Below are 144179 nucleotides of genomic sequence, written 5' to 3'. Positions count from 1 at the left end.
CATTCATCCAGCTGGTTGCCACTGGACAAAATGCCATGAGGGACAGGAGCCACTGCTCGGCAAACCACTTTGAGGAATGGAGGTACTATCTGTTCACCTGCTGCCACTGAACTCTTCTTGGAGCAGTCACTGATCCCTTGGCGGGCTTTTCCCAGCAAATCATATGTCCTGCATGCCATCTCAGGGCACCTTCTTTAGCCTCAGAAACCTACCCTATTTTCCTGACATACGTGGGCTGTGGACATGACATATGGACTGTATATTTTTTGCAGGTGATGCAAGTCCTTGCATCCTGAGAACATGGGATCATTAGGGACCTGGAGGCCACCTTGATCCTATGCTTCTGTTTTTTTGGTTGGTACTTTGGTAAAAGGTCTCAATTCAAGGACACACAGCAAGTTATTTAGTAAATCATTCATCTATTCTGCAAGTATTTATTGAGAATTACTGGGTGCCAGGCTCTAGGCAAAATGGGAACCCAGGGATAAAGCAAAGAGTTCATTCTCAAATGAACAGTGATGGAGATGGAACATGACCCCTGATCCCTGGCCTCCCTATTTAGGACTCCTATATGTCAGAGTACATTTCAGGCTGGGGCACTGAGGTAATTTTCTTCAAGAACCAAGTCTTTTGAGTTTCTTTCCCCACCTAAAACATATTTATAAGCTTTAGGTACCATGGGACAGGGCCTTATGTAATCTAACCTCTTTTTCCCTCAGAGCCCCTGGCTATCTAAAAGGTTTGTTTATTTTTTCAACCAAAGTGCTGCCATTGATGACTCACAATGACTTTTGTGATCTGGTCTGAAACCTACCATTGTCTATTTTGCCCATGCTAGTCTGTCTTCCTTCCCAACTTTTTGGCCCTGAGCCTCACTCTGATTGCTATTCTGTTCTTCCTCTTACCACTTCCTGCCCTACCCACCCCTGGGGACTGTTTCCCAAATACATGAGGATTAGTTAATAATTGAGTGTTTACATTACCTTAGCCCCACCACTTGCATACTGAATCTAACCACACACCCTGTGCAGGGGTTGCCTTCCCATTTAGAAGGGGAGTGGAAGGGAGAGGGAGAGATTATACTTATCCTGATTTTTCTCTTGGATAGTGGCCTCATAATTCACAAAGATCTTGTATGCCTCAGGAACAGCACCTGGAAGTGACTTTTTAAGGGCCTAAAAAATGTTCAAATGTTTAAGAACAGACACCCCCCCCCCCCCGCCTTTTTAAAACAGATTTGCTCAAATGACACTCTAATTGCAACTCAGTGGGTACTGTGGGCCACTATCAGAACTTAATCACTGATTCCTCCAACTTTTAGGAGTGGGTTGCTAATGACTCACGACTGAGTTCCTCTCTGGGACCTGACTGTCCAACACTAAGGAAGCTGGCTTACCAAAAGTCTCGGTGCCTTTCTAGTGCAGCCTGTATCAGTGGATGGTCAATGCAAGGATCTAAATTTCTGACTCCTTGCTTCAATTTGGAATAACTGATGGTTCATACCAGGCTCAGAGGACTCCTTGGGTTTGGCTAAGGCCTCTGATGTAATTGTTTCAAAGTGCAACTTCTTCCTCCTCAATCCTGCTATCTATCATCCTCCTACAGGTGATGGTCTTGAAGGACAACCCTCTCCTGCCCTTCATAAAGCCTCCTGCACGGTAATCTCCATCTTAGAATCTTCTAAAAAGTCAACCTAACACCACATTACCGTGTTTTATTTTTCTTTTCAGAGCACTTATCACTATGTGAAATGATGTAATTTAATACTTTTTTGCACTTGCTAATTGTCTACTGTAAGAATGTACGGTTACCAACGCAGATCTTTCTCATACACAGTGTACCCCTGTATTGCGCGCCCAGGACAGTGCCTGCAGGAACAGCACATACTAAATACTGATTATTGAAACTAATGAATGGATGACGCCGAATCTTCTGATCACACAGCTTCTCCGGAGCTTACACCAGGACTCCGGAACAGCGATTCGGGGCGTGGCCTTGAATCCCCGCCCTCCGGCCCAGGCAGGGGGCCGGGTCCAGGACGCCACCGCCAGTAAGATGTCGCAACCCGGGGTTCGGCTAGTGTGGCTGGGTCGCGTGCAGTATGCCGAGCTACTGGCGCAACAAGAGCGCTGGCTGCGGCGACTGCAGGCCGAGCCTGCAACTAAGGCCTCGTCGGGGACTGAGGCGGGCGCGCTCCTGCTGTGCGAGCCCGCGGGGCCCGTGTACACAGCCGGGCTGCGGGGTGGCCTGACATCGGAGGAAACGGCGCGGCTGCGGGCCTTGGGCGCCGAGGTGCGTGCCACAGGCCGCGGCGGCCTGGCCACCTTCCACGGCCCGGGGCAGCTGCTTTGCCACCCGTTGCTGGACTTGCGGCGCCTAGGCCTGCGCTTGCGCACTCACGTGGCGGCGCTGGAGGCGTGCGCCGTGCGCCTGTGCGAACTCCAGGGCCTCAAGGGCGCCCGCGCGCGGCCCCCGCCCTACACCGGCGTCTGGCTGGGCGAGCGCAAGGTTTGCGCGATCGGTGAGCGCCGCGGGGCGGGGCCTGGGGCTGGACCCATGGAAGTGAGGGTAGAGCTCTGGACGGAGCAGGGGTGACCCTAGTGGGCTTTGAATCCGTACTGCGCGCTGCTGCGTTTGAAATTTTTTAGCCTCTTCAGAGACATCTTATATCCAGAAGCAGTAGGGTCCTCAGAAGTCATATAGTCCAACACTTCTTTTAAGGGCGGAGAGACATAAAAAGTGAATCGCCAGATTACTTGTGAATCACAATGTGAAAACAGGACACTAATTTTCAAACTTTTAAAGCAATAATCCTTCTATTAAAGGAATCCCCATAATAAGACCGCTTGGTTTGGTAGCCGATGTCCCCCAGTCTGTGCACAATCCATGCTCCAGAAACAAAAATTGAAAACCAGTCATCTGGCCTACTTCCCTCTTTGTGCTGAGATCCCAAGGCCTGGGAAGAGGAGGCTATCTATTCTAAAACCCTTTGACTTGCCTTGCAGGAGTTCGTTGTGGAAGGCACATCACATCCCACGGCCTGGCTCTGAACTGCTCTACGGACCTCACATGGTTTGAGCATATTGTACCTTGCGGACTGGTTGGGACAGGCGTCACTTCCCTAAGTGAGGAGCTCCAGAGGCACATCACCGTGGATGAAGTAATGCCATCTTTCCTTGTGGCCTTTAAGGAGACGTACAAGTGCACACTGGTCTCGGATGACAGCCCCAGCTGAAGAGTATTCATGTTATCCCAGCCAGGATGACCCTGTCTTAGAAACCACCAAATCTGACTTGAGTCACTGGAACCCCAGTTCTAGACCTGGCTTATTATTCACTGACTGTGAGACCAAGGGCAAATCATGAGCTCTGAACCATTGTCTGCTTATGTGTTGCAGTTTAATTATATTATCTTTGCCTACCTCAGGTTCTAGATTGAAAACATGAAAAGAAACATGCTGTATAACATTAGTATGGCCAGTTTCTCAGCCTAGAGAAACTCAGATGTCATAGACTGACATTCTCAATTGTTTGTTACTTTCCTAATACTGAATCTAATTGAATATTTCTGGTGGAGTTCCATTGATTTTTGTAGGAATCAAATCCCTGGATGGCCCACATTAAAGTGATGTGATGTGGCACTTTTTGCATTCTCAAGAGACCTGGGTGTCTTCTGCAATAAAGGGAAGAGCATTATCAAAGAAAAAAAGTGGGATCTTGTCTTCCTGGGTTAGATTCTTCAAGTTTGATAATTTCCCTGTTTTGGGTTGGGATACCCTGAACTGGGTCAGAGGTTACAGGAAGAACAAGAATAATTTCTTGGGCTGGGGATATAGCTCAGTTGGTAGAGTGCTTGTCTTGCATGCACACAGCCCTGGGTTCAATCCCCAGCACCACAAAAATAATAATTTTTCACACTACAAATGCTGAAGAGGAAAGTGAATGTTCCTACATGAGACCCTTAAGTTTAGAATGCTGTGTACTGGTTGCCTCTTGCTGCATAATGAGTCACCAAAACTTACTGACTTAAAACTATAATAAACATTTATTATCTCATTTTTTGTAGATCAAAAATTTGGGAGAAGCTTAGCTGGATGTTTCTTTTTTTTAATTATCAAATTTTTTAATTGATTTTATTTTTTAACTACATGACAGCAGAATGCATTACAATTCTTATTACACATATAGAGCACAATTTTTCATATCTCTGTATATAAAGTATGTTCACACCAATTCATGTCTTCGTATATGTACTTTGGACAATGATGTCCATCACATTCCACCATCATTGCTAACTCCCTGCCCCCTCCTTACTCCTCCAACTTATTGCTGCCTTCATAATAGCTGCCATTCTGACTGGAGTGAGATGATATCTTAGAATAGTTTTGATTTGCATTTCTCTAATTGCTAGAGATGATGAACATTTGTTGATTGATTGTATATCCTCTTCTGAGTAGTGCCTGTTCAGGTCATTGGCGCATTTATTAATTGGGTTATTTGGTTTTTTGGTTAGCTAGATGTTTCTAGTTTAGGGTTATGGATGATTTTTGATTAAAGATGTCAGCTATTATCTGAAGGCTTGATGGACTGGAGGACAGCTTCCAAGATGTTCACACAGTTTCCTGGTTGGTTCTGGTTGTTGAGAGGAGGCCTCAGTTCCTTACCATGTGGACCCCTTGATAGAGACTACTAGAAAGTTCTTATCATAAAACATGTAGCTTCTCCAAGCAAGTGATATTAGAGAGAAAGTAGGAGCCACTGTGACTTTTATGTCCAAGCCTTGGAAGTCATACAGTAATTTTTGCAGTTTCCAAACAGGTGAGCCCTATTTAGTATGAAAGGGATGTCAGGGGTGCTGCAAGAGATGAGGATCTTTAGGGGCCATCTTGGAGTATGGCTTCCATAGCTCATTGAGAATAGAAAGAACCTTGACTGAGAAGACAACCTCTCTCTGGGCTTCAGCTTTTCCCTGGACCAGTGTTCACTAGAAATTAATGGGAGCCACATTGTAATTTGACATTTTCTAGGAGCCCCACTAAAAAGGTACAAAAGAGGAAAAAAGGGTAATATTAGTTTTAATATACTTAATCTCAAATTAATGAAAAATTAATATAAAGCAATATAAACATTGATGAGATATTTTACTGTTTTTTCATACTAACTCTTTGAGATCTGGTATGGGTTTTGCACTATAGCACACCTCACATTTTATAAGTGTTCATTAATCACACAGGGGTAGCCTTAGACTGACTTATCATATCTAAAAGTTCTTTTGAGTTCCCAGGATTCTGTGGCTTCTCTTACTTTTAAAAAGAAAGGCTGGGGCTGTAGCTCAGTGGCAGTGCTCTTGCCTAGCATGTGTGAGGCACTGGGTTCGATCCCTAGAACCACATGATAAAACTAAACAAATAAAGGCATGCTGTCCATCTGCAACTACAAAAAAATTTTTAAAAAATAATAAAAAAAGAAAGGCAAAGCCTTTCTTCTGACATCTGATTTTTGAGTACAAACAATTTATATCAGTTGTTCAAGATGAAATTAGTCTAGAGGTATATTTCTACTCCTGCCTCACCCATTGTATAGAGATGAAACCAAAGCTTAAGAAAAACCTGAAGTTCCTACAGTAAATTCAAGACAAAGCTAGGACTGAGTTTTGGGTGGAAACCTTTTGTCCTCATCTTTTCCTGCTGTGCACAGACTTAGAGCTCAGAACAATATGCTTTGTAACATGGACACTCAGTCAATATTAATTAACTGATGATTTGCCTTCCTCTTCCCATGATTTGACTCATATCCTTTCTAAGCCTTAGTTTCCCATCCCTGGGACCAATGCCACTGTTATAGATCAGGGGCAGGTTGGGGAGTAGTCGATAATTAACTTGCAGTATTACTGCCAAGAAGGGAAATAATTATTTTTTAAGAAAAGAGATTTTCATGCTTGGAAGGTCATGAACATGTTTATACCCATCTGACACTTGGCCTTCCTCTCTAGCAACTCTAATAAGTGACCACACAGCTCATTCTTAAATGACTCCAGAGAGAATAAAAATTTACTCAGCACCCATTTACAGTGCCAGGTATTAGCTCTCTTAAGTACATTCTCTCTTTTTTAAAAAAAAAAAGTGAGAGAGAGAGAGAGAGAATTTTAATATTTATTTTATAGTTATCAGCGGACACAACATCTTTGTTTGTATGTGGTGCCAGGCGAGCACGCTACCGTTTGAGCCACATCCCCAGCCCCAAGTACATTCTCTTATTAGACAGCCTGTCCTGCTCTGGACCAGAGAAAAATCACTCTGTGTGGTATAATGGCTGATTTACCTGACCTTCCTGAGCCTCACTTCATTACATGAAACAAGGAATGTTACAGCATTTGCCTCAGAGCGTGGTAAAAATTAAGTGATCTAATGACAGGTAAAGCATAGAGTATCGTGTTGGCATAGAGCAAATGCTCAATAAACTGTTATCATTATTATTAATATAATCTGTTTTCCATGAATCTTCTTGGAAGAATTATCCTCAGATCACTTAACTGACTCCTCCACCCCCAAGGAAGTAGGGTCCTTAAGAATAGAGCTGTGGCTGTCCTCTTTCCACTAGTTGTAAATACTGATTAAATGGAATTGAACTATTTAAAGTTTCCCCCCATCCTGCCTACCTGTCTGCACACCAGCCCTGGCTCATGTGTGTCCTATTTGGGGTAGTGGTCACAGCTGAGCACCACACCCTTGGTATAGACCGACCAGTGTGTAGCAAGGCAAACTGTCATTCTGTGTGCTAGACTTGGGGGCACAAACTGGCACTCGTGGGCTATTGGTGGCCCCAGATGTGTTCTCAAGAATTTATGAATGTGTATCTAATTGTTCGTTAACATTTAAGAATGGGCCATCTTCCTGACAATTAGTGAGAACTGAGAAGTAGGTATAATGTTCTCCAGTCGCTCCAGTACCACCCTTTCTTTCTCCTCCAGCCCACTTGTTGATATTGGCTTTCCAACATCCAGAGGCATTTGAGTTGTTGACTCCTGATGTAGACTTTCCCTTATTTTGAGATGCCACAGAGGGTGGACCCCTCTATCATAGCACCAGTTCTGTACTGTTGTCATGAGGAGGCTTTCGGAGGGGCCATGACTTCCAACAGGTATATGAAAAAAAAATGCTCCACTTCATTAGCAAACAGGGGAATGTAAATCCACACTATAATGAGATTACTACCTCACTCCAGCTGAATGGCTTTTATTGAAAGATAAAAGATAACAGATATTGAAAGGATGTGAAGAAAAGGGAGCCATTACATACATACTATTGATGGGAATATAAATTCATATAACCATATGGAAAATAGTATGGAAGTTCCCCCAAAAAATTACAGATAGAATTACCTATGATGCAGCAATCCCACTACTAGGTATACATTCAAAGGAACTGAAGTTAGTATACCCAAAAGACATTTGCACTCCATGTTAATTGCAGCACTATTCACAATAGTCAAGAAATAGAAACATAAGAATCCATGAACCAATGAAGAAAATATTATATATGTATATATATATAATATTTATATATATAATATATTCAATTATATATATATATATATAATTGAATATTATTCAGCCCTTAAAAAGAAAGAGATCCTGTCATTTGTAACAACATGGATAAACACGGAGAATATTATTTTAGGTGAAATAATCAGACACAGCCACAGAAAAACATAATGCCTAATCTTATCTGTATGTGGAATCTAAGAGTTGATCTCAAAGAAGTTGAAAGTAGAAGAGTAGTTACCAGAGGCTGGGAAGCATAGGAGAAAAGAAAGGTAAGGAGAAGTCGGTCAGCAGGTAAAGTGTTATAGTTAGATGAGCTCAGGTGTTTTATTTTACACAGTAGGGTGTTAGTCAATAATGTAGTGTATATTTCAAGCAGTTAGGAGAGAGAACTTTGTTCTCACCACAAAGAAATGATAAATAACAAGTGATGCATATGTTTATTACTCTGATTTGATAAATGCACGATGTATACACATATCAAAATACCATATCCTCCCCCAAAAATGTACAATTATTATGACAATCAAAAATAAAATGAAAATTGGGCAGGATTGTGGCTTATTTGCCTAGCATGTGTGAAGCACTGGGTTCTACCCACAGCACCACATAAAAACAAATAGAGATAATGTGTCCCTCTACAACTAAAAAAATATTTTTAAAAGGTAAAATGAAAATCTTAAAAATCTACTAAAACAAAGGAGCCATGACTTACTCATTCCCATATCTCTGGCTCCTACCTCAGGGCCTGGCACATAATAGACAGACGGAAATGTGTGGTAGTTATTAATGTTCACCAAATATGTCTGGCTCTCTGCCTTTTGGACACATGGTTGAATTCTATTTCATGGCTCCCCTTGTGATTGGATAAGGCTAGGTAACTTATTCTGGTTAATGAGTTATGAATAGAGATAACTTATAACTTCTGAGCTGGAGCATTGAGTAGCTGGGACCAAACTCTTCAGATTTTTCTTTCCCTCTGGAACATAAACCAATAAAATTAAAGGTGGTGACTTTTTTTTCTTAAATATTTGTTTTTTTAGTTATAGTCAGACACAATACCCTTGTTTTATTTATTTATTTTTATGTGGTGCTGAGGATTGAGCCCAGGGCCCCACGTATGCTAGGCAAGCGCTCTACCGCTGAGCCACAATCCCACCCCCAAAGGTGGTGACTTCTTCCTGAGGGACTGCAATGAGTAGAGCCTCCTGCTTCTGACAGACACATGTAAGAGCTAACCCACCTAAATGTGGAGGTTAATTATCACAATGTAACTTGCATCCATGTTGTTGCAAATGACAGGATCTCTTTCTTTTTAAAGGCTAAATAATATTCTATTGTGTATATATATATACCATATACCTATCCTGATTAATACATTTTTATTAATCGGAACTCTTATATTTGCAAGTATAGAAAACCAACTCAAACATTAAAAAAAAAAAAACACTAAGAACAGACAGGGATGGGGAGAGGTTATTGGAAAAGGTTCTGGGGTCTTATGGATTCCAAGGGTAGGGCAGCAGCTGGACTCAAGAATAGGACCAGAGCATGAAGCGTTTTAGGGAACCCAGGTAGTCTTTTGTCTCCTATTTTCTGCTTCATCCCCTCATGCATGCTTCACTCCAGCTTACATGATGGAAAATGGATGCTTCTGCTCCTGCTCCTGTTGTCATCTATGAGTAGTGGCATACCACTCAGGAAAACCCCCAGATTTCTGGCGTTAGCAGGTGGGTGGATGGATGCTAGAGGTAATGCTGGAATGGAGAACACTGAATGAAGACGAAGTTGGGAGAGGAAGATGATGAGTTCAGTTTTGATAAATCAAGTTTGAGACACTCATTGGAGATCCAAGTGGAGAGAGTCAAGAAGCGGGGAGCATGGATCAGGAGCACGGTGTGGATGAGTGAGAGTGATGGTTTAGGTCTGGGATCTCTAGGAGAGAGAAGAGAGCAGATGACTGATAAATGTGAGCCATAGGCCTAGGAGGAGCAGGCCAAGGAGAGGGAGAAGTGCCGAATTCCTCGCAACAAAAACACTCAGGGTCACTCCAGGAGAACTGGGCTGTGCTTAAATAATCACACAAGAGACAGAGAAACCTTTTTCTTGGGGGGTCCTGTGATGGCTCCTCTGACCTTAAGAATCCGCAGAAAGAGAGAGTCTGTAAGTGCTGTGCTGACCCTTTTATTGAGGAGAAGCCATTCAAATGAGTCAAGGGGTCAGGTTTCAGGGGGCTGAGTCTAGCTTTGTGATGTCAGCTGTCAGCAGGTTGACTGACATCTGGGAAGGCCACACCCAAAGGCAGAGCAAGAGACAGGGACACACAAAGGGAGGTTCCATGAAACATTCTATCCCAAACAGGGCAAAGGGGTAATATCACAAAGGAACAGGTGAGCGTAGCTCAATCCATGGGGCTGCAGGAAGGCATGCCTATGCAGGAAGACACATTCTGCTACTTCTGGGCAGTGTCTGGGGCCATTACGAATGTGGCCAGATCACTACGAAAGTGACCAGAAAGTGACTGGCAGAGCGCCTCTATCGATCACAGGAAGGAAAATGCTGGTCATTCGGTGTGACGTCCTCCCACAGAGAAGCAGGTAGCATAGAAGTGGGACAGGAGAACAGAGATTATGTGTCTGTCTCATTTAGCCATCCCTCAGCCTGGCAAGGTTGATTGTATGGATGAGAAAACCAACGCTCAGAGGCTAAGTGACATCCATCCGTAATCATGAAGTTGAGAAGGGGCAGGATTAGTCTCAGGTTCCAGGTCTGGGCTCTGAAGAGCAAGTGGGGCTAGCATTCTGGAGGAGTGGAGCCTCCAACAACAGGTGGGCAGAGATGGGGGGGGTGCAGAGTAGAAGGCCAGAGTTTGGCTAAGCTGGGCCTGTGGCATAGGGTCACAGGGCACTGTTTCAGATTCCTGACTCTTCTTCCTGCCAGGATGGATCCCACTCCAGTTTCCCACTGTAGCCCTTCCTCCAGGAAGGAAACTGAGCATTTGAAGGAGGATATCTAACACCCTGGTTCCCCTCCACCATGGAGAAATCCTCTTCTTGTTTGTTCAGAGTCTTTTCCTCATAAATAAATAGATTGTCTAGGGCCCAGTGAACGAGTGCCGAGGGTGAGGAGGTGACCAGCTCCAGTTACTGGCTCAAGATGGAGTTCCTTCAGTGAGGCTGGCAGGAAACCAGATAGAACCTGCTCTGGCAGCATGACCAGGTGCACCCAGCATTGTATAAGCCTCTCTCTGAATCCTCTGGTGAACATCAGATTTTTGCAATCTAAATCAAAATTTGATTTTTTAAACCTATTTTTCATTTACTGTACTGTAAATATTTTTCATACCATACTATAATATTTAAAGTTAAAAGAAAAAATAATCCTTGCATTCATCTAACACATCCTTTGATTTGTGTTTGTTTCCAGTACTTGATCATGGGGAAACATATTTGTATGTACTTTTAATTATTACCTGGGTAAAACCAAACATAAAATTACAAACATTGTCCCACACTGCTTTGTTTTTTATAATTATATATTTCAATGCCTTAATTTTTTATTTTTGAAAATCTTTGATCAGTTTTTAAAATCTCAGTAATGCACATGGAATAAAATTTAAAAGGTGCAGAGTGGTAGGTTTGAAATATAGGTCTTATTCCTACCCCTTTTCCCTATAAATGAAGTTTCCTTTCCTGGAGGCCTAATGATGATAAAAATCTTCTTTAGAGGTATTTCCCGTATGCATTTTTCTTGTAGTAGCATACTATGTGAACAGTTCTGTACTTCAGCCATGTTTCAGATCACTACATAAAGAACATCCTCATTCTTTTTTAACAACTATGAAGTATTCTACTGAGTGATTTACTAGAATTTATTTAGCTAGTCCTCAGTGAAGACATTTAGGTTATTACAAATCTTTGCTTCTAGATCAAGGCTGCAATGAGAATCCATACACAAATATGTGCGTGTATTATTTTACCCAAGGTGAGTACAGAGGTTGCATTTCTAGAAATGATTTTCCAAGTCAAGGGATATGTGTTTTTATTTTAATAGATATTGTTATATTGCCTTCAATAAAAGTTATACAAATTTATACACTTAACAGTTGTGTACAAGTGTTATGGAATTTTAAATATACAAGTCATGGAATTTTCAATTTCTAACATCTTAACTTTTTTTTTCGTTAAAAAAGTTTTATAAAATAAAAAATCTTAACATAAGCCAAGTGCAGTGGCGGCATGCCTGTAATCCCAGGCACTTGGGAGGCGGAGGCAGGAGGATAGTGAGTTCAAAGCCAGCCTCAAAAACTTAATGAGGCCCTAAGCAATTTAATTACTTGAAGTTTGCCAGAAAGTCTGGCAAAGTTTGGTCCTACCATAAGACTGGACAGCCTCATGTTAAACCTGAAATACAAAGATTCATTAGGTGAGAGATTTTGACTAGAAAACTGTAAGAGTCCTTCAACTTAGGTTCTGTCACTAAATGACTCTAGCACTCTAAGTTGGTAAGAATTTAAAACTATAACTCTAAAATTGTATTAAAACAGGAGACAATCTCTGTCTTCAAAGAACTAACCATCTAGTAGATGAGGAGGAGAAATAGTTACTCTCACTAACTATAATAAGTAGTATTAAAGAGTGACTGCAAGGCCTGGAAAGGATCTGGGAGGGAGACCCCACTGAGCCAGGGCTATTTCCTCAAGGCTAGTCTCAAACACCATGTGCATCAGAGTGTTTGGGAATCTTGTTAAAAATGCTGATTTCTGGGCTGTACTCCAGATCTCCTGAATCAGAACCTCTGGAGTAGAGCCCAAAAGTCTACTGAGGGGCTGTGGCTGTGGCTTAGCGGCAGAGTGCTTGCCTGGCATGTGTGAGGCACTGGGTTTGATCTTCAGCACCACATAAAAATAAACAAATAAAGGCATTCTGTCCATCTACAACTACAATCAATCAATCAATAAGTCTACTGTGTTAAAACAAGTTCCCCGGCTGATTCTTAGGCAAACTGAAAATTGAGACTGCACACCTAGGTGGTCAGGATGACTTCTCTGAGCAGAGATCACCAGACTGAGAAGGAATAGTTGGGTCAAAACATGTGACCACAGAAACAACCCAGAAATCAATGTGTTTTGATGGAGATTAGATTTTGTACAAAATGTCCACCATGTGGTAGGTCTTTTTTAAATGATAGCATTTCTTAGATACTATATCTTGGCATTCTGTGAACTGCAGATATCCTAGAGCAGATCTTTGCAAAGGCTGAGTTTGTTACTAATTATTGCAAGGCCTTGGTCTGGTATTGAGGATTTAGATAGGCCCCCTACAGAGTCCCTGCTTTTTTTGGAGACTGCAATGTCACCAACAACATTTGAATGAGGACCTGATGGCTGGAAAATGAAGAGTGTTCTGGGACAGAGACAGGTTGATGTGCCAGACACAAGCTGGTCAGGCTTGAGGGACCTACTGAAACTTTGGTTGCAGGAGAAACCTGCTGGGGCTAGGGAGAGGGATGTAGTGGATTCTGAGTCTGAATTCTGCCACTGACTTGCTTGGTGAGCATGAGCAACTCCACTCCCCAATTTGGGGGTCTGTATCCTGTCTGGAAAAAAGGCTTTGTGTTACAATCAGGCGTTTTCTCAGTGACCCTCCAGTTTTCATATTTTGTATTCCTGAGAACTCGCTTGGTCCTACCATAAGACAGTGAAGAACGTATGCAGGAACCGTACCCACTCCACAGACAGGAAGCCAAGGTTCAGCAAGGAGCAGTAACTTGCCTATCACAATACAGACACGGAATTCGGTCTCAGGTCCAGGAAGCGGTACGGGGACAGAAGGTCCGATCCCACAACAGGGTGAGGCTAAGGAGCTGGGCGGAGGCGCCTGAAGCCAGCCCCGGGAAAAGTGGGTGTGCTGAGATCGGGCGGGGTCAGGGGAGGAGTCACTCTGGGGAAGGGAAAAGGGAGCTGAGCGGGGGTTGGAGCGCAGAGCCCCCGAGGGCGCTGGACAGTGCTGGGCGCTATCGCAGCGCACCTGGAGGGGCCAGAACTCCGAGGGGCGCTGTGCCCAGATCACCAAGAGCAGAGGGCGCCTCATCCAACGAGCGCTCTTGGGGTCTTTGCCAAGAGGCAGGTAAGGTGCACTCTCAGGGCTGGGAAAGCTGAGCTGCAGCTGGAGATTTAAAAAAAAAAAACAAAAACAAACAAACAAACAAAAAAAAAAAAACACGAGATTTTTGGGCCTCTCTTCCTTGGGCCAAAACACGTTCTTCTTGAGAGCGCGGACCCAACAAGGGTTGCAGTTTAAGAACCAAGCAGATCCTCCCAGGGCAGAGAGCAGATATTCGCGGCATGAGGAGCTGGACACCTTGCATACTAACGCTAAGTCAGGAAACCGCGCGCGCGGGTGTGTGTGTGTGTGTGTGTGTGTGTGTGTGTGTGTGTGTGTGTGTGTGTGAGAGAGAGAGAGGGGGGGGGAGTGTGTGTGGGGGGGTGGAAGGGTGGGGGTGGAGGGGTGGACTTGCACCCATGCTCCCAGGCCCTCCAGGGGGTGGCATAAAAGCTCCTCCACGTCTATACGAATGCAAGCAAATACTGGTCCGCAGCTCCTGTACACGAGGAACTCCATTGCAGCGGTCAGTGTTTTCCGCTTAGCCAGAACTGCTGGCTTTGCAGAGTTGACTTACTCATTCTCTACTTGGTTGTGTCTCTCACCCTGACCAATCCAGTACCTGGGAAAGCATGGGGACTCCCAGAGGCTTCTGCTGCTGCTAGTAACCTTAAGGATTAGTCTGGTGGTCCAGAGATCTGGGTTTCAGTGAGCAGGTTGTATTGCCTGCTCTGTGCCTTGTGCTTTCTTATCCTGGTTCACCACCAGTAAAATGAGTCTTGTGCTCCTGTTGCCTAGTACCCAAAGGACATGAGGGGAAGGGGAGCCTGGACCTGGAATCTCTTATCTAGTAAGTAAGTACTCAAGCTCAGCCCTAGTGTGAGAGCCCAGTGAGAGTATGTCCTCTTAATCCCCCTCTCAACTCCCCTGGGCAACATGATTAACCTAGGGTCACACCTGGATCCCAAGAGAATTAGAACCAAGTTTTTTCACTCCTACTCCAGGGCTCTCTCCACAATCTCCTACAAAGGGATATTGTAAGGGTAGAAACCCATTATCTCCTGGCATCCAGCCACTTTGCCAGTTCCAAATGGGGGAGGTAACATGCTAGAGGCACGGAAACTGCTTTCAGATTTCATCCCCTCCTTGGGATGAAAACCAACAACCACATTCTCCATCCTTTCCGCTTCACTCTTCTCAAAGTATATTCCTACTCATAAACTTAATGTGTGGGTGCTCCAAATTCCTTCTAAGAGGAAGACAAGAAAACTCATCTTACTAAGGAGGAAACAAGGCCGAGGGGAGAAGGTTCTTACCACATGGCTAGACTGTTGGAAAATGGAGGCAGAAACCCAGGTCTATTGATTTCCAGGACTTACAGAATCGTGCCTTCAGATGGTCAGGGACTACAAGAATGATCAGAGAGGGTGGGAAACAAGGATGGGTCTGAAGGAAGTAATCATTTCTGAAAATCACGAAGAGTAATAAGAGCCCCTGGCTGCTTCTGAGGGTAAAAGAGCTAGAGTGGGGAGAGGTGGCATCGAGATGGCTGGTCTAACTAATATGGGGGAGGGGGAAAGTTGGAGACAGAGAGGCAAACAGTGACCAGGCTGCCCAGTAATTTTCTCCTATGTTTACAGTTTCTAAAACACTTTCCTATCTGTTGTCTCCTTCAGTTTTCATGTGTGGTAAGCAGGGCAGGGATAATTATTCCCATTTTATAGATGTGGTTCAGAGAAAATAAATGTGGTCCTCAAGGTCACAAAACTAAACATGGAGCCAAGATTGGAATCTGAAAGGCACCCTTGAAAGGAAAGATCAGAAGCCAAGAATGAGACTTGGATTAAGTGTGTGTGCTGTGTAGTGGGTGTGTAGAGCCACACCCTCCGTAGGTATACAGGGAAGAAGACTGCAAAATTATTGCTTGTGTTTAGGGCCCAAGAATGTTTGCTCTTTGGATTAAATGGGGTTCAGGTGCAGGAAGTGTCTGAACTTCCAAAGGACTCTCAGAATTCCTCCTCCCCTAATTAACCCCACCTGATAAAGGCGGCTTCTTTTCTTTGAACCTTCTCTTTTCCAGACTAAATGAACAATCTGTTTTTGCCAGTCCTTGATGTTGCTTCTCTTTTTAAAAAAGTATTATAAGCTGTTTACATGATACAGAGAGAGAGAATGTGAGGGTGTGTGTGGCCGTGTGTATAGAGGAGGTATTGATTAATTTATTCCTGAGTGCCAGCTGTGTCCTCAGGCGTAGGGAATAAAGTTATGTATGAGGCAGAAGTTCTGGCCCTCAACACTTCACAGCACCTGCACACACACACAATTTCATTACAGCACAGTGCTCTAATAGAGCTTTGTGCAAAGCACTTGGGGAATAGATAAGAGGGAGAGAATAACTGTCTAGGGAGTAGGGAAGGAGGTGTCTCAGGAAAGGATCTAAAGAGTTGACATTGAAGCTGGATCCTGAAGGATGATGAGTAGGCGTTTGCTGAGTGGAAGGAAATTCCTGCTAAGAAAACAGTATTATCAAAGGCAGGAGGTGTGCTAGCGCAAGGAATGCTTAGAGAATGGGTACAGGGCACTGGGAAAACTGTAGGGTGATGGGGCCAGTGTCGGTGTCTTATCCAAAGAAGTTTGAATGATAATCAGAAGAGTTTAGACCCTACTTTATAAGAAGCAGGGAACTTATGGTGGAAATATCTGTTGAAGGAGAGTAGGAATACCTGATTTTTGGTCCCATCCCTGCCTCTACCAAGCGTAAGACCTTGAGCAAGTGATTCCTCGAGGTATGGATGGTTGAAAGAGGGTGCATACTTACAACCTAGTCATTAAGATCCCTTCCAGCTCAGATTCCATTCCTGTGTCTCTTCCCAACTAGATGTTAAGATCCACCCTTAAACTCCTCTCCCACTCCACAGGCTTTCCAGTCTACAGCAGTGACAAGACCATCAAAATGACAGTGGCAACACTGTACACCTCAGGGGTTATCTTTGGATCTCCTATTTGCTTTATGTCACTTTTTCTATCTGCCTCTCTTTACCTCAACTCCAAGGCCTTAAGACACTCATCCAGAAAGAGTAGTTGAAACAAAGCAATAGGGAACTAAAGGAACCAATGGTGGAGTTTCACTTTTCCCCAGAGAAACCTGAAAGAAAATGTCACTAAGTTTATCCTTCATATCACACTTGTACCCCAATCCCCCAATTTTTTTTTAAAGAGAGAGAGAGGGAGAATTTTTTAATATTTTTCAGTTTTCGGTGGACACAACATCTTTATTTTATTTTTATGTGGTGCTGGGGATCGAACCCAGCGCCCCGCGCCATGCCAGGCCAGCACGCTACCACTTGAGCCACATCCCCAGCCCTCAAGTCAAATACTTTTACAGAGGACCTGTTTATGTGATGGAAATAGCAGGAGCACAGTGTAGACAGAGAGTTCTTGGGAGTCAGGAGTAGGTCTAGAGCAGAGCAGCCATGGGAAATGAGACCACAGAGGAAGGCTGGCTGTCTTTCAAAACCTACCAACTCCCCCTTAACTGGATCCTTGACTAAGATTGGCAAGAATATGTAGTATAGGAAAAGGTAGTGATAATAGAATCAGGGGAGGATGCCCCATACCTTGAGGAGGCAGTGTTTGGTGTAATATCCAGCTAGGATGCAAGGGAACACTGTCATCTGAAGTAGAAAAACAGCCCAACAAAGACCTGGGTTCTCATCCAAGTTCTGCCACTCACTGGCCATTTCATTTTGGACTAGTTACTTCCCCTTTCTGAGCATCAGTCTCCCCAACCACAGAAATGGAGACTTGGGCCTAGAATCTAGACTGGAGATGGTCTTTAAAATCCCTTTCAGCTTGCTCAGGTACTTTTTAAAATCTTTCTTCTAAACCAGTCCATCTTGGGAGCTTGGTGATCCATTGATGCTCTCTTAGAGAGGGAAGCCAAAGAGCACAGGAAAGAGAAGCAAAATGTCCAGTGTTGCTGACTGCCAATACCCAACCTGAAATCAAAGGCAGGTCACAGAGAACCAACCTGTCCCTTCATTAGCTCTCTGCCTCTCCTGACTAAAACAGGATGCCCTTGTACCCAGGCCCTCATCCCCATCCAAACCCATGGCCTATGGCCTCTTTGCTCCTCCCATCAGAACTACAAATACCTGGGTCTATCCACAGAAACCCTAGTAGGAGAACCTGATAATGAATTTTCACACCTTTTAGTGAACCCCACCTCAGAGCCCACCCTGTCCTCCACACTGTCCCATCCACCACTTTGCACACATTATGTCTCCTCCCCATGTTAGACCACTTATCAGCAGGTGGACTGCTAAGAGGGAAAATGAACAAGTCAATTGATTTGGTTCTTTGCTTATCAAGACTGGAATATTAGGTATAAGTTGGTCCCAGAGCTCAGGAGTGCCTTTTTTTAAAAAAAATATATTTTGAGTTGCCATATTTTATCTATATGTGGTGCTGAGAATCAAACCCCATGCCTCACACATGTAGGCAAGCGCTCTACCACTGAGCCACAGCCACAGCCCTCAGGAGTATCTTAACCTGAGGAAAACATCTGCAGTCTTCTCTATCTTGGGAATTGAGGGGCTCTAAAAAACCATCAAAGTGCCTCTCCCACCAGTCTAACCAATCTCCCAAGATCTCACAGCCTGGTTTGTGATCTGTACTGTCACAGGATGTTAGAGCTGATCAGATCTCTTCATTTTATAGGGGCAGATAGAAGCTGAGAGGAAAAAAAAAAAAAAAAGGAAGTCATATGCCCAAAGTCACACAAGTAGCAGCTGAGCCAAGGCAGCTCCCTGGGTTTCCATTTTTCTCATGAAATGAGGACACTTAAAGTAGATGGACTTTGAAGGCCCTTCCAGCCTCTTCTTTATAAAAATAAAACATCTGCCAGTATCTGGGGAGTATCTGGTTCCAATGCTTCATAATATTCTGCTTTAATTTTCCCAAGAAAAGTGTGCACAAATAGTGTTAATTGTGAGACAATTGAATGTATTTGGACCCTGTCTGTCTAAATAGGTTTGATCAGTAGCACATCATTTGTTATTACATAACTACCATTCTACCACTTGCATCACTCCCTTGGGGTTCTTTTTTTTTTTTTAAAGAGAGAGAATTTTAATATTTATTTTTCAGTTTTTGGCGGTCACAACATTTTTGTTTGTATGTGGTGCTGAGGATCGAACCTGGGCCGCATGCACGCCAGGCGAGCGTGCTACCGCTTGAGCCACATCCCCAGCCCATTCCCTTGGGATTCTAAAAGTCTCTTGGGTAGGGGGATGTTTTAAGCTGCACCATTAGCTGATCCCACAGCAGGAGTCCATATATTAAACTGGGGCTTTTCATGAAGTCACGCAGTTAAGACATTGTGAGTCTGGAGCTGGGAGACAGCAATCTGGTGCCTCTTGGCCACTGCATAGTTCCTGTAAGTACAGCCCTAGGCAGGCCTGACCCAGCTGCTGCAGGAAGGGGAGGAGAACTAGAAGGGGGTCTGAGCCCACAGAAAGACTATTGCACAACCCTCAGGAACTGGCCTTGAGTGATCCACCCTGGTTTTGAAGTTTGTTCTGTGTGCCTGGTTTCTTCTTCCTTCCCATTTTCCAGCTCTGGCCCCTTCTAGTACCTAAAGTCAATCCTGAGACCCCAGACATGTCCAGAGACATCCTGAAGAGACTGAGCAACTAAGGAGCCTTAAGGTATCCATAAGGAGATTCCTGAAGCCATCTCAGAGTCAGAGAGTTGGCCTGCCATTTGGTGAGTTTTCTAGATTGAGGTTACCCTCCCTCTAACCGTCATTTAAAGCCCCTTTCCAAGGATAACCTAAGAAAATTAACAATAGTGACTGCCCTGGCAAGGAACCCTGGATGACCAGGAATAGAGAGAGTTCACCTTCATAGTATGTACTGATTTTATTTAAAAAAAAATATATATGTATTTGTTTCTAAAAAATTAAATTATATTCAACATAATAAAAATATATGCTTACAGCAAGCCTTTAGAAGCCAGGGCAGGGGTGATAACCTTTTTTGTTTGTTTTAACTGTGGTAAAAAAAAACACATAACACAAAATTGCCATCTTAACCATTTAAGTATTAGAAAATGTTAACTATTTTCATATCATTGTGCTATAGATCTCTAGAACTGTTCCATCTTGCAAAACTAACATTCTGTGCCCATTCTATAACAACTCCCAATGATGGTCTATTTTGATAGATAAGAAGACTGAAGGCTAATCAGGGAATACTTCCCTTAAAGTGTGCTCCTCTAGACACATATGCTGTCTATTGTCTACCTGTAAACTTGTCTGAGGTCTCTTCCTCCTTCAACCCACATTTAGCCCTTCCATCCTCCAGACAACTGTCACATCTCCACATCTGTTCCTGCCCCAGCCCAGTCATCCCTTCTGCCCTCACCTAAGACTCAGCATCTTACCCCTAAACAATTTCAACACCCTTATCACTAGACCTCCTGCCTCAATTCTTGTCCCTTCCAGTCCACATAGCAACCAGAGCATCTTTTCTCAGTATAGATCTGATCATTTTATCTTCTTTCAAAGGATAAAATGTGAGTTTGCCTGCCATTTGGTGAGTTTTCTAGATTGTGGTCTCTCCTATGGTTGCTTTCTTTTCTTTCTTCTTCATCTTTTCTTCTTACAATCCTACTACAGGATAAAGTCCAACTCTGTAGCATGGCATTCACAGCCCTTCATGGTCTGGCTCCTGTCGGTTTCTCCTGTCCCAAATCCTGTTTTGCCTTCCATGACTTTATGTTCTAACCTCATCATGTTACTTTCCATGCATCTAAACATTTTATGCGCTTTCTCATTAATGTGCTTTGTTCAACTCTTTCCTTCCACTGTCTTCTCTACCTCCTAAAAATCTTTCAAGGTCCAGTTGAAATGCTTCCCTCACTGTGAATGTTCTCAAGCCCTGATCAAAATTCATCACTTCTTTTAAGCCTCAGTAGCTCCTGGCTTGACATAGATTCTCACCTACTACTCATTTCAAACTGGAGATGAGCCTCTGAGTGCAGAGACTAGGTTCAAGCCTCCCTGAGGTCCCAGCATAGGACCTGGCCTAAAAAATGATGACTTGCTAAGTGATTAATTGAGTCATTCATTTCATTGTGATGCTCCTCCACACCATTGCACATGCAAGCAAAGACACAGATTTCTTGCCTGACAAGAGTAGTAGGTGAGGGCTGGAGATGTGGCTCAGTGGTAGCACGCTCACCTGGCATGCATGCGGCCCGGGTTCGATCCTCAGCACCACATACAAACAAAGATGTGTTCGCTGATAACTAAAAAAATAAAATATTAAAATTCTCTCTCTCTCTCTCTCTCTCTCTCTCTCTCCTTCTCTCTTTAAAAAAAAACAAACAAAAAAAGAGTAGTAGGTTAGAATCTATGTCTCCTAGATCTTAACTGAGTGAGCCCTTGATCTTTTTCCCCTCCTCCATCCAGATAATACAGCCCAAGTACTAGATGGCAGAGGGTCTCAAAGCCCTTGCATGAATGAAGTGTGGACTAGTCCTAGGTGACTGATTCTTCCTCCCAACTTATGCATTCAAAGAGCCATAGAAAAAAAGAAAACTGCTGAGAGGAGGAGAATACCCATCCAGTCCCTTGGTAAAAAAGAACACCGAGTGAGTCTCAGGGTAGTCTCCTAGACTTAGGGGGAGATATAGTCCTGCTAAATAGAACCATGTGGCCTGATATGCTTAGGAAAAACAGTACAGCCACTGGCTGGGGTTGTGGCTCAGCAGTAAAGCTTGTGGCTCAGCATTAGAGCACTCGCCTAGCATGTGTGAAGCGCTGGGTTTGATCCTCAGCACCACATTAAAAATAAATACATAAAATTAAGGTATTGTGTCCAACTACACTGAAAAAAAGAAAGGAAGAAAGAAAAAAGAGTACAGCCACAAATTGCCTTATATGTAAATGGTGGGGGAAGGGAAAGCTGAGCTGGTAAACTTATGGAGTATGGTTGAGGGGTGGGAGCCCTGGATGAAGGCTTCCTGATGGAAGTAAGTGTGAATCCTGGTTAATGGAATGGCATGTTTTTGTTTTGTTTTGTTTTGTTTTTGTTTAGAGACAGGATACAAAGTTGTCTTAGGATGTTTTTCTTTGTAATAGATTAAGGATTTCTGAGAAAAAGGAAAGGGAACATTTATTATCACCTACTGTAAACTAGATATGTAGTGCCTTTGTTTCAGGAGGCAGGATAGTTGAGGTGCTGCAGGTAAACCCCAAACCAGACCGAACACTTTACTTCCTGCTCAGCTGGATCTGTTCTCCTTTTCTCCAGGACCTGAAGGGATCATTAACCTTCTTTCTGCTCTTGCAATTCCCTCTTTTCCAAAACAATTTCCCCAAAGAGCTAGGAATACCTAGTATTTGGCACCAAGGATTCTTGAGAGGTCCCATGAGCCAGTCTTTGGTTCCAAATAGGTGAAATCTAAGCCATCTAAGCATCCTTAAATGGTGTCTATGCATTATATAAAAAGAACTGTTCTGAAGGAGAGTTCTGATGCCTATCTTCTAAAATGGTTCCACATAGTCCCCTGGAGAGCTGGGATGGGACCTGAAGGAACTCTAAGTTGGTCTTCCAAGAGTGGGACTTGATCTTGGCCGTACCTCTCAGTCTCTGTGATCATGGACAAACTACTTATTTGTTGTGGGCTTTAGTTTCCCTGTACATAAAATGGAAGGAGCTATATTAAATAATTCTAGGGCCCTTCTAGCCTAAAGCTCAGTGACATATGGGATAAAAGAAACAAATGAAATTAATGCGGGTTACAATAGTCCAAGAAGGTTTTTATTCCACAGGTATTTATTGGAGCACTATGAAGTACTGTCACAAGTGCTCGTGTACATCAATAGGTAAACAGATATAGTTCCTGCATTTATTGAGCTTGTGATGTAGTGGAGAAGTAAGCAAGTAAGCAAGTAGTGAGAGTACACTGTTATGTTAGGATTCTAGCTGAGATGGGGAAGTGGGGAAGTCACTCAAGCTGAAGGTAATAGAAGCCATCCTCTCCCTCTTGTCTCTCACCATCATAGCATCCTCTGATTCTCTCCCAGCTTCAATTTCTGTTGCTATGGAGACTACCAATGGGACTGAGATGTGGTATGAGAGCCTGCATGCGGTGCTGAAGGCCTTAAATGCTACTCTTCACAGCAACTTGCTTTGCCGGCCAGGACCAGGACCAGGGTCAGATAACCAGACTGAGGAGCGGCGGCTCAACCTCCCTGGCCGTGATGACAACTCTTACATGTATATTCTCTTTGTCATGTTCCTGTTTGCTGTTACTGTGGGCAGCCTCATCCTGGGATACACCCGTTCTCGCAAAGTGGACAAGCGTAGTGACCCCTACCATGTCTACATCAAAAATCGTGTGTCTGTGATCTGACACAAAGGGGCTGGGGATGGTGGAAGATTAAGACACTTGAGGATTGTCTTCTGGAACCTCCAGAACTCAGCTATGGACCACATCAGCTTCACTGTCTCTATAAAGTCAACAAGAAACAGGGCTAAGGAAGGTCATCAATGGGATGTGAGAGGAGGCTACCAGGCCTGGGCCTTGTGGCTAAAACTTTTTATGTAACAGTGGGAGCCCATGAACAAACACAGAACAGTACAAAAAAGATAATGACTAATGATTGGTCAAGTGGCAGGAGTACTTGGGGATGGGGTTGAAAGAAGGAGAAGTTGTAGCAAAGGGAAATGAAACAGGAAGATGCTCTGGAGACATTTTTTAATGTGTTATCTTCAACAACCATGAGATGCAGTAATGATTATCCCATATCGTGGACAGGATGTCTGAGTAAATTTACTTATTTATGTTAGTTCACATTTTTGGGTGGTTTTTAAAACACACACATTTAACATTTGTGGTTTTACCTTTTTATACCCTGCACAAAAAGCAGGCAAAGTGCCATGCTGCCCATTTGGGCCAGAGAGGTACCATGACTGGGAACCCCAGAGCTCTGCTCTCCTTGCCTAGCACTTCAAAACTCTGTGTTACACTGGAGTGGACCCAAGCCTAAAGCATATACAGTTCTGGGGATTCTCTTTAAGAAAAAGAATCAGCGAGGCCCTAAACAACTTAATAAGAGCCTGTCTTACAATAAAAAATAAAAAAGGACTAGGGATGTGGGTGTGGCCCCTGGCTCAGTGGTAAAACACTCTAGAGGTCATTACCTGGCGCAATAAAAAGAGAGAAGAAAGGAAAATTCAGAAGTACCTTACTTTAGTAAAGATTACAAAAATGCACCACCATGTCTCTAGTCATGGGACCTTCACTACATCTAAAGCAGTCTCTTCTGCTTTGATTACATTCTGTGACATATCTTCTGATACTAAGTTGGAATGCTCTTCTAGAACATTATTATCACACCTATGAGATTATCATATTAACAGATTCAGAAGCCCTGCTTCTGCCACTAATATGGTAAATGACCTTAGGCTGGTCATTTTTCTCTCTAGTCCTTTTTCTCTCTGGTCCTTTTTATTCTTCAGCACGATGTAATAATTAAACTCGAAAGTCTCCAAGGAACCCATGAGTTCTGTCCTAAGCTTCATATGCATTAAGTTGAACCATGTAAAATTGCTGTGTTTTTATAGGACAAAAATTGCCAAATATCAGTAATTTCATGTAGTTCAATCTAATTTGTACAATATGGAGAGTGAATTATTTAAAAGCTATTTGCCCTGAATCCCTGACTGGAGCTGCTCACCATTGTCTGTCTGATTTCAATTTAATGGATCTCTATGTGGTATCCAGCAGGCCCCACTGAAACGTACATGTTTGTGTATAGCAAAACTCTGAAAGACTATTTTGATCTCTGAGGAATAGGATTATGTATGATTTTTTCCCTTTCTACTTTATAATTGTATATATAATACTCGACTTATTTGACCATAAGTATGTTACTTATGTAATAAGTGGGAGAGGAGCTACTTCCACTTTGAAAAAGTAAAAATAAATGCCTTTGTGTTTCTTGAATGGAAGCTTAAGGATACATTCTCTCCCACAAGCAGTTGGTGAACTACCTGCAAATCTGTGTTAAGCCCCTTTTGTGTTCAAGCCTTCCTTTATTTCTTCTTGAGGGAGAAAGTTGAGACTTTCTTAAGGAGATGTGCCCTATGGAAAGAACAGATTCTGAAATATACAGCTGATAGGGCTTTAGAGACTGCCCAGCTCAAACTCCCAAATAAAATATGGAGAACAATAGAGTGTAAGAATGAGTAGCCAAGGGAGAGTGCTGTAAGGGTTTTGAGAAATGAGATTGAGGAGCTCTAAAAGAGTCATTGACTGGGTTTTGAAAGATAGGACAGATCTAAGTGAGCAAAGAGAATGAAGGGAAGAAGGCAAAGCAAGCTTGTAGAGAAAAGTGTGAGAAACAGCTTCCTGGAGAGACAGAGCAGCAAGCAGGCCTGGGATGGCTCCTCTAAGACTTCACAGTCCCCATTGGTAGGAGAGGTTCTCCCTCACACACTTTTCACACTCACAGAGCTTAATAATAAAATAACTCAAATGCTTTTGCTTGCATATTTTAGAAGCCCCATGTAAATTAGCATAAGCACAAAAGGGGATTTATGAGAGGTCTGGGGTAGCTTCTAAGTTCAAAAGAAAAGCTACAGATAATATGGCAAATCTAGGGAGCTCTCAGGGCTTTAGAATTAATTATCTATCTGAATTCACAAAGTAGATGATGAGTGTATTACATTACTGAGAGTTGGACTAAATAAAATTCTAGTATTTAAAGGGTTATATTTAAACTTTCTAATGTGCTATGATGTAGGCATTGCTCTCTCAGCACTCCCTTATATTTGTGCCAGGCTGTCTGAAAGCTCTGTTCCAATCATCTCCCTCGGCCCATCAGATCTTTGCATAGGTTCTGCCCTCTGCTGGTCAAATGCCAGCACATCACCTTGAACCCTCAAAGCAAAACTTAAATAATCATTCATTCAACACATTACTTACTGAGTGCATACTATGTGAAAGTACTCACCTGGACGTACTTGGGATACATAAGTAAACCAAAAAAAAAAAAAAGAAAAGAAAAAGAAATCCCTGCTCTCAAACTTCCAAGAGAATGTACTACATGTCAGGCACTGGACTAAGTAAGCATTTACCTCAGAATGACCCTACGTTGTAGGTATTTCTTACAATTACTTCAAAAGAACCCACTTTTAAAAATCTAGTCCCTTAGTACACACACATGAGCTAATTTAGATCCTGTGATGCTCACAGCCCAGAGTGGATCTGAAATTCCCCAGAAATTAATAAAAACATGATTTGGGAAAATAGAGCAGAGTATTAACATGTGGCCTGATGCTGGGTTCCCTATAAGCAGAACCTGAGAGAGGCATTCATTGATGAGGAAAAACCTGCAAGTGAGAGAGTGAAGTAGATAGGAAAGGAAAAGAGCCAAACAAAGTGTTTCAGTTTATGTCTAACCTTGGTCTGATCCATAGGGGCACTGTGACATATGGTTGGGACATAAACCACTTGGCAGAATGTATACATCTTTGAGGCAAAGGAAACTGTATCAGTCATTGTTGTGAGCCATCCTGCGGAGGTGGAGGGACTGGAGGAAGGTTGCAAGGAGGTTCCCTTCAGCAGAGGGCAATTCTGTAGAGAAGGGAGGCAAAAAAAAGTAGGAAGACGACTCTGCTCTACTCAGTTAGATAATTACTGCCTAGAATAAGTGCTGCCATCTTCAACATGTAATGTCCAAGTCAATCTGGTCAAAGCATTTCTACCTAGTGAGGAGAGACAAAGAAGCCCAGGGCAGGCAAAATCTGCATTCATTTCTTCTGCTCAGATCCATTCACAAGGACATAGGCCACAAATGGCATGGAACTAGTGAATGAGGTGACTATCTGGGTAGTCATGTTCCAGCCAAATGTCTACTCCTATGGAAGAAAGAATGGATTCTGGCACACATCCAGAATGGTCCTTACCACACATTCATCCCTTTCTCCCCAGGACTAGTAAGATTACAACATTTACAACTCTTTCAAGAAGGGAAAAGTGCTACTACTCTGATGAGCTCATGCTTTTAGATGGGATGGGAGTCCTATAAATAACTAATCCTGTCTTGAGAATGTAACTTTTTCTCATTTTTTTTTTCTGGCACCATGGAGTCTGGTCTCTCCTCTCATTAGAATAATAATATCAAGATATTAGTATTATCTTACCATAGGAAGAATAGACAAAGCATGGCTTTCATCCAATATTGTACTCTTGTACTCTTTCAAGTGTCACAAAGAAGTCAAGAACATAATCCTCCTGGATGAAATCAGAGACCCCATCTGTGGCAGTGGTTAAACTGACAGAGAATGAGGTCCTGGGAATAAAGGAGTCAGAGATTAGTGAAAAGGGAAGAGAAACTAATTTGATGAACAACTGCATCCCTCACTGCAATTCCCCTGAGCCATAGGGAACTGTCTTACTAAGGTTACAACCCCTCTAGGAGCCTCTCACAACCAACACAGAGGGATACTACCTCTGCTATACTACCTCAACTTGGTCAATTCTGAGGGATCATCTCAGCTCCAGAATAGGATCAGCTGAGTCATCAGTTGCAACCACATTGTGAGTTAGCTCCTTCTTTTGCCACTCCAGCTTCCTCATTTCCTTACTCATACATCGTCCAAGAACACTCTCCCAAGAAAACCTGCATGAAATTTTCTCTACCTTAGTCTGTTTCCAAAGGGAATCAATATCTCCTTCTAGAACTGTGCCCTAATACTGAGCTTGTTCCAAACGAAAACTAGAGGAATGGGATGACAGAATGTAGATGGAGTCTGTCTAGCAAACCAAAAAGGAAAAAAGGCAATGATGAGACCAGCAGTGCAGAAACAGCCAGTTATGTTCATTGAATAAAAAGAACTAGCCTCTAGAGGGCCCAGCACTACAGCTCTGCAGCTAATGCTTCTACTTCACAGCATAGAACCCTCGACTCCCAGCATAATTGTCTATGAAAGGGAAAAAACTGTTGGCTCATTATTCCCTTCTGCTTTACATATTCCAGGGATACCAGTGTCCTAGGTTCTTATAATACCTTGTATTATAAGAACCCTCTGTACCATTGTATATACTGTACTTATTCTCCCAAATCAAAGCTTCCAAAGCCTGTTTTTTTTTTTTTTCCGGCTACCCTGTACCCTCATTATTTTCAAGGGGTTCTGAAGATATGAAATGTAGAATTCCAAACAGTTGGTTGGGAGGGTTCATATAGGAATGGAGAGAATTGGCAAAATAATCTGTTCAGTCCTGGCACTTGCCCCACCCCTTCTACTTTCCCAATTAGCAGCAAAGATAAGACATATAGGCTTTGGGGCTGGGGCTGTGGCTCAGTAGTAGAGTACTTACCTAGCATGTGCGGGGCCCTGGGTTCGATCCTCAGCACCACATAAAAATAAATAAATAAATAAAGGTATTGTGTCCAACTACAACTAAAAATTAAAAAAAAAAAAAGACACACAGGCTTAGGTCTAAGATATAGAAAGGGTCATGGGAGCCTGAAAAGTCCAAGCACATTGTATAATGAAGTGAATTAATTAATTTTCTGATGTGTACTTAGTAAATAGACTTAAAGGAAATATTATTCTGTACCCTATTTAAAAGAACATTTAGTCCTTTATAGGTTGGATACTTTCTGGCAGGAAGCACTTGAAGGTCACTGTTTCCAATGTATACATTTCTGAAGGGACAGAGTTGTAATTGTAATGCCTGGGTGCAGGAAAGCTCTGGGGATAAAAGGGAGCAGAGCCAGATTCTACAAAACTGGAAGGGCAGAGGGGTGTTGGGGACCAGTGCTTGACCTTCTCCCAATGCCCTCCCACTATCCCTGGCAGTGATCATTCTAGGATACTTGGGGAATGGATACCAAACCATGGTTTGGGAGCCATACAGAAGTTCATGGTGGCCAGGTTTACAATGGAAGGTATAGATGCATACCTTGAAAAACTGCACCAGGGACTTTTTACTGGTCCACACCTGCTTGGAAAATCAGTGTCTTCACTACAACTACAATGAACTGAAGACAGTTTCCCAGATTTTCTAGATTTGGTAAGATCTGGAATTTTGCATCCCCACAAAAGATCTGGTAAGTTGGAAGTGAAGCAGAATTTAATTTAATTTTTTTTATTAGTGATGATTGAACCCAGAGGGCTTTTACCACTGAGCCACATCCACAGCCCTTTTTGTTTTTATTTTTTTATGTTGAGACAGGGTCTCAATAAGTTGCTTAGGGCTTTACTAAATTGCTGAGGTTGGCCTTGGATTTACCATCCTCCTGCCTCACTCTACTGAGTTGCTGGGATTACAGGCATGCATTACCACATCCAGATAAAATATAATTTCATTTTTAAGTTTTTATTTATTTAAAATTTCCTTTAGGGCTGACGCCGTAATTCAGTGGCAGAGCACTTGCCTAGCATGTATGAGGTACTGAGTTCTATCCTTAGCACTGCATAACAATAGATAAATAAAATAATTATTAAAAATGGTTAATAAAAATTAAATTTATTTAAATTTTGAAACAGGGCCTCAATGTGTTGCCCAGCCTGGTCTTGAACTCCTAGGTTCAAGTGATCCTCCCATCTCAGCCTCAAGTAACTCAAATTATAGGTATACACTGCAGTGTCCAGCTTTTTTTGTTTTTCCTAAATAAAGAAATGTTTCTGTACTTGTTATTAAACAACTCAAATGAGTTACAATATTTGGAGCTTTAATATCACAATAGCAAATCTAGTCTACCCAGGTAAATGAAAGAATAGTAATAATCTATTAAGGGATTACCATGCATTAGGTAGTGCACTATTTTGTTTAATCCTCACAACATACCTGTGAAGTAGACTGAGACTCAAAGAAGTGGGCTGCCCAAGGTCACTTTGGTTAGTAAATGGCAGAACCTAGTTTGTTGAACTCCCTATCTAACTCCTAAAGTCATTCCCTGACATCTAGTTTATCACTCACCAATTCATTTAGCCAGACATGCACTCAAACAGTGAATGGGATTACTATAATTATTTTGTAGAAGTTTAAAGAACAAAAGAATCTTAGAATAATAAACTGTGTGTACTGGCAGCTGGTCTAGTGAGAAGAACAAAGACCAGATAGACTAGACTGGAATCTTTCCTCTGCTATTCACTCCCTCTGTGACATTAAGCAATTTAATTAGCCTTTTTGGTTTTCAACTAGCCTGTCTGCATGTCATAAATAATAATACACATACAGTCTCATTAGACTGAGATAATGGTACACAGGACCAGCTACATAATTTTCAGGGCCAATCCAAAAAAAATATGGGGCCTCTTGTTAAAAATGATAAAGAATTTGCAGATGGTGACAGCAGAGTATTAAACAAAGTGCAAGGCTCTTTTAAGCACAAAGCCCTGATTGCAAGATCAGGGTGGCACAGATGAGGTGTGCAACAAATTGTAGTCTTTTTTTCCTCTCTAGATCATTGATTCTAATCCTCTCCTTATGCAGATGAGGAAACTGAAGCTCAAAGAAGAGTAAAAATGCAAGTCAGTGGCAAAGCTAGGACTGCAACCCAGACCTTCTTTGTTCCCAGCATTTCCCAAGTGGGCTTTGTGTGGTGATTATAGATATCCCATGAATAAAATTTTCCATCAACAAGAAAATTTGTAAAACATTGGTTTAAGGTTAAATAGACATCTTTTGCAGAGTTATTTAGACATTTCTCTCTGCAACATGAATCTCCAAGAAGGAATATAATATGGAACAAAAATATCTGATATGAAAACCTCTTTCAGGAGCACATTAAATATCTCCTAAAACTCTTTCAGAAATGCTGCTCTATATACTGCTTTAGGGCAGTGGAAGTTTTCGTGGGTTTAGATCTGTGGGGTGTGGTTGTTCTTATTTCAAATTAGAAGCACACATATTCCTTCCATTAGGCCTTTCTGCCGGCATCCCTGTCCTTTTGAGCCTGAGGATACACAAGTAATGAAAACCAGATTCCAGGAAAAGCGTACTTGTTTAGAGTCACCCAGTTGCATCCAAAAGGCAGATCCAATATGCCTCTCTCCCAGGACCGAGAATACAAAGACAAAACATACACCACGACCCCAAAATTCTTTCCATTTTGGGTAATTTTCTCATAGTCTTCATATTACAAAATTAAAAGCTAATGTCCCATTTAAAGTCACATGAGAAACAGGAAAATCAGAATTCTCAGCTCCACTACTTATTAGCCATTTGACCTACACTGATAAATTCACCTGCTTATCCCTTTACTTTTTTTTAATTTTTAATTTTTTATAGTTGTAGATGGACTTAATACCTTTATTTTATTTCTTTATCTTTATATGGTGCTGAGGATCGAACCCAGGGCCTCACTCTACCACAGGGCAAGCATTCTACCACTGAGCCACAGCCCCAGCCCCTGTCCCTTTACTTTTATTCAATACTCTCTTGAATCAAATTAACCTCATGCCTCTTTTTATTTTTTTATTTTGGTGCTGGGGATTGAGCCCAGTGCCTCAAATATGCCAGGCAACTGCTACACCACTGAGCTACATCCCCAGCCCTAATCTCTCCTTTCTTTAAACTACCACACTTTTAGATTTAATCTGTAGTAAGCCCTTGAAAATCTCTATGGGACTTAGTTTGGAAACCAGCTGACTAGATGATCTCTATGGTTCCTTTCAGCTCTGATGGTCTGTGATTAGAATTTTTAGATAGTTTTGTGACCTCTTGCCTCCACCTGTTAACAAAGGCCCCTAGCTCCTTGAGAAATGCTCCTCTTAATATCTGAGAGGCTTAAAGGGTGAATCTCACATGCTATACTGATGAGATGCCAGGTGGCATGGATTCTTGGAGTTCTCAGTACGTGGAATCCATTATATAGAACTTACAGAGGGGAGAAGATCACCTCTCCACCCATGATGCTGTATGTCACTTGGGCCTTTAATAGGTATAACATGTGCCTTTTAACTCATAGTTTTTAGTAAAGTGATTCTTCTATATTTTTCTGGTTTCTCCCTCACCCCCATTTTATTTCCACAAATTACTAAATATAAGCTGCTGGTGGGGTTGCTATAGGGCCAATAGGCAGTGTGGGGCTGCCATGAACCCAAGAAACAAAATTGCATGCTAAACCCAATATTGAATTTGGATCTGCTCCTCCTTGCTTTTGAAGATTCTGTTACTGGACTCACATTGCTTACCTTTTCACTTTCTTTAGAAAGAGTTCTCTCCTAGGAGAGACCTAAAGCCCTCAGGAAAAACAGACTTTTTGTGATTCGGGCCTACTGGGTTGGAGTGCCTGTATGGATCCACAGGGAAACTGATAAAGATGGAGTAAGAAGTGCAAGGAATTTATTGGGGGAAACACCTGTGAAAGCATAAAGGTGTGAGGCATCTGGTGTAGGTGGGAGAGCCTCAGATTGTGATGCAGGTCTAATACCAGTTTAAAAACAGAGGGAAGGATCAAGTAGAGGGAGTCTCAGACTTTGATGGGGCTTTGAGAAAGTCTCAGCTAGGTCGATGGGAAGCTGAGATTGCCTATTTGAGGAGCTCTGTGTTGGGCAGATATGAGCTAGCTTTAGTACTAGGGAGACTGTAATGGAGTGAGGTGGGTGAGGGTAAACACTGCAGTAAATCCTGGAAGGTGCACCTAGATGCCAGCAGCTGACTATACTCCTCCCAGCAGGTTCCTTGGGAGATCTAAGCAGCACACCCCCTAGGGCTGCCCCACTGATGCACATGCCCACAGTCTGAATTACAAAAATAGACATAATTTGAGGGGATAGTTCTAGAGATTGGACCTAGGGGTGCTTAACCACTGAGCCATACTCCCAGCCCTTTTTATTTTTATTTTGAGGAAGGGTCCCGATAAGTTGCTTAGGGCCTTGCCAGTTGTTAAGGCTGGCCTACGTGGACATTATTTAAACTCAAACTGAGGTCTGTTGAGCACTAAACCTGTTTTGATAAAAGTTATCTCAATTGTAATAATATTCATTACAAATATTTAATACGTGTAGAAAAGATATTGCATTAGGCACTGCAGCAGCCCTTCCCTTTCCAGTGGCATAATTAAAGCTAAAAAAGGGCTAGTATGGGAAGATTTCAGGCAATTAGATGAGTTGTTATGACCACTATTGTCAACAATACGCATGTCTTAATAACCTCTGTTGTATATTAACACCAGGTCAATATGAAAGAAAATAATCCTTAGGGAGCTAAAAGTAAGTTTGCAATAAAATATCCCTTACCTTTGAGGAGCTCAGAGCAGATTTTAGTTTTCATGCCATTCACTGAATGCTCCAAGGACATAGGAGCCTTTTAGTAGAATTGGCCTTGGAGATTGCCAAAAAGACCTTGAAACTGATCTGGCAGCCAGTTTGGTAGTGCAAGGGCATGCTCCACCCCCAGGACCCTGCCAGCCAAGATTTGGGATTTGCTGAGATGCAGGCCCAACACCTGTTGTGGCTACTGGACAAGATTCAAAATTTGAGAATGGAGGGAAGAGGAAGGAACTAGAAAAGAGCAATCTGTAGCTAGAAGAAGTAAGACAGAAGGCTATTTAGAACCGTACCAAAAATTCATTCCAATTTAATCACCTGGCACAAAAGAAAGCGTCAGTGGTAGAGCACTGGCTATGATATCTAAGCTCTGCCTCTACACCCTGGCTGACCTTTGTCACTCAATGCCCCTTTGGGCCTGTGCTCCTTGGCTATAATCTGCAGAGCTAAGCCAGATACTCTTGAAAGTTCTTCCATTTGAATAGTCTAGAATTCTAACAGCTTCTTTAAGGTAATCTTGGAAGAGCCTACAGAGAAGCAAGAAAGAGAAGAGGAACGGGATGGAAAGAATTTCCCATGAACCTGGAAATAATATATCATCATATCACAACATAATATCCTCACACCCTACCCTAACCTAACAAGCATTACCGTGGATGTGGGGTCTGGTAATGGGGACCAGTAACATCTTAAGGTGGAGCTAATTTCATAATTGAGATACCAGGGCATTGAAATATGACTCTGTTCTATCTTTTTAAAAAAATTTTTTTTGTAGTTGTAGATGAACAGAATGCTGTATGTTATTTGTTTATTTTTATGTGGTACTAAGGATTGAACCCAGTGCTTCACGCATGCTAGGCAAGCGCTCTACCACTGAGCTACAGTCCCAGCCCTGTTCTATCTTTACACAGAGGTGCAGATGGTTGGAGAAGGAAAGTTGTTCCACCTGTCAGCTGGCTCTAAAAGATCTGTGATTCATATATATTTCAGCAACACACGAACCCTCAATGTGACTAAAGAAAACATGAAACTGTACTGAGCTCTCTTCCAGTTTTTTTCCTTATAAAAACAAACAATTTCTACACTCCTTTAAACCTGCATTTGCTTTCATTTCCACTTAGATAAGAATGCTGAAAGGGTTTTTTCCCCAGGCCTAATATTTTAGGATTCTTTAAATAACAGGGGCGCATATACCCTTATTAGTTTCTCCTATTGAGCTAAGAAAATGCCACAGATGAAAGAAAGAAAAAGAAACAAAAAAAAAAAAAAGAAAGAAAGAAAGAGAGAAAGAAAAAGAAACAAAAAACTGCAGTCCAGGGAATAACATAATTAGCAGCCAATCATGAAAAGGCTATGCAATCCTCAGGACTTCTGATACTTAACCTTCCAGGCTAGGCCTCCCAGAGAGGATCAGGTTTTCTCTTGGGGTTACTTCCCTTTTGAATTAAGCACCACTGCGGGCCACAGTCCAGAAACACAAACTCTTAACCTAGTCCCCGATAGACAAACAGATCTGGGGAGATTGAATGACCTGCAGGAACAGAGTGCTCAGGGTTCCATGGAAGACCAGACTGAAAAGAAGGAGAAGGAAATATGGCTTCAGTGAGGACACCAGAGCAGCCACAGGAGGGCCATACTGCCTCAATAAATAATGGCACATTTGGCAGCTGACCCAGTTCTGGGACAGGCCTGGGGCCTTCAGGTAGGCAGCCTGCTAATGCACTCTGGCCCTTCGATCTCAGCCTAAATGTAATTTCTTCCGGGAAGCAGAGTGCCACACACAGCTGTGCTGGCTGCATACACCTAGGGTGTGCTGAACACAGCATAGTGAATACATGCTTATAAAAGTTTAAGACAAATTTCTGTCATTTGGCATCAAGAGTTTTGAGGAAAGGATGCTTTTTTCTTCTTCTTTTTTTCTTCTCTTTCTATTTCACAGAAAGTTACTATAGGGACTGGCACTAGTCCTGCTGATAGTCCTTCCCTAACTCTTTTTTTTTTTAATTTTTATTTGTTCTACTTATTTGTACATGACAGCAGTATGCATTTCAATGTATCGCCTTCCCTAACTCTTATCAAAACAAGTATAGTACTCCTCATAGCTACTTAAAACTCCTTCCACCATTCCATCTACCATACTTTATCTTAATTTCCTGTTTTCTGGGATATATATTATGCTAGATTATCATCTTTGTGAGGACAGAGACCATGTCTTAGTCCTATACTTGGGTCCTAGATTGGCACTTTGCCCTAGCACGGGCTCAATGATGTTTGTTGACTGAATTGAACAACATATTCTGAATCACTTTAATGCTCTTGCCCAAATGGACAGAGAGCTTAGCATTTCTAGCAAATAGTACTAGCTATATCCCAGGCTCAAGATCTTAATCTAGCTGGATGCAGTGGTGCGTGCCTGTAATTCGGAATGAATTCAGAGGCTGAGGCAGGAGGATAACAAGTTTAAGTCCAGCCTCAGTAATTTAGCAAGGCCCTATGCAACTTAGTAAGACCCTGTCTCAAAATAAAAAATAAAAAGGGCTGGGTATGTTGCTCAGTGGTAAAGTGGGTTCAACTCCCACTACCAAACACACACACACACACACACACACACACACACACACACACACACACTCCAGAAGTATCACCTGGTAAACCACAAAAATACTGAACACATGAGAAGTAAGGGGCTGCCCCAGGGAAGCTGAACTATATGTAGGCACCTCCAGCAGAAAATTTGTCTTCTTTCAAATGGTGTAACCCACATAGCTTATAGATGGAGAAACCAGTCTCAGAGAGGGAAAATTTCTTATCCAACATCACATAATGAAAGGGAGCTCACAGCTAACCCAAGATCAGATTCCAGGTTATCTGACACTTGATTTTCCCATTAAACTTCCCTTTGTTTTTTTGCAAGTGTATGACCTGAGAGTTGAGGTCAGGGAAAGAGATGAATTCTAGGGACAGAAAGCCCCAAATGTCAAAGGATAAATTTATTGCTTCACATAAGAAGCACTGGAAATAGATATAATAATGCCATAAAGTAGACGGTATTCTTTTCTTTATATTTGGTCCTGGGGATTGAACGAGGGGTGCTTTATCACTGAACTACATTTCAGCCCTTTATATTTTTTTTGTTTGTTTTGAGGCAGGATCTTACTAAATTGCCAAGGCTAGTCTTGAATATGTGATCCTCTGTCTCAGCCTCCCCAGTAGCTGGGATTACAGGTAGGTACCACTATGCCCAGCAGACTGTATTCTCATTCTCCTCTTCTTCTCACCCTCCTATGCTATGTCACCTTCCTCTTTTCTCTGGGTGTCAGCCTACTGAGTACAGACCAGTTTCCTCCTCACAGCAAAGGACACGGCTACTAATAGCTTCTGGCTCCATCTCACTGTTTTGCCATCTGAGAGGAACTGAGCCCCTACCCTTACTTCAAACTGGCAAAATCTCTCCTCACCCTGGCTTGAAGTGACACATCTACCCTTGTGCTAATGATTTTCAATCTTTACCAGAACTACTAGATTGGAGTGGGGGAATCAGTGTTGAAAAAAAGGGGGATACTGTTCCAAGAAGAAAGAATGGGTACTAGGCAGACAAAATGATTGATGTCCACCACAGTATTCTAAAGATCATTCTCCCACTGAGATCTAAAGTGTCACCATTTGTAATCAGTTTTCTTTATTTTGGGCTCTGCTCCTCTAAGATCATTTCTCCATATACCTTCTCTGAGTTCTATAATAGAAAGAGGAAAGCAGGAGGGTGCCAAGATCAGGAGGGAGACAGGTAACTAAATAAAATCACAGTGTGCTTTCCTCTGCAAACCTTCAGTAAGCACAGAAGTGAGCCATGAATTACAAAAGTTAGTTTCCTTTCTAGAATTGTTACTTAGTGACTTCACTGGCTCAGCATCAGGTCCTACATTCCTTTATGCTCTGGCCAGGCTGTGGCTGGAGTGTCAGTGTTGCTGAACTGCAGCACTAAGCTACTCAATATAGCGTGGCTGACTTCTATGATGAGCGTTCACTTCTTGTCTCCTTCAACCCACATAGTTTATAGTTCATAGATGGAGAAACCGGAGTCTCAAAGAAGGAAAATTCCTTATCCAACATCACATAATAAAAAAGGAGTTTATGGCTAAACCAAGATCAGATTCTAGGTTATCTGAAATGTGACTTTCCCATTATGCTTCCCTTTGTTTTTCTGCCTGTTTATGACCTGAGAAATGAACTACCCTTAATCTCACTTTTCCCCATTCTTTTCTCTCTAGGTCAACCTCGTGAGATGCCTTCTCTGGTCACTTTCACTATATTATTCACCTTTGGGTTATGATCAACTAGACTTTGTCTTATTCTCAGCTGTCAGGAATAAAATTCCAGTACCAGATGTTGACCTCAATAATGTGGCATTCTCTTCACTGCTCCTCTGCATGAGCTCACTATTTAAGCGAGCTAGTCTTATAAAATTTCAGGAACAATCCTGGCCAACTCCTACTTATCTCTTGAGTATCCATTTAGATCACATCATTTCAAGAAGTGAAATACATTGTATTTGGGTTCTCTCCCCACCCTGAGTCAGGAATACTTCCTGTAAGATCTGGTAGCACCCCATGCTTACTCTAACAAAAAGGTCTCCATGCTGTACAGTAATCACCTGCTGACTTCATCTCTCTTCTCTGCTCTTCTGTAAAATCTGTGACAACAGAGACAATTTCTGTTTACCTTTCCATTATTTTCCTCCTGACCCAGAAAAGAACCTGATGCCAATGATAAATGCTGCAAAACTATTTGTTGAATCAGTGACTAGAACTCTGACTTCATGTTCCTAATTATTTGCACACTAGAAATCAAATGACAAAAAGATTTGAAATGTTTTATAGGTGAACATACAATACAGATACTAAGGATTTATTACTCTAATGGGACTTATACTAGCTATCATTATAATATAAGCCTTTCCTACTTTTGACAAAAAGATGAAAAAAATTCAGTAGTCCATCCACAAAAATTGAGCGGACACTTAAATATTTAGAAGGTCTGTGCTACTGTCAAAAGCAAACACATTATCAGAATAAAATTCTGCCTTTGGGATGTCCCCCTCACCTTGATGGCAGGCTGGGCTGCCCATCTGCTTGATGACCATGACTTGAGTGCCCACTATGAGTCAGCTCCTGCTCTGTTTTTTACTTATGTTACCTCATTTGCAACAAGCCTTTGAGGCAGGTTCTATTTTTATTACTTTTTAACAGATGGCAATACAAAAACACAGAGAAGTTCTATGACGCTAGAAGTCATAAAGCTGCTGAGCAGTTGAGCTAGTACACAAACCTGTCTCTTACCCTGAATCACTGTGCTGTAAGACTCTTCCTTCCTCTATTTCTTCTACAAGAAGCTTCCACCTTAATTAGATGAACCTACTGTTTTCCAAACATACCTTGAGTTTTACCAATTCTATAGATCTAATACTGTAATTTTTAAAACAATTCAAAGGAGAGTTATAGATTACCTTATCAAATATTGCTATGTCATAGGTGACCAAGTAGTAGTATGTATTTTGGAAAGAATACTATCTTTGCAACAAGGAAGACCTGACATCAAAACCTGTCCATTTCAGTTATCTAATAACAAACCTCTTTGTAATATAGCAGCTTAGAACAACAACAATTTCTTCTCACAGTTTTGTGGACTGGCAAGACAGTTCCTCTGCTGGCTTCTCCTGCAGTTACTCATGTGGCTGCATTCAGCTGGAGGGTTGGCTGGGCTGGAAGGTTCACCATCATCTCACTTATGTGTCTGGCTTGAAAAGGAACCTTCCTTTGGCCTCTCATCCTCCCAGCAAGACCAGCTTCCTTAGATAGTGGCCTTGATGAGAGCTACTGAAAAGAATTGTGATATTTAGTCTCCTTCAATTCCTAGCTAAAGGACTGCAGGCAATTTACATTTTATTTCCTGAGATCAGTTTCATTATCTTTACAATTTAGATTGTATATCCCAATTATTGTAAACAATTGAAATTATATAGATTGTAATCCCAATTATCCCAGGTTCTTGTGAGCATTAAAAGAAATAATAGGTTAAGTATGTAGCAAATTTCTGCCATGTAGCAATCATTCACTTAATGTCAGTTCTCCTTGCTCTATGTCACTTTTTTTACTTGCCACTTCTAGGGCTTGGAGTGAAGGCATCCTCCTCTTCCTCATAATCTCCACAGTCTGTTTAAATACTATACTTTTATCAATCAATACTATACTTTCTCTACCTTCATAGCCTCTAAAAAAATGTCCAAAATCATCAACTTTCAATAATTGTCTACTTTAGAAAATTCCAAATTCCTATTATATATTTATTGATTTCAGTCTTTCTTTCATCTCCACAGGGGAAAACCACTTAATAGATTTGCTTTACATGTAAAATTATTTATTTTTATGCACAGATTATAAACTCTGGCTAGCTAGTGTCAGAATACCACTCCTTCTTCATAGTTAAAGAATGCCACTGAAAGGCAAGTGAATGAGAAAGTCTTTATCGTCCCTATGACTGCTTTAAAGGAAAATCATTTGCAAAATTTGCTACCTTATTATTAGCAACAAATTACTTGTCATGCTTCACTGGTTTAAGTCTTTCATTAAGCACTAAATATATGCTCCTTTTAAAAAAGTCCTTTTGTGGATCTGTCCTATATTCCTAACTGGATAAAAAATACTAATAAAACCAAGAACCTTTATATATATGCATATGTATAACATATGCACATATATATTTTATTTATCTTGTATTCTGTTATCATACCCTAAACATAAGATAACACATTTCCCAACAATCTTTATTGAAGTTTATGTGGACAATGAGTGAAGCAGCTAAGAATAGTGGGAAAGAAACTGGATTTAGAACCACAGAACCTAAGCTTATGTGCTGGCTCTCAGGTTGTGAACCATGAAGTTATTTATTTATTCCTTAAGCTTCTTTACTTCTATGGGAGAAAACACTAGATGAGAAGAGTAGGAGCTCTTGGGTACTCAAAATGCATTTAAGCCAGTGGGTATTAAAGGGGTGTGTGTGTTTCTTTTTATTGAAATATATTTCAATAAAATATATTCCTCCTTCTCGTATTCACTAATGCACATCAAATAGGATAGGGCAAAAGGAGAAGTATTTGGAAAACGTTTTCTCAGTGAGAAACTTGACAGCCTTAGAGTCTAAGATATTCACTGTAATTAACAACTGTGTGCAGTTGCAGGAAGGAAGCATCTTTGCCCATATTTCCATATTATTCTGATTACTAAAAGCCATTTTTAAAACTGAACCCAGTTACCATTTTCTCAGAGTATTCATCTCCAGGTGACTAGAAAGGGGAACACTGAGATTCATAGGTTTCCTAAGCTGTCTATGGTCTACTAAAAGCCACCTTGCCACATTTCCTAATCTTATCATCACTTTCTTGATACTTTCTTCCTTATCACAGTTAAGCCAGAAAAGTTCTTACATTGATAGGAGCTTGTATAAACCCTTGAAGGTAACAGAAACTGCTGCCTGACTCTCTTCAGATGCATAGAAGTTTGCTTTCCCTGTCATAATTCACACTGTTATAGCTATATTTGGTCTTGCACAGGAAGAGACACCCCAAAGTGCTCAATAAGTACTTTTGAGCTGACCAACTAGAATTACCATACATTTTTGTTCTTTCTCAGGGCAATGGAGAAGAACCTCTAATTCAAACCAACTTTGGCTCTTACTAGCTCAGGGAAAAGTCTAAGGAAAGGGGAAATAATTAAACCTTGGGGAGGTTGTTAACAATCTAGCATTTTTAAGTCAGGTGGGAATATTTAATTTGTTCACCAAAGAGAGCAACACGATCTCCAGGGTATGATGAGAACAATGCTATGTGCCTACAGAAAACAATACCATAAATGTACACTTAAAAATCTGTTAAGAGAGTAGATCTCATGTTAAGTGTACTCATCACAAAAAAATAAAAACTTTAAAAAGGGCTCTTATTTTTATTTAATAAAGGTTACAAAGTGCTTTTTAAAAAATCTCTCATCTCAGGGATGGGGTGGTAGCTCAATGTCATAGTGCTTGCCCAGCATGTATGAGGCACTGGGTTCGATCCTTAGCACACACAGGAAAATACACAAATAAAATAAAGACATTCTGTCCATCTACAACTGTAAAAAAGAAAGAAAGAAAGAAAGAAAGAAAAACAAAATCTATCATCTCACTTGAGCCTCCAGCAATTTTATCAGTTAGATAATCTTAATTTTACAGAAGAAGAAGCTAAGGCTGAGATGGCTTCTGTCTGTGCCCAAAGTCACACAGCTAGTCAATGGCAGAAATAAGACTAAGTACCAAGATCTTTCTAGACAAGAAGGAAACCTAACATAAAACAGTTTAAGCAGGATATAGAATATTGGCTTTGTTGCTGGGCAGGTATAGAAGATATTATGGTTATCTCCTGATATTAAATCCCTTTTTCTCTTAGTAGTTCCCCTAATTGTTGTTTATTTTAATTCTCCCCCTTACTTCTATACTGTGGAGCCCAAGTGCTTTTGGAGAAGGCAATCTCATCCCTGACTCAAGAAACAGACTCATGGCTCAGGTTTACATAAATCAGCACATTTTATTTCCTGGCTTTGGCTACTGGCTCAAAGATGGGCATGTGACACTATCTCAGCCAATAAGAAGAAAAGAGAATTCTGCTGAGGGTTTCTGGGAAAGAACTTCTTGTATTTTCTGAGACCACCTGAAAGAAACTGTCTCCCACCAAATGTGAAGAGGGTACATGCGCATGTCTTTCTACAACTCTGTAGAAAGCCAGCTTTAGAATGAAGCTGACACTGGAGGACCAACAAGAGTTTTTGGTGACACTGTCAAGCTAGTAGATCAATTAATTCTGAAGCACAACCTTACTCTGGACCTTTCAGTTTCATAAACCACAAACTATTCTAGTCCAATTCATGGCAAGTAACAGAAAACCCAACTCAAACATTAATGGGCCTCCTATTACTTGCCTTCATGCCATGGAAGATACAGTTAACAGTAATAAAAATAATCTAATAAAAAGTCCATAAGGTAATTCATAGAATGGAAGGAGGAGCTGCAGAGATTAGGACCTTGGGGACTAGAATTAGGGGCTCCACATCACTTGGACACCTCTCTCTCTCTCTCTCTCTCTCTTTCTCTCTCTCTCCCCTTTTCTCTTATTCTCTTCTACTAAAGATGTATCTTTTCACAATGTGGCAAGAACTTGATCCGTCTATTGGTGAGGGTTGCAACAGGAAAGAGGTGCCCTTTTAGACTGAATAATCTGAGAAGAGTATAATAAACTAGACTATTGCTGGGAATGTGGCTCAAGCGGTAACGCGCTCGCCTGGCATGCGCGGGATGCTGGGTTCGGTCCTTGGCACCACATAAAAATAAAATAAAGATGTTGTGCCAACCGAAAACTGAAAAATAAATGTTAAAATATTCTCTCTCTCTCTCTCTTTCTCTCTCTCTCTCTCTCTCTCTCTCTCTCTCTCTCTCTCTCTCTCTCTCTCTCTCTCTCTCTCTCTCTCTAAAAAATAAAAATAAAAAAAAACCAGACTATTTACAAAGATCTGGGTAAAAATACCACCAATAATAGTGCAGTGCCACAGAGCTAGAAATAGCCTGGTAGGGAGATAGTACCACTTCCAAGCCTTAAGGGATGAAGGGAAGGAACCAGAGATTGACAGGGCTATGTGGAGAGGGCTACCTGAAAGGGATAAATCAGATTGCTTTCCAACCTCAACCACTTCCTCCCTCCAATCACCTGCTAGTATTCTCCATAGTTTGGCCCCACCAGAAGCCAGAAGAAAGCCTGTGGATGAATTCCTCAGGGTCAACCTCCTGAGGCACTGAGTGGCCATAAAATGGTGGAGGGTGGGTTTGAAGGAACAAGTAGAAGATATCCAGTATCCTTAGGTTAGTAACCTCTGCAGAAAGAGAGCATTTCTTTTCCTTTCTTTTTCTTTTTTCTTTTCTTTTCTTTCTTTTTTTTCAACAGAATTTGAATGCCAAACCAGAAAAGGGTTTTGGCACTATCTGGCACAGCAGCTCTTGGATTGACTGAATAAGCACAGAAGCAATTCCTTACTCCTAACAAATATTCTATATCATCATGAATCAAAGGATATTTACCTGGTTTCCAACTGACTTTTTAAATGTATGAATTTAATATAGGAGCTATCATAAAACATATCAGGTCTATGAAACAGTGTTACTATGCACCTATTTGTTTTTTCAAAAATAAATTATAAGCATGTTATTATTTTATTGTAATTATTAGATTATATAATTATTTTATTGTGGTTTAAATAAAGCATTATCAGTACTACTATGGCTATTATTATTTTAAACTTTAATCAGCAGGATTTTTGCAATTGCAACAACATGTATTCAAATCCCAACTCTTCCACTTACTGGTCTATGAAACTGAGCAAGTCATTTATCTTCCCTAAGCTTCATCTATAAAATAAAGATAATAATTTGGCTCTTATAGATTAAAGATAATGTACATAATAAAATAACACAATCATTAATGGGAGTGGCATATATGATGAAATACACACTGGCCAAGAGAAGCCTCAGATCAGTTTTTAAAAACTGTTGAGATTAGACGGATGTCCCATCATTTCTACCTCTCTTCTGGTGAATACTGAAATAATGCAGAAATGTTCATTGACATCAGATGAGGATTAAGACATGGTATCTGTTTCCAGCAAATTGGATTAGAAAACATAAATTGGACTGCTCCCCCAAACTAGGCTTTGGACCTGCACATAGGGAACATTACTTCTTGGAGCAGACTTACCCAACCAGCCATGTGGAGAATCAAAATCAGCTTCATGCTACAATGATCAGAGCAAAGGAGTCAGGGAGCTAACTAACATCCATGAGGGAGTAGAACAGGTGTAAAGGATGCAAGAATACTCGGAACTAATCCCTCCATCCCTTTGCCAGAAACAGTATCAGGAATATACCATCTATAGTAGGAAACATCTAGAAGAGTTAAAGAAACTCTGAGGATAACCTGTACTCAAGCTACAAAGAGAGAAGAATATTGGCTGGAAACAAGCACCAAGTATGGTTGTGGTTCAACTACTGAGCCAAATACGATCAACAGCAGCCATGACAGCAGCAAAAGCAACCACTGTGGGACCAAGACCGAACAGAGACGTGTAGTCAGGACCAAGCCAGGCACATCACTCAGAGCCTCTGCCTATCCTGAGGTCTTTGAAGTCTCAGGTTTCTGAGACTTTCCTTCACTCAACCCTTGGGAAATTCCTATAGCAGCAGAACTTACTGCTTCCAACAGGGAGCACACACTGTGTCATGAACTCTGTCAAAAGTTGAGAATTTCCCCTGGCCATTCTGAGTACCTCACATCTCTACAGCTCTTCAGTATCTTTTTACCTACCTTTCTTTCATGAGGCTTTGGTGAAGATGATTCTCTAGAATTGAAAAATAATGTATTAGGTCAAATCTGAACTTAGAGAACAGCCTATTCATTAAGATGATTTGCAGATCTCTTAAAGGAACCACAAGATATTAGGTAGGCAAATAAAGAAAGCTTCCTATCAGATATTGAAACTTTTAAAATGGTAATAAGCAAAGTGGTATTGGTGCCAAGATAACTAAATAGTCTAATGGGACAAAGCAGAGAGCCTAAAAAGAGACCAACATATGGAACTAGGTACATGATAAATATAACATTTCAAATACACATATATAGATTGTTAAATAAACAATGCTAGAAAAACAGGTTAGTCTCATGAAACTATATTCAGTGAGACCCGTATATTTTACCACACTAAAAATAAACTGATTATGAATTATAAATTCAAATCTGAAAAGCAAAACTTTCAAAGAAAGGTTTTAGGGGCTTCCTTTTTTCTTCCCCTCTCTTCCTTTTCTTTCCTTCCTTTCTTCCCTCTTTTCTTTCAGGGTACTGGGGATTGAACTCAGGACCTTGTACCTGATAGGCAAGCACTCCACCACTAAGCTACATCCTTAGCCCTTGTTAAAATTTTGTTTTGAGACAAGGTTTCACTAACTGCCCAGGCTGACCTGGAACTTACCATCCTCCTGCCTCATCCTCACCAGTAGTAGTACTACCATGCTCAAAGTGGAAGGGTTACTTAAGGAAAAAAATATATTGCTTATGTTATGTAACAAACAATCCCAAAACTGGGTGGTTTTAAACAACCATCATTTTATTTGCTCTCAGTTCTGTGGTCAGCAGTTTAGGCTGGGTTCAACTGGGTGATGCTTACAAAAAAATACATTCAGTAAGACCCCTATCATTTACCATACTCAAAAATTAATTGAAGATAGATTATAAAGCCAAATATGAAAAGCAAAACTTTAGAAGAAAAGTTTTTGGTTTGTGTTTTGTTGTGTTGTTTTGTGTGAAGCACTGGGGATTAAACCCAGGGCCTCATACATGCTGTGCTAGGTGATGTCACCTGGGGTCTTTCATGTGGCTGTATCAGCTACATTAGGGTAATCTAACATTGACTGACTTACATTACTTGCAGTTGGTGCTGCTCATAAATTAGGTCACATGTCTCTAGCAGGCAAACCTTGAAGGTGGCTGTGTTCCAAGACACAAGCACTTTTCCAGCTTCATGTTACATCACAGTTTCTGATGTCCATTTAGCCAAAGCAAGTCATTGAGTCTATTCAGTCAAGTCCAGAATCATTGTAGATAAGAGCATGGATAAATGAAGGTGTGATTCATTAGAGCCATTACTATAATAATTTATGGCAAAATTATAGAAAACATCTTTATGACATTGGAATTAGGAGAGCATTTATTAAATGAAACAAAGGGCACAAATTTTAAAGGAAAATATTGCTGAATTTGATCACATTTAAAATTAAATCTGTGTGATCAAAGTAACATATGAAGTAAAAAGACAAATCATAAATTGGGAAAGGATATTTGCCACCAACAAAGCATTAAGGATTAACATCCAAAACATACAAGGAGTACCTTCATATTGATAATAAAAAGGTAAATGACAAAAATTTTAGATGGCAAAAGGTAAAAGCAGGCAATTCACAGAAAAGGAAACCCTAAAGACTAGTAAATATATTAAAAGATGCTCAACTTCATTAAAAACAGTAAAATAGAAATTAAAACACATAACATACAATTCTACACTCATCTGAGTTGGCAAAGAATGAAAACACAAAATGTTGATAAGAATGTGGGGAAATGGAAACTCAGATATGTTGCTATTGGAACTGCATATTGATAACTAATTTAGAAGGCAGTTTGTCAGTACTAACAAAGTGAAGACATGCCTAGCCTCTAACTTTGCAATTCCAAATCAAACATATACTTAACTGAGTGTTTCTCAATTGCCTTTTTTTTTTAAATACTGATACCCAGAGCGCACTGTAAACAAATTAAACCAGAATATATATTATGTGGAGGGATGTTAAGAGTTTATTGCCCTAAGATAACTAGCTCATGCACATATGCCCAGTGTATAGGAGGATGTTCATTGCAACATTGTTTATTATTATGAAAAAATGGAAACAATGCAAGTGTGTATCAATAGGGGAATGAATAAACTGTGGTTTATTATTTCCACTCTTAGGACAATTTCAGTTGTCCTATTTTCAAATTTAGTTTTTCCTACATATTCAAATATGCTATTGAACTCCTCTAGTGAAATATTATACTTTTCAGTTCCAATTATTTTCCTTTTGTTTCTCTCTCTTTTTTTTTTCTAACAGTTTCTCCTTTTTGATACTCTAATTTTGTTTATTGTTTTCCTGGTCTCCTTTAGTACTTTGTGATTTCCTTTTTTTTTTTTCTACTAAACTCACTGTCTGTTTCTACCAAATTATTTTGTTATTTTGAGTGGACAAAACTTTTCTGTATCTTTATATGCTTTTTCTCAATAGAAACTATTTTTTAATTATAATGTAGTCTCTTTGGAAATCAGATATTCACTCTTCATTGAGTTTTGATGTTGAAGTGTTGAGAGCTGTAGTAGTCTGTTCATTTAATGACATTTCAAATTATTTTTTGCAGACTCTATTCACTGTCATGTATGGTCAGTGAAGATTAATCCACTGTTTCAGTGGTTAGTCAAGAACCTAACAGAGATTTCCTTAAATACCTGGAGCCAAAAAAGAGAGAGAAAGAGAGAAATACTACTCTTCTGGTCTAAACTAAAATGATGGCTGCAAAATATTTAATATAATGTCCAAAATATGAGCAACCTCATAATTTTGAAAATATAAATTGAGAGTCCCTGCCAGAAGCATAATTGCCTGCTGAACTAAATGGTATCTGCTTTTGTGATCCGGGAGATGGGGAGATGCGGTTTGCAGAGGTAAGGCAGTTCCCTCCTTGTGGCATCTGCTCACCAGAGCCCAGGGGCCCCTCTCAGCTTGTGGAAGAATCAGTGTCAGGTTTCACAGTTCTGTAATGACCTTAGATAACATCAATTTTGTGGCCGTGGATTGAATAATCCTGCTGAATTATGCAGGTGAATATGGGGCAAACCATATCCATGCAGGCCAGATGGCCATCCTGGGCAGGACAAGCATAGGGCTGGTCTTTTGGAAAATGTGGGATCAAGAAAAGAACCAGTTGAAAAAGTTTAGCAAGCTGATGAGTGCCTTCAGGGTCCGACCAAAAATTCTCATGCCCTTTTGGAATGTGCTGGGCTTTGCACTGGGGGCAGGGGCCGCCAGGGGCTGCTTTGCTTGGGAAAGAAGGAACAATGCCCCCAGTGCTCTGTGGTGGTGGAAGAGTCCACAGCACATCACTATAACAGATCAGGACGCTGATGGAGGAGGACCTTGAAAAATATGAGGAGTTTCTTCAGGTGATAAAGAAATGTCGAGATAAAGAATACCATGATGTAGGACTTGACCATGACGTGGAATTGGCCCCAGCATACGCCATCCAGAAGAGCACTATCCAAGCTGGAGGCAGCGCAGCCATATATTTATCAGAAAGATTTTAAAGTATTTCTGCTTATCCATGTCTATAAAAGATGTAAGTAGTTTAATGAGTAACATTTACAGAGAAGGAACTGTACAATCATTATTATGTGAATTTTTCATTAATAGACTATAAGTTAAAAACACTTTTATTTTTCATTAATAAAACCCTCCAATGTTGTTTTTTTTTCTTCAGTCTTATGCCTAAGGCTGATAGTTCACCAGGTCTGTTCAAATTACAGCAAATAAACCAGACTTTTTTTTGGTCTCATGGTTAATTTTGTCCTACAGCTTCAAGAATGAATCAATAAGTTAATAGGAATCTTTTTTTTTTTTCTTCTTTTTGTGATGCTGGGGTGAAACCTAGGGCATCAAGCTTGCTAGGCAAGTGCTCTACCACTAAGCTACCACCCCAGCCTGAGGAATCTTTAAGAGGAAAAAAGGTTGAGTTCTCTGGCAACAAAATGCACTTTAAAACTTAAAGATATTTAAGTTTTACTGAGCAAGATTATGAAGTCCATTGAGTAAGATGAAAACTGTCATTGTTTCTGTTTTGAATTGTGCATGATGTGGGGGGGGGTGCTATGGTCTCAATGTTTGTGTCTCTCCCAAGATTCCTATGTGGAATTCCCCATCCCACAGATGATGATACTAGCAGGTGATCAGGCCATGGGAGTAGAGGCCTTTCAAATGGTGTTAGTGCCTGATAAAGGAGGCCTGAGACCCCTCAGCCCTTCCACCCTGTACTTCAGATGGGAACCTCACCAGACACCAATTTGCTGGCACTTTGATTTGGGACTTCACAGCCTTCAGAACTGTGAACAGGACAGTTTTGCTGTCTATAAGCTGCCTGGTCTGTGGTGTTTCGTACCAGCTACTGGAACAGATGAAGACAGGGAAGTGTTAATCCCAGCAAAGAACATACCAAGTTGTGAATTATTTGCAAAGTTGAATTATACTTATTTCTTTAAGGTCTGTTACCAAAAGAATGAACCAAAGCTGACTAAAAATTTCATTCTTTGATGAAATATTTTATGATTTTCAAATTTTAAAATTATTTAATAAAATCCAAGATCAATGGTAAAAGAAACTATAAACTGAAATTTTAAAACTTTTTGAAAGGTTTATAACAAATTGTACTGGCCAATGTTTGAGGGATAAAATGAGTGGACAGAGTTCAGACACTCCAGTCCTTTTATGTCATTATCTCTTTTCATTCCTCTGTTTATTTAACAGAAATTCATAACATGTGGTGATTTCCTCTTAGGTGCCAAGTATTATTTGCGTTGAATGCAGAATTAAACAAAATAAATAAAACTCTCTGTCCTTATAAAGCTCACATTCATTCAGGTAGGAGGTAGGGCGATGTGGTGGAATAAGCTTTGGATGAAGAGAGGATACTGTAGGAGAGAAAAGGATGAACCTTACCTTCTTCTGCACATTTCTCTGTGTATGAATCTCCTCCTTTCCAATTGTCTGTCAATGTTCTTCCATCTCAAATGAACTTTATCTCCTCTTTGACTATTTTCTACCCACTGCATATTGTAAACTTTTTAAAAATTTTAAGACACGGGGCTGGGGTTGTAGCTCAATGATAGAGCACTTGCCTTGCATGAATGAGGCACTGAGTTCAATTCTCAGCACCACATATAAATAAATAGAAATAAAGTTCCATCAACAACTAAGAAAATTGTAGAACATTATATAATTTAGTAGGTTTTTAAATATTTCTCACAGCATATACTATATAGTTTTGTCTTGAATGTTTTGGGTGGTCAGTAAATGAATGAATTTTTGTCAAAGGCAGCATGTGATATATGTAATCAGGGATGCTGTGATAAGAGAAAGCAGATGGGCTCTGGGGGAGAAAACAGATCATATGACCAGGTTGCTGCTCCAAGAGGTAAAACATACACATATTAACTGTGTGATAAACATGAATCATCAATACTGAGTCAACAAATATGAAATCATTTTAAGCAGGACATAAGGTAGTAAAAAGAATTAATGAAATATAATAAAAGCAGTCCAATATGCATATCTATTTTTGTTTGACTAATTAAAAACAATGTATTAAATAGGTGAAGCCATAATACAATGAAAATATACCTCATTAATAGTTAAATAAAAATACTATAGGGTTGAAGAATTACTCTTGAGGCTTTTCAGCCTAAATTTAACTAACTGAAACTCTTCTGAAGGGGAATATATTAAGTCTTTTTGAAATAAAATGTTTTTCTCCAGGGCTATGATTATAAAGCTGGAACACAACAACTTTGTCTTAACATGTAATAAAGCTGCCTTATTTTTATGTGTATACTTGTAATTCAAGCATGTATAAAGAGAGACTGCAGAACATTCAGGAATAAAAAACTGAGAACAAGTGGAAACAAACAAAATAAAAAGCCGACATTACAATGCTCAAATTACATGGTTCTAAGAGCTGTATAATGAATGCACTTTTCAAAAGGTTACACATTACCAAACTCCCTTTTCACCAACATGAGGTCAGGGAAGTAGAGGAAATAACACAAAGAGGCAGACTTAGGATAATTAAGTGACATAGTTCAAGTCAGTGATTCATTAGGAAAGAGTTCCCAAGGGTCAAATGAGTCATCATCAATTTTAAGCAATAAATTTTCCATTTCTTATTTTGGGGGACAAGTACATTGCTCTATCCTACTTCAAGTCATTATTGTTACCAATTGAAAGTAATGAATATGTATTTTAAAGATATAAGAACAAAAAAAGCCTGCACTGTGGTGAAGGCCCGTTATCCCAAAAACTCAGGAGGCTAAGGCAGGAGGACCTGGCAGCTTGAGGCCAACCTTGGCAACTTAAGGAGAACTTGTCTCAAAACAAAAATTAAAAAGGGATGAGGATATAGCTCAATGGTAGAGTGTCCCTAGATTTGATCCCCAATATAAATAAATAAATAAATTTCAAAATATAAATTGAAGGATAGTTCTTCATCTACAATAGGTAGAAATCAGAATCAATACTAAAACTATACCAGTGGCAACTAGACCCCACAAGGTAGATGTACTCAGGCAGAATTAAACAGAATTAATTGCTATGGGGGCATCCTATGTGAGGACCTGTCTCTACCAATGTATTCCAAACAATAGGAGTTCCAACTTAGGCAGCAATAGCTGCCTTCTAAAGTCAGTCTCAGCTAGCCAGTTGTTAGCATCTATCCCCAGGGTTCCTGTAGGAGATGATGTACCCCAATATCCTGTGGTTGCCCTAGGAGTTAAGGACTCTGATAGCTTCATTTCAGAGAAGAGCTGTCAAGAAGAACTGCTAAAGTGATTGTTTAAAAGATTGATCTTTTCAATATGCATTCATAATAAGGAGCACAGTGGAATAAAGGTGGGCTGTTGCTTGCTTAGCTGATGCATTGGGTGGATCCAACACTCATATTCTGTGGATGAGGGCACAGAATTAGTGTTTGGGAAAACCAGGGAACCCTGTGGCTACACAAAGCTTTTTTGCCCCCCTGATCCTTAGGTGCTGCATGTCTTACTCATGTACTCTGTATTGTTATGTATTTCTTAAGCATCATGCCTGTCTTCTCTATGAAATAACATGTAATGGTTAGTATAGACACATCCACATAGCCCCCTAGCTCTCATTGTTCCCTTACCTGAATCAACCAGCCATACCATGTTTCTACACCTGTCCCAAATCTTCTTCCTATCTCTTAGTCCAGCAGTCAAAATAATCTTTTCTCCCTAAGGCCTCCAGTTGTCATGGTAACCAAAAGCCTTGTACAAAGAAAAAATCATACAGCAAGGCTAGATACATAATTTGAGCTATCCCCCAACTGACTTGCTGAGACCACTTCCTTTCTTTCATCTTGAATGTGTGTAACAAATAAACTATAATCTTTGTGGTTAGTTTTAACCGTTTTACATGCTTACCTTAAAGAGAGGGGGAAACTGGCTCAACCTGTTTAAAAAGAGGCTTGTTGCCAAACTTTAAGGCTATTTGATTTAATTGCCTCAGGTTTTTAAAGACCTCATTAAAAAAAAAAAAACTTTAAAAGTGACTCATAGAGGATTTCAATAAATTCTACTCCAGACAAAGAATATCCATTTCTTGATAATAGGGAATGTTTTATGTATAAACAGGTAGTCCACTGAGCTCCATTCTTGCTTCCTTTGCCCTGATTGAGATCAAACATAAAAACAATTTCTCCAACTGTTCAGTGAGCACACCACAGGAGACAGTGGACTGTTCTTGGGACAGTGTATACCAATTGTTTGAACACGTACTTCATGAGGCCAAACTATTACTTCCTTTAGTGTAAAGGTTCATGTAGTCAAACATAAGAAGTAAGCACAAATTAACTTCTTTGTGAACTCCAGTCTTTCTCTCTTGAAGTCCTTTTTTTAATTAATTTTTTTTGTAGTTGTACACAATAACTTTATTTTATTTATTTATTTATTTATTTATTTATTTATTTATTTATTTATTTATTTATTTATTTATTTATTTATTTTTATGTGGTGCTGAGGATTGAACCCAGGACCTTGCAAGGCGAGTGCTCTACCACTGAGTCATAACCCCGACCCCTCTCTTGAGGTTCTTATGGGTGGATATAACATTCTTATGTCTTCTTAGAATATTTTGATACCACTGTGCCTTCAAGAGCTTAGGAGAGTGTGTCCTTTCTGTCTCTCACTCTCATCTTTGATGTTTCTCTCTCTCTTCCCTTTGTTATTTTTCTTGTCTTTCTCCATCTCCAGATACTGCTGGAGCTTCTCCATCTGCCACTTCTTCCTTTTCCTGTACTTCCAGAACTCTACATTTAAAAACAAATTTTTAGTTGTAACTACACACAAAGCCTTTATTTTATTTGTTTATTTGTATGCAGTACTAGGGATCAAACCCAGTGCTTCGAGCGTGCTACGCAAGTGCCCTACCACTAAGTTACAATCCCAGCCCCACAGAGCTCCACTTTTGAGTAGGTTCCCTCTTTCTGTCCAAGGCCTTCTAGCTCTGGTCCTCCAAGAGGGAATTATGATGGATCTAAGGCACTCATGTGGTCTTATTCACTTTGCCAGAGATTAATTAAGCTGTGTCTAATTTGGGCAATTAGATTGGAATACAAATTTGCCAAGGATCTCTGAAAAAGGCTTCTTAACTAATAAAAGAAGCACACAATCCTTTTCTGCTATTTGACATTAAAAATGTAATACTTGAAAATGTAGTAGTAGCATCTTGCAAGCATGAGGTAAAAGATGATATGTACGTAGAGGATGGCAGAGTTTCAACCATTGAATAAAAACAATCCTGGAGTGGTCCCAATGCAGAATTTCCTGTGTTCTGCACAAGAAATTATGTGTTCCCCTATGGTTGTAACCAATTGAATTAAGGTTTGCAGTTACTTCCTGCTAAAAGATTTCTCAGGAGATTTTTTGTTGTTTTTTTCCTTTTTTTTCCAATTTTACTTTTTTTTATTTGTCCTAATTAGTTGTACATGATAGTAAAATGCATTTTTACACATCATACATAAATACAGTATAACTTCTCATTCTTCTGGCTGTACATGATGTAGAGTTATACCAGCTGTATAATCATATATACCCATAGGGAAATAACTCATTCTACTGTCCTTCCTATCTCCATGCCCCTCCCCTCCCTTCACTCCCCTCATCTAATCCAAAATACTTCTATTCTTCCTTGGTCAACTCCCTTCTCACAAGTTTTTTTAAGGATAATTAAGGAATGAGTACAAGTTATTGATTTCTAATTTGTAATAAATACAATTTACAGAAATAATTAAAATCAGAGCAAACCTGGCAATGGCTAAAATGACACATGGTAAAATTGGTGTTTTTTGTTTTGTTTTGTTTGTTTGTTTTAGAGAATCAAATTTTCATAGGATTTATTTATATACTCTTACTTTTTATAGTAATCTGACAAGTAGCCTATACTGAGTGCTATAGCCAGTTGAGTTGCCTGGGAAGGAGCTGGGCAGTCCTGCCTATCCTCCTACAACCCCAAGAAGCAGCTGGGCAGCCTGTTCTCAGAACCTCAGCCTGCTGAGGCCTTGATAAGTAGACAGATGATTCTGCCCACCAACCCTGGCCCTGGGAAGCAGCTAGGTTGCTTCAATTCCTTGCAATCCCACTAATAATGAAGGATACCCCAAACCTGAAGCCTGGTACATTGTGCCCAGAACTGCCAGCAAACTTGCCCCACCTAAAAGAGCTACATCCTAGTTGGTGATGAAATTCCACAACCCTTGCAGTCTTGGCCATTGAGACACTGGCTGATGACAGACATCACAGACACTAATTACAGTTAAAGAAGCTATGTAGACACTACACTAAAGCACCTACCTGGCATTACCTTGGGTTTGGGGTTTGATCCCTAGCAACACACACACACACACACACACACACACACACACACTCATGCATATAATTTAGAAACAAGCAAACAAACCTACCTGAAATCAAAGCCAATGCAATGCAGTTTATCCAACCAAAACTCTTAAGACATATTATTAGGACAGTCTTTTCCTTTGAAAGCCACCCTAGAAAATCAGTAGAAGCAACTGATCTGCAGATGCACAGCTATCAATACAGGGATACAAGAAGCATGAAAATATAAGATAACATGATGCTTCTAAAAGAACATAACTCTCTAGATTAACCATAAAGAAAAGGAAATTGATGAATTGCAGACAATTTAATGAAATCAGGAACACAATTCATGGTCTGCATGATAAATTCAGCAAAAAGAGATTATGAAAAAGAAATCAAGATTTCTGTTTGGTTCTTTTTTTTTTTTTAATTTAGTCTCAACAGCAGACTTGATCAAGCAGATGAAAGAAAGATGAAAGAATTTCTGAGCTTGAAGACAGATCTTTTGAAACAACCAAGTCAGGAAAAAAAAAAGAATTAAAAGAATGAAAAAGCCTATGAAATGTATGGAACACCATTTGTAGGGACAACTTACAGAATAAAGGAAAATATTTTCAAGCTATTCATCTGACAAGGAATTAACAAACTGAGTATATAAGTAACTCAAATAATTCAAAAGCAAAAAAAAAAAAAAAAAGGAGGAGGAAGAGGAGCAGGAGGAGGAGGAGGAGGAAAGAAAAGAAAAAAAAACATGTGATTTAAAAATGGGCAAATGCTTGGGAGGATGAAGCAGGGGGATTTACAAGTCCGAGGCCAGCCTGGGTAACTTAGTGAGATCCAAACTAAAAATAAAATAGCTAGGTGTAGCTTAGTGGTAGAGTGCTTGCCTAACATGCATGAGGCCCTGGGTTCAATCCCCAATACTGAAACAAACAAACAAACAAAGGGCAAATAACTTGAATAGGCATTTGCCAAAAAAGGATATACAAATGGTCAAGAAGTATATGAAAAAATATTCAAAATCGCTTATGATCAGGGAAATGCAAATTCAAATCATAGTGAGGGGGCTAGGGTTGTAGCTCAGTGGTAGAGAGCTTGCCTAGCATGTACGAAGCACTACATAAAAATAAACAAACAAAGTAAAGGTGGATGTCCATCTAAAATTAATATATTTTTTTAAAACAGTGAGAATCTTCCCACTATAATTAGAATGGCTATTATCAACAAAACAAAGAATAACCAGTGCTGGCAAGGTATGTGGTAAAGGGAGAATTATGATACACTGTTATTAAGGATGTACGTTATTAAAGCCATAATGGACTTTCCTCAAAAACAAAAACTAGAAATACAACTATCAACCTTCAATCCTATTACTGGGTATATATCCAGAGGAACAGAAATCAATACATCACAGAGACATCTGCATCATATGTTTCTTGTAATATTATTCACAATAGCCAAGACATGGAAGTCACCTATGTGTCCACTGAGGGGTGAATGGATTTTAAAAATGTAGTATATATACACACTAGAATAATGTTTGGCCATAAAACAACCAAATTCTATCATTTGCTGCAGAATGAATAGAACTGAAGAACATTATGGTAGTGAAATAATTCAGGCACAGAAAGACAAATACCAGATGTTCTCACTTTAATGCGGAAGCTAAAAAGTTGGTTTCAGATAATGTGAGACTAGAATAGTGATTACCAGAGCCTGGTAAGTGTGTGGGGGAGGGAGATGGAGAAAGTATGGTTAAGAGGTGCAGGGGCGTGGTTGGATAAGAGTAATAACTCTAAAGTTCTATAGACCATTTAATAACAATGGATGACAAAAATTGATTATTTCAAAATCACTAATAGAATTCTGAATATCTCCAACAAAAAATGATAAATGTCTGATAAGTGATAGATGATAATTACCCTGATCTTACCATTACACATTATATACATAAGTTGGAATGTCACACAGTACCCCATAAATGTGTACAATTACCACGTGTCAATTAAAAGTAAAACATATTTTTTAAAAACAGAACAATGTGACAGTGGCTAAGATACTTTTTGACAGTTGGTAAGCGCCAGACAAAATATATGCCTATGTTAAAGTATTTCAGTCTTACAAGAATCCTATAATAGACTTATTGTTAGCTCATGCTAGAGAACTTCAGAGAAGTTCAGTACTTGTCCAAGACCAATGAGTTAGAAAGTAACAGAACCAGAATTTGAATCCAGAGTTCAGTTATCTAACTTGCCTGAGCAGGAATGGGAAACAAGATTGGTAACAGGAGGTTACACTGTACTCTGTGCCTCCATTGTTTACCTTGTGGAAATAAAAGTAGAGAAACAGGCAAGTGTACTGCGAACTATCATTCACATACACCCCTGAGAGAGAACACAAATAATTTGTGAATGGGGAGAAAGTCCCCAAGTTACCCAAGGCCAGCATTATAATGGTAAATTCCCAATCCTCAAGGGAAAATGTGTCAAGGATTCCCTTTCCAGCTTATCGTTTTCAAAGAATTGTCGAGTGCTCAGCTCTCTTTTTGTTTCTGTTTCTCTGTTTCTTCAGGCAGGGAAGAGATGGGTTGAGTTGCACTTTTGCTACAGCTGGCCACTCTGAACGTTGCCCAGACATGTGATGGTATATTTTGTCCTCAAGTCATTCTGCTGAATTACAAAATCCTAGAAGGTCAAACCTCACTTGTATAGAATTGCAACTTTTGTCAACAAGATTTTTACTGTGAAGGACAGAGACAAACCTTTTTTTTAGTACATCTTTGTGTATGTGTGTGTATGTGTGTGTGTGTGTGTGTGTGTGTGTGTGTTTTTATTGTTGTTATTTGTTTTGTTTTTATGGTACAGGGAATTGAACATAGGGATACTTTACCACTGAGCTACATCCCTAACCCTTTTTATTTATTTATTTTTAATTTGAGACAGCGTTTCACTAAATTGCTGAGGCTGGCCTGAAACTTGTGATCCTCCTGCCTCAGCCTCCTAAGTCACTGGGATTTACAGGCATGTGTCACCACACCCAGTTTAAGTACATCTCTTGCTGCAGTCTGGCTGGGCACAATTCAGGAGCCACTTGTCAAAAGAAATAAACTTTATTTTTAGAACCACACATGCCAAACAAAACAGCTCCTCAGGAAAAACCTTCAGAGCCCAACTGCCTCCACCGGCTTCCCACAAGCCTCTCAACCTCCCCCACTCCTCCTGCTCTTGAGGCTGATTGGCTGGGTCGTGTGGGTGGAGCCAAAAAAAGTCCCCCAATGAGCAGCTTCGTGGTCTGAAAGGGCGGGGAAACAGCCCAACGAGCATCACCATAGAGGAGCCAATCAGTTGGCAGTTAGAAGTTTGCTGGGGCCTCTGTGAGCCAATCATCAACTGGCAGCTGGAAGTTTGCTGGCAGCTGGAAGTTCGCTGGGGCCCCTTTGGCTGTGGCTCTCAACAATCTCTAATTGTTTAATTTGGGGAAAGGGAAAAAAATAAACTGTGAATATTCTTTTAGAAAACTTATATAATGAATTCCCATGTATCTATCACTTAGCTTCAATAATTATCAAAGCTAATTTTGTTTCATCTATAACCCTACCCACTTCTCCTATCACTAGGATTTTTATTTTTTATTATTATTATTATTATTATTATTATTTTTACCACTGAACCACATCCCTAACCTTTTTTTTTTTTTTTTTTTAATTTTGAGACAGGGCCTTGATAAATTGCTGAAGCTGGCCTTAAACTTGCAATCCTACTGCTTCAGCCTCCCAAATGCCCGGCTATCTCTAAGATATTCTGAAGCAAATCCAAGACCTCATATTATTTCAAGTAAATATTTTGGTACTTATAAGAAATAAAGATTCTTGAAAATATCATTATCATACCTCAAATTAATAATTGATCAATATCATTAAATATATTGTTAATGTCCAAATTTCCCAGGTTGTCTCATTTCTTTAAATCAGGATCAAACAAAATTCACAAATTGTAGCTGGTTGACATGTTTCTTAAGTCTCTTTTTTGATGGGGTAGCGGGTACTGGGGATTGAATTCAGGGACACACAACCACTAAGCCACATCCCCAGCCCTGTTTTGGATTTTATTTAGAGACAGGGTCTCACTGAGTTGCTTAGTGCCTCACTGTTGCTGAGGCTGGCTTTGAACTCTCAATCCTCCTGCCTCAGCCTCCTAAGCTGCTGGGATTACAGGTGTGCACACCATACCCAGCTTCTTAAGTCTTTTTAAATATATAATTTGTTCTGCCCCTAATTTTTTGCTTGCAATCTATTTTTTTAATAGATTTTAAAAATCCACTTCATAAAAAATTACATTTTATGGAAATAATCACCACCAAAGAAACTGTACAATGGCAGAAGTTATAGAAACTTCTGTCCATTTGATATGGCAAAAACTGATCAAAAAGCCAATTCTTGGTTATAAGATATAAGAAGAAAGGAACTTATTTCAAGAGTAATTTTAGAAAAAAAAACAATATAAAAAAGAAAAAAAAACAAAAAATGGAAAACTGGAAGAAACTAGTTTAAAATACACATTTCTCATGGCATTTGCCCCATAAAATATTTTCATAAAAATTTATCGACATCTCTGGCTCCCAGTGCTAGGTTGAAATCCATTGCTGTTGTTTGCTACAGAACCAGATACTGATAAACTCATTAACTTCATAGGATCTATGTTATAGTTTCTAAAGCAGTCACTGTGATAAACTCTTCAATACACTACAAAATTTGTAGATTATCAAGCTCTTGAGTCACATCTTCTTTTCCCCATTGACACCTGTGGCAGCTCTGCTAATTACTTACAAAATATCCATTCTTTCTGTTTCTTTACCATGAGAAACACTCTTTTGCTCAAGGCAACAGCATGTCCAGCCCAAAACTTGATTTCATAGTAATCCACAGACATAGTACAGGGCAATGAGTTATAAGGAAAAATATATGGGAGGGGCTCAGGGAAAAACAGGGGGATGCAGGCAGGCTTGGCTGATATGTACTATCTGCCTTCACCCTCTGTCTTGTCTAGAATTCAGACATAAGGCTGAAGATGGCAGAGTCATCTTCTGACTGTGAGGATAAGAGCACATGGTAGACGGAGCAGAAAGATAAAAAGAGACTGGGAGCCTTCTTTTACTACCTGCATATGATATGCCTTCCTTGGAACTTCTTATTATTTAAATAGAAAAGAAAATGTATCTCTCTTTGTCAAGTCACTTAGTTTGGTTTTAGTTACATGCAGCTGAAAGGCAATCATAATTGATACTTTTTGCCATTTCAATTCTCACAGATAATTTTAACCAAAAGGTGGGTAAAAAAAGTAAAGATAAAATTTTTGAGTGTACAAACATTATATAATATACACACATGCAACATAATTATGTATATATGTGTATAAATTGTTCCAATTTATGATTTACATAGAAATTTTTAAACAATAAAATCTATAGAAAATCATATCTTTTAGTTTATCAAATAACATGTGTTTTTCCTGTTTCCTTGAATCCAAAATGAGTCAAATTTTTTTCTAATCCTGGAAACTTTCCAGGATATATCAGGCTGAGAGAATATCATCATAAAATCATATCTCTCACCAAGAGCTGGTTGCAACAGATTTAATTTCCCTTTGTCTACAATGTATCATACTGTCTGCATTTTATATTTGAAGGAGGATCTTTGATTTCATCAGGAAATAAAACGCTGTTAGCAATATGAAATTTACTACAGGTTCTTTCAACTGAATAAATAGAACACACAAAAAAAAAGAATGATAGGAGAACAAAGTACGATACAACAATAGTATCCCCAAGTACAAAGATATTTTCTTAAACCGAAAGCAACATAATTTTCAAAATGAGCTATTGGGTATGCAGAAAAGAAAATGAACACAAACTGGAAAAATGAAGGTTTAGAATTGAAGTAAATAAATCACTTCACAATTTTTGAAGTTCAGAATGACACACATATATATTAAGGTGCTCTAGGCAAAGAATACTTGTATATCATTTAAAGTGGAAGGTTACTTCTGACCTTTCAAATGTAACAAACTTATTTAACATTTTCCTTCAATAACAACAAAAAGTTTCTTCACTGATGATAACTGGAAATGCCATGATGTGGTGCTGTTAATAAGAGGGGAAATCATTCATGTTACACGATCTGTTCATCACTGTATCTTATCACTTAGAAGATTGCACAGTGAGAGGCATGGGAAAAATGGAGGAACTTTGACTGGGCAAAGGGGAGGGAGGATAGGGAGGGTGCATAGAAGCAGGAAAGATGGTGGAATGAGATGGACATCATTACCCTGGGTACATGTATGACTGTACACATGGTGTGAGGCGACATCATGTACAACCATAGAAATGTAAAATTGTGCTGCAATTGTGTACAATGAATCAAAATGCATTCTACTGTCATATATACCTAATTAAAATGAATAAATAAATTTTGAAAAATGTAAAACAAAGATTGCATGGCACAACAATATAAAGTTGCTGAGTTCACAACTGAGAATTAGGACTTTTAAAAGGAATTGAGATTGATAGATGGTAACTAATTTGTTTAAAGTCAAGGAAGAAAAACCGTCAAAATGGAAGGCATCTGCTTTTCCTGTCTGTATAGCATTCCTTTTCCCCTTCTTTGAGTAGCAGAACACTGCCCATCCTTTCAGAAACTGCTCATCACAATCCATTTTATTACTCTAATGAAATGATTCATCATTTTCCCTTCCTCCCCACCATGGCCACAGGGACAGTGAGCATGTGACCCAAAGTAGATCAAGCATTCCCTGAAATTTATATCTAGTGAAGCAGAGAGAAATCCTCTCTCTCCTTTGGGGGCTTCTAGCTAGGATGATGTTTGCCTGGAGATGTATAATCACAACTCTTATTATGAAAATTAAATAGGAGAGATTGGGGGAAAACAGAAGTGGAGCTGAAAGATGGAGATAGTCTTTCTGTCAGGATCCAGGGGGTACCTGACATTAGTTTCTCCCCTCCCTTTCTCAAGTATATAGCAAATAAATTCAATTTTTAAAAATTTGAATTATATACAAAAATAGATATTTGAAAACAGATTAACAGTAAAATATGCCCCTTTAACCAGTTTTAGGTGTTCAGTAATATTAAGTATGTTTACACTGTACTTATAGCAAAACTCAGTTTTCTGTTTAAACTATGTTTTGTCATTTGTAATTAAAAGATGTAGTGGATTTTGTTTGTTTGTTTTTTTTGCAGTGCTGGCGACTGAACCCAAGGCTTCACATGTGTTACTCAAGTACTCTATCGCTGTGCCACAAGAGCCATATCCTCGCCCTGTTTGCTTTTATTTTTTTTATTATTGTTTTGTAGAAATTCTGCATATATATTCTTTTTAAAATACTTTTATTTTTATTTTTACGTGGTATTGAGGATTAAGCCCAGTGCCTCATACATGCTAGGGGATCACTCTACCACTGAGCCACAACCCCAGATCCTGCATATATATTCTTGATAGCAATTCTTTATTTGATACATATTTTGAAAATATTTTCCCCTAATCTGTAACCCAACAAATAAATTGTCTTAAGGCTGTCTTTCAATGAGTGGAATTTTTAATTTTAATGATGCGATTTATCAATTTTATGTCTCCATGATTAATGCTTTCTCTATGCTAAGAAACATTTTACCTATTTCCTAACAACAAAGATATTTTGTTTTCTTCTGTAGAGGCTTTATAGTTTAGCTTTTTGTTTGGTTCAATGATCTGTCTTAAATTAATTTTTATATTTGATTTTTCCCCCAGATGGATACTCAGTTGTTTCAACAACATATGTTCAAGATATTTTTTCCCATTTCTAATTGGCTAGCTTTAATGCTTTTGTTGAGAATCAAATGACTATGAGTCTGTTTCTGGGCCATTTACTTTGTTCCATCGATCTATTTGTTTATTCTAACTCTGGTACCACACACTTTTGATCAATGCAACTTTAGTAAGTCTTGAAGTCAGGCAGCATAATTTCTTCAAATTTATTCTCCAAAAGAGCTTAAACTAAGCTTGGCATGGTGGTGCACATCTGTAATCCCAGCAGCTTGGGAGGGTAAAGCTGCTGGGATTACTAGTTAATATCACAAATTCAAAAGCCAGCCTCAGCAACTTAGCAAGATCCTGTCTCAAAATAAAATTTTAAAACAGGCAGGTTTCTGGGAATGTTGCTCAGCAGTTAAGTATCCCTGGGTTCAATCCCTGGTGTCCCCCCCCCGCCCTGCCATAAGCTTAAATTAACTCAGCAACTTAGTAGATATTATTATTCTATTATTAGATAAGAGTGTCTACCTAATAGATATTTCTATATAGCATTGCATTATTAGGTATAAAGTTATAGACTCTGGAATTCAAAAAGAGTTCAACTTTTTTTTTAATTTACTCAGTACTGTTTCCTCCCTGTCAGCATTACAAAAGGGGCTTGTAGCAGATATTTGTCATGTTTAGGTTTCTGCATCCAAATATCCTTATTTTGTTTCCTTTGCCTAGAATGCCATATCCTTATTTGCTAACTCTCATTTATTCTTCAGTTCCAAGCTAAGCAAAAAAAAAAAAAATTTACATTTGCACAAAAAGCATAAAATATTTAGGAATACATTTAAGACTTACAAGATCTCTGTTGGGGTTGTGGCTCAGTGGTAGAGTATTCACCTAGCACATGTGAGGCACTGGGTTTGATCCTCAGCACCACATAAAAATAAATAAATAAAGGTATCGTGTCCATCTACAATAAAAACATATTTTAAAAAGACTTATAAGATCTTTACACTGAAAACTACATATTATTGCTAAGCAAAATTAGGAAAATCTTTTAAAAATAGATATACCATTTTCATGGACTGGAAAACTCAATATTTTTAAGATGTTAATTATCCCCAAATAGATCTAGAGATTTAACATGATCTAATCATAGTCTCAATGGACTATTTTGAGTAGAAATTGTTCTAAAATTTATATGGAAATGCAAAGGACCCAGAAAATACAAATACTATTGAAAAATAATGACCAGAGTGGGGAATTTCGGCTACCTGACTTCAAGACTTACCAATTTTAGCTAAGCCTTCCTCTCAGTTGCCTACCTTAGTCCTTAGAGTCTGAATTTAGTGCCCCTCCTCTGCAGTTCCATAGTGTTATGAAATACTGTCAGCAAAGCAGTTATCACAGTGTATTTCAATGATGTATTATTTGTCTGTTACCCAAGACTTCTTAAGGGCAAGGGATGGGCTTGTTTATCCTGTTTACTACTGAGTCCAGAATACATGAAATGGTACCTATACGCTATAGAAATAACGTTCATTGCATGAAGTTGATTTTAAAATAAATTATGCAAAAGAGTTAATATTTTAAAACAAAGCTCCATCTTCTGCCTAAGAGCTTTTTATTCAGGTATCCAGGACTAGTTTATTGGACTTGGTTTTAAAAGATAATAATATTACTGTCACAGAGAGAAAAAGATTAAGATCACAGTTTGATTCCCTAAGAAACTGGTTCAAACTCTTGGAAATCAAACATCTTAAACATTATAGAAAATTGCCCAGTAATTGTACTCTCAAGAATTTAGATATATGGATTAATGTAAAAGGCAAAAATAACTTTATGCACAGATATTCATTGTTGTTGTTATTCCAGAGAAAAATGGAAACAACCTGAGAGTCCTTCAAATGAGAATCATTTAAAAATACCTTAGTAGATTAACTTGACATATTTTACAGCTACTAGATGATTAACAAAGCTCAATAACATTTTTAACCTTCTTTTAAGTTACAGAGGGGAAATGACAGAACAGTAAGAAGTTACCAGGGCAAAGGTGAAGGGAAAATGTTATCCCAGAGAGGTAGTTATACAAAATGTGGCTTTTGCCCTGAAAGCATTTACCAATCCTGAAAATTCTGAACTTTAATTTTGAAACTCCAGTAGGCCAATGAGACAGAAAATAAAGTCCCACAGTTAAACAAAGTTGACAATCTAACAAGAAAAGTCTTCTCACAATATGTTGGGATCCCAAAGAACTACCACTCAGAGTAGATAACCTAAAAGAGGAATATCTTACCTGAAATTACAGCTGACATAGAGTCATCTGAGCTCAAGAGAATTTCAAACCTTAAAATAGGCAAACGACCAGGCACTCGTGAAATCCTCTCTAGAGAAATAAAGTTTCATTGCAAGTCTAAGTTTATTCCCACAAATGATTTTTCAAATATAATGTCCAATACACAAGGCTCACAAGGAAACTAGATTCTATAAGCAGAATCTAACAAAAGCAAGAGACAAGAAAGAACTGACCCATAAAAATTTTAGACGTTGGAGGCTGTGGTTGTGGTAGAGTGCTCGCCTGGCTTGGGTGAGACACTGGGTTCGATCCTCAGCATCACATAAAAATTAAGGCATTGTGTCCATTTACAACTAAAAAAATTTTTAAAAAAAATTTTAGACATTGGATAATTATTATGCTGACCATAGATAAAAAAAGGTAAAAACCAAGTTTGAAGAATTCTGTAGAAAATAAGAAATAATGAAAAGTACTATAGGAAATTTTCAAAAGAATTAAAAAGAATTTTATAAATAAAAATGCAATAACTAAAATTAAAAATCCAAAGGTGGAACTGCTGGCTTGGTAACTACATCAAGGTGCTAGGAGGGTGGTGTGTCCTGGGAAGCCTCAGAATCACCATGTCATATGCTCCTACATAATATGTCCTATGTTTTCTTCCATTTGGCTGTTTTGGAGATTGAGAAGAAGGTCCCCTGAAGACAGAGTAGAGATGAGTTATGCAGCCATGAGCTAAGAAATACACCAGAAGCTATAATAGGCCAGGAATTCTTCCAAAGAGTCTAGAGGGAGTTTGTCCCTACTGACATATTGACTTTTGACTTCTTATCTCCAGAATTCTGAGATAATAAATTTCTGTTGTCTTAAAAACAATCCCAAATGTCAGATATCTGCTCTGAAGAGATGTCTTTCATCCTTGGCAGTACATTGGAAATACATGGGAGAACTTAAAATAGACAAAAACTATTAGTGTTGCTCCCACTCAAATCAGAATGGCAGGGGTGAAGCCCAGGGGTTGGTTTCTTTAAAAGATGTGCATCCACAGTTAGAGATGGGAAAACTGTAGCCCATGGAACAAATATGGCCTTCTACTTGCTTTTTCAAATAGTTTCATTGTAATACATATACATGTACACATACAAAACCAAAAGGTCAGTGTAGTGGATTAGATACTGTTGGAAGGAGAATTAGTAAGCTGAAGGAAAAGAAACAATAATGATTAGAGTGTCAAGTAATTAAAAAATAATTTTAAAACTTTGAAAGCAATAAAGGAAATTAGTGAGACCAAAAGTTTGTTCTTTAAAAAGATCAACAAAATTGACAAACCTTGCTGGGTTAGCCACTGTAATCCCAGTGGCTCAGGAGGCTGAAACAGGAGGATCTCAAGTTCAAAGCCAGCCTCAGCCTCAGCAATAGTGAGATACTAAGCAACTCAGTGAGACCCTGTCTCTAAGTAAAATACAAAATAGGGCAGGGGTTATGGCTCAGTGGTCGAGTGCCCCTGAGTTCAATCCATGGTATCCCCCCAGTCCACCCCAAATTGATAAACCTTTCACTAGACTAACAGGGAGAGAGAGAAGACCCAAATTATTATGAACCAAAATGAGAGAGGAGCCATTATAACTAATCTTAAAGAAAAAAAAGGATTATAAAGTAATAATATAAATAATTGTTTATTAACAAATTAGATAAGTTGGATAAAATGGATAAATTCTTACAAAGACACAAACTGAAATTGTCTCATGAAAAAGCAAATGAATATGGATATAGCATATGAAAAGAGTGAATTAATATTCCGAAACTTATCACAAAGAAAAGTGCAGTCCAAGATGGCTTCACCAATTAATTGTACCAAATATTTAATGAAGAATTAATGTCATTTTTTTAGTGCTCCTGGGAATTGAACCCAGGGTGCTTTACCACTGAACCATATCCCCCAGACTTTTTTTTCTTTTAATATTTATTCTTTAGTTTTAGGTGGACACAATATCTTTATTTTACATTTATGTGGTGCTGAGAATTGAACCCAGTGCCTCATGCATGCTAGGCAAGCACTCTACCACTGAGCCACAATCCCAGCCCTTTCCTAGACTTTTTTAAAATTTAAGATAGGGTCTTGTTAATTGCCAAGGCTAGCCTCAAACTTGTAATTCATATGCCTTAACTTCCTGAGTTGCTGGGATTTCAGGCATGCATCACCACCCAAAGCTAATGCCAATTTCTTTATAAGCTCTTCCCAAAATTAGAAGAGTAGAGAATACTTCTCAAGTCATTTTATGAGGGCAGTATTATTTTGAAACCAATACCAGAATATTTTATCACAAGAAAAGAAAACTCCAGAAAATCTCTCTTATGAATCCTCACAAAAACTAGCACATGAATCCTCAACAAAACTAGCAAACTAAATCCAGGAAACACATAAAACAATAATATGTCATGACCAAATAGGATGCAAATTTGGTTTAACTTCCAAAAATTAATTTTTATATCAATATAATAAATAAAAATCATATGATCAACTCAATAGATGCAGAAAAGGTTTTTAAAAATATAACGTTCTTAATGATAAAACCCTCAAAACACTAGAAACAAAAGGGAACTTTATCAGTGTGATAAAGGACATCTACAAGAAACCCACAGTGAACATTGTACTTAATGGTGAAAGACTGGGTGCATTTCCCCCTAAGATCAGGAACAAAATAAAGAGGTCTACTGTTGCCACTCCTGTTTAACATTGTATTGTTGAAGGTTCTAGCTAGGGCAACTAAGGAAGAAAAAGAAGTCAAAGGCATTCAGATTGAAGAAGTAAAACTCTCTCTGGACAGGTGACACAATCTTACATATAAAAAATTCCAAGGAGTGGGAGGCTGAGACAGGAGGATTGCAAGTTCAAGGCCAGCATCAGCAAATAAAGGAGACCCTAAGCAACTTAGTGAGATCCTGTCTCAAAATACTACTAATAAAAAAGGGCTGGGGATGTGGCTCAGTGGTTAAGCACCCCTGGGTTCAATCCCTGGTATCTAAATAAATAAATCCTAAGGAATCCACTAAAAAACTATTAGAGGTAATAAATGAGTTCCACAGGGTTGTAAGACATAAGGTCAATATATAAAAATCAATTTTATTTTCATACACTTGAACTATCTGAAAATAAAATCAACAAAAATTCAATTTGCAGCTTAGGGCATAAAAAGGAATAAAATAGTAATAATTTTAACAAAATAAAGTGCAAAACTATACTGTGAAACCCACCAAACTTTTTAAAGATATTAAAGAAGATGTATTATTAGAAAAACATCCATGTTCATACACCAGAAGAATTAACATTGTTAAGATGTTGATGAATCCCAATCTGATCTATAGACTCAATGCAATCCAATCAAAATCCCAGATAACTTCTTTGTAGAATCTGACTAGCTGACTGTAAAATTTATATAGAATTATTTAAACAATCTTGGAAAAGAAGGACTCATACTTCCACATTTTAAAATTTACCCCAAAACAACAGTAATCCAGACCCTGTGGTACTAGCACAAGTATGGACATATAGACCAATGAATAGTACTTAGAGTCCAGAAAGAAAGGCTTATGTTTATGGTCAACTGACTTCCAACAAGTATGCCAAGCCCATACAATGGTGGAAAGAATAATCTTTTCAACAAAAGATTTTGGGGCAACTGGATAGTTGTGTTCTAAAAGAATAAAGTTAGACCCCTTCCTCATACCATATACAAAAATGAACATAAAATGAAGCAAGGTCAGAAATGTAAACTAAAAAATTTAAAACTCTTAGCAGAAAACACAAGGTAAATTTTCATGACTTTGGATTTGGTAAAGCACTATTTGATATGACACCAAAGGACAAGCAACAAAAGAAAACAGGTAAATTGGATTTCATCCAAAACTAAAAACTTCTGTGCTTCAAAAGACAATATCAATGGGGCTGGGATTGTGATTCAGCTGTAGAGTGCTTCCCTAGCACGTGGGAGGCCCTGGGTTCAGTCCTCAGCACCACATAAAAATAAAGATGTTGTGTCCACCGAAAACTAAAAAAATAAATATTAAAAAAATTCTCTCTCTCTCAAATAAATAAATAAAGACATTGTGTCCAGTTATAACCAAAAAATAAATATTAAAAAAGACACTATAAAAATATGAAAAAAATGTAGAATGAGAGAAAATATTTTACAAGTCATATGTCTGATTTGTATCAGCTCTCACCTTTATATCCAAAAACATAAGAAAACTTGCAACTCCATAATAAAAGGACAAAGAATTTGAACAGATACTTCTCTCTAAGATATACAAATGGCCAATAAGCACATAAAAAGAGTCTCACCATTTCCAGGGATGGTGGTGCATGCCTGTAAGCAGCTGGGTAGGCTAAGACAAGTTCAAAGCCAGCCCCAGCAACTTAGCAAGGCCCTAAGCAACTTAGTGGGACCCTGTCTCAAAATAAAAAGTGAAAAGGTAAAAAGGGCTGGGGATGTGTCTCAGTATTTAATCATCCCTGGGTTCAATCTGTTTTTTTTTTAAAGAGAGAGAGAGACAGAGAGAGAGAGAGAGAGAGAGAGAGAGAGAGAGAGAGAGAGAGAAATTTTTTAATATTTATTTTTTAGTTTTCGGCAGACACAACATCTTTGTTTGTATGTGGTGCTGAGGATCGAACCTGGCAGCACACATGAGAGCGCGCTACCCCTTGAGCCACATCCCCACCCCGCAGGGTTCAATCTTTAGTACCAAAAAAAAAAAAGATTCTCAGCAGCATTAGTCAATAGGACTTCCACAAATGAGTTACCATATGATCCACAAAGTCGAATATTTCAGAGAAATGAAAACATATTTCACACAAAATTTTTTTTCATGAATCTTTGTAGTAACATTATTCATAATAGCCAAATGGCAGAAATTACCAAAGATGCATCAACAGATGAATCAACATTTGGTATATCCATCCATTGGAATGTTATTCAGCCGTTAAAAAAAAAAAAAAGAATGACGTACTAATACATGCTACAATAGAGATGAACCTTGCAAACATTATGCTACTTAAAAGAATCCTGTCACAAATACCATATATTATATAATTCCATTCCGATGTTTAGAAAAGGCAAACTACAGAGAAAGAAAGATTAGAGGCTGCTTAGTCACAGAGGTGGAGAAATTCACATGAAGCTAATAGCTAAAGGCAGTTTTCTTTTTAAAGTGATGACAATGTGTTTTAAAATTGACTATAATAACGTTTATTCATACCTGTGGATATAATACAAACCCAATAAATTGTACACTTTATTTTTTAATAGTTTTTGTAGTTGTAGTTGGACATAGTACCTTTATTTTATTTATTTATTTTTATGTGGTGCGAAGGCTTGAACCCAGTGCTGGGCATGCGTTAGGTGAGTGCTCTACCACTGAGCCACAACCCCAGCCCTGAATGGTACACTTTAAATAGATTATATGATACATGATTTATGTAAGTAAAGCTACTGAAAATGTAATGAGATACTCACTCTTGGGTAACAACTCTGTTCTGCAAACCTGAGAGTAAATGTCTGTTTGCATTTTGCACCTGGGTTCTTCACTTTACTGTAATCATGGTTGTGTTCTGTATCCATTCTTCCTTACACAAAGGTAACTACCTTTTTATTTGTTGATGTTGTATCTCCTTGCCTAAGAGGAGGTTATTTGTATTAGAGCTAAAAGTTGAGTTGCTTCAAGGTACTTCCTTTTCTGACATTCTCTTTCTCTTTTTAAATAAAGAACTCACTAATGTTTATGACAAGTATCTTTGTGAGCAACAAGAAAATACTTCTTTTAAAAGAGAAATCACAGAGTAGAATGATAAATTTCTTCACGATTTAGTCTTAAAATAGGAAGATGATATAGTCCTTGAGTTCTTCTTGGTGGCAGCCCTTCAAGGAATTGGCAGGATTTTGGAGGGGATGGCTGTATGGTAAACCTAGACAGAGGCTTTCAGATTCAGAGCCTCAATCAAGTTTCCTGGTGATTGCTTACAAATATTATGTAAGGAGAAAGCTGTCAGACTTGCAGTGTCAGTGACCAGTATGGCCCTAGACAATGCAGATGTTAGCAGGAAACTTGATGAGCTAGGGCTGTACACTCTTGGTGTTTCTCCCTGTACCATATAAAGCTGGAAGAACCTTAAATAAAAATTTAATCTCTTGCTACCCTCACAGAATGAGGGCATCAAGTCTTAGAATTCAATTTTTAAAAACAATCAAGAAATGCATAATTGAGGGGGTTTTTTATACTTTTTATTAGAAAATAATTTTAAAGTTAGAAAAAAGAAAAAGATACAAAAAATACCTATATACTATACCCAGGTTCACCTATTGCTAACATTTCTCCCTATTTGCTTTATCATTTACTACTCATGTAATTCTATTATATAATAAATATAATAAATATTTATATATAAAAATATAAATCCATATATATATATATGGCATGTGATATTATTTTTCTGAACCATGAGGGGGTGAGTCCAAAATATTAAGTCCATTACATGTTTCTGGATCATATATATCAACATATGATGTATTAATACCATGCTATAGTTTGGGTCTTAAATGTTTCTCCAAATGGGTGCCTATACTTGAAATATTGATCCTCACCCTGTCACACTATTGGGAGGTGGTGGAATCCTTTTGAAATGGTAAAAGGAAGTTAGGTCATTGGAGATGTACCCTTGAAGGAGATCTTGTAAAAATGTAGATTCTGATTCAGTAGACTGGTTTAAGGTCTGAAATTCTATATTTTGTAATAAACTTCCAGAGGATGCCAATACATTGGTCACACTTTGAGCTGCAAGATTATGGCCACCTCACAGTCCATAGATAATTTTATATTGGTACTTAAGCCCTGGTTTCTTCCTATCTCTCTTATTTCCAGGCCACCATTCTCAGAAGCTTTGCTTTACCAGTGCTTCCTGCCCTGATATGCTGCCTCATCATAGGCCCCAAAATAATGGGGCCAACCAACCATGGACTGAAGCCTCTGAATCTATGAATCAAAATAAGTCTTTCCTCTTATAAAGTTTTTTTTCTATCTGAGGTATTTTGTCAGAGTAACAGAACACTAACACAATATATAATATCATAACTATATATGATAATGTTATATGTATTACATACTTATTAATTATACAATCATGCATTATATAACAATGTTTGAATCAAAGGTAGATTGCACATACGATGGTAGTCCCTTAAGATTTCATCACACAGTGATGTTGTAGCCTTTGATTTTCACACAATCATGATATTGCCTAACAATGCATTCTTCAGAAGATATTTCTGTTCTGAGAACCAAGAGGAATATTCTCTTTCATAACCATAGTTAGGGTTGACAGACTTAGGAAATAAAAATACATGATGCCAAAGGCAAATTCCAAGAGAAATGAAAGTTTCTAAACTTTTCCAGATTAGAGAAACTACTATACTCCCCCTTCTGGAAACACTTTGACATTGTTCCTAGATTTGATGAATTTGGGGTTACCCATCAATGGCCTGGGTTACTTATCAATGCCTAAGCAGTAAGTTTAATCTGCTGGACAAGATTTCTGGTAACCAGTCAATGTCTGTAATGATCTTACTGATAAAAGTGAAGGTTAGCTGACTCTGGTATCAAATTAAAGCTTGTATTTCTCCTATTTTCTACATCTACCCCACGTGATTCCATTTCTTAAATATTCTGTTAATCTGGTTGTATATTGCAGGATTGAATAAGAATTGTCTTATAAAAACTACTACTTCTAAAATTTAAATATAAATCATCATTGGATCTTGTAAAATTGTAAACTCTGATTCAGTAGAACTGGTTTAAGGTCTGAAATTCTGTATTTCTTAATAAACTCCCAGAAGATACCAATACACTGGCCCTATCATTGCACTTTGAGCAGCAAGATTATGGCCACCTCATAATCAATAGATATTTTTATATAGGCACTTAGGCCCTATCCAAATACACTGAATCAGAATCTGTGGGGGCATTATCCATGAATATACAGTACATTTTAAACAATCTCCTAGGGAGATTTGAGAGATACTGGTCTTTGCATTTGAAATGCCCTCTGCCTTTTCCCTTGACTTGTTTATTTTCTGTTCCTGAAAGCTGAGTGCAATTTGATGCTTTTATTGGTCACCTTAAACTTAAATTACCAGTTGTTTGCAACAACTATTTGCTATTTATCATTAGCTATACTTTCTTGCATATATCCTATCTCTCTAGACAGATTTTACTTCTTGAAATAAACAATTATACCATTCTTGTAGCCTCAGATCCTAGCATACTTCTTAGTATTGAGTAAATTTTTAATATTTGTCATGGACAATAATCATGATGATGATGGAAGATCAATTTCTTTCCCAGACACATGGTTGTTTTCCAGGCTCTGTGTGATTAAAAGAACCTGATGACTCCATAAAAGAAACATTCAATTGCTTAGCAAAACTCCAACTCCCAACTATGGCACAACATTTTTTAGGAACTGGTACCACAATCCTTTTTGTGCTTTGGTAGTTTGGATTTTATTATGGTAAACAGAAGTTTAAAGGAAAGGAAGTAATGCTTTGAATTTATTTTGTCTTTCATCTGAGAACCTCAAAACATTCTAAAACCACTTATTATGTTTCTTTGCAGCTGTGCTGTAAATATTATTATACTCTCCTTAAAAAAAGCTGACTATGGAGAGTTGTAATATACTTGATCAAAATCATAGCTTTTGTAAGAAGGCCACACCAAGAAACTCGGGAGCAGCTGGGCTGAACTTGACAGATAACACAGCATTTTCTCAAGTTATATGACTTGACAAATGCACATTCAAGACCTCAAGTTATATGACTTGACAGGTGCACATTCCGTTGAAGATGAGAGGAAATCAAAGATTATTTCCATTCTGGAGAACAAATCCCGCCCCCCCCCCTCACCATTCCCAGTGCCATTGCCCAGTGTTACCATGACTTACACATTCTTACACTGCGGTTAACAGCTTCCTTATCTATTTCCCAGTCATTTTCCCGCTTAACAATTTCCTTATCTATTTTGCAGTCATCTTGTTCTCTCTATCTCCGAGCCCATTGGGGCAGCTGAACAAAACACTGCTTCTTAGAAAACTCCTTTCACCTCTCAGTTTCCTCTTTGTGAGTACACGGGGATGGATCACGCCCACCTACCTCACAGGATGGCTGGAGGGACAGAACGCGCCTCGATAAATGGATAAATGGACACTCGTCGCTGCCTTACTATGCCACTCCTTGTTTAACTTAATGCCACAAACCATAACAGGCACAGGGCATGTTGACGGGGCACAGACTCGAAGCACAGTTTTTTCCTCTGCGGAAAGGGAGCGCGCGGGCTCCTGCGAGCTGTCTGGCGGTCTTCGCAGAGCGCCGTAAAGGAAAAAACTACCTCTCCCGTGAGGCCGCGCGGGGCAGTCCGCACCGCCCCACCAGGCGCGTACCCCAGACAAACCTGGAAGCGGGTGTTGGGGGGGGGGACACCAGAAAGAAATCGCTGAGGCGGGCTACTTCTGGCGGGGGGCGCTTGACAGCACAGAGAACAAAGGAAACGCATAGGACTGTGGGGATGGTAGAGAGGATAAGACTCCTGGCGAAAGGCAAGTTTTAAAATCGAGCTGTGCACCCTTTCCTCGCTACCCCAGCGGACCGTAAATTCGCGCGGCAGCGGAGACTTCGAGGACGCGCTCCGGGGCTCGCGCCTCTGCCTCGGGGACTCAAATCAGCGGGAGCGGGAAGGGGCGGGGCGGACGGCGCGGGGGCGGGGCCTGAGGCGGCGAGGGCGGCGGCGGCGGCGGCGGCAGCGGCAGCGGCTGCGGCCACGACCCAGACATCTGGGACTGTTGTTGTTCTCTCGGCGCACGCCCGCCTCAGTCAGATCACCCAGAGACCCAGACCTGGTCCGCCGGGGCGCGGGCGGAGGTATCCGCCCTCTCTCTCGGTTCTCTAGAGCTACGACAGGAGGTGGCACTCACACGCTGCAGCTGGTCTCCGATGCCCTTCAGTGAGGAGGGGGAGTCCGGACCCTGGTGAGCACATCCAGGTTCCCAGTTGGGTGTCTTGGCCGGCCGCTCAGGCCCGCATATCCACGTCTCGCTGACATGGCTGAAAACGCAGAGGGAGACCTGAACTCCAACCTGCTCCACGCCCCCTACCGCACCGGCGACCCTCAGCTAGACACGGCTATCGCGCAGTGGCTTCGTTGGGACAAGGTAGGTACCTGCTCAATCGTCATCCAACCCCTCTTCCTGCACATCCTCCCACGCACAGTCCGCCCTTTCCAGTGCCATCCAGGGCTCCACAGGCTTCCGAGGAGATGGCCGGGGGAGCCGGGCGTTACCACCCACTTAAGCTTGGGTTGCCTTCCTCGGGTGGTCTGGGCTGGTCGGAGGCATCCGCAGTCGCTTCCTTTTGCGGTGCGCTAAATTGCAAACCCCTCGTTCTCCCTTCAGTGCGTGTCATCTCTCATTCTCAAAAATAATCATCATCGTAAGTTATATCCTTCACAGAGCTATTTCTTTCCTCGTTTCTCTCTTAACTTCCTTCTCTGCAAACCTGCAAGTGGTTTCAGGCATCCCTGGAGGTTTCCAACCTCTCTCCGCTTTAGTGCTGGTTAGTGTGTTTCCATCTTCTGTCACTAGGTAGTCGCTGGTCTTTATACACTCCCTGTATTCTATCGTATCACCTTTTGCTCTTGGGGAAAGAAAAGATTCTCTTAACTCTTATTTCTTTCCCTTGCTGGCCTTTGTTTTCTGAAAGTATCCTATTCAAAATATGGTGTTTTCTAGGTTTCATATGACATTCCTGATATGAAGTTGTTTTTGGTTTACCCCCTCCTCTGCTCTCCCCCTCTTCTTGTACAGGCATATGGAATGGATTCATGAACACAGAAATAAAAAATACAGCTGTCTCACTTGTAATAGAAGCTATTGGAGACTGTAAGGGAGGATGATAAAACAAGCTTTTGCTTTGTCAGGTGCATAAAAAAATACATTTGTTGAAGCAGAGAAGGCAACACATTTAAAATTGAATTAATAATACTGAATTAGGGGATTTGCATGGCAGTATGGGAAATCATGTTGTACAAAAGAATTTCTAAAGGACAAGATTTCTGAAAAAAAGTTTATTTTTACTTTGTTCAATCATTCATTCAGTAAAAACAAACAAACAAACAAACAAAAACCCTGAGCATTTGAATCATCAAATCATCAAATTCACGTTCTAGGCCCTATTAGGGCCAAGAAATACTAGTGGTGAGGAATATAGAAAGGCTTCCTGTCTTCGATAAGCTGTCAGCGGTTAGGGATAACCAGCAGATAAGCTATTATGATGAGGTATTGGGCATTAAGTGGTCATGTGCATCTTGGCCATTCTGATTTTTCTGGAGTCTAAACCAGTGCTTCTCAAATGTAAGTTGCTTATAGATCATCTTCAAGGTCTTTAAATGCAGGTTCTGATTCAGAGATCAGGGGTGGAGTCTGTGAGGCTGCCTCAGAGTGAGCCTCCAGGTAATACCAGTGATGCTGATTTGTGGACCACATTTGGAGTAGCAAGGCTTTGTCTTTTGGTACCTATTTTGACTATATTTTCCCTAATCAATGTCCTGATTAATTTTTAAAAGACTGGTTGAATGATTAACATTCATTAATTGCCCATGTTATGCCTAGATACTGTGGAGATATGTTGAAATATTTAAAAACTATAAATTGTACATAATAACACAAGACTAGAATAATTTTGGTGGCAATTAAATGGTTTATAGATATCTAGTTTTCATAGAAATTCAAAAGTGGGAGTGATCTGTGGATTGGGATGGTCAAGGATACTTTATGAGAAGATAGAATACATATAAAAAGAACAAGGAATGCTTTCATTGAAAGTGGAATAAAAAGTCTTAATTTATTTGAAAGTGCCCTCTACATAAAAGGAACTGACTGAAAACCTATAAGAGATAGAAAGATTAGACAGACATGAATCAGACCTTCAGAGAATATAGAAGGAAAGATGAAACAAAGGCTAACAAATATAATGCAGGGAGCAAATAATAATTGCCCTTAGCAAGAATAGATTTAAATACTTTTATTAATTTATTATTAGAAATAATAAATATCTTCATGATTCATTTTTTTAATTTAAAATTTTTATAAATGTTCTTTGTTCACAAAATGGGAAAAAATTACAACAAACATAAACATACATTTTTCAGATATGGTACCTCCCATCACTTGAAAGCTATGGTAAAACCAAATGATAAACCAAATGATTCGTGATCCTGAAGAATCCAACCACATTATTATCTTTTTTTAAAGAGAGAGAGAGTGAGAGAGAGAGAGAGAAAGAGAGAATTTTTTAATATTTATTTTATTTTTTTAGTTTTCCGCCGACACAACATCTTTGTTTGTATGTGGTGCTGAGGATCGAACCCAGGCCTCACGCATTCAGGCGAGTGCGATACCACTTGAGCCACATCCCCAGTCCAATATCTTTTGTTTTTTGAAACACCAAATTATTTTGGAAAAACTGCTGTGAATGAGATAGGAGGCCTCTTAACTTCTTTATATTCATATGAAATAATTCTTAAGAGTATCCATATAGTATTAGAAGGCCCTTCATTTATCATTATATGTGTGATCATGATCCCTTTTTTTTTTTTTTTAATTGGTTGTTCAAAACATTACAGAGCTCAAGACATATCATCTTTCATACATTCGACTCAATTGGGTTTTGAACTCCCCAGATACATAATACAGACTCACTTCTGTTACATACTCACATTTTTACATAATGGCATATTAGTGACTGTTGTATTCTGCTACCTTTCCTATCCCCTACTATCCCCCCTCCCCTCCCCTCCCCTCCCAACATCCCTCTCTACCTCCTCTGCTGTTGTCATGATCCCTTTTTTAATGAAGAAAATATTTTAATTGGGAAACAAAAATGTATATATTGTAGATGGATATTGTAAGTAAGCTAGGTTAAGTCCCAGAGCACTGAAATTTAGAGGACAGAAATGTAAAATAATAAATCAGATTTTTAACATTTATTCCATTAATTGTTGATAGCACACATAGTCTTTTAATATAGGGAAAATGAATTTAACACCTGATTAATACCTATTTTGTTAAAAAAGGAACCTACCAAATAGTGCTGATTGTTAATGACTATAATGGTATGTGATAAGTTATAAACTGATCTGAGGGCAATTTGCTATTTGCCTTGGCCACCAAAATTACTAATTTTAGCCTTGGTGGTACTTTAAAATATCTTCACGAAAGAAAGTTACTTGTGTTGAGCTTTCAGAATTAGTTAAGATTTAGACTTGTTAAGGTAGAGAGGACTATGACAAGCAGAGATTGGAACTTTAATGCACGTAGTTAGCACATTTGTTTCTATTATAGCTCAGGGTACATAGATTTTTGGAAAAGTGTGAAGAACAGATCATAGCAGGGCTTTAGTATGTGTTTAGTGGCTTTGAACAAATAAAGTGTATGTAAGTTTTAAAAATAGTGCAAAAAGACAGGGTTTATTGGGGGCAATGTAGGGTTTCCCATGTAGTTCTCATGGGGTAACTTTTTGTTGGTACATTTACCAGTCTAAGGTCTTACCTCCCAGTTTCCAGGCCTTTAGTCCAATATGTTAAGCATACCCTGTCTCAGTATGGACTCATCATACTCAAAGTCACAGAAACTGATGTTCTATTTAAGAACGCCTTTTTATTAATTTATGGTACGGATCTAATAGCTAAGTGGATTTGTTTCTAGCTAGGGCATTTTATAGATCCAAAGGGAAGTAAAAGAAAAAAGAAGGTTTTTGGTGATTATGAAGCCAAATCACAGGAGGTCAGATATATGATGTAAAAATTTAACAGCATCAGCCTATATCAAGTAAATGCATCCATCTTCACGATGGGACAACCCTACCACTAGAACCCAATAAGTCCATGGATCAAGGTGTTCTTCCTCCAGGCAGTGCACAGATAACTCTTCCACCAGAGTACTCTTCTCTTGTGTTCTGGGGCTAAAGCTTCTATCTCCTCCCCACTTCTTTCTTTAGTGCTTTCATGTATTGTCAAATTACAGACATGTCATGCTTACCTAGAAACCAGGTTTTCTTTAACATAATAACTCTCCTGTTTCTGATCCATCATGAATTTTAACTAATAGTGGTTTTATATGCTATAAAGTACTGTCAAACCTTGGGTGGGTAAATGGGTAGGGATTGGGACTAAGACAACACTGGGCAGAGCTGCTCATCCAGCTGTAGTAGCAACAACAAAGGTGTTGAACTTCCTATATATTGACAACAATGTGGAGGCAGAAACTGACTGTTGAATTTTAAGAAATAGTGAGTAGAGTACTGGTCTGAAGAAAGTAGGTCTGCATTGAGAAAGAGTTGACTTCACAGTTGAAGGTTAAGCTTATCAAAAGCTTGAAAATAAAAGACTTTGGTATAAGCCAATGATTTTCAAACATCTAACAATAGAAGGTTTTTCAACCAAACTGTAGCCTAAGTAAAAAGAGGATGAATTCCTTTTTAAATCATTATTGTATGATGGAAAATAGATCCATGAAGCACCTCTGCAAAGTTGGTCTAGTCCAATTTTATTGTGGAGAGACCCAAGAAAGTTGTAGAAATCATCCTTTTGTGGAACCTGAACTGAGTTTTCCACTACTTTAATACAATTTTATAATACTAGTTTATATAGCCTTTTTGTTCACATTTTCTATACTTTACTCAATTTAGCACTCAATCAATGAAGAATATAGAATACATATTGGCCTTATGAACTTTGGGAAATGTTTATGCTTATTCTTAGAATTTACTTGTTTCAATCTTTGTACAGTGGTCTAAATCTCATTTGATACAGCAACCCTATATGGTAGGAATGTGGTAGTTATCCCCATTTTTACAAGTAAAGAAATAGGTTCAGAAAAGGAAAATGATTTACTCAAGAAGATATGACCTTTAAGTGGAAGATTTGGAACTAGAACCTGTCATGTGACTTTTTACTTTAGTCTTCTTATCACTGCAATAGATTTTAAAAATTGAATATTCAATAAATATTAGTGATATCATAACCGAGTTTCAAGGACCTCATTAAATCATTTTATTGGCTTTTGTAAAGCTAGAGGATATAAGATACTGTAGAATAAACTGTTCTGGGTTTTTTTTTTATTGGTTGTTCAAAACATTACAAAGCTCTTGACATATCATATTTCATACATTAGATTCAAGTGGGTTATGAACTCCCATTTTTACCCCAAATACAGATTGCAGAATCACATCGGTTACATATCCACATTTTTACATAATGCCCTATTAGTAACTGTTGTATTCTGCTACTTTTCCTATCCTCTACTATCCCCCCTCCCCTCCCCTCCCATCTTCTCTCTCTACTCCATCTACTGTAATTCATTTCTCTCCTTGTTTATTTTCCTATTCCCCTCACAACCTCTTATATGTAATTTTGTATAACAATGAGGGTCTCCCTCCATTTCCTTTATGCAATTTCCCTTTTCTCTCCCTTTCCCTCCCACCTCATGGATTTTGTTGTTGTTAAGAGCTGCTCAACAGTTGCTTTGGTCTCCTTGGCAACAATATTCTCCCTTTGTCCAAGAAATTTAGTACATATAAATGAGTGCTTAAATTTTTTTCTTTTTAGAATTAACATTAATTTTTATTTCCAAATTTCTTTTATTCTGCTCAATTTTCAACACTTTATTTTCAATTTATTTGTACTTATTTTGGATAAATACATACTTACAGTTTTTTAAAGATAGTACAGAAAGGATTATCATGGAAAGTAGAGCTCTTAATTGTCTCTTCTCTTCCTTAGTTTGCTCCTTAAATGCCATTTTTAATGATTTTTTAGTTATTTTTGCAGTTACCATGAACAGACAAAATAATATGCCAGTGCCATTATTTCTTGATTTTAAAAAAATTTTAGATAGTATGTCAAATATATGCCTATACTATAAGAACATGGGAGCTCGCTCACACTATTCTCTGTGTCTCCTTCATTAGTTCACTTTACGTTGCTAAAATAATACCTGAGATTGGGTAATGCATAAAAAGAAGAGGTTTATTTAGCTCACCATTTTGGATGCAAAAAAACACAAGACCTGGTAGTGCCATTGTTTTGTCTCTAGGTAGGGCCTCATGGCTGATGGCCTCATGGTAGGAGCATAAGTAAGAGGGATCACATGGTAAGATAGAAAGCCAGAGACCTTCGAGGGGCCAGCCTTCATTTTGTTTTGTTTTGTTTTGTTTTGTTTGTTTGTTTTTATTAACAACTCAAATGTGTGGGAACTCACTCCACAAAACTAGCATTTCCTTCCCAAGGCAGTGCCTATAGTGACCCAGTTACCCTTCACTAGGCCCCACCTCTTAAAGCTTCCAGAACCTCAACATCTCCACACTGAGGACCAACCCTTTAACACATGAACTGTTGGGGGACAGACCACATCCAAACTATAGCACTTCCTAAATTTTGCTAGTTATGCTATTAGTCTCTTACTTATTTCTTTGCAAGTTTAAGTAATAAAGAAGTCTGCAGGACAGTAACTCATAAACACAGACCTTCCAATTGGCCATTCTGTTTTAGAGAATACTGGCAGAAAATATATTCTATGTACAAAAATAGAGAAAACCCATGTTGGCTTCCTGAAAAAGTCTGTGGATGTCAGTAACTAAGGAACAAGTTATATGAAGAGGGCTGGGGTTATGACTCAGTGGTAGAGCGCTTGCCTAGCATGTGTGAGATACTGAGTTCAATCCTCAGCACCACATAAAAATAAATAAATAAAATAAAGGCATTGTGTCCATTTACACCTAAAACAATTTTTTTTAAAAAGCTATATGAAGAAAACAGTTTACATGAAAAATAAAATAAAGCAGTAAACATATACACAAAGAGATAAAACAGGGAACAAAAGATCTTAAATTTCTCTAATTAAATTAAAATAGAGGGGCTGAGGTTGTGGCTCAGTGATAGAGTGCTCACTTAGCATGCATGAGGCACTGGGTTCAATCCTCAGCACCACATAAATGTAAAATAAAGATATTGTGTCCACCTGAAGCTTAAGAATAAATATTTTTAAAATTAAAATTATTTTCATCAAAGAAAGATACTATGAAAAAGAAACAGAAAACAAGAATGAGCTCTAGGAAATTAATGAGCTCTAGGAATATAAAGTGATTCCACCTCCTGCCAAATATAATAAAAAATATAAAAATTAGAGTTGGGGGGCTGGGGTTGTGACTCAGTGGTAGAGTGCTTGCCTGGCATGTGTGAGGCCCTGGGTTCAATCCTCAGCACCACATATAAACAAATAAAGTAAAAAAAAAAATCTATTGACAACTAAAAAATATTTTTTAAAAAGTTAAAGTTGGAAAAACATGCTAAAAGGAAGTAGGAAATATGAGAGGAGTCTGATACGGAATAACTACTCCAGGAGCCTAATGTAAATATTCTAGTTGATAATAGTGCACTAGATCCACATTGGGCTTCAGAAAATATATCTTGAAAAAGAACGCAATATCTATGCCGTATTAGTAAAAAAAATTGAAAGCTTTGGTGTTATGGTGAAGATGGCATTTTTCTGTCAACAACAATATCAAAGAAAAGCAGTCAGTCTTGGAAGGGAGGGAGGGTGGAAGGGAGGGAGGGAGGGAGGGAGGGAACAAGGCGGGGAGGGCAGGCCTGAATAAGCAAGAAGGGAGGAAAGAGAGCTGACGTTTAGCTTAGAGGCAGAGCACTTGCCTAGAATGCATGAGGCCCTGGGTTCAATCCCCAGCATCACTGGAGGAAAAAAGAAAGGACAGACTTGAACAAGCTGAAAATGAAGCAAACTAAAACAGGGCATGATTTTGAAGATTTAATCAATGGACCTTAAGAAAAAAAGACATTTGATTTTAAAACTCATAGGTGACACAAAATGAAAGTTAAGAGAAGAAAGCTTAATCTGAATCCATTGTGGGATCTAAAGTGAAGAATACTTAGATGGTTTTAACTTAGTGTATTAGTCACCTTTCTATCCCTGTGACCAAAGTACCTGTGTGAACGATTTAATGGAGGAAAGGTTTATTTTGGTTTATGGTTTGAAAGTCCATAGTTAGCTGACGCCATTGCTTTGGGCCTGAGGTGAGACAGAATATCATGGCAAAAGGGATTTTTGGAAAGAAGCTGCTCAGTGCGTGGCAGCCAGGAAGAAAGGACAAATTATAGTTCCTAAGGGCATGTCTCAGTGACATATTTTTCCAACTATGGCTCATCTGCCTACAGATTTTCCCTCCTCTCAGTAATCAATTCAAATTACTAATCCATCAAATCCACTGATTAGGTTAGAGCCCTCATGATCCCATCACTTCCCTCAAAACCATGCTTCTGCACATTTCTGCATTGGGAACCAAGACTTCAACACATGAACCTTTGGGGAACATTCAAGATCCAAATCACAACACCTAGTGATTACAGTATTTTAAGGATCAAAAAGAAGACAAAGCACACAATTGAATTATTTTATTATGGTAGAAAACACATAACACAAAAGTTACCATCTTGACCATTTTTAAGTTCAATAGTGTTTTTTTAAGTGTACACACATTGTTGTGTTACAAATCTTCAGAATTTTTTAAATCTTGCTGAACTGAACAACTTCCTGTTTCCTCCTTCCTTTTCCCCTAGCAACCACCATCTACTTTCTGTTTCTACAAATTTGATTACTCTAGGTACCTCATATAAATAGAAACAATTGGACAGTATTTTGTCTTTTTGAGACTGGTTTATTTCACTTGTCATAATGTCCTCATGGTTCAACCATGTTATAGATAAGTTTTAATCTTTAAAATATAAACCACAGATTGAACCCAGGGGGTGCTTAACCACTTAGCTAAGGTCTTGCTAAGGTATCTAGAGCCTCACTAATTTGCTGAGGCTGGCTTTGAACTCAAAATCTTCCTGCTTCAACCTCCCAAACTGCTGGGATTACAGGTGTGTGCTATCATGCCCATCAATAAGATTTGATTTAGATAAAAATGTAGATGTAATCATCAGCCTATTTGGTGTTTTGACTTATTGTGCTTTGTAATTGTGTTTTGAATCATCAGACTGTGTATCATTCAAATATTTGTTGAAATTACATCTGCTTCTCTATATGCACTGACTCTTTTCTCGTTGTCATTGTAATAAGTTCTCAAGAGGGAGAGGAGACAAGTGTTTAAGTCTTTCATTTTGAACTAAGACTCTTTTAGTTTTCAAAACTGGAGGCAGTTACACTGTCCTTCACTATGTGAAGGGATACAGAAAACTGGTATATCCACACAATGGAATATTATTTAGTGATTAAAAAGAAATAGGCTATAACGCTATAAAAAGACACGGAGAAACATTAAATGCAAATTGCTGACTGAAAGAAATTGGTGTGAAAAAGCTACCTACTATATGATTTCAATTACATGTCATTCCGAAAAATTTTGGCAAAACTACAGAGACAGTAAAATTATCAGTAGTTACCAGAGACCTGGGGAAGCAGAAAGGAAGGAGAAATAGGTGTAACATCTGTGATTTTTAGGGCAGCAAAGCTATTCTGTATGATACAATAATGATACATGTCCTTATAATTTATCTAAAACCTTAGAACTTTAATATAGGAAAAGTGAGCCATAATGTAGTCTGTGTATTTTACTAATAATGTATCAGCATTGGCTTAAGTGTATGAAATGTACACTTAATGTTAATGTTAATAGAGGAAACTGAAAGGGGATGTGTATGTGGGAGTACCCTGTATTCAGTTTTCAGTAAACCTAAAACTGTTCTAAAAATAGTATATTTATTTATTTAAAACTGTTCTAAAATAGTGTGTGTGTATGTCTAGATCTATATATGTGTATTTTTATTTATATTTGAAAGGGGAGAGATTCATATGTGAAAGTACTTTCTTTTCTAGACAATTTTCAATAGGTAGACAATAGGTAGACTTCTCCTTTGAGGACAGTCTCTGTCTTATTTCTTTTTTTCAGAAAGGATTTTTGTTTAGTTCCTTCAAGTCTTCTACAAGGCCATTAGAAAGCCTATTTGTTTATATCTTTGGTCTAGAATTATTTTCCCAGTCTCTTATTTTTTAAAATAATATAAAGAATCTAATAAAAGACATTTATCATCATTTGGTTCCTCCTAATTTTACTTGTGAGGTATATTGAATTAACAAAAGAATATAAATACTACTATATTCCATTAGTTCAGATTTTCATGGTTCCTTCTTGGATAAAAGTTAGATTTTTTTCATCTGTCTTTTTGCAGAGACATCATGATTGACTTGTTTAATTATTTTTACCTAATTTACACATTTGTTCTGCTTTGTAGAAATATTTCCCCACAATAAAAGGTTGACTAGTAATTTAGTGCAGGTTTTACTAAAGGAGTATATTTTTCGTTAGTGAAATGCTTTCTTCATTACTGCTAATTACTACTGAGGCTGCTGCCCTCTGGTGTTGGGAGCTAATGGAGAAAATGATTTATGCAGGTGGAGAAGAGGCAGGGAGATGCTTAGTGGGATAATGTCACCAATTCTGCATAGGATCTTCTACACAAAACAATTGAATGAGCACTATATTTCACTAAAATATGGAAATGGTCATATTTAATGGCAAAGAGTATGAGACCTATAATACTGTCGATGAAATATATTCTCTTGGATACAAAGGAATTTTGGTTTTCAGCTAAACAGAACCTATCTTGTTGGAGAATCTCTTTAACATAAATAGTAGTTTTGTTTTGTTTCTGCTTTAGAATTTTCTCACATCATTTTCTCTTTGAAATATTTAATTACTTATGCAAATAAAAATTAGAGAAAGATGAATGCCCACTGTGAGTGTTAGCTTCCTATCACACAAAATATCTGATATAATCCACTTACAAAGAGTTTTGGAGGTTCTAGTCCACGATCCATTGGCTCCATTGCTTTGGACTTGGGGCAAGGCAACCTGTGATGGCAGGAGCATGTGACAGAGCAAAACCACTCACCTCATGGACAGGAAGCAAAAGAGAGAGAAGATGCCAGAGTCTCACATTCCCCCACAGCACACCCCTAATGACCTAAGGACCTCCCTAGAAGGCCTACCTCTTAAAGTTTCTGCATCTTCACAATAGCGTTCCCCTGGGACCAAACCTTTTGGGAGACATTCAAGATCCAAACTATAACATGCACCTGTAAGGAAATGTTTAAATAAACTGGAACACTCTTCAGTGAAAAGTGTAGCACAGATCCATATGTATTAAAGAACCTCTGGATATAGATATAAATATAGATGATGATGATGATGATGATGATGATGATGATGATGATGATGATTGGTACTGGGGATTGAATTTAGTGGCACTTATCCACTGAGCTATATCCCCAGCCCTTTTTTGAACTTTATTTAGAGACAGGGTCTTGCTGAGTTGCTTAGGACATTGCTAAGTTGCTGAGGCTGACTTTGAACTCACGATCCTCCTACCTCAACATCCAATGTCGTAGGCATGCACCACCCGCCCAGCAAGACTGTATATTTTTAAAATTTTATTTTGTTGTGGTAAAAACATTTAGCATGAGATCCACCCTATTAACATATTTTCAAGTGTACAATACAATATTTCGAACTATAGGTATCTTTATTGTTGGTAGACAACTATTCATAATTGTTAGTATTTACTGAATTGAACACTTAAAAGGGTGATATTTACTATTATGTAAATGTAAGTTTTACTTCAATAAGCCCAACTTACAAAAAATCCCAAAAGTATACAGAAAGCCCTGTCTAAAATTGATATTGTACAGGCTATATAGATAAATCCTAATGGGTACTGTTTTGTTCTTATGTATGAATTAATGGCAAAAATACTTGATAATATTCACATTTTTCCTTATAAAATATTTGGGAAATATAATTTAATGTTAAAAACCCAATACTTGAAATATGCTTGAATTCACAGTAGCTTCTTATGAAGCAGAGATTTTTTTTCAAGGCATGCAAATTATGAAAATAGGCTGTAGCTCATTGTTAAAATGTGTACTTAGTATGTGCAAGACCCTGCATTCAAACCCTCGTACAAAAAAAAAGCAAAAACAAACAACAACAAAATTAATTCATGTTTGTTTGTATTATAGTATATTATCAACTTACTTTTTCCATATTTTTATTGGTGCATTATACTTGTACATAATGGTGGGGTTTGTTGTTAAATATTTTTACATGCATATAACCATGTAATTTGGCCAGTATTATTCCCCAGTATTTTCCATTTCTGATCCTTCCTCCCTCCCCTAGGTTCCTTTCCTTTATTCTACTAACCTCTCTTTGATTTATCTTCCCCCACTTTCTTTTCCTTTTTTCCCCTAGCTTTCACATCAGTTCTCTCATTTTTAAGTTTTTGTTGATCATGATATAAAATTTTTTGATATTTGAGGGAGAGGACATTAAGCCACTTATTTTGTATAAGCAAGAACCCAATTTTGTCTTTGCCACATGCATCTCAGGTAGAGCAATAATCTCCAGGATACATAAAGAACTCAAAAAACTTATCATCAAAAAAACCAAATAACCCAATCATTAAATGGACAAACGAACTGAACAGACACTTCACAGAAGAAATACAAACAACAAATATATGAAAAAATGTTCAACATCTCTAGCAATTACAGCAATGCAAATTAAAACTACACTGAGATTTTATCTCACTCCAGTCAGAATGGCAATTATCAAGAATAAAAGTAACAATTAATGTTGGAGAGGATGTGGGGTAAAAAGTGTAATGATACGTTGCTGGTAGAACTGCAAATTGGTGCAACTGCTCTAGGAAGCTTATGGATATTCCTCAGAAAACTTAAAATGGAACTACCGTTTTTCCAGTTATCCCACTCCTCAGTATATACCCAAGGACTTAAAATCAACACACTATAGTGATGCAGCCACATCAATGTTTATAGCAGCTCAATTCACAATAGCTAAGCTTTGGAACCAACCTAGGTGCCCTTCAACAGAAGAATGGATAAAGAAAATGTGGTACAACCCTAAGATACCATTTCACTCCTGTAAGATTGGCAGCCATTATGAAGTCAAACAACAATAAGTGTTGGCGAGGATGTGGGGAAAAGGGCACACTTGTTCACTGCTGGTGGGACTGCAAAATGGTGAGGCCAATTTGGAAAGCAGTATGGAGATTCCTGGGAAAGCTGGGAATGGATCCACCATTTGACCCAGCTATTGCCCTTCTTGGACTATTCCCTGAGGACCTTAAAAGAGCACACTATACGGATACGGCCACATCAATGATTATAGCAGCACAATTCACAATAGCTAGACTGTGGAACCAACCTAGATGCCCTTCAATAGATGAGTGGATAAAAAAATTGTGGCAGCTATACACAATGGAGTATTATGCAGCACTAAGAAACGACAAAATCATAGAATTTGCAGGGAAATGGATGGCATTAGAGCAGATTATGCTAAGTGAAGCTAGCCAAGCCCTAAAAAACAAATGTCAAATGTCTTCTTTGATATAAAGAGAGCCACTAAGAATAGAACAGGAAGGAAGAGCATGAGGAAAAGACTAACAGTAAACTAAGACGAATGGGGGGAGAGAAAGGAAGAGAGAAGGGAAAACATATGGAAATGGTAGGAGACCTTCAGTGATACACAAAATTATAAGAGGTTATGAGGGGCAAGGGGGTGGGGGGAAAAAAGGGGAGAGAATTGAACAACAGCAGAGGAGGTAGAGAGGGAAGATGGGAGGGGAGGGGAGGGGAGGGGGGATAGTAGGGGATAGGAAAGGTAGCAGAATACAACAGTCACTAATATGCCATTATGTAAAAATGTGAGTATGTAACAGAAGTGAGTCTGTATTATGTATTTGGGGAGTTCAAAACCCAATTGAGTCGAATGTATGAAAGATGATATGTCTTGAGCTCTGTAATGTTTTGAACAATCAATAAAAAAAAAAAAAGAAAAAAAAAAAGAAAATGTGGTACATATACACAATGTTAGTCAGCCATAAAGAAGAATGAAATTATGGCATTTTCTGGTAAATGGATGGAACTGGAGACTATCATGCTAAATGAAATAAGCCAATCCCTAAAAAACAAAGGCTGAATGTTCTCTCCGATATGAGGATGCTGACTCACTACAGGCGGGAGAAGGAGGAGTGGAGGTTCAGGATTGGCGGGGGAGTGGGGGGAAGGGAGGGAGGATGAGAATGGGAAAGAGTAGAATGAAATGGACATAACTTTTCTATGTTCATATATCAATACATGACCAGTGTAATTCCACATCATGTACAACCATAAACATGGAAATTTACACTCCATGTATTTAAGATATGTCAAAATACATTGTACTGTCATATGTAACTAAAAAGAAATTTTTAAAAAGAACCAAATTTTATAGAAATCAAAAATGGAAATTAATATCTTTGTAAAATATGATATTGTTATTTAGAGAGCATCTTAAGCTGTATTTGCAGTGTTATTTTGTTGTTGGCTTGCATTTTGTTAAGGAACTATAACTTCTGAAAATCTTGTAATATACTATTTAGGGATCAGTTAATAGCATCCACATTTCAAAAATTACATCTTAACTATTTATAATAGAAGTGTAATAAATATTTCATTTTTGACTTGAGTGTTCTGGCATTTAAATAGTTTTGTTTGTTTGTTTGTTTTAAAGGGGCTGTTTAACTTTCAGGATAACCTTTTTTTTAAGTAAAAACAAAAACAATTTTTGCTTTAGTACTGAGGATTGAACCCAGAACCTTGTGAGTGTTAGGCAAGCCCTCTACCACTGAGCTAGTTTCACAGACCTTTTTATTTTCTTTTAAAACAAGGTCTCACTCAGTTGCCTAGAGTGGCCTCAAACTTGTAATTCTCCTGCCTCAGCCTCCTGAGCAGCTGGGATTATAGGACCATCGTGCCTGGTTAGAAAACAGCTTTTTAACCAAACCAGAAGCTCCAGACAAAATGCTAGTTCCTAGATATGCATTGGTAACTGTGAGGAAAGGAAGAAGAGAGGACTGGGAAGTAGATATGAGAATTTAAAAAAAGAATTTAATTTGTTGTTTTTAGTCATACATGACAGTAGGGGAGAATTTAAGCTATATTCACAATTTATTTCTTTAAAAAGATTTGATTCAAATTAAGCAAAATGTTATGATTAACAAAATGGGAACTCTATTAATATTTTCTGTCTTTTCAAAAAGAAGAAACAAGTCTCATTGCTTCTTAATTTTTCTAAAAAGGTTCTATAGGCATCTAATGTAAAGCTTTGATAATCACATTTCTCTAAGAGTCTCTTTAGGCTACCCTCCACAATTCCTGTCTACCTCATCCTAATTCCATACTGCAGCAGATTAATTAGCCAGAAATTAACAATAAATAGAATCCAATGCCGGTTAAATCAAATGTAAAGGTTAGAAAGGGCAGATAGATCCCAAAGGGCACAGAAGTTCAATTTTTTTTTTAATTCATCTACTCTCTTCATTTCTGAGCCTGAGTTTATTGGTATACATTTTAAAAATGGGACTAGCAACCTCTAACAATCCTTGGGAGGATTAAGATTACTAAAATTTCCATTTGGTTCTTTTTAAAATTTTTTGTTTTTCCTCTGAGATATCTCATATTTTCCTTCATTGCAAGCATGTTTTCCTTAAATCACTGAGCATAGATAATAGCTGCATTAAAAATTCTCGTCTGCCAATGCTAACATTTGGATATCTTGGATTTGTCATCACTGATGATCTTTGCTTTTAGTTCTTTATTTGTTTGGGACTCATGGGTTGTGTCATAGACATTGTAAATACTATGTTGTGGAGATCCCAGATTCTGTTAATCCCTAGAAGAGTGTTTGATTTGTTTGTTTTAATAGGTTATTAAATTGGTTGGATTCAGACTACAAACTCTGTTTCTTAAACTACTCAAATCTCAATCTCTCTCTTCCTTCCTTCTTTCCTTCCTTCCTTCCCCTCTCTCCCTCCTCTTTCTTTCTTCCTTCCTTCCTTCCTTCCTTTCCTTCTTTCCTTCTTTCTTTTCTTTATTTCTTTCTTTCATTGGTGTCTGCCCCACACATATGTAGTACAAGAATCAGCCAGAGATTTGGGTAGAGTTTACACACAGAATGTGAGATTCTCCCTCTCTAACTCGGTTCTTTCTGGACACATATTCTAGTGGCTGTGGTGGCCTTGACTATGGCATTTCCACTGGTAATTTAGCCCCTATTCATGGTCCTACTAATATCTGTGATCAAAATAAATCATAAAAATGGGTAATTCACCATATGCTGTCCTATCTCTTAAGTGTTAACTCTTCTAGAATCAATTATGTTTTTCTTCACTTTTTAAAATCTTCTATCCTTTGTGGGCTTTGGTTTTGTTTGTTTTTGTATTTTGTCTAGAATTTATAACTATTAACTGTGGGAAAGTCAGATATGGTTGGATTTTACTTGATCATACAGAAAACAAATGGTACGTGTTTTTTGTTGTTGTTCTTTATTTTTTGGTGCTACTGGCAATTGAATTCAGTATTTTGCATATGCTAGGCAAGCATTCTACCACTGAGCTACATCCCTAGTCCTTTATATTTTATTTTGAGACAGGATCTCACCAAGTTGCCCAGGCTGGACTTGAACACTTGAACACTTAAGTAACTGGGATTATGAGTGTGTGCTACCGCACTAGGCAATTCATGATTTTTTTAAAAATGCCATTTAAAATTACTTATTTTTCTGTTTGTTGATATGCAGAAGTACAGTTAACTTTTGTATAATAATCTTGTATCTAGCAGCTGTACTATATTCTAACACATATAAAATTATTTGCTATTTTGGATTTTTTTTTTTTTTTTTTTTTTTTGCAAACTGGGAATTGAACCCAGGGCTTCACATAGGCTAGTCAAGCACTCCCTGCCACTGAGCTACATCCCCAACCCTTTTATTTTATTTTGAGATAGGGTCTCACTATCTCAGCCTAGGCTAGGGTTGAACTTGCAGTCCTTTTCCCAATAGCTGGGATTATAAGTATGTATCACCATGCCAAAATGTGTAAATCATTTCAACTGAAAAATATGAGTTTTGTTTCTTTTCTTTTTTTCTTTCTAGTTAAGACTATTTTCTTTTATTCTTTTCTATTTTTAATACAGCTACCCATTATCAGTATCAGGAAGTTTCTATTCCTTATATTTTAAGAATATATATATATATATATATATACACACACACACACACACACACACACACACACACATATACACTAAACATACTGTTTAAATTTCATAGGATTTTGAATTTATAATGATCTATGTGGGAGGCCAACCTTATGGGTGACTGAGTTACACTCCCCAGCTGGGTGCTGAGGCGCTCAGTCACAGAAATGGGTGTGTCTTGCTACAGCCCCATGGGTGAAGCTATGCTCACCTGTTCCTTTGTAATATAACCCCTTGCCCTATTTAGGATAGAATCTTCCATGGAAGTGTCTTATGTGTGTCCCCTCCTCTTACTGTGCCCTTGGGTGTGGCCTACCTAGGTGTCAGTCAACCTGCTGACAGTGGACATCATGAAGATAGACTCAGCCCCCTGAAACCTGACCCCTTACCTTATTTGAATAGCTTCTCCTCAATAAAAGGGGTTAGCGTGTGCTCTCGAGCTCTCTCTCTTTCTGCAGACCCTTAAGGTCAGAGGAGCCGTCACAGCGACCCCAAAGAAAAAGGTATTTGTGTCTCTTGTGTGGTTATTTCGTGCAGCCCAGTTAGCCCAGTTTAACTAGAGTGACCCCTGAGCCTTTTAGTCGAGAGAACAGAAACCCGGCAAATCTAGTATCATGTTATTTTAAGGAATATATTTGTTTTTGTTCCTTGTTCCTGGTGCAGAGCTTTTGGAATTTCCTGAGTTACAGGAATGTCTTTTGTGTTTTGTGTTTCAATCATATCTGAGTTTATGCTTATGAAATGACTTAAGTGGAACCCCTGGATATCCTTAGAATTGGGCTGGTCACCAGAATAACCCAAGTGATAAGAGGATTGGACCTTTCAGCCTACCTACCAAGCTGTAGCCTCTGGGGAGGAGAGGCCAGGGGGCTGGAAAGTGATCTTGATGACAACTCAACAACTAGATCCAGAATGCTTCCCAGTTGGTAAACACATCTCAAAGTACAGGAGGGTGATGTGCTGGAGACAGAATGGAAATTCCATGCCTCCTCCCATGTATACCTTGCCATATTAATTTCTTCCATTTAGCTCTTCCTGAGTTGTATCCTTTATAATAAACTAGTAAACTTAAGTATTTTCCTGAGTTCTGTGAGCTGTTCTAGCAAATTCTTGAACATAAGGGGATGGTCTTGAAAATTCTATCTTCTGATCTTCTAGCTCTTTGATCAAAAGTATCCATGGCCCAGAATTTGGGATTAATATCTGAGGTAGTGGTCTTGTGGGACTAAGCCCTTTAACTAGTGATATCTGATGCCAACTCTAGGTTGATAGTGTCAGAAATTAAATTGCATTGTTGAATTCTCAGTTTGTGGACAGAGAGGTGAAAAATTGATTGATGTTGGGAAAGATACTATGTGTTTGGTGTCAGGAGAAAAAAAACTCAAAGGTACAGTTTATAGTACATGGTACATATTCAACAAATATTTATTAAATAAATGGATAATTTTATTTTCCCCATAAGTTCTTAAGGTCTTACTTATTTTAATTTTTGCATAAGTTGTGTTATGAATTGGAGCAAGTAGATATATAATTTTATAACTTTGTAATAGATAAAAACCATATTTAGGGGCTGGGGTTGTGGCTCAGCAGTGGAGCACTTGTTTCTCAGGAGTGAGGCACTGTGTTCAATCCTGGGCACCACATAAAAGTAAAATAAACAAAGTAAAGGTATTGTGTCCATATAAAACTAAAAAAAATTAAACCATATTTAATTAATTTAGAATACTTTGTAAACACTTGAGTGCTACTAAATTTGTCCTTTGTATTTAAGATTGAAATGAATGGTTAGGTTTTTTTTTTTTTCAAACAAAATATAGTATAAGAGTTGAGATTCAGTGAGAGATTCTAATTCTGAATTTAAAAAAATACTCAAAAATTCACCACTTTGAACCATATATATTAAGTCAGTGACCTGTATGCTTGTAATAGAACTTAGGAAATATTCTTTTTTGGAGTCAGGGCTTAGTGTGCTTCTACAGAAGGACTTTTTTGTTACAGTAAGGTCCAAGTCAGTAGTGCTTGTTTGGATGTCATTACCTTATAACAGATGTTTATTTTTGTCTTCCAGATATAATCTGTATCTGTATCTGCCAGGATCTGTTTAAAAAATTAAAAAGAAAAGATCATTTTAGTGCGAAGCCCATCACATTATCCAATCCTAAATACTCTTAAAATGTTGCCAAATATAGATTTGTCCAGAACATGCTTGTTTAGACACAGATTTCCTGGAGTGGCTCCCAGAATTTACTCTCAGTGAACCCTCTATAGAAGGCTAAATAAAACAAGCTGTGATGTTGACCTGTACTCTTTAGGGTAGCTATGAAGGGTGAAGACAGGAAGGGAGTAGATAATATTTGCATCAGTGAGTAACCAGCTACTAGACAAGGCTTTTCTAGATGTACTTACATTCACACGCATACTCACTAAATGACATTCTCAGGCATGTAAGATCAAACATGGATCTTTTTTCTTCATCAGTTGTTTTGCATTGTTTAGTCAGCTTTTTTGCTGCTGTGACTGAAAGACCTGACCAGAACAACTATAGAGAAGAAAAAGTTTATTTGGGGGGCTCACAGTTTTGGAGGTCTCAGTCCATAGGCAGCTGGCTCCATTCCTTGGGACTTGAGGTGAGGCTGAGCATCATGGCAGAAGAGTGTGTTGGAGGAAGCAGCTAATATGATAATCACAAAGTAGACAGAGAGAGTCTGCACTCCTCAGATACAAAATACATACCCACAGGCATGCCTCCACCCCTGCCCAGACTCACCTCCTTTAGCCACACCCCACTGGCCTTTTGCCTCCACTCAGTTGATCCCATCAAGGAATTATCTTACTGATTGGATTAAGGCTCTCATAACCTTCTTGCATTATCTCACACATAAGCTTTTGGGGGACACCTCACATCCAAACTATAATATACATATGAATAACTTTAATATATTAGGATAAATTAATATAAAAACTTACACTGTAATATGACATCCTTATAAATCTATTTTTCTTTTTTCCCATTTAGCCTTTGTCAATAAGCATATCTAGTTTTTCCTTGCTTGTTAGCACAGTGTAATTAAATTTGTGGGGTTTTTCCTACTTAACACATTTCCATGCTTATTATATTTTCTATTCTATATAATTTTTAATTATTTTAAAAATAGCCTATACATGCACAAATACTTAGTAAACACTTGAGTGCTACTAAATTTGTCCTTTGTATTTAAGATTGAAATGAATGTTTAGGGTTTTTTTCAAACAAAATATAGTATAAGTGTTGAGATTCTGTGAGAGATTCTAATTCTGAAAAAAAAAAAACCTCCAAAATTCACCACTTTGAACCACACATAGTAAGTCAGTGACCCATATGCTTGTGATAGAACTTTTTAATATGCTGCTACTATAAATAGTGTATATAGTAGAATATGATTCTGACAGTGTACTGCCCTTTGCTTTTTTCCCATGTGTGTGCTTCATTCCAAACTAACAAGTCTTACTGATGAATATTTATGTTCCTTTTTTCCTTTTCTCACTTTCAGTTATTACAATGTAAGTACTGTTTCTAGTATACAATCTTCAGATACATGTTTAAATATCTCTATGGAATCAATTCCTAGAAATGGAATCATGAGTCAAGTGTTGTGTATTTAAAATTTCACTAGAGGTGGGTGCAGTGGCTGCTTAGGTGACTGAGGCAGAATTGCAAGTTTGAGGTCAGATTCTACAACTTAGTGAGACCCTGTCCCAAGATTAAAAAAAAAAAAATAGGGGCTAGGGTTGCTGCTTAATGTTAGAGTGCTCGCCTGGCATGCATGAGGCACTGGATTTGATCCTCAGCACCACATAAAAATAAAATAAAGATAGATATATGTCCACCTAAAACTAAAAAAATAAATATTAAAAAAAATTAAAGGGCTAAATGTATAGCTCAGTATCAAACCCCAGTGGGGTGGGGGGAGTAAATGCTCTATATACATGTATATTTGAGTGTTTTTCATAAGCATATATTTAATTCTGAAGGAAAACTTAAAATTATTTGTTTTTAGGTCTTTTATCTTAAAAGTTATACCCTTTGGGCTGGGGATGTGGCTCAAGTGGTAGCGCACTCGCCTGGCATGCGTGCGGCCCAGGTTCAATCCTCAGCACCACATATAAAGATATTGTGTCCGCCAAAAAACTAAAAAAATAAATATTAAAAAAATTTTTCTCTATCTCTCCCCCTCTCTCTCTCTCACCCTCTCTTTAAAAAAAAAAAGTTATACCCTTGTTTAGAAAATTCATTTCTATTGGAAGTTCTTAAAATAGTTTTTTTCTCTAATATTTACTTTTTCTAAAAGAACATGGCTATTTTGCCACTATTATGAATCATAACCAGTGGACACATATTAAGCATCTTCTATATACAAGGAACTGTGGATAACAGATTAAAAAGACATTTAGGAGGGCTGGGGTTGTAGCTTGCCTCACATGTGTAAGGCACTGAGTTTGATCCTTAGCACCACCTAAAAATAAATAAATAAATAAAAATTTTTAAAAAGATTTTAGGAACACTGTCAACTGAAGATACTCCCATTATGTGAGTAATTGATTACTGGTTTTAAAGGAATTCTCACTATCTTGACTTTTTTTCTGAAACTTATTTTTGGTAGCACTGTACTTGGATTATAAGAAAAATATAGAATACCAAGAACATATAATCATTTTCCTCAAATGCTTGCAAAAAAAGGACTTTGATGAATGTTGATTTAATGTATGGATGGGGAGAAAGAATGGTTGAGGGTAAGAAGGAGAAGGAGAACTGATAGAGGATAGAACTCTGTATGGAAAAAGATTCGTTCAGACAAGATTGTCAGAAGACAGTCTTTATTTCACACTAGTCACAAACATTATCTACTGTATTGCTTAGGGCACAGTCTGAGCTCAAAGACTGTAAAATATAGTGTCTTGAAGACAAGAGAAGATACTGTCTCTCACAACATTCAAAGGAGAGAGGGGTAGTATGGGGCTGGTGGGGTGGCTGTCCCATCCTCAATATATGACTGCCCCTAAGTAACTACTCCAGCTTTCATATAACTCAGCCCATTGAGGAGGGATAAGACTTAGAAAAGGACACATTTAATACTTTTCAGGCAAGACCTAAAAGTGGAACATATTTCCATTTCTCATGCTATTGGCCAGAACTTAGTTATGTAGTTATACCTAGCTATAAGGCAAACTGAGGTGTAGTCCTTGGCTAGGACAAATAATTTTTCAGAGCATAAGGTTCATTAGGAAAAAAGTCAAATGCTGACAAAGAGATTGAGTTCTTGACTAGATTCCAAAGTGAGTCTTAGGTCTGACAATCAAAATGTTAGAATTGGAAAGAATCTTTCTTTTTTAAAGGTATATAGAGAAACTGAAAACTAGGAGGGGATCTTTTAAGATTAAATGTAAACCCCTAAATTGTACTGATGAGCCTCAGGGAGGCTTATTTGAAAGAAGAACTCAAACCTTCCAAGTCTTAGGCTGTAAAGAGGCTAAGAACATTGTGGTAAGAGCCGAACCAGGACACAGCATGAGCTGAAAATACAGACCTGGAGAGTGGAGCCATTTCTTTCAACCAACCACTTTTATAAAAAGTTTTAAGGGTTATATGAGTAGTTCTTTCTGTATACTAAAAACTGTATACTAAGTATTAAGTAGTACAGGCTAACCATGGTAACAAATGCTTCAGAATTTCATTGGGTTAAACAATGGAAGTTTATTTCTTGTTCACATTACAGTGCAACACTGGCCCATGAGATATAGGAAGTAAAAAAGAGGGCATTTTGCTCCATGAAGTCCTTTATTCTATCCTTTTACAACAAACTCCTCTTGGTACTTGGTTACTAAGTGAATGGGAAAAAGAGGATAGGCAGGGGAGGTTTTATGGGTTAGTCTTGGAAATGATGCACATCTCTTTTTTCTCTCATATGCCTATTTTTAGAAGTAAAGATACTATAATGAAATTACCTATTCATGGTCCTAAAACTAGTAATACATGCTACTGAATAGAGCCCTTGAATTTGGTGTTCTTAGTAGTTTACATGATCACTTACTGATAAAACCTGTAGAATTTGAAAAGATACCAAATTCAACATATCTGCTTGGAATCTAAAGATCAAGGGGAGATCAAATGATTGGTTCAGGGTTATCTAACTAACCAATTGCAGACTTGCAATCAGAATCATAGTTCAGTCATCTTTCCATTACCCTATAATTATCCACTGTGCTGCTGAGCAATAATTGGATTCTTCATTTGACATGTCAGAATATCTAAGCAAGATTATGAACATTTGAACTATTTTATGTTGACTACCTTATATGAGAAATACTTTTTATTTAAAAAATATTTTTATTGTTGAAACTTAACAGAGATAAGTGTTTTTGAATAGTAAAATTCAGCTCAATGTATGTGCTTTGGTAGAAAAAAATAGTGTAGTTTAAAAAAAAAATTTGTGGTTGTAGATGGACAGCATGCCTTTATTTTTTGTGCTTATTTTTGATTGCGGTGCTAAGGATCAAACCTGGTGACTCATACATGCTACACAAGTGCTTTGTCATTGAGCCACAACCCTGGCCCCAAACAAGGTGGGGTTTTTTTTGTTTGTTTGTTTTTTGTTTGTTTGTTTGTTTTTTGTTTTTATGTTTAGGTAGCTTAACTTTTGAAATAATAAACATTATAATTTTTATCTCTCACATTAATCTTGGCATATCCAATATTATGCGTAAGTGCTAACAGTATGCTATATTTCAAGGCTTATTTTCTGTTTTGGAGATAGTTAACATCTTCATTTCCTTGGTTGATTTTTGTATTTGTTGATTATTCAAGTAAATATCATTTGTATGAAAAGTATAGTCATTCAAGTTTTTTTTATCTAAGCCAATTCATGCTAATTTCTACCAAATTTTAAAAATATGGAAATTAAATTTAAAATTATACAAAAATCCTTTAAATGAAAAACATTGATTGGTTTAGCATGACTATATTTTGGACTTAATAAGGAAGCATCTGATTTGGAAAACCTGCCCTACTCCAGAACTCTGGAAATGGATCGTCAAGCTGGCTGATGCTCAGAAGTAAATGTCAAGCTGTGTTCATCCTTCAGCTTTTCAGATTGCAGTTTCCTATTTTAACTTCTGTTTAAAAAGAAACTTTACATTTTTTTCCTCTGAAGTTATATTAAATTAATATTTGTTATTTAGGCACAAGTCTTTAACAGTGATATTTTAGAATATTATCTGTAGTTTTATAACTTTAGATGTATTTGAGTGACTAAAGAGTCAATTTTGTATATTTGCTGCCTTACATGAATAACAATATTAGGATTTGGGGTTGTTAATATATATCATGTTCTTTTAGATCTGTTCCAATCTTCTAAATAATGAAGGTTATGGTTTAGATTGTTTCTAAGCTGTTGGATCTAGTACTAGAGTATTAATAAAATAAATTCAAGTTGTATAGGAAGTATAAAACTATTAGGTTTATAAAATAGAAAAAAGATAAATTCCTCATTGGCAAACTTGATCGCATTTTTTTACACACTTTTATATATGTTTGTATTTATTGTGTATAAAGAATGCAGGAGTCCCTAGTTATTAACACAATAGGTTTAGAAAGCTTTGATGAGTCCAAAATGATCCTTAAGTGAATGCTGATACTTTGATTTGATGGCAGGAAAAGTTGGTGTGATTTTGGTCTGACATGTAGCTTTCTTCACATCTATGAACGTCTGCAAAAAGTTATATTTGTTAAAAGAAACCCTTCTATATGTTTAACATTTTAAAAATAATTTCTTACATATTTTCTTTGAATTGGGCCTTATGGTTCTACAATATGGGAAAAACCTCCATGAGTATTATGTAAGAGGACACTTTCTTTTCTTCATTTCAGCCATATAAAGTTACAGCAATCCATAGGATTAGAACTTAAAGGTTCTACATTTTTTTTGGTATACAGGTAAAATTTGAAAATAATGCACAAACTCAATTCTATACTCTTCAACTTACTGATTTCATACTAAACAATTATTTTATTCATTATGAATGAAATATAGAAAATGCTAGTACAGAAAATGCTAGGGGTCACTAAAATCTCTCTGGATTTTCTCCAGGATTCCTTTTGGGGGCTACTAAAATTATTAGGAATCTAAGATGCCAGATAAGAGTAAATTTAGTTCAGATTGAACATATTTACTTCTAAATAATTTTCATTTTATGTAATGGGTCAATAGGTACATTCTGAAATATGTTAATTTAATAGCTACTACGTACCGTTTTAGGGGTACTTTTTAAATAATTGGTGCCAGCTGACTAATTTTATTATTCTTTTTTTCCCTGACTGGTTTCTCTTGTCCTTAGGTACAGAATAAATTGTGAATAAGAAAGCACATTTAAAAAGCAAATAATAATTTATATTTGAGAAAACTTTAGTATGTTTTATAAATTCTGATCATATTATTAGCTTTCTGTAAGTAGGAAAAGAAAGGCAGTTTGTGAGATGAAAAGTATTCACATAGACATACAAGTAGTTGTTTTTCTCAGCCATCATGAATACTTAACTGGCTGACCATAAAAATTAAGTAATATGTACATAAAATTCTCAAACAACCTATAGCTATAGTCAGAGGATCATGATTTTTAGCCCTTTTTTGCTAAAAAAAATAAATATACACATACCTCTTATTCTACAAATTCTTCTGTTTTCCTTTTCATTTACTGTATCTGAATTCTGCATGGAAATTGCATTTGAAAATAATTTGCTTAAACCAGGTATAGTGGTCCACGCCTTGGGAGGCAGGAGGATCTCGAGTTCAAAGCCAGCCTCAGCAAAAGCAAGGCACTAAGTAACTCAGTGGGACTCTATCTCAAAATAAAATTCAAAATAGGGTTGGGAATGTGGCTCAGTGGTTGAGTGCTCCTGAGTTCAATCCCTGGTACACAATCCCCCCCAAAATAATAATAATTTGCTCATAGTTCATTAAATCTTAAGATTTTAGCAACAAAATACAAATGCAATGTATTACCTGAATGGAAAAATATAAGATAGTGTGGCTACATAGATAGTTTTTTTAAGTTATATTTTTTAAAGTTTGTAATTTGATATCTGGCTGTTAAGTAGTGGAGAAATCTGAATTTAAAGTAGATTTTAAATGGCTATCATAATTATTTATCTCATCTTATCATGCAAGTTTACTAATTATGTTTAATACATCATGATTCTTTATCTGTTTTTATTTTCTCAACCCTACAAACCTTGTAAGAACCAGGAATTTCATTGTGAGGTTTGTAGTAGGAAATGGAATTTTCAGGCCCTACCCTAGTAGCTGTTCAGTTAAACATTAGGAAATTCACTAAGTTCATAGCATTTGTGTCTGGTGTATCATTTTTATATTTTATAGCTATAACAAAAATATTATTTTGCTTTGTAGCTGAAGTTAAATTATTATGAGAAGCATTATTAACCTGCTCAATGTAGTTATTTTGTTTTAGTAAGATAATACAGTTCTTAATATAGTCCAGACTGGTGTAGGTTCAAATCCTGAGTAAATCTCTAGTACTAGCTCAGTACTACTGGGCTCCTTGTGTAAATTTTGTCTATGTAGTGGAATAATGATACTACTAGTAGGAATGCTGCAGTGAATATTCTTGTTTAAATATTTTTGTTTGTATGAAGATATTGCCATGGTCAGAAAAACCTGTGAGCCAATAAGCATGTGCAGTTTAAAAATTAATGCTTTGCTTTAAAATCACTCCAAAAAGATCATCCCGATTTGCAGTCTCACTGACTGTATCATAATGCCGTAGATCTCCTATGTGTGAAAAATTCATTCAATTTTTGCTGTTCTTGTGCCAATCTTTAAGTGTTGACCTTCTCTGAATCTCTTTGATGTCTTTATCAAATCTGGTGATATCTTAGACTTTGGAATTATATGCTAGTAACTCAGATATTGTTATTGTTTAGATTTTTCTTTTAAGAGCTATGCATCTTTTTATGTAAGCGGTGTAGTTTTAGTTTGTGCCATTTAAAATGGAAACTTCTTGAGTGTAAGTATACATATATATGTATATATATACATATATATGTATATATTATATATATTTTCAACATCTATCAATTTTAACTAGATTAAAATATCAGTTAACTAGAATTTTCATGGTTTTGTTGTTAGTTTGACCATGTACTCTGTTTACTTTAATTTCCACATAAACAGAAAACTGTATTGTTTAAATTATATATTGATATATTTTGTCTTTGTAAGTATAAATATACTCTAATAGCACCTTTTAGCTGCCTTGGATTCTAATTCTGAATATTCATTATAGTCTATAGATATAGAAGAAATAAATAGTACAGACTCAATTCATACTAACCTTAAAGAGAAGTTGTATTTTACCTTATTTTCTTGGTAAATTGACTGTCCAAAAAGAAAATATTAGAAATTTCCATTTAAGTTTTATTTTATATTATAATTTCATTTCTATTTAAAATATGCTACTGTTTAATTTATATTTTTAATCTCAAAAGTGAATGAAGGGCCTTGTACATGCAAACCACACGCTTTACCCACTGAAATTACACCTCCAGCCCCAAATCTGCAACTTTTTGGTAAAGCACTGTTTTCAGTCATAGATATCCTTAAGATTTATGAAAACAAGTTGAAGAAGTACATGCCAGTGAAATACAGAATCCTAAAATATGGATGTCGGCATTGCCCTGCCTCTCAACCTAATTTGAAAATTCAACATAATATGTTTGATATCTAAGACCTTTTTATGTTCAGCTATAGATAAATTAAAAGGTTTTCTATGATTCTAAAGAGTAGTAAGGTTTATCCAGTTATTTGGGTTTGCAGAGGTTTAGGTAAGGTGATTGGTAGGCATGTTTTGATGGTGTTATTCAGTAGCAGTCATATTTCTTTTAAAATTTATTAAAGATTCTAGTCAGGCACAGTGGCTCACACCCATAATCTCTGAGATAGAAGGCTCATGAGTTCAAAGCCAACTTCAGCAAAAGTGAGGTGCTAAGCAACTCAGTGAGACCCTGTCTCTAAATAAAATACAAAATAGGGCTGGAGATGTGGCTCAGTGGTTGAGTGCTCCTGAGTTCAATCTCTGGTACAAAAAAAAAAAAACAAAACTTAATATAGATTCTAAATGATGTCATTTTTGACAAGTTTATTTTGGATCCTTGGCTCTTAAGTTTATCAAATTGTTTAGAAGAACATTCTTGAGTATGTTATTTAAGAATGTTCTAAAAATCAGAAGCATGTAAAATGGGCCCTGTCCTTGTGGGACTCAATAAATGCCAGGTATTGTGTTTATGTTATATACTAATTTAATAAGTAGCACTATGGAATTTGTAGTAAATGTAAAACCTTGTGATATATGCATATTGGACCCTTAGAAGACTTTGATGTTAGGACTCTAATCCTGATTTAGCTTTAACTTCTTTTGTAGAATCCTAAAACAAAAGAGCAGATTGAAAATCTTTTACGGAATGGGATGAACAAGGAGTTGCGAGATCGTCTTTGCTGCCGAATGACTTTTGGCACTGCAGGACTTCGTTCTGCTATGGGGGCAGGATTTTGCTATATTAATGACCTTACAGTAATACAATCAACACAGGTAAGTATTATGAATTATACTTTTTCTTACTCTGTCATTCAGCTTTATAAATTAGGTAATGTCTTTCTTTAAAAAAAAAAAAAAAGCCAGTGAGGAGGAGCCTTTTGTCTGGGAAGGTATTCTCCTGTAAGTAAAGAGTATAGACCAAATTCTGACATTTGTTCTTGCCTGAGATTTATCTTAGAAGTAATTTTTGTATCTTCAAGATCACAGACTAAGTTTCTGATTAAGAGTTATTTTGGTAGCCATTGTCATTTCTTGCCAGAGTTAACTTTGCATTTGAAACCAAGAAATGGATAAATTGACATGTCCAGATAACATAAACAAGCAAACTTAGAAAGAAGATAATTACTCATCTTGGCATCTGGTATTCATAAAGGTTAACCAGAGTATGGAAAATTTAGTTGAAAATATTCTACTTAAATATGGTTTTCCAAAGCCATTTGAGAGTTCTTTTATAACAAAATATAATTTGTTTTTATTTCTCTCCATTTTTATGAAACTTATTTTAGAAACAAATTGCTTCTCTTCCCAGTAAATTATCCTCACTGTTTGAAGGAACCACGCCTTTGAGGTCAGTAATGCATTTAGCATATAGTAAAAATAGTTCCAGGCTATAGAATACCTCAGTAGACATTATTCTAGTCAATACTGCCAAACAGGAAATCATCTTTATCCTCATTCTAAAGCCAATGGCTTATATGCAGGGGATGTTGAAGAAGGGAAGACAGGTTAGCACTGGGTAGGTAGGATACTTGTCACCTTCCCTACCTTCCCCTTCTTCATATCCTTTCTTGTCCTCACCAGAAATGCTAATAGTTCAGTCTTTTTTATGTATATATTGAGTTTCCTCATAAACCAGGCCAAATGAGATCTGGTTCATAAGGCCTAACCCTTTCATACTTTGCATGTGAGGGAATAAGATAAAATGGATTCTCATAGTAGATAATAATATGAGGGTCTATAAGGTTTAGGATAGTGTCATCATTAGAAAGAAAATGGTGAAACTAGCCCATTTGGGCTCTATTAATCTGTCTCCATCACCCAGTCACTCATAGGGAGTAGTTGGAAGAAATAAGTGTACTTGAAAGACCCATGTACTGGAAGTCACTGGGGCTTTATCATAGGTCTTCAATAAACTTTAATAACTTAAATTTTAATTGAATGACGGGCCTTGGACAAGTGATTACATGGAGCTTCAGACTTATTCTGTTTCTTCTTTTTTAAAAGAAATTTTAAGACAGACAAAAATGGTATTTGCATTTCTTTTCAGGGTTGTTATAATGATTAAATTTTCTATCCTTGTGTAGATATGTGTTTATGTGTAATTCTAAAGAACTGTAAGGATATAAGTGTTATTTTTAAAGATGAAATGTTTATTAAAGTTAGCAAATCATTTCTAAGGTAAATGGTTTTATTTTATCATTGCTATAGTTTCAATGTGAAATATTTCATTTTTTTGTCACCCTTGATTGCAGATTTTTCTAGTCTGACTTCTTTTCCTGTAAAATTTTAAAACCAAAAAATTATAAGTGGTATCAGCCATCTTAAAAAATGTGCCAGTGAAGAACTGTGTGGCTAATTAAAAATATTTGTGTCATAAATAGGTCAGATCTTTTGGTTAGCTTCAATGGCATGATTTAGCAAGGGCCTAAATGGTTAAAATTCTGTTTTCTAGAGCCTTGAAGCAAGAAACGAGTTCTTTTGGCTCTTCAACAATATATTTTAGCCCATTGACTCATAGCTTTCATCTTTTTTCCCCTCGTGTTTTATGGATTTTATGGTTACTAAATTGATATTTGTATCGTATTAAATGTGTCTAAAAATCCACAAAATGTTTGTCAATTCACATTTGTGGATTAAACAATATTGTGTCCACATTAGTAAACATGAGCATAAAGGCAGAAGCCAGTAAGATGCATACCAAACATAAAGAGATTTTAAGTCTTATAATACACAAGCAAGCATTCAGCAGGAACTGATCTTTTGTATTTATTTACTTCAGGGGATGTACAAATACCTTGAGAGATGTTTCTCAGACTTCAAGCAGAGAGGCTTTGTTGTTGGATATGACACTCGGGGTCAAGTAACTAGCAGCTGCAGCAGCCAGAGGTACAGTGTTAATTTGTTTCAAAGATTAAGTTGAAGTGGACTAAAACAAGAATTTTCTTTTTTTCCAATAGTAGGATTTCTGAAGCAGGAGACTGTCAAACAGAAGTGTGAACACATGACAATGTTTATTTTAGAGCTGAAAGAGAAATAAAAGTATTTCAAAGATAAGGTTTAATTTTACAGAAAGAAGTAAAATGTTCAAATACTTAAAGGTCACATTGAGAATAATATTGTAGCTTATAAATTAACATTGGTGATGGCACTGGGTAGGAATGATTATGTAGCTTGTATTCTTGCATTAAAATCTTATTTGGTTATTTTTAGAGTTTTTTTCATAATAGATAATTATGATGTGATATTTTCTTTTCAGGGGTATTTATACATTTTGGATTTGTTTTATTTCACTTTCCTCCATTCCTGTTACTTTGTTACATTCCTGTTACAGGTTATATTTCTTAGTAAAATACTCATCAAAAGATGATTTGAGAGCAAAAGAAGAATTGTAATGTCAGTTCTGTTAATTGTTAAGTTCCTTTTAGTTTAGGGGGCTTTTTTGTTTTGTTTTTGTTTTTTTTGCTTATTTTTTGTTGGTTTTGTTTTTCTTTTTGTGTGGTGCTAAGGAGGAACAAAGCCAGGCCTTGCAAAGCTTAGCTAAGAAGGCTCTCTATCACTGAGCTATATCCATAGCCCAAAGCTTCTTTAAAAAAAAACACAAAAACTTATTTAACATTTTTAAGTTGGAGCACATGCTTAAATAATCAGTGATGATAAAATCTGGTTTATATTAAAATACCATATATTCAGAATAATTGGAATATGAAACATTTATTTATGTTAAAGTTTGATTTTTAAAAAGTGGTGTAACTAAGCTGGTGTTGTGGCACAAGCCTATAATCCCAGCAGTTTGGGAAGCTGAGGCAGGAGGATTATGAGTTCAAAGCCAGCCTCAGCAACTTAGTGAGGCCCTAAGCAATTTATCAAGACCATGTTTCCAAATAAAATACAAAAAGGGCTGGGGATGTGGCTTAATGATTAACTGCCCCTAGGTTGGATCCCTGGTACCAATAAAATTTAAAAAATAATAATAAAAAGTGGTTAACTAAAGACTAAGTGAGATCTCTCTTATTTTTAGGCTTGCTAAACTCACTGCTGCAGTCTTGCTGGCTAAAGATGTTCCTGTGTACCTTTTTTCAAGATATGTTCCTACACCTTTTGTAGTAAGTATGTTGTGTTAGTGATCATTCAGTTTGCTGCCCTTGTAAATATTTTTTAAATCAACTAGGATTCAAATCTTTATCATAAATAAGGTTTTGTATTGAGTGATATGAGAAACCAAAGGAAGGAAAACAAATTTTACTCTGAGTTTATTTTCATTTCATCAATCATTTGTTGAATGTTGAACCACAAAGAATTTGATCAAGAATTGAGAAGTCACAGTCATGGAAATTTCAATACCCTTCTTTCAGAAATTAATCAGGTGGATAGGTAGCTTTGAGCACAGTGTTAACAGGTCTGGTGTGTGTGTGTGTGTGTGTGTGTGTGTGTGTGTGTGTGTGTGTGTGTGTGTGTGTGTAAAAACTCTGCATTCCATGATGGTAGAATGTACATTATTATTTAGCAGAGTCACAAAAGAAGTCTCAACAAATGCCAGAGAACTGCTTATCAGGTACTGTGGCACACACCTGTAATCCTAGTGACTCCAGAGGCTAAGGCAGGAGTCCAACCTCAGTGACTTAGTGAGACCCTGTCTCAAAAACAAAAAATAAAAGGGACTGGGGATGTAGCTCAGTGGTAGAGTACCCCTAGGTTCAATCCTCAGTACCCCCAAAAGCAAACAAGCTATATACTTGGACTCCAATACAATAAAATTAGAAGTAAAAAACTCCTCCCAAATTCTGTGTTTAGAAATTTTAAAACACATTGATAAATAATTCATGGCTAAGGAAGATACCACAATGAAGATGAGAGGTACACACAGTCCTTTTGAATGGTACTATAGAATTGTAAAGGCACCTGTGCAAGCTAAAAGCATGCAAAGTAATCTTAATAATCAATAAACAGCTACAGCTGTTCTATGACCTTTAAAATATCTGGACAAAACATTAAAAACACCAAAGTTTACTCTTGGTTAAAAATATTTAAGGAGGGCTGGGGTCATGGCTCAGTGGTAAAAGTACTTGCCTAGCATGTGTGAGGCACTGGGTTCAATTCTCAGCACCACATATAAATAAATAAAATAAAGGTCCATCAACAACTAAAAAAATATTTTTAAAAAATATTTAAGGAAAGGAAAAAATGGTAAAAATAATAGTTAGTATATTGTAATTTAAAACAATAGAGATGTTGAGAAGTAAAGTGTTTTATTACTTTGTTTTTAAAAAAACTTACCAAGAATATTTAAATATTACTTACTGCCTGTCATTAACTTTAAATATGAGTGAGCATCTTTTGTATGCCTTGGCAAATTATTATATATCTTTGTAAGTTTGGATCAGCTTCAAACATTTTATCCTTTGTTATTTTATGTAGTGAAATATCTCTGAGAGTTCCTTTAATGTATTTTGCCTTAAAAGTGCTTTGCTTATATCACTTCTTCTGAAATGTTTTGCATTCTGTTTAATCACAACCCCATTCCTCATTTCCTCTATATGTTCACCTGCGGATGGTGAGATCCTTTGGTTGCATTTTAAATGTGGCAGTGTAAGCATTCCTGACTGTTTCTTTTATAATTCCATTTATTCAACTCAAATTTCCCTTCTACCATTGTCATTTTTTATTTCTTTGCAGCACTTTCATCTTCTTTGGCCAATACCCATTTTTAGTTATGTAATTTGGTAAACTGTCATGTGGATTAATCACTGGAAAATAACTGTCATGTAGATTTATCACTGGGAAATAAAGAGGCAACATAGGTACATGCTTTGCTATTTGTGACTAACACTGACAGGATTTTAAAGAGTGATGTGGTTGGTCATTGATCATGGTGGAAATAGTGATTTATGGACTGAGGAGTAAGCAACCACATTTGTGCTTAAGTGGTTAATATACCATGATATCTGAATTTGAACCTGTTTTTAGGAGACTGGTACTATTTAACAACAATATGGTAGTAGAAATCTGTGTTTATGAACTGTGCAAAGCAAAGATTGCCTGTATTTAAAACTGAGCTATAATGAAAACAATAAATAGCAAAAATTTGGGGCTAGAGCTAAGCCCCATGTAAAGATAAATTTATAGTTTTAATGAGTATATTAGGGAAAAAGATTAGTTAACTTAATATGTTTGTGCTAAAACTAAATAAATCCAAATTAAGTAAAAGGTATGAAATAATAAAGGTATGAGAAAAAAATCAAGTAAATAAAAAATAAAGAAGATATCAGCTGCTTAAAAAGCAAAAGTTAGAACTCTGGGACTGGAGCTGGGGCTCAGTGGCAGAGCGCTTGCCTCTCACATGTGAGGCACTGGGTTCGATCCTCAGCACCACATAAAAATAAGCAAACAGAATAAACATATTGTGTCCATCTATAACTAAAAACAAAATTTTTAAAAAAGTTAGACTCTGAATAGAATTACAGATAAAACCCTGGAAAGGGTGCTCAAGAAACAAAGAAGGCATAAATTTAAAAATTAAAAGGAGAGCATAATAAATAAAATAGGAATTAAGAAAATCACAACATTCTGAACAACATAACACAAATTAATGTGCAAACTTAAATGAATTAGCCAGTTTCCTAGAATAACAATTGATACATTAAAACTGATAAAAATAGAAACTGGAATAAGCATATAATCATTAAATAAATTTAAATTTAATTTGTATTTTTAAAATATTCTAAAATTTAAAATATAATGTCCAGATGATTTTATAGCAAGTTTTACCAAAAATTTGAGCAATAGAAAATGTTTCTATAAAATATTGTAGTGATTTGTTAGAAATATAATTAGTGGCTTAAGAATCAAAGTAATTGCTAATATACGTATATGTGTGTGTATATATATAAATATATGTTTATGTTTATATATATATATATATATTTGTATTTTTGATGAATAATGGAAGCTGGGCACTGTGGTACACACCTGAAATCCCAGTGGTTTGGGAGGCTAAAGCAGGAGGATTGCAAATTCAGAGCCAGCCTCAGCAACTTTGTGAGGCACTAAGCAACTTAGTGAGACCCTGTCTCAGAATGAAAAATAAAAAGGGCTGGGGATATGGTTCAGTGGTTAAGCACTCCTGGGTTCAATTCCTGATACCAAAATAAAATAAAATAATAGAAGCCAGGGAGAATCTAGAAATATAGACCATTTCTGTAAGATTCTGTCACTGAGTAGTTATTTCCAGTCAGCATCAATCCTACTGTGTTGGCTTTTCTCTCTCATTGCAGATAGATTTGCTTTAGCTGGTAGGGGAGGTATTTTTAGCAATCCCAGATTTCACACCCTTTTATCACTATGACTTAAGTGAAAAGCACTCTTGACTAACTATAGCCAGAATATTTTGGAGAAAGACTCTGATCAGGTTTGGTTGATGAAACAGTTTCTGAATCATACCAAGGGAATAGATTGCTGTGATCAGATCTGGCTCATGTATTCAACATTGCCCTCCCACAACTGTGATCCAGGAGGGCAGTCAGATATGATGGTAGAAACAGAAGGAGAACTATCTGAAGGTGACAAATAATAGCTACTACTGAGATGGGAAATACAATCTAAGAATTAACTGTGGGAGAGAATATGGTGAGTTGACCCTTATATATATGACATAGAGGCCACATAGTATATTTAAAAATCTTTAAATTGGAAAGCAAGAAACTTATGTTCTCCCTTTGAATCTTCTACCAATGATTGTATTATGTTGGATAACCCTCAATGTAAAGTGTAATGGATTCGATGATTTCTAAATTTACTTCCAACTCCAATATTTTATGATTCTATTTTTCACATCTCCAGAGTTTGGTGGAATGTCTGACATATAGTAGGTGTTCATTAAATATTGGCAAATAAACAAAAGAATAAGAAATGCTCATAGGACTAAGTTAAACAAGACTGGGAAAGCTGTTCAGTCTAACAATTGGATGATTATTGAACCACATATTTTAGAAATGAACTCCACCCAATCAACATGGAGTTGATAAGGTTTAGGTCATTTAAGCCATAATGTCTTTTTCTGTTATTTAATCAAAGTTCTTCTCACAACAAATGAAACAAAATGGAAATATAATGTTATTATTTTTTAGCCATATGCAGTCCAGGAGCTCAAAGCAGTTGCTGGTGTGATGATTACTGCATCTCACAACCGCAAGGAAGACAATGGATACAAGGTAAACCTTGGACTCCTGAACTTTACTTATTTTATAGTTTTCTCACTATGAGCTTTTCAGGGTTTACACAGAGAATCCTTTTTTTTGCAGCTTGGAATGTGGGAGCATCTCTCCCGAGCAAGTTTGTTTAATGTCTGCCAGAACCTCAAGGGTTTCACTGACTGGGAGCAATTTCTGTGTTAACTTATCAATTCTCACACTTGAAATTTTGGGGGAGGGGAATAATACAATTTATATAAAGTTCATAAATATTCAAACAATGTTGTGTATTATTCACATATTCATGCATACATAGTAAACCACACAAGCATATAAACAAAAGATTTCTAATAGTATTCACCCCTGAAAGAGGTAGGGAAGTAATATGATCCGAGATAGTATCTTCCCTTGGGTCTTTCAGAAGCAGAAGTTGAGAATTTCTGTGAAAGTGGCTTTTTAAGGGAATGCTCTTGGAAAAAGGAAAGTGAGAGAAGCAGGTAGAGGGTGGAGTGATAGTAGGGTGAAAATCAAGCAACTCTGTGGTCTCAGCTGGAATTTAGATTCATTGTGGTCTTTAGGAGAGATGGAATGAAATGTGTGCATCACAGGACATCACCAAGCTGGCCCCATTTTGAGGTTCATACCCCCATGTTAGTCATTGACCAAGAGTAGCTGGTGGTGATGGGTAAACTTCCCAAGGACTTTTGGACAAGGAATGTTCCCCAAAGAATGGGGCAGCTGTAGGCAATGTAGCAGCTAAATGATAGATAAATTAGGTCTGGCTAGGGGGATCTGAATGGGTACCAAGAATATCTACTGTAGTTCTTCACTTATATCATTCTAGTCCTCATTTGGCTCATTATATTCAGTCCCAACCTATTTAGGATTCTGGTTGGTCAGAATTTTCTGGAATTTCTGACTGGAAATTCATCTCAACTTCTACTTCTAGAAGACCCAATTAAAGACAGCTCCCTGATTATATAAAAGGAGGATTTGTAGGATGGACCACAGCCCTGACTGTTGTATTTGCCTCTGAGGAATTAACTGATTACTCATATCACTGACTTTGGCCATACCATCTATACTTCCCTACTCCTTTGGTAGTTATTTTTTTCTTATCTAGATGGTTTGTTCTATAGGGTGACCCTCTGATGGGTCATTGGTTATAAGCCTATATGAGTCCATGGCTGCTATACTTTTTAATTTACAGTTAAAACAAGATATAAACCAAGTAAACCAAGTGCCAAAAATATTTGCTGAGGCACCCAGTTTGTAGTAGCAATCTTACATTCTCATGAAGATCAGAGTCAAGTGGCCCTACCAGAGTGATAATGCTTTTTCATGTCTGCTCAAAATGGTCAGGCAACACCTCTAGCTTTAACGTTAGTGGGACTCACACTATTTGCTCAGAAGCATCCTCTCTGGGACTCAGTTCCTCCAGAAAGTCAGATTCTAAAGGGTTTCTGAGGTCTCAGACCATAGATGGCCAACTCTGTTGCTCTGGGCCCAAGGGGAGGCAGAATATCGTGATAGAAGTAGCTTGGGATTTGAAACCAGGAAGTAGATAAAGAGCTGAAAAAATTTTTTTAATTGCCCAAAACCCAAGAAGAAATAGACTTGCTTCCTCATGATCTCCCTACAATAGTAAACAGGACTCTTTCTGTTCTCTTTGACTAAGAGGGAAAGTTTCAAGACTCTCATTTCTTAAATTATTTTTTATTCTAATTTGTTATATGTGATAACAAGAGTGCATTACAGGGCTGGGGATGTGGCTCAAGCGGTAGTGCGCTCACCTGGTATGTGTGTGGCCTAGGTTCAAATCCTCAGCACCACATACAAAGAAAGATGTTGTGTCTGCCGAAAACTAAAAAAATAAACAAAATTTCTCTCTCTCTCTTAAAAAAAAAGAGTGCATTCCAATTCATATAATATAGAGAGAGCACAATTTTTTATATCTCTGGTTATATACAAATTAGAGTCATACCATTTGTGTCTTCATACATGTACTTAGGGTAATGATGTCCATCTCATTCCACCGCAAGACTCCCGTTCTTATTAGGGGAATCTCAATTCCAGCTCACTACCTTGCACATAGGCATTACAATGCAGAAGCCAGATAAATCAACAGTTCCCAAACCCCAGCATTACCCCTATAAGCTTATCACTCTGAGTTTCAATTCTTTCCTTTTTCCCCACTGCCTGGAGTTTTTCCTGTCCTCTTGTGAATTAAGCTATATATTTAAGTTAATATTTTTTCTATTTTATCTTTAATTAGAGCTGTTTGCTTTTAGAACAATTTTTTAAATGTGTATTTATTTTTTAATTGTAGAGAGACACAATACCTTTATTATTTTTATGTGGTGCTGAGGATCGAACCCAGTGCCTCACACATGTGAGGCAAGCGCTCTACCATTGAGCTACAACCCCAGCCCCTAAAAATGTATATTCATTTTTAATTGAACACAATAATTTTACATAAGAACAAGAATTTTTAAATTATGTAGTTCACCATATTTCTTGACATAGAGCTTAGTATGTAGTACATATTCAAGTGTATATGTCTTTTCTTCATTTGGGGTGCAATAGAGAGAATTCATATCATATACATGGTAGGAATCCAGCATACATATTCTCTAAGCAAAGTCTCTTTTAATTTTGAGATCTTGTGAATTATTGGAATTTATATTTTTTGATTTTTTGATAACTGTTCCTAATACTGTTTTTATCAAGTATTTGACAAACTGAAAGCTTATTGAAATGTATGTGGATAATTGACATGTTAATTATATTTCCTGATATGGATTTTATTTGGTGTGACATAAATTCTACTTTAATTTATGATAGAAAACAGCTTCTGTATCACAAAATAGAATCATTTTATAATGTTAAGTTTAATAGTATGGAGTTTTATGGGATATTTTGTGGTTTCTTAGATTATCTCTAATATACAGTTATAAACCTAAGAGTATGTTTGGATACTGTGGTATATGCATATTCTAATATTATCCTGATGCCCTGCTTATATTTTACTTGTATTGTTTTCCAAGTATATTCTTAAAAAAGTAAATAATACATAATTATTTTATTATTGAGTCTCTGTGGAATCATCATCAGTATATTTTGGTATTTACTAGTCTCATGTTGACATTCTTTTACTCAATTTACTTGATATGTTTCTTCATAAAGCCAAAGATCTCTATTGTAGCTAAGAAAAATCTGTTGAGTATTTCAATATATCATTCATAACAATATTTACCTACACCTATCACCTAGGTTTATTGGGAAACTGGTGCTCAAATCACATCTCCTCATGATAAAGAAATTCTGAAATGTATAGAAGAATGTGTCGAACCCTGGAATGGTTCCTGGAATGATAATTTAGTGGACACTAGTCCACTGAAGAAAGATCCTCTGCAGGACATTTGCAAGAGATACATGGAAGATCTGAAAAAGATCTGTTTTTACAGGTAACCAAATGGGAATATAGGATGGTATTACCTTAGGATAAGGTTAACAAGTGAGGAAAGAAAAAGTGATAAAAATATTTTCTGTTCATCATTTTAAATTATACTAAGTAGTATTACTCATAACAGACTAAAAGTAGAAGTAACTCAAATATCCATCAAGTGATGAATGGATAAATAAAATGTTTGTATCCATTTAATGATATATTATTTAGTACTGATGCATACTATAGGTATATAAACCTTGAAAACATTATGCTAGTTAAAGAAGCCAGTCACAAAAAAACACATATTGTATGATTTTGTGTATATAAAATGTCCAGAATAGGCAAATCTGCAGAGACCAAAATAGAGTAGTGGTTGCCTATGGCTGGGAGGAATTAGAGTTGGGAGGGTAACAAAAATGGGATTTAGAGTTTGTTTTGGGAGTAACAAGAATGTTCTAAAATTAATTGAGGTAATTAATGGTTGAACAGCTCTATGAATATAGTAAAAACCATTTCATTGTACACTTTGAATGGGTGAATTGTTCAGTAAGTAAATTATATCTTAATAAAGCTGTTAAACTAATTAGACTTATAACTGTACGCATTTCCTTTATGTAAGATACCTATGACACAAAATTGATTTTTAGCTTTTTCTCTATTTTTAAAAGTTTAAACATCGCAATTATCAGTTGTTTGCTTCTCCTTTCAAAATGAGAAGTGAGCTGCAGTACTAGCTAACTGCTAGCTATAGTCAATCTAAAAAGACTTTGAGCCAGGCACAGTGATGTATGCTTGTAATCTCAGTGACTCAGGAGGCTGAGGCAGGAGGATTGCAAGTTCAAGGCCCACCTCAGCAAGTTGGCGAGTTCCTGTCTCAAAAAATAAAAAGAGTTGTAGCTCAGAGGCAGAGTACCTGAAGATTCAATTCCTAGTACCACCAAATAAAAAGTAAAAAATATGATATTTTCTATCTTTGCTTACTTAAGTTCTTGTTTTTTAAAGAATATATGTACAGGGACTGTGATTATAGCTCAGTGATAAAGCGCTTGCCTAGCACTGGTGAGGCCCTGGGTTCAATCCTTAGCACATAAAAACAAATAAATAAAATAAAGATTAAATTGTTTTTAAAAAAGTGTTTATATGCAAATGCAAATTAACAAATGAATCTAATTATATATCAAGCTGAAAACATAATCACACAGAGATTTCAAGTGACTTTAAATTTGACTATTTTCTAATGGGTCATATGGAAGGATAAGAACCACACACCTACAATGAATCAAAATGCATTCTGCTGTCATGTATACATAATTTAAAAAGTAAATTTTTTTTTACCATACGATTTATTTTTATAGAGAGAGAAGATGGGAGGGGAGGGGAGGGGGGATAGTAGAGGATAGTAGAGGATAGGAAAGCAGAATACAACAGTTACTAATAGGGCATTATGTAAAAATGTGGATGTGTAACCGATGTGATTCTGCAATCTGTATTTGGGGTAAAAATGGGAGTTCATAACCCACTTGAATCTAATGTATGAAATATGATATGTCAAGAGCTTTGTAATGTTTTGAACACCAATTAAAAAAAAGAATTAAAAAAATACATACATGGAATGTACATACATCAATCATAATGTCTATTCTATGCTGATGCCTTATATATGTATTTTGTATAACAATGAGGTTTTTCTTCCATCTTCTGTGCAACTCCTCTTCTCCAGTAAATTTATTTTTTAAAAAAGAATCACTTACCTGATTTGTACTTGTCATCTCTACAATTAGTAAAATTGATGGTTTTATAGATACAGATATGCATACATATATCCATAGATATATTATAAAACAAATGAATAATTTTTAAAAATACTTTTTAGTTGTAAATGAACACAATACCTTTATTTTATTTATTTATTTCTATGTGGTGCTGAGGATGGAACCTAGGGCCTCACACAAGCTAGGCAAGTACTCTACCATTGAGCCACAACCCCAGCCCATGGAGAATTATTTTGATGTCAAAAAGGAACTAAGATTTTAGTATAAGAGAAGTAAATGTAAAATAAAAGAAAATAATTGTAAAATTATATTTTAAGTTTGGATTTGAAACATTAGTATGAACTCATGATTTATTTACTTCTTTCTGAAATACTAGTTCTGTTGCTAAAAAGGCTTCTATGAGTCACCTTAAAGCACAGATTGTAGTTTCTAAATGGCATTTCCCACCAAAAGGAACCAGGGCTCCTGGAGAAATTGATGAATCCAGGACTGGGACAAAAAATGTACTTCCGGAATTAATCTTAATATTTCTGTGTCACTCTTTGTCTCTGCCTTTCTCTGCCATAAAGCAAGAAAGTACTGAGAGATATTTGGTTCATATCAAAAGGATATAAGAGCATACTTTATGGGGGCTTTTATTGACCAAAAATTGGACAGTTGGGTATCAAAAAGAATAATCACTAAGTTGCCCATGCTGACTATTAACTTGCAATCCTCTTGCTCCAGCCCTCCTAGTAGCTGGAATTACAGGCGTGCACAACCCTGTTTCAAAACAAGGGCTGCCAGAGTAGCTCAGTGATAGGGTGCTTCTTGCTTAGGATACCTGAAGACAAGGGTTCAATCTCCCAGAACTATAAAAAAAGAAGAATCATTGTAATTAACTAAGATATTAAACATAAAAGGTTGTTGGCTGGTAATAACACCACGCAAACATTTCACAGATCACCTTTGAGAGTTGCTAGATTTGAAATTACTCATTCTGAAATTTTATAAATTCTGAATTTTCATTCAGCAAACTGATAAATGCTTAGATATTTTCTTTTGTCTTTCCTATATGAACTGACTTTCAGGGTTAATTAAATAATTGCTGAAGGATAAATATTTTAAAAGAAAAATCCAACTATTAATTGTGAAGGAGTAAAAGAATTAAAATATCACTATTTTATTACCACTAATAAAAGTGATGATCATCAAGGGCTACTAAGACTTATAGGTAAAAGTTATTGGGAAATTTTTGATGGATGGATCAAGATGACAAAATCCTGAAGAATCAATACTATTAAAAGTAAGATTGACATCATGTGCCTCCCCTCAAGATTCAACATTTGTTCTTGCCTAAAGATTTGAAATTGAATCTATAATCTATAATGTTGCCTTTAGATTCACCTACCTATTTACAGAAAAAGAAGGTTTGTGGAACATGCTAATACATAAAGGATGAAATATGCATACCCAAGATGTAGGAAATTCTCCAGAACAAATGATTTAGTTTCTTCAATAAATGGCATGGGGACTGGAGAAGAAAAAAAGAACATGTCTAGATAACAAGAGATTTGAGAGACAGATGGTGTGGACCTTATTCAGGTCTGGATTCAAGTAAACCAATTGTATTTTTGAGACATTTGGGGAAAATTTGAGCACAGGTAGGGTATTGAATAATATTAAGAAATTATTGTAGATTAGGGAGCCTGGTGATATAGCTTAGTTGGTAGAGTGCTTGCCTAGTATGCAGAAGTCCCTAGATTCAATCCCCAGTATGACAAAAAAAAAATTGTGGATTTTATTGGGTGTAATAATGGCATTATGGTTATGTTTTTAAATTCTAAAGCATTTGTAAAGTAATTTGATGTCTTGCATAAATGCAACTAAGTTGACAGAATGTTGATAAATGTTGAATTGAGATGATAAGTATATTAATAGTAGGCATTCTTCTTATGTATATTTTGAAATTTTTATTTTACTTTAATAATTTTATTTATTACAGAGAGTGGTTAATAAGTAGTCGGTAAGAATGTAGAAAGTTTTGCTATAGAAGAACCAAAGAAACTGTGACTGGATGTTAATGGGAATAATGCAGGAGGGAGGGAGTGACTAGAGTAATAAAGTTCTTGAGTGAGAAGAGATGGGAACCAGAGCCAAAGTGGAGCACTGACCTTTGAGAGAAGGAAAACACTCTGTTGTCAGAAGAAGGAAAAGATATGTATGGATGCTGTTAGATTGTGGATTAGATGTAGAAAGATTAGGAAGTTCTCATCAGATGGCTTCTGATGTTTGCATTAGGTAAAGGGAGAAGAAAGGAATAGGAGAGAAGAAAAGATTTTACACACCGTTTTAGAGAGAAAATAGTAAGCTTTTTGAGTTACAAAGTAAAATTGCCTGACAGGGCTGAATGCCCTTTGAAAGTGAAGCTCTTAACCCTTTTGTGAGATTTACTCTAGCAGTATTGTGCTATTTTGGTACAAGTCTGGAAAAAGGTACATTGTTGGGTTCAACACAGGGTAAGGTATTAGAGGATCAGGGTATCCAATGTGAAAATAAAAGAAGGTAATTGAAATTAGATACCTTGGAATTTAAGCTGGACTGAAAGAAAAAAAGAAGGAGTCTGCAGAGAATAAGAAAGGCCAGTTAGGAAGTTCTTGTGGTGGATCTGGCAAGAGATATATAGCGGCTTGGGATAGGATACTGGTATAGCATATGGAAAGAAGCAATCCAGGTTAGGAAGTTGAACCACAAAGGGAGAATGTAGTTGAATTAAAAATCTTCTGAAATTTACTTTAATACCACATAGTTTTAAAAAAATTCTTACAGGGCTGGGTTTGTGCCTCAGTGGTAGAGTGCTTGCCTAGTGAGGCACTGGGTTCAATTCTCAGCATCACATAAAAAAATAAAGATATTGTGTCCAACTATAACTAAAAATATTTAAAAATATATCTTACAGCTCTGCTGAAGGCTTTATTCACTTTTTCTCAAATTTAAGGGTTTTGAATTACATCATAGGTGGCAAGTTTTATGATATTGATTGGTGATTTTTACCTTACAGGGAATTAAACTCAAAGACCACATTGAAATTTGTGCATACATCCTTTCATGGTGTCGGACATGACTATGTGCAGTTGGCATTTCAAGTGTTTGGTTTTAAGCCTCCAATTCCAGTACCAGAACAAAAAGATCCCGATCCAGACTTTTCTACTGTTAAATGCCCAAATCCTGAAGAAGGAGAATCTGTACTGGTATTTTTCTAATATTTAAATTATTATTAGTTTATTAAACCATAAGAATAAATAGAACTTATTGACAATTTAGAGATTACTTACAAAAGCAGAAACCATTGTAGTTTATATCATTTAAATTACACTGGAGTATAATTGTGTTTGGGGGCTGGGGATGTGGCTCAAGCGGTAGCGCGCTTGCCTGGTATGCGTGCGGCCCGGGTTCGATCCTCAGCACCACATACCAACAAAGATGTTGTGTCCGCCGAGAACTAAAAAAAATAATAAATATTAAAAAAAATTGTGTTTTGTTTGAAATCTCTACTATTTCTAGGCTACTTATTTTAAACTTAACCAAATTGTATGCCTTCTAAAATTCATATCACTAACATAGTGCCTACATTTAGGAATATTAGCATTGATTTAGATTCTTCAATACAATCTAACTTTTTGGGTTACTGTTTCAGGAACTTTCTCTGAGACTGGCAGAAAGAGAAAATGCCCGGATAGTGCTAGCCACAGATCCTGATGCAGACCGACTGGCAGTGGCAGAACTTCAGGAGAAGTAAGTAGAATCTATTAATTGATTTAAAGCTTGAGCTATGAGGGGTCGAGACTATAAAACACAATGGTTTTGACCATTGTGGAGGGCTTGACTAGCATACGTGAGGCCCTGATTTCAACCCCAGCATCACACACACACAAAAAGCTTGAGCTTTGAAAAGTAATTTTTAAAAACAACAACAACAAAAAATTAAGTCTCACAGGTTCATTGAAAATAGGAAAGAAAATAAATCTTATATAACTACACCATCCATATAACTACCTAAATCAATATTTCAACATTTCCTTTTTTTCTACTCAAATAAAGATGTATTTGTTCATATAAAATTGTGAAATTATGATCATACTATATGTAGCTTTATATCTTAATTATTTTCTATACCAATTATGCTATGAGAATTTCTCTCATTCTTATATAATTGTTTGAAAATATTAATTTTAACCACAGCATATTTCAACAGATTGCTTTATCAATATAATCATTTCCTAATCCTGGTCCTCTGGATTGCTGGATATTTTCACCATTTTGATATGACATGTCTTCACAATTTTTTCTCATTAAGTAAAAGAATAAAATTAGCCTTGTAATAATCTTCCAAAAGACACTGCAGCCTGGAGTAGTGGCATATGTCTGTAATCCCAGCAACTCAGAAAGCTGAGGCAGGAGGATCACAAATTCAAGTTGAGCCTCAGCAACTTAGCAAAATAATCCTGTCTCAAAATAAAAAATAAAAAGGGGGGGTTGGGGTTGGGGCTCAGCTGTAGAGTGCTCATCTAGCATGTGCAAGGTGCTGGGTTCAATCCCCGGCACCACATAAAAATAAATTTAAAAAAATAAAGGTACTGTGTCCAACTACAACTTCAAAAAAAAACAATTAAAAAAAAGGATTGGGAATATAGCTCAGTGGTAGAGTACCCCTGGTTTTAATCCTCAGTATAAAAAGTAAGATAGGGGAAAGAGAGAAAGATTGATTGGTTATAACTATCCCTACCCTAAAGATCCCAGGTCAATTATAAAAGAAGTAGTAGTAAATATTTTCTCAAAAGTCCCATATTATAAAACTGAATTGGAGCAGGTTGTGTTCCATGCTTTTGTGATAATGTCAGAGTGTATCCTTGTGTTATAAATAAATAAAAAAGAATAAATTTTTTTAAAAGTCTCATAGCTGTAGGATTTTCCTGTCTGAAGGGTGATAATTTGTAGGTCTTAGAGTCAAAAGACATTTTAATGAGAAGCTGGAAAGGTCTTGACTTGGAATTTTCTCTCTACAGTGGTCGTTGGAAAGTCTTCACAGGAAATGAGCTGGCAGCATTATTTGGATGGTGGATGTTTGATTGCTGGAAGAAAAATAAACCAAGAAATGCTGATGTGAAGAATGTTTATATGTTAGCCACTACTGTCTCTTCTAAAATTTTGAAGGCAATTGCACTTGAAGAAGGATTTCATTTTGAAGTAATAAATAATATCTGTGTGCTACTTTTCTAAATATATTCCTGTATATGCTAAAGGCACCCCACCAAAACTGACTTTTCATTAATTCATTTATAATCTCTTTATTTTTTTTAAAATTTCTGATACTTGCTTAATATTTTTTATAACTTAGACACCCAGAGACAAATTCATCGAGTATGTGAATTTTTAACTGAGACAAGATTTTCTCCAAAAATTACGTTATCACATATTATTTTATACAACATCTGGTTTGCAGATGGAAAATCTAGTGACCTCATCACAACACAGACTTCACTCCAAAAGCTTGTAAATGCCATCAATCCTTTGTTTAAATTCTTCAAGCACAGTATTAATAAACTTTTAAGTAGACTTCAAACTTGCAAACAAAAATCCATTGGTTCTACATAATAATAATAATAAGAAGAAGAATGACTTTGTATCAACCAGATCATTAATGTTTGTGAACAGCAAACAGTTAAGTAGAACAGTTTTGTACCAGCTTTATTGCTTTTCCTCTACCATCTTTGCCAGGTGTCAGTAACTAAGTGTTACCCCCGAGGCATTTTCCTTGAGTCACACTCAAGCAACAAGTCTCAGTAATAATTGACTGAGTAAAAGAAAATTGTGCTTGTTTTTATGAAATACAGCTTTTAATCTTAGACTTTCAAAAAACACCAAAAGCAAAAGATACTGAAAATTTATTCAAGCCTAAAATTCTGAATTTCAATAGTTTTATTCAAGCCTAAAATTCTGAATTTCAATAGTTTTCTTGTTTATAGCAAGAAAAGTAAATGCACAAAAGAAAGAAAAGAACATGATTCTAAATATCAGTATTATAAATTTGTTTTGGTTTGAGGGGATTGCCAGAATTTTTATTTTTGGTGAAGGTAGAAAAGTGATTTAGGAAATTTAAGTTAGTAATGATGAACCCCAGAATTAGTGTGCATATGTTGACTCTAGAACACAGCATGTCTTTAAAGCTCATCAGATGAAAGTTCTCCCGAATATAATTATTAATGAATGACTTGGTGACTGTCTTGGAGGTTTTGTTTAGGTCACAGTGTTGTGGAAAGGTGTACTTGTTTCAAGCATAGGTTGTGATAATGTATTATTTGGGGAGACTAAATCAAAACCTTCACAGGCTCTCTTATGTTAGTGACTGTAGTATGGCTTACAGGACAGTTGTTGGGAAGCAGTGTAATTGACACCTGCCTCCATTTTGTATATGCTGAATCTTAGGCAAATTTACTTAATCTCTGAGCCTCTCTTCTGGCAACAGTGTTTATGAACATTAGAAAAGATCATGCTTTGGGGCTGAGGCTGGGACTGGGGCTCAGCCGTAGAGCACTCACCTGGTATGTTCGAGGCACTGGGTTTGATCCTCAGCAACACATAAAAATAAATAAACAGATAAAAAATTTTTAAAAAAAGATCATGCTACTATAGTGCTATTAAGTACCTATTATAGTATTTAGTAAATAGTACTAATAGTACTTAACAAGTAAATATAGTACCTATGTTTTAGATAATAATATAGGTATAGACTTATGTTACTTTGTAACTTTATTGTCCCACATATAAATATGGAATATATTTGATATAAATCATCTAGTACTGTATCAATAGTAGACCACCAGTAGTGGTAGTATGTGTGTTTATGGCCCTTTATGACTATATGTCTACCACTGTGTAAATCATTGTGGATTAAAAAGCCTAGTAGAAGACCACTACTCAGGAATTATGTGCATTTATTGATAGATTTTTCTCTGTGTTTAACTAGAGTACCTTCTTCTGCATTTCAGGAAACATTACCAGGTTTTAAATGGATTGGAAGTAGGATCAAAGATCTCCTGGAAAATGGGAAAGAAGTCCTTTTTGCATTTGAAGAGTCTATTGGTATGTAGTAAATATTTAAATCTTTGAAGTTTGATTGAAAACATTTTTTTAATTTTTTTAATTCTGTGGAGAGGAATTTTTACCATCTGGCTTTATATTTTAAGTTGCGAAAACTGCAGAGAACTCAGAAATATGTAAATGCATGTCTCATCAGGAAAACAAAAAGATCATAAAGGTCTTCTGAATACATTCAGTATTGATGGGTTTCATCTGTTTCTAAGCTCTTAAAGTCACTGGTTCTTCTGAAGAAATATGAAACTATGGGTTTAAGTTTTCCCCTTTTCTAAAGATGGTTTTGAATCCCCAGGTTTTCTGTGTGGAACTTCGGTTTTGGATAAAGATGGGGTAAGTGCAGCCGTTGTTGTTGCTGAGATGGCGTCTTACCTGGAAACCATGAATATAACATTGATGGAGCAACTGATTAAGGTTTATGAAAAGTAAGTTCATGTGCTAGATCTTTCGTTCATTTTTTTTGTCCTATCCATAGTTTTCTAAATTTGTTTTTGTTTTGATTTGGTTTTTGGTTCTGGGGATTAAACCCAGGGGCACTTAACCACTGGCCACGTCCTCTTCCCCACCTTTCTTTTAATATTTTCTTTTAAGACAGGGTCTCACTAAGTTGCTTATGGCCTCAATAAATTACTGAGGCTGTCTTTTGAATTCACAACCCTTCGGCTGCAGCCTCCTGAGCCACCGGGATTATAGGCACACACACCACCATGCCTGGCTGCTAAATTTGTTTTTGAAGAACAGTCAGCATCCTTTTATAAAAAGCATTAAAATTCTACAAAATATTCTAATAGGCTTGTCTTTATTTAATGTGACATTTCTAAAGTTATCGGAAATCTGATTTTAATACTTTAAATCTTTGTACAGATATGGTTATCACATGTCAAAAACTTCATATTTCTTGTGTTATGATCCACCTACCATCAAAAGTATATTTGAAAGGCTTCGCAATTTTGATTCTCCAAAAGAATATCCAAAATTTTGTGGAACATTTGCTATATTGCACATACGGGATGTTACCACTGGATATGACAGCAGCCAGCCTAATAAAAAATCAGTAAGTACTTATTTTTATTTATAACATTGACAAAAACTTAATGGCTCATATCACCAAAAAGTCCAGAGATGGGTTTTACATGAGGCTCAATCCTGTTTCCTCATGTTTCCTAATTTATTATAAAGGAAACAGTTTAGGAACACCAAGACAGAAGAGATGCATAGGGCAAGGTGAGTATGAAGTAGGATCTCATGCCCTTTTTAGGTATATCACCCTCCCAGAAGGTCCATGTGCTCACCAGCCTGGAAACTCCTGAAAATACCTGTTTTAAATTATTAAAAATACATATATAATTCATACTATACTAAAAATAGTAGAAATTCAGGCCTGTGAGTTCTTGGGAATAGGACCCATCCCTAGAGTAGTTTTAAGTGACCAAAGATCCCTCATCAGTCCCCAGGTAATCATCTGGAATACCTTAGGGAAAAGAGTATGAGGATAGAAAGAGGAGGGTAGAGACAAAGAGAGAAAAAGAGAATGTACAATGACACTAAAACAGTGTTGAAAATAAAGTCTTTCTAAAATCCAAGAATTACAAAGTGTTTGTACTACTTTTCTTCTACTTTTTTTTTCTTTTTCTTTGAAAAAAGAAAAAATTATTTCTACTTTGGGTGGGGGGAGTACAGGGGATATTAATCAAGGACCCTTTGACCACTGAACCACATTGCCAGCCCTTTTTAGTCTAAGTTGCTTAAGGCCTTGCTAAATTGCTGAAGCTGGCTTTGAACTCATGATTCTCCTGTCTCAGCCTCCTGAGTTACTAGGATTAAAAGTATACCCCACCATGTCGGACTATCTTTCTAGTTTCAAGTTCTCTTTTTAACTTTACTTCTGGTATCTCTAGCCAAATAGAATAAGTTATAATTTCAAATATATACAATTTATGTATTTCTTTTTTCTTTGTTAAATTATATTTTTATCTTTTTTTTCTATAATTTCTGTATTTTTGATCAAGTTTGTTTCCTTAGTTTACCTTTTCTTCCTCTGCTACAGGTTCATACCTTGCCATTATTTAAGATTTAAGGAAAATATGACCTCCAGGTCCCACAATCATATACCTTCCTCCACATGATGTGTGTCATTTTTTTTTCTATTTATGTTACCATTGTGTTGTGCATGGCAGGTCCATTTCTGAAGGACCTTTATGCCTTTCAAAGCTCCTGCCTGTGGGATAGGTGCTCAAACAAATACTTACATACAAGAGATTGCTGATCATATTCATTTTGTTGTTATTTTTAGGATGATTATTAGCTTAAATTTCCATTTGTAATGCTCTAATGTTGTCAGAAGATTCTGGGGACATAATGTATTTTGGGAAATTTGCAGCTTATTACATAGGATAATACTCATATTCCTTATAGATAGGCAGAATTAATATTGTTAAAATGAGCATATATACCAAAAGCAATATACAGATTTAATGCAATTCCCATCAAAATACCAATGACATTCTTCACAGAACTAGTCCTAAAATTCATTTTAGAACAATAAAAGATCCAGGCTGGGGCAGTAGCTCAGTGGTAGAGCACCTGCCTTGCATGTGTGAGGCACTGGGTTCAATCTTCAGCACCACATAAAAATGAATAAATAAAGATATTATATCCATCTACAACTAAATAATTTTTTTAAAAAAAGACCCAGAACATCTAAAGCAAATCTAAGCAAAACAAATGCAATGCTAGAGGCATCACAATACCTGACTTCAAATTAATCTACAGAGCTATTGTAACAAAAACTGCATGGTACTGGCATAAAAACAGAGCCATAGACCAGTGGTACAGAATAGATGACACCGAGACAAACCCACACAGATGTAGTTATCTGTTCCTTTACAAAGGCATGTTGGAGAAAAGATAGCCTATTTAACAAATGGTTCTGGGAAAATTGGTTTCTCCATCGATAGAAAAATGAGGCTAAATCCCTGCCTCTTGACCTGCACAAGAGTCAACTTAAAATGAATCAAAGTCCTAGGAATGAGACCAGAAACTCTGCAACTCCTAGAAGAAAATTGGGGTCTACAATCCCAACATATAGGTTCAGGCAAGGACTTCTTCAATAGAACCTCTTAAGCTCAGAAAAATAATACCAAGAATTAATAAACAGGATGACATCAGATTAAAAAGTTTCTGCCAAATATATTAAAAATTGTTCAACATCTTTAGCAATTAGGAAAATGCAGATCAACACTACACTGAGATTTCATCTCATTCCAGTTAGAATGACAGAATATAAACAATTATAAATGCTGGAGAGGATCTAGGGGAAAAGGAACACTTTTACTCTATTGGTGAGATTGTAATAATTTACAATCAATGGAAATCATTATGGAGCTTCCTCAAAAGACTAGAAATGGAATAACCATATAACCCAGCTAAATTACTCTTCAGTGTCTTTCCTAAAGTCGGCATCCTACAGCAATAGTATTCTGTGTATGCGTGTGTATGTTTGTCCTTGTATATTAACTGAATAAAATCTTGACTTTTCTTTTCTCTAATGTTTCTATAGTCTTTGGTATGATTTTTTTTCTCTTTCCTGTCTTTAAATTTATGATTTTATTATTTGAGGTGCTTTTAAACTCTTCTGCTCTTATGGTAAAGTATGTTTTTAGTAGCACAATTCAGAATAGCCAAACTATGGAACTAGCCTAGATGTTCATCAGTGGATGAGTGGATAAAGAAAATGTGGTATGTATACACAATGGAATTTTATTCATCCATAAAGAAGAATGAAATTATAGCATTTTCAGGAAAATGGATGGAACTTGAGAGCATTCTGTTAAGTTAAATAAACCAGACTCATAAAGTCAGAAATCATATGTTTTCTCTCATCTATTAAAACTGGAGAGGAAAGAGGAAAAGAAAGGTTGGGGAAGAGTCATGAAAATCTAAGGGAGACAGGTAGAGTAGAAGAAGAGGACTGGGGAGATGGAAGAGAGGAAGGGAAAGTAAAATACTTAAGAAGTATATTTACCAAATTATATTGTTATATTGTGCACATGTATGGATATGTAACAATGAATCCCACTATTATGTATAGTTATAATAAGCCAATAAAAACTGTGGGAAAAAAACACTATCCATATTCCATTTTTTGCAGATTCATCCAGTCAACAAATATTGGTTCCTAGTTGTCAATATTCTGAGTATGTGCACAGGCATGTGTGTGTCTTTGTGTGTGTGTGTGTATTTCTCTTTTTTATATATTTTTTAGCTGTCAATGGACTTTATTTTATTTATTTATATGCAATGCTGAGAATCAAACCCAGTGCCTCACACATGCTTGGCAAGTGCTCTACCACTGAGCCACAACCCCAGCTCATGTGTATTTCTGTCCTTGTAAATTAACTGAATAAAATCTTTGACTTCTTTTTATTTCTCTAATGTTTTTATGCTTAGTATTTGCTGTGATGGTTTTTTCCTCTTGCCTGTCTTTAAAGTTTAAATTTATTTAAACTATTTAAGGTACTTCATCTCTTCTGCTCTGACACTCAGAGCTTTGTAGGATAGGTAGCATAGATGTTGTTATCCCCAAGATTCTTGGTAAGTGTCCTGAATTCTCTCTTCACATTTTAAATTGACATTCATCTGTACATTCATTTATCAAAATCATTCTGTGCTGCAGCCAAAGGTACACTAGAGATACAGTGATAGCAAAGGCATGCTTGCACTTAAGAAATGAGTATAGAGGGGCTTTAGCTCAGCATATGGAAGTTGAGAGCATTCTGTTGGATGGAAGAGCATAGAAAAGACCTCTTACTGAGACTCTACTGAGTTCTCAAGTATAATTAGGTGTTACCCAGATACAGGAGGTGTAGAGCCTGTTTCAAACAAAGGAAGCAGTAAGTGCAAGATCTGACAGCAAGAAGGCATGTCCTCCAGAAAACCACAAGTAGTTATCTGTAACTGGAGTGTAGGCTGAGAGCAAGAGTGGCCTGGTGAGTGGGTTACCAGGGCAGAATTCCAGGCAGACAGATCAGTTACTAAGCTGTTTCAGCAGTCTAAGTGAGTGATGTTAGTGGCCAGAATTTAATATAGTAACAATGGTAATGGAGAGAATTGAAAAGGTGAATTGAATGAAGGATATTATAAACAGGACTTGAGTGAAAAAGAGGAGCAAAAGATCTGTTTTAAGCATCTGGCATAGCATAATGCATTGATGGAGAGAGGGTTCTTTGGGCCAGGGCAGCACTTGAAGCCCTGAGGAGAAGTAGCATTGGCAACCCTTCTGTTGTAGGACAACAGCACAGTCCCCTTGAGATACTTCAACAGGTTAATGTGTGAATGAGAAAGAGTACCAGCATTAATTCATATATTCAATGTCAGTAAAACTTCATTTCTTTTTTAAAAATACAGTTTTTGTCAGTACCTAGTACATTCTTTTGCATATCCTCTAGGATAACGTATATTTATCTTTGGAGGCCATAGATTAACTGTCATCATGCTTTGAAAATGCAGAGGTGCTTTGGAACAGATACAGCTTCCACTTTTTGTTCTACCACTTTGCTAGTTGAGCAGATTGTTTACTCTCATTGAGCCTTGTCCATAAAATGACAATTATATTGACTTTACAGGATTATTGTTGAAGCCTGGAGATCATGTATGTAAAGTATATAAACCAATGCCTGGATTATTATAAGGGTTCAGTTAATATGCTTATGAATTATTATGGTAATCTTTTGTATTTTCATTCCTTTAATTTTAAAAGTTTTATAATTGTGGTTAAAAAACATAGAAGTTGGGGCTGGGGATGTAGCTCAGTGGTAGAGTGCTTACCTAACATGTGAGGCACTGGCTTTGATTCTTAACACTGCATATAAATAAATAAAATAAAGGTCCATTGACAACTAAAAAATATTTTTTAAAAAAACACAAAAGATTTACTGCCTTAACTATAGTTAAGGGTACAGTTAAATTATCTTAAGTATATTCAAATTGTTGTGCCACAGATCTCCAGAACCTTTTTACCTTGCTAAACTGAAACCCATTAAACAACTCCCAGTCTTTATTCCCCCAGCCCCTCACAACCAACATTCTACTTTCTGTTTCTATGAATTAGACTAGTTTAGATGCCTCATATAACTGGAATGTATTTTATAATTCTTGAAAAATGAATTAGATACCAGATGTAATTAAGCTGTTGTTGCAATCTTGCATAGGTGCTGCCTGTGAGTAAAAACAGTCAAATGATTACTTTTACTTTTCAAAATGGATGTGTTGCTACTCTTCGGACAAGCGGGACAGAACCAAAAATAAAGTATTATGCAGAGATGTGTGCTTCACCTGACCAGAGGTGAGAATTGATTTATTAGATACATATTTAAAAGCTTTTTTGAGATATAATTCACATACCATAAGATCATCCACTTAAAATGTATGATTCATTGTATTTTAACATATGCAGAGTTTGTGTGGCTATCACTACTATCAATTTTAGAATCACCCCAAAAAGAAGCCCCATATTCAGTAGAAATCAATTCCCATTTCCCTCCCTCACAGCCCTAAGAAGCCACTAGTCTACTGTCTTTCCCAGTAGATCTGCATATTCTAGACATTTCATATGAATGAAATCATACAACATGTGGTCCTTTGTGACTGGCATCTTAGCATGTTTTTCCAGGTTTATCAGTGTTAATAACATGAGTTAGTACTTTATTCACTTTTTTAAAAAATGTATTATTTTCACCCCGAATAATCCATTCTGTGGATATACCACATTTTTAATCCATTCATCAGTGGATATTCAAATTATTTACATTTTTGCTTATTATGAATAGTATGGCTATGAACAGTTGTGAACAGCTATTTGTGTGTGGATATATGTTTTCATTTCTCTTGGATATATATGTAGGATTGAAATTGTTGGGTCATATACTCTATGTTTAACCTTTTGAGGAACTGTTTCCCAAAGAAGCTGTATTTTGCAGAACTGAATTTCAAAATCATAGTAAATTTCTATTCTTGAGAAGATTTTCTAAGCTTTAATTTTTATGTAATGAGCCTAAAGAAATGATCAATAAATAATGTGTTTGTTGCCAAATATTTGTTTTCTGTGTCCAATTTGGTTTGACACAATCTGCCTAGTTCATTTCTTTCTAAGGGTACAAATTATGACTATGTCACAAATTGTTAACATGTCTAATAAACCAAAGACTATTTAAATTTATTGAAAATAGTATTAACTTTGTTATTAATGACCAATGTATTTTTTGAAATAGCCTTCAGAACCCAACCAGGGCACATTATTTTGTATTTTCCTACATCTTTGCCTTAAGATTTTATTTCCATTGGGGGAGAAAAAAGACCTCCTAAAGTCATTCAGAGAAGTATTTAACGTTAACCAAATCAGGTAATGCTATATTTGGTTAAAAACAAAGAGTGGATATCAAAGTAATAGCTAATTTATTGTATAGCTGATAAGATGACTGTGAAGGCTGTTTGAAAGAGGCTCCTCAGTGACAATTTTGAAGGGCTTACTTGTAAGTTTGTGTACCTGTTTTTTAAAACACCTCATTCTTCTGCTACCAACAACCTGAAGGATAGTCATATTATCCCACAACACCTTAGCTGAGTCTCCTTCAAAGCATTTCAGGAAGCCATTCTATTATAATACTTTGTATTGATGTTTAAAGTTGTTAAATTGCCTGACCCAAGAGAATCATTTAGACATACTGTAATTCATTCTTTATCATGTGCCAAGGAATTACTATTAATGAAGTTCAATTTCAGTTTATGATCATGTTGTTTTCTTTGTGTGTTATTTTATTTGAGGGGGTAGTTTTAACTGAGCAAATTTCTCTTTTGTTTATCAATTATTTAATCATTACATCAGATATATGCCCTCTCCAAAGTAAAAAATAATTAAAACAAACTTTAAATCCATTAAATAGAGAATTTCAAAACTCAATCTTTTTTTCTTAGTGATACTGCGTTGCTAGAAGAAGAATTGAAGAAACTCATTGAAGCTCTAATAGAGAATTTTCTTGAGCCTAGTAAGAACGGACTGATCTGGCGTTCTGTGTAGGGCACCTCGGCATGTCATGACTTTGCACTGGCATATGGAACAGACAACCCAAGACTCCATGTGTTGAACCTCGTGTCAGCCTTCTCTTTCTCATCTGGCCAAATATCTTTTTTCTTTTTTTTTTTTTTCTTCTTTTCTTTTTCATTTGTTCTGCTGACTAAATGAAAAGTATCAATTTGAAAGTAAAATGTCTGGAGGGAAATGAAATTCAAGTTTTTCATAATCTTGAATGAAAATCATAACGTTAAAATATTATAGTGATATATCATTACTGTTTAAAACTAATATTGTACTGATTTTAAAGCAAAACATAACAATATAAAAGTGAGTTTTCTTATTGTAGTGTGATTAAGCTTAGTTCTGTATCTTGTAACTGTGTATAGCATGGTTTAAAAAATGGGGTAAATATATAAATGTTATGTAATTACACTGGTAGCTAAGGTTATTAATTACTAAAATTGACAAGAAAATAATACTCTTCCTGGAGCATTATGGAAAAGCATCATTGTTGTATCATGAGTATTAACTTACAAATTAGAGTATTTGAAATAGAGTATTTAGTACTTCTAGTTTAGGACAGATATTAAGATATGTGGGTTTGCACCTCTGCTTCAGGTGCCCTTTTGGTGCAGTGTAAATTTACTGTATGTATTAAAAACTTTGATGTTTACTAAACATAGAACAGTAGTGGCAACACTCCTAGTGGCTTTGTTCTTGTCAAATTTCTCAGTGCCTTCTCAAGAGAGTGGTATGAACTCAAACAATGTTCCTGCATTGAATATCATTTTATCAGTCAATTTTCAGATAGTTAAGAAAAAAATCTTCCAAACTTTATGGGTGCTTCCTCTATATCAAATGGGTTTGTTGATTTCAAAAATCCTATGATTGTCAAAGATGGTCTTTTTTTTTTTTTTTTTTTTTTTGGTGTTGGTGGTTAGGGAGGTGCTAGGGATAGAACCCAGGGCCTTGTGCATGCAAGGCAAACAATCTGCCAATTTAGCTATACTCCCAGCCCTATCAGAGAAGGTCTTAATAAAAGAAGGCTTAATATAACTATAGTCAAGAGTTTTCAAGTTAGAATTACATAAGTTATCTTAATCTTTAGGTAAAGGAAAAAAAGGGGAACTATAAATGAGCTCTCAGTTTGACAGTCCAACATTTGAATCACCTGTTTGTAAGTAAATTTATTCTTTAGCTGATGAAATAATGTTAATTTTACTAAAAAATAAAGCACCCAGATTTTAATTATTAATGAAACCCTAAAATTACTGTTTAAAACTAACATGATGCTGACTTCTAGGGAATTTTTGATTACATGAGGAGTATTTATCTTTTTTAATATGGAAAACAGTTGTTTAGGAAAGTCATTTTTGGTTGATTCTACAATCTTCTAAAAAGATTCAGTGCAGAAATAGCTTAATATTCTTAAGATGTATTTTCTCTTGTACAGTTTGCAGAATACAAATGGCATAATTAGGAGGTAAGAATAACAAGGCCTTGGGTGTAATCACCTAAACAGGTTGACTATGGGAGATAGCACTGATATTAGAGAAATTATTTCCTAAACATAATAATGACAAAGATATAAAGTTTGAAGTGATTAGAATGTCATGGTTTGGTTTGTTACAGCTATAAACTAACTTTTGAGCTGATATAATCCAAACATGACTTTAAATTATTGTATTGCCACTATTGTTAATTTGTTCCTTCCTTGCTTTCTTATAGCTGGATCTTGTATGACTCCAGGTAATAGACAGGTAACTATATGTAGAGCACCATTTTATGAATGAGTTTGTGTAGAATTTTTATTTAAAAATGTTTAAAACATTTTTTGTTTTATTGGCTTTTAGTAATGTAGACTGTAACTTAGGAAATGGCATATATTCTACAAAGTATGAACAATGTTATATATATATATATATATATATATATATATATATATATGAAAAACATGTATATTTGGTTTTGGTATCTGTGTTTTAGAGATTGTCATAAAATATTTGAAATGAATTTAAAGCGATACAACAACCCATTCAGAACTACTAAAGCCATGTCATGATTGTCCTTTTATGAAGAAAATAGTTTCATTTTCTTGCTTTAATATAAAGTAACATGTAAGTCATCTTAAGGTGAAAAGTCATTGAAGCTTGGATTCTCATCTCAAAATTCTAAATCTAAAGTTAAAATTAACAAAATTTTATAAAGGTTCCTGAATTATATAGATCTAAGGAACTATCTGATTCTGTCCACACTCTTGAGTCTGTCTGAGCATGATATTAACATGAATGTGACATTGTTCACCTTGCATTCAGAGACCTCCCAAGAGACAGAAATGCAGGCCTGGGGTCTCAGCCTTGGGCCATTTTTTTTTTTTAAATATTGTGGAAATACGTATATTCTCATTCTGCACATAAATCAAAACTGGTATTTTCTGAAGCTTTGGGGAAAAGAAAAGAAGTAGGACAAGATCAAAGCATAAATTAGAAATAAAAATTAAACAATATAAAGGGCAATAAGACAGCACATAAAATACTTCTTATGTGAAAGACAAACCTAACACCATAAAAGTAGAAAATAAAGTGTGTATAAGGTTGTTTACTTGTGTTTATTTGTTGTTATGATGAGCAGGCAGTGAACCTATTGTTTACTTTTATTATTCAAGTTTTGGGAGCTGAGAAAAAGTATCCCTATTATGGAATCAGTTCCTGCTAGGTATTGTATCAGAATCATGGGAGAACTTGGGAGGAGACAGAGCAAAAATAAAAAAGAATAAACTATAGAAAAAATTCAAATTCTGCCTGGATACATTTAATTTTTATACAAATAATACTTCCAAGAAAAAGTTCAAGAATTTAGGTTCATTTAACTCTAGAGAAAAGTAAGCCATTGAGATCATTTACACTAAGTTATTAATCATTAATCAATGTTTTTATTGAAGGACTCAAAATAAGAAGTACTATTGCTATACCATTTTCCTTCTCTAGTGAGGATAGACCAGAGGGAATTTGGGATTAAAAAAAAATAGGCAGCAGGAAATGTTTAAGAACTTTGGCAGAGATTGTCATAAAAATCTATTCTTTTAAGGAAATAGTTTTTAAAAAATATTAAGGGATACTAAATGACTTTTGAAGGTTCCTTCCTTCCAGCACATTTTTTTTCAAAATCAGGTTGGAACAAAAATCATGTTGTAAAGAACACTAACAGTATCATTTGGGTTTCACTCCACATCTAGACAGCTTTAGCTCAAAAGACATTTTTTGTGTGTTTTAAATAGGATATGCGTGAATGAAATGAATAAAGACCTGCTTGGATGTTATTTTTAATTTGACCTCGAAAATCAATTGAGACTTGAACACAAGTGTGTTCATCTTGAAGAATGTATAGTGTTATAGGGTATTTGAGGGTTTTGCTTTAAATATAAAATATTGATATTTAGATGTACAAACTTCCACAGAGAGGATCTGAGAGATTGAACATTTAGAGAATAGATCTTCCATTTCTTAAGCAGGATGCTTCTGAAATTGATGCAACAGAATATTAGCTGGAGGATGATGGGGAAATTGTTCTATGAACTGCTGATATTGTTGTTGTTGTTTTAAGTTGTATTCCACTGGTGTTTGTAATGCTTGAAAAATCCAAATTTCTCTTGGATACATTTAATTTTATGCCTTTTTCTCTCTACCTCCCTCTTTTGCCACACACACTCGTCTACATTTTGTTACTGTGAAAAGCTTTCGCCCTATTACCTCACTGATAAGAAATTTAACTGTTTTCATTCAGAGTGCTTTAAACTTATTCATAAACTGTTTATGAACTTTTAAAATTTTGTTACTATTATAAAAATATTTAAGATTTCTTATAAGAAGTAATTTTAAATCTATTTCATAGCCTGTTTTAGTCTGTCTGGATACGACTATATGTTAATTTATTATAGTTTTTTACAATTCACTTATTTTCTGAGCTTACTCTAGAAACTGATGAGGAAGTAGTCATTCTAATTAAAATGGGCACTTATTCTAAAATTTCATTTGAGATTTCCTTGTATTTTGGGCAGCCAAAGTGCACAATTTGAGGAAATCTTTCTTACATTTGTCTCTCAAAGCATTTTACCATTAATCATAAGTCTAAATAAAAAGAAGAGGCTGTTTCATTGTTTGACTCTACAAAGCATGACTTTAGTTCCATTTGGAAACATAGTTAATGTTGATTATTGGTTATTTTTAAATATTCACATACTATTACATTCACTAAGATATCTTTCCTCTTGGTTAAGTCAAGACTTTGTACTTAAAGAAGAGAACCTACAAGAATGAATAAAGTGGCCAATATATGGGGCAAAGGGACATATCTAGAGTTTGCTTCTCAGTTTTTTTTCACCAGCAGAACCCTAAATCAGAGGAGCATGAAGGAAGGGGAAGGAGGCCTGAGAGCAAAATCGGAAGCAGCCTACCACTGATGATGAAATTTCGTGTTCTGGCTTTAATTTTGCCTTCTCCTAATAAAACTATTTAATATAAAAGTGAAATCTTCAATCTTGAATGAAACTGGTTTACCAGAAAGGAGCATTGTGTTTATCACATGGCCTCTCAATTTTCTCCCTCATTGCCCCCATGCCCAATTGCTGCATATCCCAGTACACAATTGACTCTAGTGTGAGAAACATAAGCATAAAACATATCTAGGATATTCCCTGCCCTTTAGAAGCTGACCTCCTAAAATATTAACCCCTAGTTTACTAACCTGCAACATTTATGTTATATTTGAACCTTACAAGATAGTCTGAGGTGTTGGCCTGTTTGTTCTCTTCAATTCCTTGGCATTCCTTGATGAAGAAGGAGCATCCACCTGTCAGCTCCCTAAGAATGAGAATCATGGCTCACTTTTCCTATCCACACTACCTACCTAAGTTCAGTAACTAAACAATATTATTTTAAAGACATGAATAGTTTTAAAAAGTAATTAAAATTTTGACTTTCTAATTCAGTTTTTAATGACTCTCATTACTGAACTTTATAATAAGTGATATTTACTAAGAATGCACACCCTTAAATACTCAGCTTCTTTTGAGAGAGCAGAGCATTTTTCTATGTGGAAATTGTATATAATGTTAGCATTTTACATCAAAAGCAAGGTGTTGACCAGGAAGGCTCAGAATGTATCTCTTTAGGCTTAATATCACTAGTCTAATAAAGCACCATTTTGAGCCTATTAGTACTACCTTCCAAATGTGTCACGACTAATTTGGTACTATTTGGTATATATTTGTCCAGCGTTATGATTCATCGTGTGCCACTCAGGCAAGAATCTGCATCTATGTATGGTGAGGTCTTGTTATAGGTTAGAATAAACTCGTGGTATACATCATTGAAAATACCAGGTAAAATATGTACAGTTAAGAATGAATTATTTTTCTGACTAAGTATGTAGAAATAGTTCAAAATTGTGCCCTTATTTTAACAATTTCTGTCAACATCTCATTTTCCCCAACAAAATACCAGGGTGTATTATAAATACTGCCTATGAGAATTTGCACTTTATGTATTTGTGTGTGGATTTCTTGTGGTTTTAGCCAAATAAAGTGTTATCAGTAATAAACAGGTCTCTTCATAAGCATGAGTTTCTATGTAATTTTTATTATCTTAGATACTTTGCAGTTCACAAACTGAAAATGTTCTACACAAACTGAAAATGTTCTACTCAAACTGAAAATGTTCTTGAAATTTATGCATGACATACACTGGTATCTACTATTGAGTCTAAATATTCTGGCTGTGAGCATTCAGTAAATATTCCCTGATTGACTGATCTGATGTCCTAGAAGTAAAAGCTAATGCTAGAGTCCTTACAGTTTTCTTTTTATTTTTCTCCCTCAGCAGACTTAGTTTGTTTCCTGATATTAGCATTAGCTTCCATAATAACATAGTAAAATTAAAGGTTTGGAAATCCATCAAGGTAGCAACTATAGATGTGGGATGCAATAGTGGTGGAGAATGAGTCTCCAGGGGTGGTTACGTCTGTGGTTCTGATCTCCACTGTCTGTCTCACCTCTGAACAAGCTCAAAAGGAACCCCTGATCAAGCTCAAAAGGAAAGAGGAGTGACAGTAGTATTCCTCAAGGTGCTTCTATCACTACCTTAACTGAAGACTCTGAGAACCATATCATCTGTCTTCCTGAGAGTAGTTTTTTTTTTTTTTTTACTAGACCACTGCCTGGCACCCAGTAGGTGCTCAATAAATATTTTTTTGAATGGATGAACCCATCTCATGTTTTCTCTTGCAGACAAAAAGTCCTTCATTCTGCATGTGCAGAGTTGCACGTGGTACGAAATGCTCAGGAGCAGCACCACCTGTTCAGAGGCCTCTTGCTGCCACTGGGTCATCTTTACCCACAATATACATCCTGCTGAAATCTCAGGCTCAATGGTTTTTTTCCTAATGTCCCTTAGGAGCTTCTCATCTTCCTGATTTGAAACCTCTAGGTCATCTTTGATTTCTCCTGCACTGGATACATGCAAATCGACAAGTTCTTTAACATTCTTTATAGGTAAGGACAAGGTCATTGATTTGAGACCCACATAAACAGAGACAAATAGGCTAAATCAACCTAATAGGATTGTTATCACTCCCAAAGGAGAGGAGTTGGTAGGTGTATAAATTAAGAAGTTTTAGAGGGAGGATGATAATGAAAAATTTATTATTCACCACCTGTCCTCCTTGAACTAGCGCTTCCTCATTATATTTTATTATTCTCCTCTATTATCTTTATTTCCTTATCTTTACCTTTGGGTCTAATAATTAAGTGGTCCAACATTATGTGTAATTTGTTTTAATTTAAGGATTTGACCTGCATCCCTCTGCTTTATTCATTTTATAAATATGTTTTATAAATATGTATTAATTAACCTGGAAATGGGTAGAAATAAAGGGCACCCCAGAGGGCTGAATTGTAAGAAAAAAGAGATAGCAACCATTGCCTGCATGGACTGTTCAGGACACCATTCCCGCTCTCCCCACAACCCTAGATATATCACCTTTATCTACCCCTTATGTGTTTGAATTCAGAGGTCTTCAAGAGAAGGCCTATCTTGAGAAAAGGTGAATGTAGTCCCACACCTGCCTGCTGGCTGGTAAGGGAAGAATTGGATTCCCCCAGCTCCCTTCTGTATGGCAGAGAGAGGAGCCACTAGGTATCCTTCCATTAAGATAAACCAGGAGAATTAATGTCCCAAATCAGAAGTTATGGTGTAGACTAAAAGACACTAGCGCCCACTGCAATGCCAAAGAATATTTAAAGAATAAGTAAACTCTAGGCAAGTGGGGAGTGTTTTAAACACAGAAACAGCAAGTGCGTTCAGAGAACAAATGGCTTGGTGTTGCTTCTGGAACACGAGGCTGATCATGGAGAGGAATGCAACTGGACAGTGGCAGAGGCCCTGTACTGTGCTGTGGAGCTTGGCCTTCAGTCAGCAGGTGATGAGAGTCTGCAGGGATTATGGGAGACGGGGTGCAATGGATCCACACTGGAAAGAGCCATCTTAACCAATGCTCCTCATTTCCTTCAATTTGACTATCAAATGCGGATGTGTTTTCTGGTTTCCAGGACTGATTTGCCAAGACAAGTTGGTTCCCTCTGAAAGTCCAGTAGAGTTTTTTCTTTCTTTTTTTTTTTTTTTGTAGATAGACACATACCTTTATTTTGTTTATTTATATGTGATGCTGAGGATCAAACCCAGTGCCTCACACATGCTAGGCAAATGCTCTACCACTGAGCTACAACCCCATCCCCCAGCGGAGTTCTTTCTCAAGTTCAGCTAAAACTTGCCTTCTGAAGCTTCTATGCTTTGGTTGTACTTGAAAACTCAGTGTTTTACAAAAGTCTGTTTCCTTTAATTCAGTCTTCCTACTTTAGTCTAAATATCTATAATTCAGCTACTGGTTCCCTATATGACCAGTTTGGGGTAACTTCATTTTCTTTATCACCCTGTAGACAGTTTGTTGGGTCCAGAAATTAAAATAATCCCCTGGAAATGGTGGAGCTGGCCCAGAGTAGAGAAAGGTGGGACTTCTGCCTGACATGGGGTAGACAGAGGGGCTTCAGCCTGCAGCATGCTGTGGGACTCTTCTTCAACTCTTCCTCCTCCTCCTTTACTCTAAACTCAAACATTGTCCCTTCCCCCCAAAGCCTGCCTATTACCCCAAACCAAGCCGGGCAATCCCCTGCCTCTACTTCCTCAGGTCCCTATGCCACTTCTGACACAGTGTTTCCTGTTGTGGGTTCCCTGAGGCTGGAACTAGCTGAGTCTCTTCAGAACCTAAGAGCCCACAACCAAGCCAAAGCAAATAATGAGCCACTAACTGAATAAATACTAAAAGATTGAACTGAAGTGGAATTTGAGCTGTTTTTAAAAGCAGGTAAGATTGTGAGTAAACTGCATGATGAGGAGGGGCACATGGTATGCAAATCAAAACACTCAAAAAAGTCAAAACACTCAAAAAAAAATACTCAAAAAACACAAGAGATAGCTGCAGGAGTGACGAGTGGGGAGCAGGAGGTCCTGAGACTTGCTAGCCACTTCCAGCCAGGCTTAAGCTAACCTGAGGTAAGTAATGGAAAGTCGAGTGGCAGGAGAGCGGATTCCCCTATGGGCAGGGAATGAGGACAGAAAAAAATAAAGGCACAGCTGGATCTGATGAACTGCTTCCAGTTGTTGGCCCTCCCCACATGTGCATGCTTACCCCTGGCTGACAAGGAACTCCTGTCTTCTAGCAGAATCCCAAATTCAGTTCCAACGTTTCTCTCTACAGTCAGGAAAGCCTGAGAGTCAGGTTGGAATGACTTGAGTCCACAGAGTGGATTCCTGACAAATCCAAGGCAACTTCTTCCCAGTCTGCAGCTTCCTTCTCTACAACCTGAGGATGGCTAAGTAAAATCATTCCAAGAATCGTAGTCTTCCAGCCAGATGGAAACCTCCCTACTTCTTTCTGTATAGGAGAACACTAAGGCCCAGAGAGAAGCGATTTCCCAGTGGTCACAGGGATGGTGGCTGACCTGGGTCCTCAGGTTCTCCTTCTGTATAAATGTCTGCTAGCCTAAGGAGCAGGACAGTGAATACAAAGTTGCTAAGATGTAATCCACACCTTTGAGAAGACAAAAACACTTAAGGTGCAATAGAAATGCTGTAGTAGAACTAAGTACAAATTGGCACAGGACAGAGGAAGGGAAACTGTGCTGGGCCCAGGAGGATCTTAAAGAAGAGCAGGGGCTAGAGTCACGGTTTACAGGACAAGCAGGTATTGGTCACAGAGAAAGTTGGAGAGGCGTGGTAGAGCCAGGGGAAAGCAAAGAGAAAGCAGGAAGCAGCTTTCTGGAGACACTAGGGCATCGATCTCCAATTTCAATCAACAGCCGTTCCAATTCTACACACACTTTCAAATTCCAACTCACTCTGAAGTTGACAACTTCCCAATCTGTATTTTTAGCCCAGTCTTTCTCTCCGGGCTTCAGAGCCACACATCCAGTGACTTTCAAGTCATTCCCACCTGGCTACCCCCAGGTACTTCAACCCTCCTCTGTCCAGATCCAAGCTTCTTTTCTTTTTCTCTGCTGATGCCCCCACTACCATCATGCCACCAACCTTGCTCCCTCTGCTCTAAGATTGTCACCGTGGGCTGTGGTTCATTATTTCTTCTCTCTCCCTCTCTTCCCCTGACTTGAGTTTAGTATCTGGTGCTTTCTAAATATGTGGAAATCCCTTTCTGATTCAACAGAATGGGGATGAGAATTTTTTCATTAAAATAATGAAATAGAGTCATATGATTTTAGGGTAATGGAGCCAGCCTTCGGTTTTAAGTATGGTTGTTCTATCCACATCTGCCCAGCCCTGACTGTGGCTTGGTACCACCTGGAAACAATTCCTGGTTGGGAATTCCTGACAGGGACTTTGTGATGGCAGTAAGGATTCTAGTTGACCCTTTAGTGGTAGCTGAGGAGAAAACTCAGTATGTCTGAAAGCTGTCCTCCACCTTCTAGTTTCTGAAATTGGAGTTGCCTGCTATATCTCACCTTCCCCTTTAATAACCTTGGCCCAACCAGCTATGGTTGTCAACTGAATTCAGTTCTTGTGGAGTTTTACAGTAGAATGCATATAAAATCCATCTCCCTTTTCCTTCTTTACCTGCCCTGTAGTGGTTATGAACACAGGTTGTGATGTCAGAGAATATTGGTTCAAATCCACCCCACATCATTTACTAGCTACAAGACTTTGAGCAATGTGATGGCTATGCTCCAAGAGGGTCCCCCAGTGAATTCTGCCTGGCAGAAGTGATGGCATGCCACCCCAAATTAGGTTATAAAAGACACTGTGGCTTCCATCTTGGTTGCCCTTTTTCTGACCATTTGCTCTGGGTGAAGCCAGTTGTTCCATGGAAAGTCTCATATGGTAAGGAACCAAGGCTCCTGGCCAACTGCCATGAGGATAAAATTGGAAGCCCTGGTATTTCAATGAATTAAGAATATGAATATGGATGCAGCTGATCTTACAAGACTGCCATCAGATGTCAGCAGGGGATGCAATCATAAAAAGGTGGAATGTGGGCTGGGGCTGTGGCTCAGTGTTAGCACACTTGTCTGGCATGTGTGAGGCACTGGGTTCGATTCTCAGCACCACATATAAATAAATAAATAAATAAATAAATAAATAAATAAATAAATAAATAAATAAATAAATAAAGGTCTATAAACAAGTTTAAAAAACATTTTAAAATTTTTTTAAAAAAGGTGGAATGATGACTGGAGAATCAGCTTCCCAGATGGCTCATTTATGTTGCTGTGGCAAGAGGACTCAGTTTCCCATCTATAGGGTTGCTTGAGTATCCTCATGACTGAGCAGCTGGCTTTCTCCAAAGTGATGATACAAAGAAAGAGCAAGACACAAGCCACAATGTCTTGTGACCTAGCCTTAGAAGTCACACTGTCGTTTTTGGCGAAATCTATGATTACACAGATTAAATGTAGGGAAGAGACTATGTAGAGTGTGAACATCAGATGCTGGGTCTCACTGGGGACATTGTGGCGACTAGCTACGACAGAGGGGAAGATTAAATAATTTTAAACATATTATATTTGAGATTCTTAAGAGACACTTAGTGTAGATGTCAAGTAGAAAATGAGTCTGGAGCTTGAATGAGAATTCAGAGCTAGAGATATAAATTTGAAAGTTATCAATATACAGAAGTTTTTAAAGCCGTGGAAATGTGAATATGGAGGGAAAAAAAAGACTCCAACATTTAGTATCTTCATTTTAAAGATACGATTTAATTTTTTATGATGAAACTTTAAAAAAATCAGATGAAAGAATATAACAAATACCCATCCACTTAGTCAGCACTCTTTCTCATTTGTCCCACATATTTTCCTTTCCTTTTAAATTCCTCCCTATCCAATCCCCTGACTTGACTCTTCTATCGTTTAGATGTATTTTAATTGGTTAACTTTTGCCGAATAGCAAACCACCCCCAAAGACTTAGTGGTTTAAAACAGCAAGCATTTATATAGCTCACAATTCTGCAAGTCAACAATTTGTGTTGAGCTTGGCTAAGTTGTTCTGGCCTTGGCTGGGACATTCATGGGTCTGAGGTCAGTTGCTAAATTGGCTGAGTGCAGGATAATCTCACATAGCCTCGACTGGATGGTTCATTTCTGTTTCATGCAATCTCTTGGCCTCCCAATAGGTTAGCTCAGGGTTGTTCATGTGAACGGCTGGACAGGAGTTCAAAAGAAAGAGCCAAAATATGCAAAGCACCTGGAATCTTAGGCACAGCCCCCATGCCATTCTTCTACTGAATTCCATTGGCAAAAAAATATCACAAAATCAGTTCAGATTGGAGAGGAGGAGAAATAGACTCCACTTCTGGATGGGAGATACTGCAAAGTCACAACCCAAAGAATGTAGATTCAGGGAGGATTAAAAGATCACGTCCAGGGGCTGGGGATGTGGCAGGAGTGGTAGCGCACTTGCCTGGCATGCACTGGGTGCTGGGTTCGATCCTCAACACCACATACAAGTAAAAAATAAAGATGTTGTGTTCACCAAAAACTAAAAACTAAATATTAAAAAAAAGATCATGTCCATTTGTAAAATCTACCGAACTTCACTCTATGACCATAATTGTTCACATTATACTCCCACAGGAAAAACATTTTCCTTTATTCCAGGACCCCCAAAATATCTTGCAATTATGTTATCAGGCTTGAAGTCTAGGATCTTATAATCTGTATAGGTTTGTATGTGACTTGGTGGATGCTGTACTTTCTAATCTTGACAATATGAATTAAAAAGACACATTGCCCCATATACCCTTAATATACAATGGCTAGAGGTAGGATAACCTCAATAGACTCTCTCATCCAAAAAAAAAAAAAGGGGGGGAGGGCGGGGAGGAATAAGAGGCACATGATCATCCTCAAGCATAATAATTTAAACATATCCAGGTTTCCCTGTCCTTGGAGAGCAACTATTTCTAGCCAAGGCCTAAGTTCCATTCTTGGGAAGTGGTTTCTTAGTCCGTGGATCTCTGGCTCTTGGCTCCACCCTCTGGAACACTGTCCATTATATATAACCCTCCTTGGCTACTTTTGAAGAAGTGGCATATGTTGGTAGCCGAGTAGCAATTTGAATAATTTCAGTTCCTTTTGGTTGAGGCTGGTGGTGCTTTCACATGTATAACTCACTTAAAAATGTTGTGGGCTCTTTATGTATCTAGTTAAAGTCTACTCCATATTCCAAATGACACACACTTGTTTTTTAGACATCTTGCTCAATTTTATCAATGCTATTTTGGAAGTGGGCTTTTGTAGGATCTTATTCTTGAGATTCCAAGAATCCCTTTTGTCTAGGAATCTACTAGGCAATACTTTAATTCTTTAAAAGGTCTTTATAAAATGTTTTACAGCCACACCTTGGATGAACTAGATTTGCAGGACGTATTTTATACTATAAGGACCTCTGCTTGCCAGAACAGTAAGATGAAAAGGA

The 144179-nt window shown here is 37.3% G+C and overlaps 3 protein-coding genes and 1 pseudogene across 11 annotated transcripts; all 4 read left to right on the top strand.

Annotated features, from left to right (window-relative positions):
* Positions 1 to 2007: 2007 nt before the first annotated feature.
* Positions 2008 to 4055, top strand: Lipt2 (lipoyl(octanoyl) transferase 2). Its single transcript, XM_005323193.5, has 2 exons — positions 2008 to 2521; positions 3006 to 4055. Exons 1-2 carry the CDS (start codon positions 2056 to 2058, stop codon positions 3233 to 3235), a joined length of 696 nt encoding a protein of 231 aa, XP_005323250.1. The 5' UTR covers positions 2008 to 2055; the 3' UTR covers positions 3236 to 4055.
* Positions 4056 to 13478: 9423 nt separating this feature from the next.
* Kcne3 (potassium voltage-gated channel subfamily E regulatory subunit 3) lies at positions 13479 to 61907 on the top strand. 9 transcript variants are annotated; one of them, XM_078046668.1, is made up of 4 exons: positions 13606 to 13670; positions 14445 to 14496; positions 19263 to 19412; positions 22720 to 24665. In XM_078046668.1, exon 4 carries the CDS (start codon positions 22758 to 22760, stop codon positions 23067 to 23069), a length of 312 nt encoding a protein of 103 aa, XP_077902794.1. In that variant the 5' UTR covers positions 13606 to 13670; positions 14445 to 14496; positions 19263 to 19412; positions 22720 to 22757; the 3' UTR covers positions 23070 to 24665. The 9 variants fall into 9 exon arrangements, 7 of the variants coding, with proteins under 7 accessions (XP_021580764.1, XP_040140868.1, XP_021580763.1 ...); XR_013437799.1 differs by lacking the exons at positions 14445 to 14496; positions 22720 to 24665 and adding an exon at positions 61564 to 61907 and having other exon boundaries at positions 13531 to 13670; XR_013437800.1 differs by lacking the exons at positions 14445 to 14496; positions 22720 to 24665 and adding an exon at positions 21121 to 21818 and having other exon boundaries at positions 13531 to 13670.
* LOC144377137 (NADPH-dependent 3-demethoxyubiquinone 3-hydroxylase, mitochondrial pseudogene) lies at positions 44402 to 48921 on the top strand (annotated as a pseudogene).
* Positions 61908 to 74205: 12298 nt separating the features above from the next.
* Positions 74206 to 136755, top strand: Pgm2l1 (phosphoglucomutase 2 like 1). The gene is made up of 14 exons (XM_005323191.5): positions 74206 to 74649; positions 103135 to 103302; positions 105308 to 105414; positions 106547 to 106631; positions 110652 to 110735; positions 113988 to 114181; positions 118978 to 119167; positions 119614 to 119711; positions 120983 to 121163; positions 122966 to 123059; positions 123367 to 123496; positions 123936 to 124125; positions 129281 to 129414; positions 131043 to 136755. Exons 1-14 carry the CDS (start codon positions 74539 to 74541, stop codon positions 131143 to 131145), a joined length of 1869 nt encoding a protein of 622 aa, XP_005323248.2. The 5' UTR covers positions 74206 to 74538; the 3' UTR covers positions 131146 to 136755.
* The last annotated feature ends 7424 nt before the right edge of the window (positions 136756 to 144179 follow it).

This window comes from Ictidomys tridecemlineatus, chromosome 4, assembly GCF_052094955.1.
Source record: "Ictidomys tridecemlineatus isolate mIctTri1 chromosome 4, mIctTri1.hap1, whole genome shotgun sequence".
Taxonomy (NCBI): Eukaryota; Metazoa; Chordata; class Mammalia; order Rodentia; family Sciuridae; genus Ictidomys; species Ictidomys tridecemlineatus.
Note: the sequence above shows the minus strand (reverse complement) of the source record. Positions and strands in the feature narration are given on the sequence as shown.

Bases quoted from the DNA above. Each gene is read 5' to 3' on its own strand.
- Pgm2l1 (XM_005323191.5), top strand. From the start codon at position 74,539: ATGGCTGAAAACGCAGAGGGAGACCTGAACTCCAACCTGCTCCACGCC. The intron at 105,415-106,546 runs GTACAGTGTTAA...TCTTATTTTTAG, and splicing joins AGCAGCTGCAGCAGCCAGAG to GCTTGCTAAACTCACTGCTG. The intron at 106,632-110,651 runs GTAAGTATGTTG...ATTATTTTTTAG, and splicing joins ATGTTCCTACACCTTTTGTA to CCATATGCAGTCCAGGAGCT.
- Lipt2 (XM_005323193.5), top strand. From the start codon at position 2,056: ATGTCGCAACCCGGGGTTCGGCTAGTGTGGCTGGGTCGCGTGCAGTAT. The intron at 2,522-3,005 runs GTGAGCGCCGCG...CTTGCCTTGCAG, and splicing joins GCGCAAGGTTTGCGCGATCG to GAGTTCGTTGTGGAAGGCAC.
- Kcne3 (XM_021725089.3), top strand. From the start codon at position 22,758: ATGGAGACTACCAATGGGACTGAGATGTGGTATGAGAGCCTGCATGCG.